The sequence below is a fragment of the Periplaneta americana genome, chromosome 13 (assembly GCF_040183065.1).
Source record: "Periplaneta americana isolate PAMFEO1 chromosome 13, P.americana_PAMFEO1_priV1, whole genome shotgun sequence".
In the NCBI taxonomy this organism is placed as follows: Eukaryota; Metazoa; Arthropoda; class Insecta; order Blattodea; family Blattidae; genus Periplaneta; species Periplaneta americana.
This window is the reverse complement of record NC_091129.1, coordinates 131,534,321-131,678,499: the sequence shown is the minus strand read 5'-3', so window position 1 is coordinate 131,678,499 and position 144,179 is coordinate 131,534,321. Positions and strand designations below refer to the sequence as shown.

Here is a 144,179-nt window from a genome sequence, read left to right as displayed (position 1 = left end):
CGTGAAAACTTTGTAACTAATTCAACAGTTCATAGCATAAATACACGTCAAAAAATGACTTTCATACTCCATCGGCAAGTCTATCGTGCTATTAAAAAGGAGTGCGTTATATGGCAGTAAACATTTTTAACAACGTCCCTATCGATATAAAAAATGAAACTCAAAACATAAAATTATTTAGAGCCAAATTGAAGAAGTACCTAATTTCTCACGCCTTCTATTCTGTAGGTGAATTCATGACATTCAATAAAACTTCGTGAAATTGATACTAAAACTATGTGTTGTACTAGTAGACTATATTGTAAATCTCATTTGTATATATTTCATCTAGACTGTGACTATAAATTAAGATTTTATAATAGTATTAAGTTTTTTGACTTGTTCCATATTCTAGCTGTAAGCAATGTATGAATACCATGGAATGTTAATAAATACAATACAATACAATACAATACAATACACCACGAATTATCATTTTGTTCTTCTTCTGCCTGACAAGTGTTAGGCCACAACGCCTGTTACAGCCTCACATAACATTTTCACGCCATCTCTTAGAAGGACGACCCACAGATCTTTGGCCATGTGGTACATAATCATAAATTGCCTTTGGGAGTCTACTATTACTCATTCTTTCCAAATGATGTTTCCAATTAGACTGATATTGAACATTGTAATCTAAAACTTATTGAGTTTTTAGTTCCTTTGAAATTTCACAATTTCTTTCCAGATCCCATTTAGTATAGCCCGCTGTTCTTCTCATGAATATAATTTCACAAGCCGTTATTCTGCTTTTATCTGCTTTCCTCAGTGTCCATGCTTGGCTGCCATAGCTGAGCATCGGTCGTGCCAATGTGTTGTAGAGACGTAAGCGGGTGTGTTTCTGAACCAAGGATGGTTTCATCACACTATTTATAATGCCCATAGCTCTTGTGTATTTATTAATTTTCTGTGATATGTCCAATTCTTCAAAAATGGAAAGATTGTAAGCTAAATATGGGAAACTATTACATCTTTCTAATATTTTATTATCGAGAAAAATTTTACTTTGTATTGGGTATTTCCCACAGAATGCCATAATTTTTGTTTTATCTGTTGAAATTTCCATATTGTATATGGCTGCTACTTGCTGCAAATTATATATTGACCTTTGGAGGTCGTCTTCTGAAAGTGCTAATAATACCAAATCATCTGCAAAGATAATTGAATCCAATTTAAGGTATCTGTTAACTTGCATATATCATGGCGAGTTTGCTTCCACTCTTTAATTATTCGGTTCATATAAATAATAAAGACAATGGGTGATAATTCACATCCTTGTCTTACACCAGTATTGATGGGTGTCCAAGATGATAGCTTACCATCTTGTTTAATTGCTATTTTATTTTAGTTCTACATGTTACGAAAATTATTATTATTATTATCATTATTGTTATTATTATTATTATTATTATTATTATTATTATTATTATTATTATTATTCAAAATGTGTCTTCGTGAAATGTACAGCAAAGTTCTCGTTTCTGTCGGATGCTTTTCCAATTCACTGCGGGTTAAAGCAAGGAGATGCACTATCACCTTCACTTTTTAATTTTGCTCTAGAATATGCCATTAGGAAATTCCAGGTAAACAGAGAGAGTTTGGAATTGAACGGGTTACAGCAGATGCTTGTTAATGCGGATGACGTGAATATGTCAGGAGAAAATTCACTATTCGCGAAAACACGGGAATTTTACTTGAAGTAAGTAAAGAGATAGATTAGTTGGAAGTAAACCCGGAAAAAACAAACTATATGATTATATCTCGTCACCAGAACCTAGTACAAAATTGAAAAAAAAAAATTGAAAATTTATCCTTTCAAAAGGTGAAAAAATTCAAATACCTAGCAGCAACAGCAGCAAATACAAATAACACTCGGAAGGAAATTAAATGCAGAATAAATATCGGAAATGTTTGCTTTTATTCAGTTGAGAAGTTTCTGTCATCCAGTCTGCTTACAAAGAACTGAAAGTAAGAATTAATAAAATAGTTATATTACCGGTTGTTCTGTGTGGTTGTGAAACTTGGACTCTCACTTTGAGAGAGCAACAGGAGTGTATGAGAATAAGGTTCTTAGGAAAATATTTGGGGCTAAGAGGGATGAAGTTACAGGAGAATTGAGAAAGTTACATAACGCAGAACTGCACTCATTGTATTCGCCATCTAACATAATTAGGAACATTAAATCCAGACATTTGTGAGGACCTGGCATGTAGTACGTATGGGTGAATCCAGAAATGCATATAGAGTGTTAGTTGGAAACTCTGAGGGAAAAAAGACCTTTGTGAAGGCCGAAACGTAGATGGGAGAATAATATGAGAATGGATATGAGGAAGTTGGGATGTGATAGTAGGAACTGGATTAATATTTTTGATGATAGGGACCGATGGCGGGCGTATGTGAGGGCGCCAATGAACTTCCGGGATCTTTACAAGCTCATTAAGATTTAATCCAACTAAACTGTGATCGCCTCTGCTTTTTTGGGCATTTTCCAGCATGTAAATTTAACAAAAAAGTAAATAATAACAATAAATGATAATAATACAAATAATAATAATAATAATAATAATAATAATAATAATAATAATATAACAATAATAATAATAATAATAATAATAATAATAATAATAATAATAACGAATATTATCGCTCGTTTTATATATCTGTATTCAAATGCAAGTGACCGTTCTTACAGAATCTTACAGAAGATAATTTTAATAAAACATTGACAGCAATAGTAAATACAAAGTGTAACAGGAGCATACTTAGTTAAAATTAGTACTGGTCTGTATCATTTATTCGGAATTTTTTGTTCTCCATATCGAGTCTGTACAAAGATGATAACCAATGTTCATAGTGGAAAGCCTAGGGCTACAAAACATATTACGTTTCAATCAACGAACTTTTTATACAACTACTCTCTAATTTTTGGAAAATTCCTTTTTAAAAATCGTGATTGTATTCGTAATCAAACACGCGCTTCTGGCGTAGCTATTCCTGGTACTAACTTCTGGCAAATTATTTCAGAATGGAGTCCGTAATTCCTGCTATACCCGTGACTCATCCCCATAATTCTATTACACAACATGACATTATTAGTATCTAGTACAGACAGTTTAACAATTTTAAAAGCAAAATGTCCAGCTTTCACGAGGGTTGGAATTTCACTTATTACACTGATGTTTGTTCAGCTACTGTCAATGCCCTGCCCAGGCCACTGGGATCGTGCTTGGAGACTGCACCCAAACATGGTTTTCAATTGTGTTTGGCTGTTAACCTATTTGGGTTTTTTCCAAGATTTTTCCCTACTGCAAGCGAACGCCAAGGTAATTCCATGGCGAGTCCTCGCGTACATCTCGCCAAATTCTATAATGTCATTACCAATTCCTCTGGAACTAAATAAATGCAAAGCTGGTTCAGCGTAATTAACACCGCCCGGTCAACCTACATTATGTAAGCGAACGCTCACCTCTTAAAATATAATAGTACATTATGCAACGAGCCTATAATGAAGGTAATTAAGAAGTGAGTATGGATATTTATGAAACGAGCGCAAGCGAGTTTCATAATTTTCATACGAGCTTCTTAATTACCTTTATAGGCGAGTTTCATATGACTTTTTATGCCCGACCATATTTCTAACTTGATATTATTAATTTTATTGTATCTGACCTGAAGCAATGTCCCGTATGTTGTGAGATGTGCGCAGACGCGAAAGTATTAATTTTTTCCGAGGAACAGATATCCACATTGACCTTAATGGGCCATAAGAACCTACAGAGATAACATTGAAATTAAATTAGACATTGAAAAACGAGATGACAAATTGAATTTATTTGAATATTATTTACAATTAACGCTAATTATTATAGTAACAGAACATAACCTTCTGCGACAGTATTGGATTTCCAGCCTCCGTGACTTTTCGCTAATTCTCTTTCGATTGCATATCCGAGAATAATCGATACTTGCGGTGTCATTGGCTGAACAGTTGTAACCTGAGTCGTCATTGGCTGAAAGACCTGACCTTTAATGAGTAGGTGTACTTTAATGACATGCATTAAAGGTCTGCTACCAGGTGTATAATTACTACATTTCGGCATGGTCGAGCATAAACACTAATACAAGTGAATCGTACTTCGATTTGAAACTTGAATACCAGGGAATCTCTCTTGAAATAATCTCATTACAGCATAAGCCGATTCTGTACGCAAGTAAAGAGTCCACTGAAATAATGATGGATGTCATTTGGAATACATTTTTGCAGGAGAAGCAATTGAAAGTTTCAAATGCGTAGCGCTCAAAGCTTAACTGTGATTTTCCGATCATTAGTGGACAATGACTATCAGTGTTAATTCCATATAACTCTCTATGTACATTCTATATGTCTTAAGCTATGCATTGACAGTCTTGGTTCATTTTCGACAAGAAAGTGACATCCATCATTCTTGCAGTGGACTCTTCAAGTATGAATCGTGCATGAATACACTTTGGGGAATAGAATACCTGAATTCAGCCAGATTAATTTAATTAACAGACTGTATTACGTTGTCTAAAGAACACGTGCTTATCTAGCAAGAGTACAACTCACACTGGCGTCTGACGCGACCTTGAGCACTCTGGAGGCTTAGCGGCTGGTTCCACCGACTAGACGTAAGGGGTGAAAACGGGGGCGCGCGAAGGATTGTTCACCCAGTAATTTCACTTGGGGAGTTTATGATATACAGTATTTTTAAAATTTTGAAAACTAATAATATTGAGTTGTGCCTTTACGTGAACGCGAAATAGACGTGTGCACAATACATGCGTTAACTACAGGAAGTTAATATAAGATTGGCATTACACACAGATGGATAAAAATAACAATAACAATTCATACGAAAAATTCTCACCTACTTATACATAGCACACCAATTAATTATTAATTGCCCGTTATTCGAAAACGTACCTTTACTTGTCGTCTTAATAGCATGTCCTGTTTTAATGTTTTATTATTGTTTTGTGGATTCATTGTTATACATATTTTACACAACTTTTAACAATATATCACTTCGGAAAACGTATTATTTTTCTTTCTTGTGTTAAATTTTATATTACCTTATTAATCAGACATAATAACGAACTTATTGGACAATGAGGTAGTATGTTTTAGTAAGAAGTATTATTAGAAACAGTGTGTGTTCGATACAAGTGTACTGAAAATCAAGAACAAAGTCGTAAAAGTATCAATTTTGAATGATCTAAATCAAGTTTTGGAATATTGATCAATTTAAATGGGGTCTAAAGGCTAATTATAAGAGCGTCTACAAAAGGTATATCTGTAATGAATGTAATTGTGGCACCGGATACATAAATTGTGAGGTCCACATTACATGGGTGTAAATGTTGACATCAAATACATATATACATATTACCTTATTAACATGTTTCAGCGTGCTATTGGCCATCAACAGAATTGGTTGTTGCTGGTCTTGGCGCCTTTTGTTTTGTTTCCTATGGGGGTGTGTTTGTGTTGTGTAATGTGGAGTCAAAGAGTGTGTTCTGAAATATACAGACACACAAAAACACATCCAAATGAAATTCTCAACACAAAACTCAATTTCATAACACACACACACACACACACTCTTTGACTCCACTTTACACTACACAAACACACCCCCACAGAAAACAAAAGGCGCCAAGACCAGCAACAACCAGTTCTGTTGATGGCCAATAGCAAGCTGAAACATGTTAATAAGGTAATATAAAATTTAACACAAGAAAGACAAATAATACGTTTTCCGAAGATGTTATTCATAGGCCTACCTTACTTAATTCCGTTCATTAGATATACTTAAATCTTACAGCAAATTGTATTTATTTTTATCCTAAATTCAGTAGCCTATAGACGTTACACTGTTACATGGATTTCCTCAAATCACCTGTAAATGTTTTTTTCCCTTTTTTTGGGAGGTGGAGTAACGTTTTCCATGCTAGGCTAAAAGTTGACAGGTTCTTAGTCCCGTACGGTATGAATCAATGATGATTATTAAGACTGTGACGTCAGTGTGGTGATGATTATGATGACAGAGTTAATTATGAGAACAGCAATAATACTATTGTTGATTATGATTGTGGGAATTCTGGTAATGTGAAGAATTTTTTCAACAAATGGGATCATTAATTACCGTAACATATTTTCGCTCATTACAAGATACGGAAAAATGCATTGCTTTGGGCGAATATGTAAATAGGTATGCCAATCATTTATGCACAGCGATGTGTATCTGTTTATACCAATAATGGAACAATAATTCCGTTACACATTTAAATGCTGCTCTACAAAAATTCATTTGCATAATACGGGTTGTTAAACACACATCATTTCTGAACAAAAAAATTGAAATTATCCAATATTGAATCCGACATACTAATATAAAATTACTACCTTCATAATGGAGCGAACGAGACTGCCACGCTATGCAATGTCATGAAATAACGAACACGATGTCTAATGGAAATCTTTTTTGAAATGTGAAATAACATTATCAGCTTTTTAATCACTGACTGACTTGAATATTAGAATGGAATAAAGCTGCTTGAAAAATGCATTTCTATTAAGAAGCTGTACATAATAAAATTACTATCTTGTTCACAGTCTTTTATACAGGATGATTCCTTTTTCGTGCGAAAATTCCCTAAGGTACTGCCTATTGCATGTTTTATTTTTACACGGTAATTTACAATCACGTTGTATAGTACTGGAGTGAGTTTCTTCATCTAATTGAGGACGCTGGACTTACATAGTCATTCACCCAAGCGCCCTCCATCTACTGTGCAACGTAAAGAAACTATAGTTTCCAGCCGCCGCAAGGCGCTGCCCTTAGTGCACCATTGGAGGCAAAGTACACAGCACCGTAATGATGATTATTAATGAAATAGTGATGGATGTCGTTTGGGGAAATGGGAGTACCCAGTCAAAACCCACCGTGAAGCACAGTCATAGCACACAACAAATTCCACTTTTTTTATATTTTTAGTTGGTTATTTAACGACGCTGTATAAACTAGAAGGTTACTTAGCGTCGATGAGATTGGTGACAGCGAGATGGTAAAGGTGACACAAGAAGAGCTTGCCACGGAAAGCTGCGCGAACTTTCGGAAACGTTCGGGTGCACTCGACCTCACTTCGATCCGATTGGCAGTTCTCTTTCGTCTGCTGGCTTGATGTTTCGAGTGAGATTTATCACAGCGCGTGTAACGTAACGTAAACCTTGTTGCAGAATAGCTAGTAACATAACATTCTTGAAAATACAGAAGCACGAATTCTTTTACACAAAAAATCACTGAATGAAATGACAAAGATGTTATAAGAAATATGTAATCTTGTAATAATTGATATTAGACGTTGTAATAAAACACTAATACTATGTGATTTTATTAAAATGTTCCAATAACTGGGGTACTATGGTCGGTTTATTTTAATCTGTATATACTCCTTATGTTACGAGCGGAGTCTGTTTCGTTTTTCATAAATTTATAAACGTTATAAATAATTCCCTAGTTTGACTGTGTAACGTTTTATTAGCACTTCCTAATATAGAGCGAAACAGGGCCATTGTTAAGTACATAGAATGTTATACAGAACTCTGTCATTTAACAAACACAATTTGAACTACATAAAACTACTGATATCAGCGATAAAATGCAGAATATGTAACGCACACGCTGAACTACATAAAACTACTGATATCAGCGATAAAACGCAGAATATGTAACGCACACGCTGACTTCTAGCAGCTCTGCACAATACACTCCACGATATGAACAGCTCAAGACCGCGCTTTCGAATGCGCCCTGTAGTCAGCATTAGGTGATTCATAGCAGCCCTGTAACGAGCATGGCGGCACGAGGACCGAATATCGTTCTCTGCAAATCAGTGAAATGGGCAAGCTTTCTTTGCGCTTCCTCTATTTGACGAGATAAGGCCGAGGATTCGCCATAGAGTGCCTGGCATTCACCTTACGGTTGAGAAAAACCTAGGGAAAAACCAAATCAGATAATCAGCCCAAGCGGGGATCGAACCCGAGCCCGAGCGCACCTTCAGACCGGCAGGTAAGCGCCTTAAGGGGAGGCAGAGGTGAATATTTCAAAATCCACAAAGTTTATTCGATTTGTTTGAAATTGATCACGGATACTAAGTATGTTATTAGTAATGGACATACCAAGTTTCAACTTTCTAAGTACAATAGTTCTGTAAATATTAATAATTTTATAAAACTTTATATCGTTTGATATAAAATGCTCCATGCACCATCTTGTAAGAAATTTTCAATATTTCTTTTTGTTTATATGTTCAGAGAAGGTATATAAATAATGATAAGTATTAGTTTATTATGGGAATACTATAGTAATACAGTTATCTTGGTTTTAATTTCATACTTTTAAAAGGCACAAAATCAAAAACTAACATCGGAATATGAAAATAAAGATAATAAAAACGGTAAAAACCGAATTTTCATTTTTTCTTCAGTTTTTGTTCAAAATTTCACCTCTGCCTCCCCTTAACCGACTGAGCCTCGCCGGTGGCACAAATTCCACTTGGACTCACCGAGATTCGAACCAGAATTATCAGAATAGAAAGTCGACGATTTAGAGTTCGGTTAAAGGTGTGCGTATGTACATCTTTGTTCATGTTACAGAAATCTCTATGTAATGATTTGAATTGTTCCTTTCACGACATAAATTTTAACAATAAAATCTATATATATAATTTGAACTGGTAATGGAAATTACGGGAAAATGCCTGAACGGATTTTAATGAGTGACCCCTCATTTTCGTGCCTGGCATCCAAAGTTTTTCGGAAAAATGGTAGTTTTCAGTGAAATGTCAATTTTCCTACATAATTTTCCTATTTTCCAAAATCCATCTGTTGTCAGTTTTGAGAACTAATTTTATTGAATTTCAGACCAAACACACACTACAATAAACAATAGGCTATTACACGAAGGCCATGACCTGCAGGATCGCCGACATATTTAGAGGTCAATTCAATTTGTTATTAAAAACTGATTCTGCAGTGTATAATTTTCTGAGCACAGGTGTGTATTGGATATTCAAATCTACGAAACGTGAGGTGGTTTGATGACATTATTACCATTAGAATTTAAATATTATTATAGTTAATATCATGATGCATCTATTTTTCATTAATTGTTCATAACATTGATGCTATATTGATGACATGAAAGTGAAAAGTTTTGTGGTTATGTAAGTAAATGTAGAGAATATCTTAATTTAGATCTTCATTTCTATAATTTACTGAGTGACTGCTATATATAACTACAAAACTTAAGTAAGATAATAATATTGTTATTAAAAATCAAATATTTTTATACTTATTAACCCAGTGGGGTTGGTCTTTTTCATATACTTAATGGCGGTGTAGTGTAGATATTGATATGTATTATTGTCTTCAGTATTGGCTCGAGAGAGCGCAAAAATTACAGTTCCTAAGGAAAGATCAAAAGGTATTACTTACTAATAAAATAAGAGGCATAAAAAATTTTGTGGTCTCCAGATCATTTCAGCAATATCTCTTAGCAGGATAGAATGATTTTACGCTCTACATTTCAAGTTCTACATGCAGCAGCTATACGAAAATGCTTTTGTTCGAAAGCTTAGCAAACCTGATATTATTTTAACTTTTGCCTACGATCCACAATGACCTGAAATAGCTACTGCTATCGTCATGACATTGATACTTGCGTTTTCGCGTTGAAACTCAAAAACTGAAGTTGGATAGGTTCAAGAAAAAGTATTTGGCCTAAAAAAAATCCATTCAGAGGGAGTATGTTTCATTATTATGGAAGCAAATAACTATCAAAAAGACAAGTAGCCTATTCTTCATTGAAAATAAATCTGAAAAATTTTTATTTGAACGTCTAACTAATTTAGTTTGCAGCAGTATTTGCTGCACAAGCCACTAGTTTATTAATATTTATAACAGAAATATTTTCAATTTCGAATTTCGTAAGTTACTAAATATTTTTAAGTTTGTAAAACAGTCCCCTGGGTTCAACTTATTGCTCCCGTTTCATTTTACGTATAATTACGTTCATCTGTTTACAGCTTTAGTAGCTGATTAACATGAAAACCCTATTACGTGTAGAAAGAGATCTCGATAGTGTTGGCTGGACACTTTTTCATGGACGGAGAGAGTGCAATGATGAAGACGATAATGAAAATAATGATTCTGTGGAACAAAGCTAAGGAGAGATTCTATATAAATCCATCTCTACAGACCCTTTGTTCACTACAAAATAAGCTCGAATTTCCTAGAATTTTAATTTTGGCTTCCGACGAGAAAAAAGAAACCTCCAGCTATTCGACAAGCACTGTCTCTTGCATTGTTGAATAATATTAGCCGCTCCATATTACAGCACATGATGGCACCCGACAGGGGTCACGTCTCATTATGGAACAGTTTTTTGATATTATCCAATGTAGACATCCATCAGGCGAACGTGCGAGAGAAGCTGCAAATTTCACATATCCGCAGCAACTGACGCACCCGGGAAGATAGGCATCACACATGACGTTTCAATTATAGAGGAGATGATATCAGAAGCATAGACTTAAAGTAGATAATTTCAGTGAAGTTCATTTATTTCTCTAAGGATTGATCAGCGGAATATATTTCTATTGGTAATGCAGGTAAGGAGAACAAAATTTTCTATAGATATTTATGCTCGACCATGCCGAAATGTAGTAATTATACACTCGGTAGCAGTCCTTTAATGCATGTCATTAAAGTACACCTACTCATTAAAGTACAGGTGTTTTCAGCCAGTGACAACTCAGCTTACAGGTGTTCAGCCAATGACAAGTCAGCTTTGTACCGTTATAAAACCGCAAGTATCGATTATTCTCGGATATGCAATCGAAAGAGAATTAGCGAAAAGTCACGGAGGCTGGAAATCCAATACTGTCGCAGAAGGTTAAGTTCTGTTACTACAATAATTAGCGTTAATGGTAAATAATATTCAAATAAATTCAATTTGTCATCTCGTTTTTCAATGTCGAATTCAATAATCAAGGTTATACCAAGTTTAACAGGATTACACCAAGGTCAATGACATTATTGTTCCTCGGAAAAAAACAATACTTTCGCGTCTGCGCACATCTCACAATTCACGATCTAGAACAAGGTCACTTCCGATCTTGTCAGATACAAATAAAATGTATACATCTGAATTTATTATAAGTTAGAAATATGGTCGAGCATAAACAGTCATATGAAACTCTCCTATAATGGTAATTAAGAAGCTCGTATGATAATTATGAAACTCGGTTGCGCTCGTTTCATAAACATCCATACTCGCTTCTTAATTACTATCATTATAGGCTCGTTGCATAATGTACTATTATGTAGGCCTACTATCACTTTACGAGGGAATTTTACATTTATATTGACGTACTTAACACTCCCATTTATTTGACAAGCTGGAATGAATAAGGTATTGTGCACACAATATAGAGTAGAAATAATAACGGAAATTATAATTAATAGTAACAGAAGTATGGATATTAATAGTCATTTGAACATAACAGTTGTATGTAGGAGTATTAGAAACAATGATTACATTATAAAGAGTAATAACTGAACACTCATGTGATTTTTAAAACTTCTACAATTTTAATCCAAAATTTGTTAAATTTGAATTACATAAACATGCGTACAATACTATCATCTCTACAAAATTTGGTACAATCAGAACGAATAGGTTTTGACATATTTTTTTAAATATATTTTATGTTAACTTCGCTAAAAAATTCTCCTTGCGAAAAAGTTTTTAAGATTTTAAGTTCATATTTGCTCAAAGGATTGAAAATCGTCATGGGAATAAAAATTAATTAGCTAATTAATTAGCTTTTTGAACCCAATCTAAATAGTCTCTCAATATATATATATATATATATATATATATATATATATATATTCAGGAGTTTCAAGCAACATGACACGTATGTGATTTCCTGCAGTACGATAATGCCCTACCGCATAATGCTAACATTTTAAAAAGAGGTTCTCCAAAAGCTCGGTTGGGAGGTTTTTCCATATCCATCCTATTCACCTGATCCTATTCGATTACATTTTAATTTTTTTCCCCTCTGTATCCAACAAACCATGGAGAATTTCATTTAAAAATGAAGTTGTTCTTAAGGGGTTAGAGGCAACTTTCAGCAGTAAAATTTTGAAAATATTTAACTTTTTTTTCTCCATTACTGTATCTTATATAATAATAAAAATTGGTATTTGTAAAACAATGTCCTTCTGCTATATGGAAACAGTATTTTTACGATTAAAAAAATATATTTACTTTTTTTTTTCCATAATTCAGTTCACTGTGCAGTGATGAAATGTTTCCCACATAACTCAAAAAAATTCGAACATTCTGTGAAGAAATTTTTTGTGTGCATTTATATATGTCAAATCAACTATATGATGCAATATCATTCCTCTACCTTTAACGGATTGTCTGGTAAAAAATAAATTCTTTTAAAAAATGGTCAAATATCAGTATTTTCTTCTAACAAAAAATAAAACAAAAATATATTATTTATTAAGGAATGTAGCATGATAATGTAAATATGAGTCTCAGCAATAAAATAAAAGAGAGAGAGAACATGAAAATGTAACAAGTTTATGAGTTATGAGGGAAACGCTTCATCACTGCAAAGTATACTGCCACTATTTTTAATTTTGAAAAAAAAATATAAGTACTGTTTTTAAATCATAAAAATATTTTTTTCATATAGCAGAAGGACATTGTTTTATATATACCAATTTTCATTATTGTACAAGATACAATAACGGAGGAAAAAATGTTGAATATTTTCAAAAATTTTACTGCTGTAAGCTGTACCTAACCCCTTAAAATTGGTCTGAGTTTCTTAAATTTCAAATCACCGGATTTCTTCCAGCGTGGAATCGGAAAACTGTCAGTGTGTCCGGAGTCCGTCACAAATAATATACGACAATATATTAATGATTAGTTTATATATTTTGTTTATGAAAAATAAATAATTTTGGATTTAATAATAATGTTACGATTTTAAGCATAAAACTATTTAAACAATAACATAAATTATGGAAACAGAAATGTTATTATCGACGAAGTAAAGAAACATATGTTAATTTGGTACAGACACACAGCTATTATTATTATTATTATTATTATTATTATTATTATATCTCCATAAACTGTGTAGGATCTTGGCTGCTGAACAAACTATATTGTGCCATTGACTATTTCAACATTGTTATCGCTTCCAGAAATGAAACGGTTGCTTTTGGATGCCCAGCCACTCACAAACAAAATGCAATCACTTCAGTTTATCTCGCAAAAGTCATTCGCGGAAAGTGACACTTCACATGTGGGAGACATGAAAGATGGGACAAATACGGCGGATGATCCTGCAATTTGAATGTAGCTTCAGCAATGGATGTAGCGATAACAACGTGCTTGTCAACGGAAGCGTCCACTTGCTGGAATAACGCTTTCAAACTCAACTTGTCACGACTATTCCCGTTTATTTGCTTCATGAAATTTTCAAATAGAGTTGGCTTCGTAGAAATTGGTGGTATTTCTATGCTGCAGCAAGTCAGTGATCATCTGTATTCAGAAAAACGGATGAGGTAACCTTGCGAACGCTTGCTTGGGCTGCAACTCTTCTGAGAAGCGTAGGCGTAGTGTTTTAGTGCTTCTATAACTTGGGTTGGGTTTCTAATAAGAAGGAAGTGGCATAACCACGACACATCCAGAATAACAAATCATCTGGGGAAATAGTCACAACCCCTTTGAATTTTTTTTTTTCAGAAGATCTTGTGATTTCCACATCTGCCTATTCAAAGAAACAATCTTGTAGGCTATTTCATGTCCGAAACTTTAATTAAAATGGCATTCCTTGTACGCATTTGCATAATTAAAATTTTTGGCTATATAATAATCATGTTATTAAAATTTTACACAATTTCTTCAGCTGAAACTGTTCCATGTAGACACCCTGGTTACTCTGTAGATTAAAATAAAACAATCAGTCCCAGTGAATGAATCGGGTCTAGGAATTTTCGTCACCGGATATGTCGTAATTATATCATCTTGTCACCGATTACATTTTAGTCACCGGCGTTCTCGCTACCGATTACATTCAATAATTTATTAATGTTTTATTGAAAAAATTAATGATAACTAAATGTCATTGTATAATTATAAATATATGACAAACAATTTTAGATGTAAGATGACGTTCTTACTTATTTTAGTTGTTATTATCAAATTTATTGTATTGATGGAGCATCACGAAGGGGAATTTCGATTCACTCGAAGTATTAGGGGCTTTAGGGTTATTGCGTCTCTCCCTACACCGTAAAAAGAAGAAAGTGGAGGATTTAGACAGAAGGATTAGTGGGATGCAGAACGATACCCCCAATTATAAAGATGGTGATGTTCTTACATACCTCAGAGCAATCGGACACAGTTTGGGTGGCAGTTTTGAAACATTAATCATATAACATTTTATGCTGGATACAGTGTATCTATGGATATTTTAAGTGTTCGCGTAGGCTTCCGCGGCTGGTGTACATGGTGTGTGGATAAGCTTCAGGGCTTCTACCGCGTTGTCTTGGTGTTATTGGCTGACGTTTCGACCGCTGTGTTGTGGCCATCTTAAGAGCAGTTGTTGGATAAGGAAATAGTCTGCCAGTACTTATATATATATAGTAGTCTCTATGGGGGGAGTACTTGCTGTGATAGGTCGTAGGTTCTCCTTCTGGCATCTGATTGGTCCTACGTGGTCCAATCCGGTTGAGGTCTGTATGAAGGGGAGTATTCATATTAAATACTGGCTCTCATAAGGTCCAAAAGAGTGACCTTGATACCGTGCCCGTTGTCCGGATGAAGGGGGGGGGGGGGCCCGCGTACATGTGGAGACCTGGTTTCTCGTTCCTAAGTATAGATCGTAGGTTCTTCTTCTGGCATCTGCTTGGTCCTACGTGGTCCAATCGGGTTGGAGTCTGTGTGAAGGGGAGTATTCATATTAAATACTGGCCCTCATAGAACCTACAACCTATACTTAGGAACGAGAAACCAGGTCTCCACATGTACGCGGCGCCCCCCTTCATCCGGACATCGGGTACGGTATAAAGGTCACTCTTTCGGACCTTATGAGGGCCAGTATTTAATATGAATACTCCCCTTCATACAGACCTCAACCGGATTGGACCATGTAGGACCAATCAGATGCCAGAAGGAGAACCTACGACCTATCACAGCAAGTACTCCCCCCATCGAGACTACTATATATATAATTACTGGCAGACTATTTCCTTATCCAACAACTGCTCTGAAGATGGCCACAACACAGCGGTCGAAACGTCAACCAATAACACCAAGACAACGCAGTAGAAGCCCTGAAGCTTATCCACACACTATGGATATTTTACTTGTCAAAATAAATTATCAAAAAAGAAATGTGTACTGGAGATCAAAGTATCGAGTGACCAAGAAGTCGAAGTGACCAAAATATCGGGTGACAAAATTGCAGTGACTAGGTGGTACAATTGCGAGAGTTCCGGTGACGAAAATTCCGTTTTCCAAATGGATCACACCCTTTTATATTTTCAATTTACTTTTTAAAATATTCGTTGACTGCAAGAACTTGTATTTGTACTCAACTTTCCCCAATTTTTTTTAATCTGTCACCAATTTCCATACTACTGTATATGGGGTACTTTAAAAAGTAATGGTTAGGTCAGGAATTTTATATTTGGTACATGTGAACCCAAAACAGTATACAACACTTTCAGTGACTAGTGACCGGATCGCAAGAGGCCATGTAAAACAAGAGAAATTCTATATTGCTATTAAAATTCGTGACTATAATCTTTAAGTATTGACTGCAATTGTCAAGTGAAATGTTCAGCGAATATAGTCTCTTACTTACTTACTTACTTACTTACAAATGGCTTTTAAGGAACCCGAAGGTTCATTGCCGCCCTCACATAAGCCCGCCATCGGTCCCTATCCTGTGCAAGATTAATCCAGTCTCTATCATCATACCCCACCTCTCTCAAATCCATTTTAATATTATCCTCCCATCTATATTCTCTTACTAAGCCGCTAAAAGGAAATGCAAATTTTGAAAGATATTATAACTCGTTATCAGAGCTAACTGAATGAGAAATATTATTGCTACAAGGAATACAGTTGAAATCGACGAAACTTGGGAAACAAAAATATTTGGCGACATTGTGCAGTTCGTATAATTTTCGTCATGTTGACTACATTGTGCACTTGGTAGTTATAGTACCGTCACTGTTCAAAGGCCTTTACTAATTCTGCACTTTAGCGCGTAATAGATCGTCATCTTGGAAGAGTTCTATGACTTCGGGAGGATTTTTTCTGAGGTTGAACGCTCTGAGCGATCTATTGATATTGATAACAATGGTGACAACGAAGTTGATCAAGTCTGAAACAACAAGAACAATAAACTTCCATTTTCATTGTAAAAATATAGAAAGATCATTCCACAAACACAGTTCGCTGTGATTTAGTATGAAAACGGTGTTCATTCTGTACACATCCTTCATGTATGTATGTGTCTGTGTGCAGATCCTACACAATCTCAGCACGTCTTGCTGCATGTCCCATTTGTTGCACGTGTCAACATACTGTTTGTGCATGATGCTGTTCCTGATCACGTACTTTAAGATGATATTGGAAGGCTTAGGTCGGTGTCGCGACGTTCTGGCATCACTTCATGTTATGGCTTCAAGAATCTCAAACGCTAAATGCAGACAAAAAAAAAATCAGTGGTTTTCGCATCCGTGAGTAAACTGTATGTATGAATGACGATTATTCCAGTGAATGCATTTGTGCCCGAAAATTAATGTTATTGATATAATAATCAATCTCATTTAAAGTATTAAAGCTTCATAACATTTAAATAGTTAACGATGATTTATTTTATATTTGATTACATCCCTCCAAATGACCCACGTTGCTCTGTTAGTAAAGAGACAAACTGAAAACTGTAATAAGTTTTATTTTACTCAGTTGGTGGAACGAATGAATGGAGATTTCAAGATTTGAGTTCAATTCTGGATGGAGACGGAATATTTCATTTCGCCATTATTTCCATAATCACCGTGCTAACCACACGATACCTCCATTTTGTTTAGATGATCGTCCATCTCTGCTTCGGCATGTGGACGCGAGGCGAGCAGCCGGCTGGTCGGTCGTGGTCCTTCATGGGCTGTCGTGCCTCGGATTATTTATCATTTTCATAGTGAATCCGCAGGATCCTCAACGACTCCAATTGCCTATCTCCAATGTGCTTAACAAATATTGTGTTCTTTTGCAAGAAATCGTGATTTGTGATTGTGATTTATGTCCTTAATTACTGCAATGAAGTGATAATACATAACTACAAGATATCTTGTAAGAAATGTAGGGGCCCTTAAAGATCCTAAGTATCCATTTTCGAAATTTCTCCAAAGTTCTCAGAGGAAAGTTAAGTAATATAAATATATATATATATATATATATATAATACTCTATTATATAATGTCGCTATTTTATATTCATTATTGTTAATATAGAAATTTGTTAATATTATAAGTGGAAGTTAGAAAGTTAAAAGTACTTTAATATTCGTTGAGCGGAATCTGAAGAACATTTGTAACACCCGTTATTCTTGAAATTCTAAGAGAGACTGACTCTTGCTCGCAATTAATGTTTCAATGGGAAAGTTTCTACTGAAGCGAAATCAAGGTCAGATTGGGCTTACAGCATTTGGCTTCTTCGGTCTCATTGTGTACTTTAATTAAGGAAATTGCGTTATTACCTTTTGCATGATTAATTCCTGATCTGTGATTTCAAAATTGCAGGAAGTTAAGCAATTTGTGCTATAGAATCAATCTTGAAAGTCATTGTAATTTATGTAATCTTTGGACTTTTATGTTGCATTCCTACTTTCAGGAAGCTGTTTTGTAAGGTTCGTTAAGAGCATTGCAAAATGACATATAAGTGAAAAGAAATTACGAGAGAAGCATCAAAACCTAAATTAAAGTGATTAAATTAATATTGTAGAATTACAAGAGGAACAGTAACAAAAGAGAGGAAATTATTCGTTGCTTGTCTTAGTTAATCAAAACATCCATTTCGATTATTACTCATTACATAATCGAATTATTTCTAAATGTCATTTCCTTTCAAATATTTATTTAAGGTAACTGCACCGAAAGCTGACACTGACCCAAAGCCTGATACTTTCAGTTTCAATGTGTCGTAATAAGATTATATGTACTCAGAAACAGAATTTCTGAAGTTGTTCTAACTTCCTGTTATCTTGGAAACATCGCACAATATTCTCCTAGAAATGCACCTAAATTCAACATGATGGATGCTGCATAAAGTAGACTGTTGTATCATTTTGCATGGAATAGCCATTATTGTTAAGCAAAACGGTAAGCGTGCACATACGATTATTTTAATCATAAATGCCAATTTTATGTGGAATTTTAACTTGTTATTAATATTGAATATGTAAAATTGTATGCAGAAGATAGTAAGAACATGGTTTGTTTGAAAATGAAGTTAGAATATCTTGCCACAGGGGTGTCAGCCATTGGTACTCTTAATTTTACAGATGTTCCGGTGTCTGACACAATGTGTCTGGCTTTGGTGAAAGAAAAAAATCACATTTAAATGAGTTTTTTGTTCATATTATTCCAGAAACGTTACAAGAACCTGGTATTTAAATCTACTGGCAATAGGAAGTTCTGTACCAAAAGCTGACAGCGAGTGTCAACTATAAGAGCAGTTTAAAAAGTGTTGTTTCTAAGGCTGACAGATTTTTTTGTCACCCAAGTAATAATTTTAAATCGCCTGTTTCAACAAATTCTTTCCTTTTGTTCTTCTGTCTGAAGTCTTTAAACTTTTATCACATTCAATAAATACATTTAATTTTTTTTTGTATCTATACCGGTGTCTCATATTAAAATTTTAATAATTGTGGTTTTCATTAATTTTGTTCCTTTCACATGAATATTTTTGTCACTGTGAGATTCAGTGCTTTTAAAAAATAATTATTTTTTCTTGTTCATCTTGAAGTTAAAAAATCTCTACTTCGTTTTATTATGTTAATTGCTAGGAATGTTTAATTAGAATACTTTGTTTTTCTTATAGGTTTCTAATTTAGCTAAGGGTTCACTATGCTTCCACCATGTCCTTTAAGGGAAAGATAGATAGTAATTACTGAAGATGAAGCTACAAGAATTGCCGGGACAGAGACAGTGCTACCTCAGGCCCAAGTACGAGGGTCAGTAAAATGAAAAAGAAAAACAATGTTTTTCTCCGCAGAGGAATTTTATTTTTCAAAATAATCTCCACCAATGTTTAGGCACTTATCCCACCTGCTCATCAGATTTTTGATACCTTGTTCATAAAAGTATTTTGGCTGCTGGTGCACCACTGCTGCAATACCTCAATCACGTCACCGACCGCAGCAAACCGGTGCCCTTCCAGTTCACTTCTGAGCTTGCTGAAAATCTGGAAGACGCAAGGTGACAAGTCCGGGCTGTAAGGAGTATGTTCGAGCACTTCTCAGCGCAGGTCTCGAATGGTGTCCATGGTGTGCCGAACTGTGTGTGATCGCGCAATGTCGTGTAACAAAATGACACCTTCATTCAAACGTCCAGGTTGCTTGTTTTTGATGGCACGACGCAATTCAGTACGGAGGATTTCGGAGTAACGAGCGAAAGTAACAGATTCTCCTCTCTAAATGAAGTGGCAGAGCAATGGACCCTCTGATTCAAACAACAGCATGAGCATCACCTTGCCTGCGGTTGTGAAATTTCTGAATTTTTTGGGCGTGGTGATTTGCCGTCCATCCACTGCATTATGTGTCGCTTGCTCTGCGGTTCGTAGTTGCACCATGTTACATCCCACGGTCACAATACGTTCCAAGAAAGCCTCCACCTCTTGTTCATAACGCATCAGATGTTGCAAACTCAGTCCCATTCGGTGTTATTTCTGCTCATTTGTGAGCCATTTTGGACCCACTTTGCGCGCAGTTTATAGTACTTCAATCGGTCGTGGATTTTTGAGTATGCAGATCCATGACTGATATTCAGGTTATAAGCCATTTCGTCCACTGTACACCTCCGATGTACCCGGATGAGATTATCTGTTGAACATTTTCTTCCGTGATGACAGTGTGGAACTTGGCCAGGGCGCGGGTCGTCCTTCCTCCAGTGATGTTCGCCCTTGTTGGTATCGCTTTGTCCACTCATACACTCGGTCGCGCAACATGCAGTTGTCCACGTACACCTTCTTCATAGAGCGATGAATTTCACTTGGTGAAACGCCTTCGGGGGCTAGAAACTACACCACACTACGCTGCGAGAACTTGGACGCTCCCGTTACTGTGAACGTCATCTTCGTCTTGCTGCCACGCATCAATCCCTGCGAATGCAGGTTGGCCAACCTCAGACAATACAGTTGCCGGGTAGCTCAGTTGGTAGAGCGTTGGTACGTTTAACCAAAGGTCCCGGGTTCGATACCCGGCCCCGGAACAATTTTTCCTTCCAAATTATTTAATACAGCTCTCAACCAGTAGTATCAACTCCAAAACTTTCCCCCATGACGGCGCATAACCTAGTTGGCAGCTGATTTCTCGTTTTCATTTGATTGACCCTCGTAATACTTTAGATACTTTGAATGAAAATTCCGGACAGACTTCTGGCAGTCCTATCTCAGGCTCAAGTAATATTTCTAATAATCTTTCAGGATACAAAGAACAAGAAGGAAATACAGTAAGTGGTTCTGCTCAAACAATTCCTTTTCTCTTAAAAAAAAATGCACACTTCAGGCCTCAGAAAACAAGCATACCTAACAAAAGAATTAAGAGAAGGTTCTATTAGTTGCGACTTGTAATGGGTGGAAAAAATATCATGCAAAGAATACAGAAGAGGATTACATAGAAAAATAAAAGGAAAAAAGACGAAAGAAAGGATAAGAAAACAAGGAGACAAGGGAACAGAAAAAGGCGCTACCAAATAAAGAAGGAAAGAGACATGTTTTGAAGAATCATCATTCTGATCCTTCTATTGATGTGTTGCTAGAACCCGAAGAAGGAGATGACTGGAGTGTAGAGAAGTCAACTATCTTTCGTAACATTACTTCAATGAAGGTAAAAGTAAATGATTATGTAATTGTGCAATACGAAGAATAATTCTTCCGGGTTTTGTTTTAAATACAAACGAAAACACAGCTTATGTTAAAGCAGTGTTAATGAGTAGCAGTGGATGGAAACAGTCACGAATAGAGAACAAACTATGGTATAACTCAAAAGATATCCTCGGAAAAATCAGTCTTCCAAAATATGACAATGAGAAACAAATATATCAAGTGAAAAAAAAATTGAAAAACATTATGTCACATTGACCTCAAAGTTTGGTAATTTTGTTAGAGTAAGAACCATATTACTAAATTAGGACATTATTATGATACACAGTATTTCAAAATTAAGTTTCATTTTTTCAATATTGTTCTTATAACTAAACTGTTTCCCTGTTCCGTTTAATATAAATGTTTCATTTGTCAGTGATAAATTAATTTAACTCATACAGAAATGTTTTATGTCAAGTGTCAAATTTGGAGCATGTATGTGTCAGCCTTTGGGACAAAGCAATTTTTGACATGTCAGCTATTGGTGCAAGTAACATGCTTATTTGAAAAAAAATAAAACATATATTTGCTCTTCATATATCCTTTGTTTATGTGATTCTCCAATTCACAGAAATAAGTACCTTGTCTCTTACCTGTACCAACTCATATAAATAACTAACTTGCCTGTAATGAAGAAAAATTCATAATTTGTTTCTTAAAGTGTCAGCCTTTAGTACACTTACCTTACTTACTCATTTACTTATTTATTTACTTACTTACTTATTAATTAATTAATTTATTTATTTACTGACTTATTAACTTATTTATTTATTTACTTAGTTACTTGCTTATTTATTTTTTTATTTATTTGTCTATTTTGTCTATTTACTTATTTTTCTATGTGTTTATTTATTTGTTTCTTTGTATATTTGTTTATTTGTTCATCTGTTTATTTATTTAGTGATTTATTTATTTATTTTATTTATTTATTCATTTACTTATTTATTTACTTATTTACTTACTTATCTATTTATTTTTCCAGTTATGGTGTACCACCACATTTCTGCCTCACAAATACTGTAAGAGACCAATTTACATCATTATAAACTTCATCTCTGAATATTTCACAGAACATGACTTTTACGTGATTCTTTTGACACGTGTTTCTGTCATCTCCTGGAACTACCTGAAGTTATAAAACTCCTTGTTCTGTACTAGTTAACAATAAATAATGGATATTCTGCCTTTTTTTCATGTTTAAATTAGGAAAAAGCCTGTTTTCTTTATACAACTGTGACTATGGCGGTGAGTCTATAGAGAGGTCAGTGAATATGCTATTTATTTCTCTGCATTCTGTAAAATAAATATCTTCTTAGGCCTATTGAATATTCTTACAGCTTCTCCTTTGCATTTAGTCATTTGAATATATCAATTCACTCACCTCAAGAACTCAACTTCATTTTTTTCTTTGGTCATTTTAAATTCAATTCGCTTGCAGATTTAGTGTGCAAAAATTTACTGCGAAAGCACTTGAACTTCGTTTTTCTGCACCAAATTTCCAACGCACTCTATCCAAGGAGTGATCTTCCTTAAGGTCTTTTTCGCATGCCGTCCTTCCAACTATGTCTTGGTCGTCCCCGTTTCTATCCCCCTGATTGTACCCACTCTACTGTAGAATTTTCTTAGGTCATGATCCTAGCTGATCCCGCGCCGTGACGTCGTGGTCTAAGACATCCTGCCTAGAACTCGCGTTAGTGAATGCGCTCTGGCTCTGGTCCTCATGAACTTTCAGCCAGTGTATGGGACCGGTGTCCACCCAGCATCGTGATACACTTGAGACGCTACGATTGGTAGCGAAATTCGGTTATGTAAGCCAGCTATAACGTATCGTGCTAACCACACGATACCTCCATTCTGGTTGGATGATCGTCCATCTCTGCTTCGGCTTGTGGACATGAGGCCAGCAGCTGGCTGGTCGGTGAAGACTCTTAAAAGAGCTGTAGCGCCACGGCTTATTATTATTATTATTATTATTATTATTATTATTATATTATTATTATCATTATATAACAATAATAATTGTAGTAACAATAATAATAATAAAAATAATAATAATCATAATGGTAGTAACAATAATAATAATAATAATAATAATAATAATAATAATAATAATAGTAGTTACAATAATAATAAAAAATAATAACAATAATAATGGTAGTAACAATAATAATAAAAAAATAATAATAATAATTACAATAATGGTAGTAACAATAATAATAAAAATAATAATAATAATTACAATAATGGTAATAACAATAATAATAATAAAAATAATAAAAACATAATAATAATAATAATAATAACAATGGTAGTAACAATAATAATAATAATAATAATAATAATAATAATACAATAATAATGGTAATAATAATAACAATAATAATGGTATTTACAATAATAATAATGGTAGTAACAATAATAAAAAATAATAATAACAATAATGGTAGTAACAATAATAATAATAATAATAATAATAATAATAATAATAACAATAATGGTAGTAACAATAATAATAAAAATAATAATAACAATAATAATAATAACAATAATACATTGTTTTCGAAGTTGAACGGAAAGGGGATTATTTAAGAAATATTTATTAATTTAAATAAAGTATCTCTCAATATGAATGCAAAATACATCAGGATAATGCAGTTTGGGTTAACCTACCTCGATTTGACCTGACATAGCCTACCTATGTCCGAAATGTAACGGTTGGAACGTTACTGATGTGCGAACGTTTAGAGAAAGGCGTTATAGACGTATTTCTACGTTTTAAGAACATTCTCATATGAAGCAGGTTCAATGCCACCCTCACATAAGCCCGCTATCGGTCCCTATCCTTTGCAAGATTAATCCAGTTTCTATCATCATATCCCACCTCCCTCAAATCCATTTTAATATTATCCTCCCATCTACGTCTCGGCCTCCCCAAAGGTCTTTTCCCCTTCGTTCTCCCAACTAACACTCTATATGCATTTCTGGATTCGTCCATACGTGCTACATGCCCTGCCCATCTCAAACGTCTGGATTTAATGTTCCTAATTATGTCAAGGGAAGAATACAATGCGTGCAGTTCTGTGTTGTGTAACTTTCTCCATTCTCCTGTAACTTCATCCCTCTTAGCCCCAAATATTTTCCTAAGAACCTTATTCTCAAACACCCTTAATCTCTGTTCCTATCTTAAAGTGAGAGTCCAAGTTTCACAACCATACAAAACAACCGGTAATATAACTGTTTTATAAATTCTAACTTTAAGATTTTCTGACAGCAGACTAGATGACAAAAGCTTCTCAACCGAATAATAACAGGCATTCTCCATATTTATTCTACGTTTAAGATATGTATTAAAGTTTTGGAGGAAAATCTACATTTTTTAACCAACCTTTTTAAGATATTTATCAGACAACATATGAAAGTAGACTAACATAACCATATATCAGAAACTTCAATTTCACTTTTTGATTCCTTAAAAAAATAATTAATTAAAAATTATTCTATTTCTTCAAAATGCCATATATTTTCTCAAAATTACTCAATTTTGAAATTTCTTTCACTTAGTTATTGCTGTTTATGCGCACAATGCTCTGTACTAGGATTTTGCAGCTAACATTATTACAAAGCAAATTCTAGTAAAAAAAAAAACGCCATTTCAAACGTTCATACATACCTTAATTTCCTCCCGAGTGTAATTTATATTTTTTACTGTTGCTGCAAGATATTTGAATTTTTGCACATCTTCGAAGGATAAATAAGTACTCACTTAATAAGAGAAGAAAATAATTACACAAGACAAATGACTAAGGTTGCCATTCTTATGGATTCCATGAATTGTAAATTCATATCAGGTACCGATACCGGTTCTCTTTCCGACCTCAATGAAACACTTGGTAGCTTACCAATTTCAGATAACATCCGGTAAACACGGGGAAACGTACAAAATTAAAATGTTATGTAGATTTAATTCAGTACTTCAACGAATACTATTAAAAGCAATGAATTTAAACAGGGAGTCTTGTAATATTTATAGTGCGTTTTATATGCAATCCACAGAAAAATTATCTTCTTTCAGCAATCCGTGTGCAGTCTCTAGATTAATGTGAAGCCTCAAACGCATTAACGGTTTTTTAATTAATGAGAAAACAGGGAGGGCAAGATTAATAAAATATTAAACAAGAACAGCTTCAGTTTTACTGGGGGATTTGGCGCCCTACAATCTCTCGTACTAGCCTAGCTCGTTTTCATTCAGCAAAACAATTTAGAATATCTGGTTATTTCAAAGAACTTACTGTCGTAACATCACCAGAATGCCTCTATATTCTCTTAATTCATTTCATTTTCATTTTGGGTCTCAACTCGGCGTTCTAAGTCGATAATTATTTAAATAAAATCTTAAATTACACTTAACAACACACCAATCCCCTATTCGCCTGTTGTAAAAAGATCTTTGTTTCATTTTACTTATTAATATAACCTGAAATTGTTAAAAAAAAAAACAATAAAAAAATTCTGTTCCTTTTCATTCAATGTCTGAGTCGGTTAAGAAACTTCTTTCCCCAGTAACTAAAACTTACCCTAATGATACCACACTTAGATTATTGAGACGTTCTGTTAAGTGACCTAAGTTCTCAACTGTCAGAAGAGCTACAGCGAGTTCAGAACATGTGCGTCAAATATGTGTGCTACAGTCGGCGATATGATCACATATCACCGTCCTTATCGAGTCTTTCGTGGATCCGACTCAACGTAGAACTTTACAGTCTTTGTTTACTCTTTCGAATTCTGCACATCTCGTTACCAAATTCTCTTTCGTCTCGTTTCTCTTATCTATACTCTAACCACGACGTAAATACCAGATCACTTATCTGTGGCACGCTAAGTAGCCTATACCTCTTCATAGAAAATCTTGTTATTCCTCAGCTTTTACAATCTACACCTCGCGACAATGGAATTCCTTGCCACAAACTATTAGGGGCTGCAAGACAATAAACACTATAGCACAATAAAATGGCTTAAAAGATAACCTTTCTAGCAACTCATTCTAATTATACTGACTTTAACGGTCATCGACTATAGGCCTATGGTAATTTCGTTCTTTAGACATGCATCCTGATAGCGCTGTATTTTCACAACTGTTCTCATTATAATCTTCTCCTATTATCTACAGTATATGTGTTGGTTTGTTGTCGTAATATACAAAATGGAAGAAACGCAAGTGAGGAAGAACTAGAATTCAGTATTGACAGCGGGAAATAAGAAGACATGTGTTTAGATATTATTAAGATGGTTTCAATTATTGCCTACAGATGAAACCAAAGCCTCATTTTTACAGAATTGCTAGTTGGTCTGTTGTTGCTTCGTCCAATTGTAACTTTAAAGTTATATAACCAGGGAAACGCTTGGAATCCATACTAAATGCATCACTTGAAAGGCAGAGAATAAGAGAAGCTATAAGGCATATATGGAGAGAATCTCTAGCTGCGCCTGCCTGCCTGCCTCTTCTTATGGAAAGATTTTCAGAATTTTAACTAGAAATTAAATTCAACAAAACTGACAGGACAGTATTTTCATCGTCTTTCAATCAAGTCCACTGCAATTTAGTTCATGGCAGTACAGTTTTTTGATCTTCTAGTTGGCCTACAATTCGATCAACATAAATCATCCTTTCGTTGTTATGCCTGTAATAATGAATTTGGTATGACACTTTTGTTAAGGCATTGTTTCGGAAGATACAGTAAAAGTAATAAAAGGAATTCAGATATTTAGAAGCAGCAGAACTGACTGAATCTCGATCACGAGGGGAGAAATTGGACTTGAAATGTAATATGGAGCACATAAAATCTTTTGCAGCCGTATAAATAGCGTGGAGAAAAAGAATAATGAATAGAAATCCCAATATAATGCCTGTCTTCAATTCTTAAGTCAATTCACTATTGGGCAGCATGATATATGATTTTCTCTTGTAGACAGAAAATGCCATGTTCATTATTTTTTCGCTCTCTTGTATTGGGCTTACTCTTTCCCTTCAGTAGTAGCGATCGCTGTTAAGCAAGCTTCTTCTTTGTCCAAATCAGGTATGAATATTTATGATATTGGGACTTGTTTCTTATGAGTACAAAAATGTATAAAATTAGACGAAAACATTTTAGACAAAATGACTAATTATTGCTCAGAACTATTAGGCTATACACAGTCTGTCATGAGTCCGTGAAAACATTTTAGTAATTCACCACAAATAAACTACGCAAACGGATGATGATAACTCTTACGCCGATTAAGAGAGAAGCTCCCCAACTTTTTTTTAAAGAAAAATCCCGCTCTCACAGTTGCCGTACTTTTCCGCTAGAGACAGTAGTAGTATATATAGCGTTCAGTGACCGAGTGGTTATTTTCTATGTTGCAATTTCTACTCAAGAGCGTCGTCCATTATGACTGTACATCAGAATTTCAGGAGATAGCATCTGTTTTCAACAGTACCAAGAAATGGTATGAGAAATTCCAAATTTACGTGAACATGTTGGATAACTAGCTGATGCCACACTTGAATGAAGACAGTGGTAATGATTAAATCTTTCAACAAGTCGACTATCTGGCTCACAAGCACAAACATGTGCGAGGATATCTCAATCAAAATTTTTCATAAAGAATAGGATACATAGAACAAGGATATGACGCGTTAATGCCGTGGCCACCCCGGCCCCCGGATTTATCCAGTGAATTTTTCTTGTTGGGGTTTGTGAAGGATACTATCTTTGTGTGTCTGTTCCTCACTAATCTTCAACTGTATAACTACTGCCGTGATTCTCGTTGACTGCTTATTGGGATTCGAAGAAACTCCTGTACATTTTTATCAAATCAAGGATATTAGAAAGTTTATTTCCACAAAAATGTACAAATCTATTTGTTGTACCTTCAAAATACCTTTTCTTAATGAGAAAGAAAAGTTTTATTTTCTTGGATTTCGCATCAATTAAAATACCTTGCAGATTGCAGTTTCCTGAGACGCAAATCTTGAGTGAAGCAGGGCCATTTAAATGCTCGTCACAATGCTCTGGATACTCTTGCTTTTCCCGCGCTGCGCTGTGAAGCTATTGAAGACAGCAACTGGAGCTGCGCATTGTTCTGCTGTTATCTTCAAAACGTCGTAAACAGATTGAGATATCGCGACACATGACGGTCGCTCGGCTTTGTTCTTGGCTCAGATTATATGCTGCTGGCGGAGATACTGCCAGACTGCTGAAATATGAGACACTTAACGCACAACATTGTTGCTTGTCCGAGCGCAGTCATTGAGTTAAATTGTGTCTACCATCACAACAAATCGTAAACAATGTAGATTTATATTTCAATTACAGATAAAGTTGAAAATATTTGATAATGTGAAAAAGACAAGAATTAGATGAACTAGAAGCTAAAGAGTAGGTATCTCTTAAAAATTAGTCGATTTTTATTTGTTTTTATAAGGTTTTTACGACGCTGTATCAACATCTTAGGTTATTTATCGTCTGAATGAAATGAAGGTGATAATGCCGGTGAAATGAGTCCGTGCTCCAGCACCGAAATTTACCCAGCATTTGCTCTTAAAATTAGTCGAGAGGAAGATAGTTGGAACTCAATAAAATAATGAAATTCAAGAACACATCACACATCAATACATTATACACTACCTTTCAAAAGATAAAACGAATTTTAATTGTTTGAGTTGTAAGTATGAATGTGACTGAGGAATTTAAAATTTGACTGAATGTGCCTAAATTTTTTGAATTTAAGAACTATTACGAAAATACCCTTGTACTCTCACGAAATTATAGCAGCACTTCTAGAGTATGATTTGTGTTTGTTTATTTGTATGTTTTTTTGTAATTATTGTGTAAACTCGTTCAGGTAAAAATGTTTACATGTAACTTCCTGAAACAAAATAATGTACCTACAGTAGTGGCAAAAAAAACCGGACCGACCCTTGTAGCTGATTTCAGAGCCTTGTTCACTCCAGAGCACGATAGACTGGTAACTAAGACTTTCGTGGTTTGAATCTTGCCTGGGAAGGAATTTTTTTTCTCCCCCTTATTCAAATTTATTCCCAATACTTTTCGATTGAAGCGATATTTTAGTACTTAATTAACCTATTATTCCCAGAACATGAATTTTACCAGCAATCGAAAAGTATTGGGAATAAATTTGAATAAATAACAAAAAAAGTTTCCTTCCCAGCAGGATTAGAACCACGAAAGTCTTAGTTACCAGTCTATCGTGCTCTGGAGTGAAGAAGGCTCTGAAATCAGCTACAAGGTTCGGTCCGGTTTTTTTTTGCCACTACTGTACATTAAAAACACTTTTTTTTTTAATTTGAACCTTATTTTTTGCACTAAAATCTTAGCGTCACGAAATTAGCAGAGGCTACCATACGTGTAAGTTATCAGTGTGATTTAAAATAGCAGTACATCAGGCAATTATACATAGCTACTTAATTAAATATTTAGGGTTTCTTATCACTTGTAATTATGTTATACAAATTAAAGTATGTAATATATCTCAGTACATTTGCGGAACTACCAAACGTAGCAACATTTAAAGCCAAATTCAGCAGTGTATTCCTCGAAAATAAGTTGTAGTGATAGCTTCTTTTTCTATTGCAGCTTTGTAGATACCTAGTGACACACTCTGTATATATACATTTTTTTATTTTATTGGCTTATTTGACGACGCTGTATCAACACCTAGGTTATTTAGCGTCTGAATGAAATGGTGATAATGCCGGTGAAATGAGACCGGGGTCCAGCACCGAAAGTTACCCAGCATTTACTCGTATTGGGTTGAGGGAAAACCCCGGAAAAACCTCAACCAGGTAACTTTCCCCGACCTGGATTCGAACCCGGGCCACCTGGTTTCGCGGCCAGACGCGCTGACCGTTACTCCACAGGTGTGGACCAAACTGTATGTGTACTGTAAGTTGACGTACTGACTTTATTCCCTAAAGACCTCACAATATTCGAATATTGTTTCTGGAATATTGGCATTAGTTGTATCATTATTCACGCAAATGTCAGCGCATATGTTGGCAGCAGTGAAGTTGTACGTCCATATGTTACAACTCGTGTGCTTTGTAATTAGGCGTGTATATCGGTTATCGACTGTCAACGCGTTATCTGCACACTAGAGTATTTGTTTCCTGCACCTGAGATTTGCCAGTCATGTGTGACCTTATATTTACTCACAATCAATGCACGTGGTGTGGTGAAAGTTTCGTGATTCTGCATTTTATTGTGAAATTTTAGGAGAAGTAATTATTTCTTCCAGTATTTATATCGTGGCTAATGCCAACTCCTGAAATTTAAAAAGTAAATACTTGAATTTACAACGCACTTTGAATTGCAATTATTTTACTTTTCCACGCATTGCTCATTAATATGACATATATATATATATATATATATATATATATATATATATCGAACAATATACTTTTTATGCAGATTACCGTTAGGTATAAGCTGACCACAATATTGTGAATTTTATTAGTAACAACAATGTAACTTATTCGTCATAACAATAATTCCTTTCTACAATTCACCTTAATCGCTCTCGTCAACAATTGGATCTTCACTCAACACAGTATTCGTTATAGCACTCCACCGACGACAATGACAATTTACTTGGACTATTACGCACAACAATGAACTGTTAATCTTAACTAATATTTACAAAGCACTATTTACAAATCAGAACTACCAGTTCTCAGTTCACAGTTCTTCTATCTCAGTCACTCGAGTTCACAGTATCTCGAACCACAGACCTTCAGAGACAGTTCACTGTACTCGAACTCGGGTCCCTCCAACTGCGGTCCACTGCACTCGAACTCAGGTCCCTCCAACTGCGATCCACTGCACTCGAACTCAGGCCTTCGGATGCTGACGCAGATGCGGACGCACACTCGAGTCGAACTCCGGTTGGCTTGCTTGCTCTGGCTTTCTCACTGACTGAATAACTGAAAACTCTGAAAACTGCTGTCGTTCCTTCGCGACCGTAATTTATAACCATAGTGACGTAATCTCGAAGGTTCCACCCGTCTCTAGAGATGGCATTCCAGAGAAATCCAGAGCCCTCTCCTCTCTACCAGCACCAGATGCGCGCGCAAACTCGTCGCGTGACGTCACTCAAAGTTCCGTGGAGCCTGTGCGATCTGCTTTCTTGCGGGACGCTGGTCGTGAGTTCGATTCTCACGTCGCTGTCACATTGCTCCCTCCTTAGGACTGCTCGTCTCGGGCAGTCCCTTGGTAGGCTGCTAGTCGGGCCAACGTTTGGGGTCCTCCGGCTGCTCCCTCCTTATGGTGATGCCACCCCATCCTTGGCTTGGCTGGGCAGCAATACTCGTACTGCATGGGCGCCATCTTGCTTTTCCACTTGGCCCTCCAAGGAGAGCTCGCTGGCCACGGGTTGGTCCTCGGCGTCCATCAGGAACACTTCATCCTGACCAAGACGGAGTATACGGCGCCGGACGTCCACCGTCGCATCGAGTAACCGCATGGCGTCGAGTCCCAGGACGACGTCCTCGGTGATGTTGGCGACGAACACCCACATCTCCAGTTTCCTCTTCCCCAAGGTCAGGTCCAGGAAGACCTCTCTCTGGATGGGCAAGCTCTCGCCTGAAGCAGTCCGTAGCTCGTATTGGCGCAGCGGCGTCCTCCCAGGTAGGCCACGCACGACGTCTGGTCTGGCGATAATGAGCATCGCCCCAGTGTCCACCAGTACTCTGCATGGACGGCCTTTTATCCGTCCTTCAGCAATCAGCCCATCGTCGCACCTTCTGTCGACCGGTTTCAGGACGAGCCGAGGGGACGGTGATCATGGCGCCGACGTGCTCCTCCTAGCATCGGCCCCCTCTCTCTCCTGACTGTTGCCACGTCGGTCGCAACTCCTCCGCAGGTGCCCAGGTTCACCGCAGGACCAGCAGGTGGACACCCGTCGTCCCCGTTGCTCAGGCGACTGCTGACTCCTCTCAGTGCCAGCCACCTCTCTCTCCGGCCGGTGGCCAGAGCGGTCGCAGTCCCTCCTTAGGTGTCCCGGTCTGCCGCAGGACCAGCAGGTGGGCGCCCGTCGTTTCCGCCGCTCCGTTGACTGCTGGCGCTCCTCGACGTCGGCCACCTCTCTCTCCTGCCTGTGGCCGGATTGGTCACAGTCCCTTCTCAAGTGTCCCGGTTTGCCACAGGACCAGCAGGTGGGCGCCCGTCGTCTCCGCCGCTCCGTTGACTGCTGGCGCTCCTCGACGTCGGCCACCTCTCTCTCCTGCCTGTGGCCGGATTGGTCACAGTCCCTTCTCAAGTGTCCCGGTTTGCCACAGGACCAGCAGGTGGGCGCCCGTCGTCTCCGCCGCTCCGTTGACTGCCGCTCGGGTGGCTTCGGTTGGCGCCCCCCAGCATCCGTCGCCGTGACGCTCCTGATCCAGTGCGGTGCTGAGACTCCCGCCGCCGACTTGGCCGCCTCCATCCTGAGGGCCGCCGCCAGAGCTGCGTTGATGGTGCGATGCTCTGCCAAGAGTAGCTGTTGCTTTATTTCCGGGTCTCGAACTCCGCTGCCGAAGGTGTAGGCCGCCTCTCCAGCGATGAAGTCATTAGGTAGGCCCCTGAGCGCCTTATGGGCCAGTTGTTCCACCGCCATCGCGAATTCTTGCAGGGACTCGCCTGACTATTGGACCCTCGTTTTTAGTTGGGTCCTAAATGCTGCAGCAAGTTGATGGTCACCATAACGTCCCTCCAGGGCCGCCATTATCTCAGCGGCTGTCCCATCTTCTGGAACGCTGTGAAGAATCTCCGACGCCTGTCCTTGAAGCGCGGTCAGCAACTGAGTAGTCTTCTCCGCTGGGGTCCAGCCATTATGTGCTGCGGTGGCCTCGAACTGGCGACGGAATATCGCCCAAGACGTCGTACCGTCGAACTTCGGCGTCTTGACGTTGTGATGTCTGGCTGAAGGCGATGATTCCGCAGGGCCACTATATGGAGTCCTCAACTCTGTGGCCGTTTCTTGCATGGCACGTCGAACCTCCTCGGCAACTATCTGTTTCTGTTCTCTAGCCTGGCGATCCACCAACGCGAGGATGTGCTTGTTTTCTTCAGCATGTCGGTCCAACAACGTGAGTATGTGCTTGTTTTCCTCGGCGTGTTTTTCCATCACCTCACTCGTCTTGTCCAGCAACTCGCTCGTCTGCTCTTGACGACGCTCGAGATCGCGGATTTTGCCGTCGAAATGGTCTACCTCCTGTCTCAATTCGGTTACTGTCTCGTTTATAGTTGTAAAATTCTTGTTTAGGTTGTCAAGGTCGGCTTTGAGTTCGTCTATCACGATGGCGACAATTCCATCTACGTGGGCTGAAACGCTTTCAATTTGCGTAGTGACGTCATCTTTCACTCCGCTTATGTCGCCTTTCACTCCGCTTATGTCGCCTTTCACTCCGCTTATGCCACTTTTCATCTCCGTTTTCACTTCACTTATGTCGCCTTTCACTTCACTTATATCGTTCTTGACCTCACTGATGTGCTTGTTCATTTCTGCTTTCATTTCTGCGATGGCTTGCAGGATCTGCTGTAGGTTCTCCATTGTCGATAATATCCCGGTTCTGACACCAGTGTGAATTTTATTAGTAACAACAATGTAATTTATTCGTCATAACAATAATTCCTTTCTACAATTCACCTTAATCGCTCTCGTCAACAATTGGATCTTCACTCAACACAGTATTCGTTATAGCACTCCACCGACGACAATGACAATTTACTTGGACTATTACGCACAACAATGAACTGTTAATCTTAACTAATATTTACAAAGCACTATTTACAAATCAGAACTACCAGTTCTCAGTTCACAGTTCTTCTATCTCAGTCACTCGAGTTCACAGTATCTCGAACCACAGACCTTCAGAGACAGTTCACTGTACTCGAACTCGGGTCCCTCCAACTGCGGTCCACTGCACTCGAACTCAGGTCCCTCCAACTGCGATCCACTGCACTCGAATTCAGGCCTTCGGATGCTGACGCAGATGCGGACGCACACTCGAGTCGAACTCCGGTTGGCTTGCTTGCTCTGGCTTTCTCACTGACTGAATAACTGAAAACTCTGAAAACTGCTGTCGTTCCTTCGCGACCGTAATTTATAACCACAGTGACGTAATCTCGAAGGTTCCACCCGTCTCTAGAGATGGCATTCCAGAGAAATCCAGAGCCCTCTCCTCTCTACCAGCACCAGATGCGCGCGCAAACTCGTCGCGTGACGTCACTCAATGTTCCGTGGAGCCTGTGCGATCTGATTTCTTGCGGGACGCTGGTCGTGAGTTCGATTCTCACGTCGCTGTCACATTATGTTTTAGTGCAGTTGGCAAGAAAATGAGTTAGTCCTTAATTCCTTGATAAGCAGGTACAAGTAACACAAGATACACACATCACAATCAATAGTTCAGCTGCTGCTAAAGTAACACTACCAGTCAGTCACATATAACTGACTCTTAATATTTCCCAATGTCTCTAACTGGCAATATCCACAGAGTTGACTTTAGCACAACGCCAAAGGTAATCAAATTATGGGAGACTTTGATCCACTAGGTACAGTAACCTGTGGTCGAATTACAAATATTATTTATGTAATTCTTCATGTCGTACTGCCTGCAATGCTCTATCTTGCAAGGAGATGCACTATCACCTTTACTTTTTAACTTTGCTCTAGATTATGCCATTAGGAAAGTCCAGGATAATAGAGAAGGTTTGGAATTCAACGGGTTACATCAGCTGCTTTTCTATGCAGATAAAGTGAATATGTTAGGAGAAAATCCGCAAACGATTAGGGAAAATACGGGAATTTTACTTGAAGCAAGTAAAGTAGTAGGTTTGGAAGTAAATCCCGAAAAGACAAAGAATATTGTGAATTTTATTAGTAACAACAATGTAATTTATTCCTCACAACAATAATTCCTTTCTACAATTCGCCTTAAACGCTCTCGGCAACAATTGGATCTTCACTCAACACAGTATTCGTTATAGCACTCCACCGACGACAATGACAGTTTACTTGGATTATTACGCACAACAATGAACTGTTAATCTTAACTAATATTTACAAAGTACTATTTACAAATCAGAACTACCAGTTCTCAGTTCACAGTTCTTCTATCTCAGTCACTCGAGTTCACAGTATCGCGAACCACAGACCTCCAGAGACAGTTCACTGTACTCGAACTCGGGTCCCTCCAACTGCGGCCACTGCACTCGAACTCAGGTCCCTCCAACTGCGGTCCACTGCATTCGAACTCAGGCCTTCGGATGCTGACGCAGATGCGGACGCACACTCGAGTCGAACTCCGGCTGGCTTGCTTGCTCTGGCTTTCTCACTGACTGAATAACTGAAAACTCTGAAAACTCTACAACAACTCTCTAGTTCGCTGGCGCCTGCTCTTTTATAGCAAAATCATAGTTGCGAGAACCTTCTACAGGTGTGTAGAGAATTATCTCAATATCTCTACATCGACATTTCTGGAAGGGCCGGGAAGGTCCGTTCCCCCTTCCCTCCGTAAGCAGCTGCGCGCGCGGACTCGTCGCGTGACGTAATACACCCTCTCTCTTCTCTCCACCGCGCGACGTCACTCAATGTTCCGTGGAGCCTGTGCAATCTGCTTTCTTGCGGGACGCTGGTCGTGAGTTCGAATCTCACGTCGCTGTCACAATATGATTATGTCTCGTGATGAGAATATTATACGAAATGGAAATATAAAAATTGGAAATTTATCCTTTGTAGAGGTGGAAAAATTCAAATACCTGGGAGCAACAGTAACAAATATAAATGATACTCGGGAGGAAATTAAACACAGAATAAATATGGGAAATGCCGGTTATTATTCCGTTGAGAAGCATTTATCATCCAGTGTGTTGTCAAAAAATATGAAAGTTAGAATTTATAAAACAGTTATATTACCGGTTGTTCTATATGGCTGTGAAACTTGGACTCTCACTTTGAGAGAGAAACATAGGTTAAGGGTGTTTGAGAATAAGGTGCTTAGGAAAATATTTGGGGCTAAGAGGGATGAAGTTACAGGAGAATGGAGAAAGTTACACAACACAGAACTGCACGCATTCTCCTCTTCACCTGACATAATTAGGAACATTAAATCCAGACGTTTGAGATGGGCAGGGCATGTAGCACGTATGAGCGAATCCAGAAATGCATATAGAGTGTTAGTTGGGAAACCGGAGTGGAAAAGACCTTTGGGGAGGCCGAGACGTAGACGGGAAGGTAATATTAAAATGGATTTGAGGGAGGTGGGATATGTTGATAGAGACTGGATTAATCTTGCTCAGGATAGGGACCAATGGTGGGCTTATGTGAGGTCGGCAATGAACCTCCGAGTTCCTTAAAAGCCAGTAAGTAAATAAGTAATGCTCTATCTTTCGAATTCTTCAGTTTGGTATTAGAAAACATTACTTTATCACGTGTGTGTTCAAAATGTTTTAGGTTCATGGTAGACACTCTGTATTTCGACTATCCTTACAGACAGTGCAGTCAGCATGGCTGAGTCAGCTAAAGAGGAGAAAACTGTTTGGGCAGTGGTTACTTTATTTTATTTTATTGGGTTATTTTACGACGCTGTATTAACAACTAGGTTATTTAGCGTCTGAATGATATGAAGGTGATAATGCCGGTGAAATGAATCCGGGGTCCAACACCGAAAGTTACCCAACAGGCAGTGGTTACCACTGTCTCCTCTTCAGCTGAAAAACAACGAATAGGATTACAAAAACTCTACTCGGGTTCCAGCCAGATGAGTTGAATTGTTGCTTCCAATCTTTCGATGGCTAGCTCTGCCATCTACTTCAGGGAATGAAGTGTCGTGGGACTATTTCTAGCCGATATATATATATACGTCAGTAAGGCTTCCCTCTGCGGGCCAATCAGGAGCTAGTTCCTAGTCCCGACCTACTGCCGCATTCTGAGTAACTGTGGTGGAGGTGTTGTATGAAATAACACACCATCCCTGCCCCTAAATGAACGCATTTGTTCAAAGAACATTATTATTTGAACTCTTCCCTGAAATAATCGGTACAATGTAACTGGCGCCAGCGTTTTTGGCGTGTGTCCTAGATATATAGTACCCATACCCAGTTTTTGAGCATGTTGCTACTGCAGCTGAGAATTGTACCACTTCATATACACGTCACATCAGCCATTTGCCAAACACAGTTGTGTGACTGAATGCGGAAAATATAAAACACTCGCAATTAACGTTCCCATTACTTATTTCACACGCCAAAAACGGTGACGCGGACTGTAACACATGATGAACTCGCCGGTCAAGGAGTTTTTACGACGCTGCGTCTTCATGTGCTGTACATAATATGACAGGACGTAACATCGATATCGTAAAAATCTGTCCTTGTTCTGGGCAAGTTTAGGACCGCCGTTTACATGTAAAGTAACTTAATTTCCCTTTGGCCACGAACAGAAATTATAATAACTACATTATCTATTGGAATATCGTTCAATGCATTGGCTTATACGGATGATTGACCGGGAGTCCACACAGTCCCAATTCTGGAGGCATAAAATGCATTTAAAACAACTAGAGGGCGTTTGAACAGATGCATTTGGGGCTGAATGGCGACTCTACACACAGACAATAGAGTGCAGCGCAGGCCGCTAATATGAGTCATTACTCAGAATGAGTAACAATGTAGCGCACATAACTTCACGGTAATAGTCGCTCATAAAACAACAAATCGCTTAATGGACCGGCTGTCGTCCTGCAAAACGGAGCGCAATTCGTTGTGCTGATTAAATCATGTTTCAGCTAACCTGCGAGTTGCGACCCTGATCAGATAGACTAAAGAGGACAGTCTTAGTGAATATGGAACGAGATGAGTGGAGCAACAGATCCTTTATGCTAGAGAGTAGCTAAGTATAAATAACGGATATTTCAAACGAACTATTTCACTAATGAAGAGGAAACCTGAAGTTCAGAAGAAAACTGCCACTTCTTCAATCATATCACTAGGGACGTCACATCGGTACATTTGTATTAGTTTGAGGTATTGTATTGTATTGTATTGTATTGTATTGTATTTATTAACATTCCATGGTACTCATACATGCTTACAGCTAGAATATGGAACAAGTCAAAAAACTTAATACTATTACAAAATCTTAATTTATAGTCACAGTCTAGATGAAATATATACAGACGAGATTTACAATATAGTCTACTAGTACAACACATAATTTTAGTATCAATTTCATGAAGTGTTATTGAATGTCATGAATTCACCTACAGAATAGAAGGCGTGAGAAATTAGGTACTTCTTTAATTTAGCCCTAAATAATTTTATGTTTTGAGTTTCATTTTTTATATCGATAGGGATGCTATTAAAAATTTTTACTGCCATATAACGCACTCCTTTTTGATAGCACGATAGACTTGCAGATGGAGTATGAAAGTCATTTTTTGACGTGTATTTATGCTATGAACTGTTGAATTAGTTACAAAGTTTTCACGATTACATACGAGGAAGACTATTAATGAAAAGATATACTGACAAGCCATGGGCATTATTTGCAGTTTTTTTGAAAATAGTCCTACACGATTCCCTAGATTTGGCACCTACTATTATTCTAATTACTCTTTTTTGTAATAGAAATATATTGTTACTATCTGTGCAATTTCCCCAGAATATTATTCCAAAACTCATTACCGAGTGGAATTATGCAAAGTATATTGTTTTTAAGGTATTGATATTTACTATCTACATACGACGCCCCGGACAGAATGTAGTCGACGTGTTTCAAGTACAGGCAGCGGAAGAAAAATTTGACACACGCCTAAAGGTACGTTTTCCTCGGTCCGGCTGTCGCGATGATAGTTCAACGATTATTGTTGAACGATTAAAAGTTGAACGATAACCGTTGGTTACCATTTTACTCGGAGCGTTTGCATTTCAACAATTGTGGTAATTTTTTTGCGTACTTTTTACACGAATTACACAATGCCGCATTATATAGTTATTGGATACATCACAAATTTGTTCATTTTGTGGTGCACTTTCGCAAAAAATGTTACATTAAAATTATATAAGTAATTATTAAAAGAAAAAATACAAACATTGAAATAACTTAATTAATAACTTGGTTTTCCAACTTTATTGGCAAACTCAGCCCATATATTGTCCTTGACTCTTCGTGAGGGATGATTCGCCACTTCCTCGAGAAGAATTTCATCATGCGCGTCAGAAAAGTAAGGAGCCATGATGCACGTCTTTCTCACAACAAACGTTAGCGACTGACGATTATATTTAACCTTTTACTCAACGACTATTCAAGACGTACGATCGTCGTTAACGACTCTAGCGGCAATCGCTCGAAGGAAAACAGCTCCATGTGAAACACAAAGAAATAGTGCTCAACTATCATCGTTGCACGATCATCTTTGAACAATCATCGCGATAGTCGCACCGAGGAAAACGTACCTTAAGCAAGCACGTTCCGTGTTTTGTGTACGATTACTACGTATTATAAAATCAAGACAATACAATAATTGTATACTTACTTACTGGCTTTTAAGACACCCAGAAGTTCATTGCCGCCCTCACATAAGCCCGCCATTGGTCCCTATCCTAAGCAAGATTAATCCAGTCTTTATCATCATATCCCACCTCCCTCAAATCCATTTTAATATTGTCTTCTCATCTACGTCTCGGTCTCCCCAATGGTCTTTTTTCCTCCGGCCTCCCAACTAACACTCTATATGCATTTCTGGATTCGCCCATAACAATAATTGTATTTAAGGGTTAATATCGGAAAGGTCTAAAATGCTGGTGAGGCTGAGATAAATTGTTGGAAATCATACTCAAATTGTCACAAATGTGGTAAAACATAAGTCTAAAAAGATGTTTTTTTTTTAATATTTAGAGTTTTGCATTACAGTTTTAGAATGCCGAAAACGTATATGGCGTACAATTTTGCTTTCCCTATATTTAATTGTTAAATTAATTTATGTATCACATCTATTCCGTACTTTACGCAGTTTTTCCGCATACAAGGTTATACTATCCGACACTAGGCAGTCATTTTCATTTGAAACTTTGAAAATAAATGTTGTTGTTACAGCAGAAACCGAAACCAGGCGAACAACATGAAAGAAAAGTAAGGTACAGAATAGATGTGCTAAATAAATTAATGTAACAGTTAAATATAGGGAAAGCAAACCTGTACGCCATATACGTTTTCGGCATTCTAAAACTGTATTGCAAAACTCTAAATAAAAATATATATTTTCAGACTTATGTTTTACCACTTTGTGGCATATAAATCTTGTGGCTTTTAGACTCCTGGGCGCTGCTGAACTCGCTGTCCAATACTAATAACAACTGCTCGCTCTTCGAAGGCTGCTCGCTTTTTATTAGTTAAACCACACTTTCCAGAAACTACGATTTCGCGAACAATCTACAGATGCCGAGAGGATGGCGCTTCTCGAAACTTCTCTGGATTTCTCCCCTCAGTCGCAGTTGCTTTATTTCCCCCTCTCTGCTGCGGCCCAGCTTGCCGTCGTTCCCCTTACGTCCGTCCCCTCCAGTTAGCTTGGCTGCAGACCTCTCTCTCCGCGCGCCTCGTCTCTCGCGGCTTGTTTCTTCCACGCGCGCCCCGTCCTCTGTGGGACGCGTGATCGACTCCCGGCTGTCGCAATATGATTTCCAACAATTATTCTCAATCTCACCAGCACTTTATACCTTTCTGATAATAACCCTTATTATACGAGTACAATGATTGTAATGTCTTGATTTTATAATAGGCAATAATAAAAGCTCCTAGCAACTTATTGAAACAAATTGGCCCGAAATAACACGTGATAGCGTCAAAAACGTTTTGAATTGTTCCGCCTTTGTAACTGAAGGTCAGTATATACACTAAGTAAGGCGGTTCTTGTGTACATGAAAATAAATTTATGCTGAAGATTTTAAGCTGTGTACCGACATTAATTCGGTGGAACTGCGCCTAGAATGGACTTTTTTTTTCATGTTACCGTGATGACTTGTGTTATTTGCGGTGGAGAACCGACATCTTGCATAATGACGGGATTCCCATTGGTAGCCTTACGTCAATTCGAAAAGAATAGTGTGATCTTTCACTATGACATTTTAATTAGTTATTTGTAGTGACATAAAAATATTTCCCGCTTCAAACTTTTGCATTATCTATCAATCTATCAGGTAAGTGGTCCAGATTCTAGTAATGGTTACTCACAAATCCATAGTGACACTTGTGGCGAACAAGATCGCAGTTAGGATTATCCCCAGTTTCCCCACATTACGCATCGAAATCATTCCATCCGATCTCTATTCTATAATTCCCCGATCGTCAGGTGGCGACGCGCTGAGCGCCCTGGTCTATGGACGTGCGTGGTTGCCTGCTCGTAACCTGAATACTCAGTGAACCTTAGCGCAGTCAGCTGTTGTGGCTTGGTAATGCGTCAGTTCAGATTGCACAATGAGCTAATGGAGCTTAAGCGCACACGTCCTAGGAACAGGAACAATACAACTATCGTACGCTTGTTCGATCCTCGGAGATGGAATATCAGTCAGCTGATAGTACATAGAACGTTCTCACTGTGCATTATATAATATCAGATCAGAGGTTTTCAAATTGTGGAACACGTATCACCATTTGTACGCGGAGATTTCTTGTCCCTAGATGACATGCCTTTAAATTAAAAAAAAATTATCAATTATCAGCATGTTGGCTTACCTTGAAAGCTTTGTTGAGGAAAGTCTCACTCCTGAAGTGACGGTTAAGATACAGGAGCACTGTCATTATTTGAGAACAGATTTCTGGAGCTATGTTCAATATTCGGAAATTCAAGGACGAGGAAACTAACCAACATTACCTACTTACTTAATTACTTACTTACTTACTAGTTTTTAAGGAACCCGGAGGTTCATTGCCGCCCTCACATAAGCCCGCCATTGGTCCCTATGCTGAGCAAGATTAATCCAGTCTCAACCATCATATCCCACCTCCCTCAAATCCATTTTAATATTATCCTCCCATCTACGTCTCGGCCTCCCCAAAGGTCTTTTCCCCTCTGGCCTCCCAACTAACACTCTATATGCATTTCTGGATTCGCCCATACGTGCTACATGCTCTGCCCATCTCAAACGTCTGGATTTAATGTTCCTAATTATGTCAGGTGAAGAATACATTGCGTGCAGCTCTGCGTTGTGTAACTTCCTCCATTCTCCTGTAACTTCATCTTAGCCCCAAATATTTTCCTAAGAACATTATTCTCAAACACCCTTAATCTCTGTTCCTCTCTCAAAGTGAGAGTCCAGGTTTCACAGCCATACAGAACAACCGGTAATATAACTGTTTTATAAATTCTAACTTTCAGATTTTTTGACAGCAGACTGGATGAAAAAAGCTTCTCAACCGAATAATAACAGATATTTCTCATATTTATTCTGGGTTTAATTTCCTCCCGAGTGTCATTTATATTTGTTACTGTTGTTCCAAGTTATTTGAATTTTTCCACCTCTTCGAAGGATAAATCTCCAATTTTTACACTTCCATTTCTTACAATATTCTCGTCACGAGACATAATCATATACTTAATCTATTCGGGATTTACTTCCAACCCTACTGTTTTACTTGCTTCAAGTAGAATTTCCGCGTTTTCCCTAATCGTTTGTGCATTTTCTCTTAACATATTCACGTCATCCGCATAGACAAGAAGCTGATGTAACCCGTTGAATTCCAACCCCTCTGTGTTATCCTGAACTTTCCTAATGGCATATTCTATAGCGAAGTTAAAAAGTAAAGGTGATAGTGCATCTCCCTGCTTTAGTCCGCAGGGAATTGGAAAAGCATCAGGTAGAAACTGGCCTATACGGACTCTCCTGTAAGTTCCACTAAGACACATAATTAAACGAACTAATTTCTGTTAATAGCGTATGGGAAAATATCCGAGATAATATCAAACTTGCAGCTGAGCAGAGCATAGGTTATTATGAAACTAAGAAAAAGAAACCGTAATTTGATTAAGATTGTTCCATGGTAGTAGAAAGAAGGAAACAGGCAAAACTGAAATTCTTAAAGGATCCAGTTAAAGCGAATCGAGATAATTATTTCAATAAAAGACGGGAAGCAAATCGTATGCTTAGGAATAAAAAGAGACATTACTTAGGAAAAACTGAATGAGGTAGAAACAAATAGTAAAGTAAAGCATTATAGATTTATATAAGGGTATAAAGGAATTCAAGAATGGATATCAGGCAAGGGTAAATGTGATCAAGGATGAGAATGGTGACTTGCTTGCAGACTATCATTCAATCCTGAACTGATGGAAAAACTATTCTGGGCAACTACTCAATATATATATATAGGCCAAATATGAAATGATCGGGACGAAATTGACATACAAACTGCTGAGCCATTTATACCCGAACCCACACTTTCTGAAGTCGAAATTGTGATAGAAAATCTGAAAAATTATAAGTCTGCAGGCATCAAATTCCAGCAGAATTAATACAAGAGGGTGGAAGCGCATTATCTAACGAAATTTATAGGCTTGTACTTGCTATTTGGGAAAAGAAAATTGTATCAGAACAATGGAAGGATTCTATAATCGTACATCTCTTTAAGAAGGGAGACAAGACTAACTGTAGTAACTTTCGAGAATTATCACTTGTGTTGACATCGTACAAAATGTTGTCCAATATTCTGTTGAGAAGATTAATTTCATATGTAGATGAAATTATTGGGGATCATCGGTGTAGTTTTAGGCGTAATTGATCAACTATTGATCAGATATTTTGTATTCGATAGATAATGGAGAAAAAATGAGAGTATAAGGGTACAGTGCATCAGTTATTCATAGATTTCAAAAAGGCATATGACTCAGTTAAGAGAGAAGTTTTATATGATATTCTTATTGAATTTGGTATTCCGAAAAAACTAGTTCTATTAATTAAAATGTGTCTCAGTGAAACGAACAGCAGAGCCCGTATAGGTGAGTTTCTGCCAGATCCGTTTCCAATTCACTGTGGACTAAAGCAAGGAGATGCACTATCACCTTTACTTTTTAACTTTGCTCTAGAGTATGCCATTAGGAAAGTCCAGGATAACACAAAGGGTTTGGAATTGAACGGATTACATCAGCTGCTTTTCTATGTGGATAACGTGAATATGCTAGGATAAAATCCACAAACGATTAGGGAAAATACGGGAATTTTACTGGAAGCAAATAAAGAGATAGGTTTGGAAGTAAATCCCGAAAAGACAAAGTATATTATTATGTCTCGTGATCAGAATATTGTACGAAATGGAAATATAAAAATTGGAAGTTTATCCTTTGAAGAGGTAGAAAAATTCAAATATCTGGGGGCAACAGTAACAAATATAAATGACACTCGGGAGGAAATTAAACACAGAATAAGTATGGAAAATGCCTGTTATTATTCGGTTGAGAAGCTTTTATCATCCAGTCTGCTGTCAAAACATCTGAAAGTTAGAATTTATAAAACAGTTATATTACCGGTTGTTCTTTATGGTTGTGAAACTTGGACTCTCACTTTGAGAGAGGAAGGGGTGTTTGAGAATAAGGTGTTTAGGAAAATATTTGAGGCTAAGATGATGTTACAGGAGAATGGAGAAAGTTACACAACACAGAACTGCACGTATTGTATTCTTCACCTGACATAATTAGGAACATTAAATCCAGACGTTTGAGATGGGCAGGGCATGTAGCACGTATGGGCGAATCTAGAAATGCATATAGAGTGTTAGTTGGGAGACCGGAGGGAAAAAGACCTTTGGGGAGGCCGAGACGTAGATGGGAAGATAATATTAATATAGATTTGAGGGAGGTGGGATATGATGGCAGAGACTGGATTAATCTTGCTCAGGATAGGGACCAATGGCGGGCTTATGTGAGGGCGGCAATGAACCTCCGGGTTCCGTAAAAGCTAGTAAGTATGTAATGCAGATCTGGGATAATAAAGAATTGTAACAGGTCTCTCTTAGAGATATATGATGGATGAATAAAAGTATCACATCATACCATATTCTAACATCAATTAAGCATTATCGGCATTTCATGATATCATTTCCTTGAAACATAACCACTCTTATGGAGTACGCAAGTCCTCTACCGCAGAGCAAGTCATGATACAGATTATTGCACAACTGTAGACTCGATCGCTATCTCTCGCAGTTGGTATATAATTCGATCCCGGGATTTACGAGTACATTCACAGCTGCAGCAGCGAAGGCAGACGTCTACGTGTGAGGTAAGTCTTGAGTACAGCTTCGAAATGCAGGAAAAACCGTTACTAGAGAAGGAAATTCAGGGATTCAGACATATCTTCGCAACTGAGCTCGGAAACTCGATAGAGAACACAAAATCGTTTATAGCATCGTCAATTATTACGCGCTCGGGCTTTTACGATCTAGACGAAGAATTTTTATTACACCACTTTAGTAGACGATCCTTGATCTCCTTTCTGGATGACAGTTCTGATATAATATCATCCTGACCTCCCTAATTAGTGGGTACCGAGGCGTTTAAGATTCCTAGGGATAACATTTATCCCTTCCCCGCAACAAACTTCACTTTTACTGTTTCAATGATTTATGTTCATTTTATTTATTTAAAAAGTGCGTCACACTTGCTCCAAAACGCTTAAAAATATCAAAGATGAATGTACACAGACCTTAATTTTAATCCACCTTGAATCTTGAGTACACTACTTTTAACACTTAAATACAAATGATTGATAAAATGACAAACTTACTAGTGTTAATTATACAGGGACATCACTTTATTTTTACTTCAATTTTTATTGTACCTGAGTTTTTGAATGTTCTTCACTCCCACCCCTTCTACTAATTAAGTTCACCGTCCTCCACACAGATCCAAGACCGCATATACAGTCATAGTAGCTTTACGGTCATAGTAAACAGTACGTTCCAAAAATATGTTCGCGTTTTCCAGTGACGAAAGAGCTTTCAATATTGAATCATTTTCGCACAGGTACTGTCGTCCATTTGCCTACGTCGTAACCCGGTTTCCCCCCACCAGCTTTTATTCGCCAGCTAGTGGCTGGGCTGTCTTGCTCTTTTCTGAGAACATTAATTTCTGTTAGGAATTGGACGTCTACGTAATATTATACAATTGTTGAAAATAACTTAAATAAAAGGGCCTCGTTAAGTAATTAACTGTCACGTGATTTCCTCCCTTTCTACGACCCTACGACACTTGGACGAACAGTAGATAGTATGTCTGAGTAATTTTATCTCTTCGGATCGGGCAGAAGTGAAGATTGAATTTACAGTACGTAAGGTACTCTTTTATAGAGTAGGTACAGAATTATTTCAACATGAGTTACTCGTACGAAGGACGAAACTGGTAATTGGAATTAGGTACAATAGTCTATAGTGCGATAATATGCACAAAAGAACTGAAGCCTGTATCGAAATGAACGGCCACCATTTTCTAAAATGTGTTTAAATATCCATATTATAATTATTTTTCAATTTAACTTCATTCTCTATATAGTACGCTAATGTGCTGTAACAGTACAATATACACTGCATAATTAATACTTCCGAATGAATAGCTCAATTCGTGTGTAAAACACTAAGTGTTAATACAGTACTGTATTTTGATTCAACAAAAACCTAATGAAAATTATCAAACTCAAAATTGCGATATTTCCTAGTTTACATAAATGGATGAACTACTTTTTTTCCCTCCTATACCTAGTAAAGTGATTTGTATTTTACGCCAGTATCATCGAACTCCGTCGTGGAGAGGGTAGCAAACGGTGTTCCCCGTTTCAATCGTTAATAGAAAGGTATAGCCAGGTTAATATTAAAAATGTCAGTAAAAATAAAATGATGTCCCTGTACTTCACTCCCATCCCTTCTACTAATTAAGTTCAACCGTCCTCCACACAGATCCAAGATCGCATATACAGTCATAGTAGCCTTACGGTCATAGTAAACAGTATGTTCCAAAAATATGTTCCCGTTTTCCAGTGACGAAAGAGCTTTCAATATCGAATCATTTTCGCACAGGTACTGTCGTCCATTTGCCTACGTCGTATCCCGGTTTCCCCGCACCAGCTTTTATTCGCCAGCTAGTGGCTGGGCTGTCTTAGCTCTTTTCTGAGAACATTAATTTCTGTTAGGAATTGGACGTCTACGTAATATTATACAATTGTTCAAAATAACTTAAATAAAAGGGCCTCCTTAAGTAATTAACTGTCACGTGATTTCCTCTCTTTCTACGACCCTACGACATAACCACTTGGACGAACAGTACATAGTATGTCTGAGTAATTTTATCTTTTCGGATCGGGCAGAAGTGAAGATTGAATTTAGGTACTCTTTTATAGATTAGGTACAGAATTATTTCAACATGAGTTACTAGTACGAAGGACAAAACTGGTAATTGGGATTAGGTAGAATAGTCTATAGTCCGATAATATGCACATTAGAACTGAAGCCTGTATCGAAAGGAACGGCTACCATTTTCAAAAATGTGTTTAAATACCCATATTATGATTATTTTTCAATTTAACTTCATTCTCTATATTGTACGCTAATGTGCTGTGGACAGTATAATATACACTGCATAATGAATACGTCTGAATGGATGGCTCAGTTCGTGAGCAAAAACACTCATTGTTAATACAGTATTGTATTTTGATTAAACAAAAACCTAATGAAAATGATCACACTCAAAAGCGCAATATTTCCTAGTTTACGTGAATGGATGAACTACTTTTCTTCCCTCCTATACCTAGTAAAGTGATTTGTTTGTATATTACGCAAGTATCATCGAACTCCAGTCGTGGAAGGAGGTAGCAAACGGTGTTAATCCAGAGGTATAGGCAAGTTAATATTAAAAATGTTAGTAAGAATAAAATGATGTCCCTGTATAAGCACGTGTGGCTTACAGCTATTTCGGTGTATACTGTACACCCTCAGCAGAGCCTACTAGATCATGGCGTCATCTTGATATCGCTGCCTGTTATAAGGGTGTGTTTGCTTGTTGAAAAGTGGAGTCAAATAGTGAGTGTGTTCAGAAATTGATCTGTGTGTTGAGAATTTTATTAGAGTATGTTTTATTGTGTCTGTATATTTCACATTGTTCTAGTGTGTTGAGTTTTTGGTTTTTGGGTTGTATGTGTAGGTTTTCCATGTCTGTATTTATGTTATTGTATGTACGGTTAGCATTAGTTATGTGTTAAAGCAAAAACTAGAGGACACAATACATCTACATACGCTCTTCTTAAAATACAGAAAATATCAGTTGCGTAGAATTGTAATAAAAGCTGCCTATTCATAGGAAAAAAAAGACTGTTTTTGTGTTATTTTAGTTGTTGCAGCAGAAATGACACTGTAGATTTTGATAAACGAAATCCCTTCTGAAATTTTCTGTCACCTAATTCCTCATAAGAATTCTCTCTTCCCACTAAAGAAACTTCACGCTCACCATCACCTCTATCCAAATAATTCAAGTAGTGAAGAATAATAATCGTCTTCGAAATAATAACCTGTGGATCTGGCCGCCATTTTGTCTTACTTGGCCTACTAATCACTGGTTATCTCCTTTAACCGCTCGAATATGACCGCTTAGAGATTACCATTGTTAACCTCCTATTTAAGTCCTAACCAAGGTCGATGCACAGTAAAAATGCTTAACCAGGGATTAGGTGGCAAATTTAACCGGTGGTTACACTAGCCGGTGTTGATACACGTGGGCATGAGTAATCTCTGGACTTAACAGTGTCATTAATAAAATACTACTACAACACCACATCATCATCATCATCGTTTTCGTCCCTTAAGTTTTATTAATGTTGGAGCCTTTACTATTTCAATGTAGAGCTTTTATTTTTTCTGTTTTATAGATAATTCTTTGACCTCCTATGCAAGTAAAAGTCATATCACGACATGTACCTTTAATCGATTTAGTATTACAAGAGCTATTCATAAAGTAACTTCCGTTTTCATATAGCGTGCGTAATAACAGAGGCAGTGGCGCCGCTCTTGCGGTGGAGTGTACCTTGAAGCATTACGCGTCGAGCAGCAGTAGAGTCAAGGTCGTGTTTTTGTTCCTCTCTAAGCCACGTGCTGTCAAAATATGTGCTGCAATCGCAAATCCCGCCAGGTGTGGGGTACGTTCTGTAATAAGATTTCTTGTGGCCAAAAACTGTAAAGCTAGTGAAATCCATCGCCAACTTTGTGAAGTTTACGGGCCAGACGTAATGAGTGAAGGTGTGTAAGACAATGGTGCCGTATGTTCAAAAATGGGCGAACCAATGTCTATGATGAAGAGAGAAGTGGTCGACCGAGTATCGTGAATGCAGATCTGATTCGTTTGGTTGACGAAAGGGTTAGAGCAAACCGCAGGCTCACCATGTCGGAGCTTAGTAAGGATTTTTCGCAGATTAGTCGTACTCTTATGTACAAAGTGATTACCGAAGATTTGGGCTATCGGAAACTGTCTGCCAGATGGGTGCCTACACTCCTTTCTGAGGAACAAAAGGCTCAGCGGATGGGAGCAGCACTGTCCTTTCTTGAGCGTTACGAAAGAGAAGGTGATACTTTTCTCAATCAGATTGTGACAGGAGATGAGACTTGGATGCGGTATGTGAATGCAGAAGCAAAGTTTCAATCAATGCAGTGGGGCCATACTCACTCCCCGAAAAAAAAAAAACCCACAAAGTGTCGTCAAACACTTTCCACGAGGAAATTCATGGCAACTGTCTTCTGGGACAGAAAAGGAATTTTGCTAGTGGAGTCTTGGAGATGAATGCCACAATTAACGCTGAGCGTTACTGTAACACATTAACAAACTTGGAAATGGCCATTCAAAACAAACGCCGTGGCATGTTGAGCTCTGGGGTGATTTTCCTGCACGACAACGCCCGGCCGCATACAGCGCGTCGCACTGCGACCAAACTGGGAAGTATTAAATCACTCTCCTTACAGCTCAGATTTGGCGCCTAGCGATTAGCATCTCTTCATGCACATGAAGACGTGGCTTGGCTCGAAGCGCTTTGACGATGACGAAGATTTGAAAACCAGCGTCGTAGGTTGGCTTCAGTAGCAAGCGGCGGAATTCTACGATTGCGGAATTTCAAAGCTCGTCAAACGCTACGACAAGTGTCTCAATGTGACTGGAAACTATGTGGAAAAATAAACTAGAGTGTATTCTTTCAAAAGTATTGTAACCCAATTCTGTAACGTCATTCACAGGTTTGTAAAAAATAAACGAAAGTTACTTTATGGATAGCCCTCATATAATCGAGCCAATCATGAACTGTACTCAGAATTATTATTTCATCTCGGCAACAGAAACTCCATAAACCTTTACTTTTATGACAGTTTATACTGAAAATAATTTTAAAGGTAGTCTTACCAATTTAAATTTCTGATCATCATAATCATTTTGTGGTTACAATGCGAAACTGGATATTAGTAATAATAATAATAATAATAATAATAATAATCATCATCATAATAATAATCATAATAATAATGGTTTATTTGCCGGCAGATTTAAGGCTATACGGCCTTCTCTAACACTCAACCAGGAGTAAAAGTACGATACAAAATACGCTAGAAATTTACAAAATATAACACAGAAAAAAAACTGAAGTAGATAATCATAATACAATGTAAACAACAAGTCAGTAGAAATGAGACATAAATGTAACATACAGAAAGAAAGGAAAAGACATAATAAAATGTGAACAGTATGTCAAAATAAATTAGTCATATAAGGTATACCTTGTAGTAAATTCCTCAAGTATCTTATACAAAGACAGCAAGATTTTATCTTATCCTCTGTAAATACTATCAACGATGTTCCCAATTATATAACTGTTTAGAATTATTTTAGTGATAACTTATACTTATGTAACATTTCGATAAAGCGATATCGTATCTCACATAGCTCTAGCAACATACATTTCTACAATAAACTAACTTAACTTCGTCACGCATTAGAAATTGTACCATGTATCAGTGCATATTGATAGCAAGGATATTTATCGCGGATTTGCTCCTTTATGTTCAGTTATTTTTTACATTAATGCCTTTCCCCAAATGATTAATCAGACATCAAGCTGCTACTATTTTCTGCGCAATATATTACAATAAAATTCTGAATGGAAAGACAGAGATAAAAAGTGCATGGTGCAGTAACCCGAGTATGGTCAGCAGTATTTTCCTATTAAAATTTCACTAGCAGCTGCTAGGATTTAAACGATGTTCTTCGATGTGGAATATCCACAAATTAGCCATTCCATCAATAGTAGTTTAAAGTGCTGTGAAACAATACTATGAAGCAATAAAATTCACAAACTCAAACGCACTTCAGTGTTTACTTAAACGACAAAAATTCCATATTTTTACAATTACATGGGATCTTGGAAATGGTTCATTCTTCTTTATTTCTTTCAATACAGTTACCAACACACCTGACTTTATAGTAAATATAAATATTTTACCACAGAATAATAAATTTAGTTTAAATTAAAAACTTGGGGCTTTATCAACAGTAATCTCATGAGATATTTTGATTTATCTAGAGAAAATCAAAACTCGAGTAGGATTTAACTGACTATTACACAATTAGAAGAAAGTATATATAGATTAAGAGAAATAAAGTACTCTAATACAATAAAATAGATATTAATTTACTTACTGAAATTATATTTCACTAACGTTACCTTTACCAAAACATTTGAATGAAGCCGCCATATCGGTAAACACATGACGATCGCAAAGCATGTTTTATAGTATCGTAAAGAATTTATAGTTTTAAATGTTGACAAACAAAGAAACAAAAGGTAGGGAGGTGATAAAAACAGAAGGAAGTATATAAAGAGTAGAAGAAATAAAGTACTCTAATACAATAAAATAGATATTGACTTACTAAAATTCTGTTTCACTAATGTTACCTTCACGAAAGCGTTTGAACGGAGCCGTCATTTTAAGACGACTATGCGGGAAGCAAGTGACGATCGCAAAGCATGTTTTATAGTACCGTAAAAATTTAGTTTTAAATGTTGGCAAACAAAGAAAAGAATGCTAGGGAAGTGATAAAAACAAACAAATGCTAGTGAAGTGATAAAAATAAACAATTGTTAGGGAAGTGATAAAATTTTGGCGATAAACAGCCATGATTGGTTGAAACACTTCCTTTCGTATCATTTTATTTGTCAAAAGTATGACGTACTAAAAATGTAATGGTGTGAAATTTAAAAGCATTGAATTTTAAATAGATTTATGCTCGACCATGCCGAAATGTAGTAATTATACACCTGGTAGCAGCCCTTTAATGGGCCTCATTAAAGTACACCTATTCATTAAAGTTCAGGTGTTCCACCAATCAGAAAACACCTTTGTAGCAATATGAAAGCGCAAGTATCGATTATTCTCGGATATGCAATCGAAAGACAACTAGCGAAACGTCACGGAGGCTGGAAATCCAATACTGTCGCAGAAGGTTATGTTCTGTTACTATAATAATTAGCGTTAATTGTAAATTATATTCAAATAAATTCAATTTGTCATCTCGTTTTTCAATGTCTAAATCAATTTGAAGTTTAAATCAAGATTAACGTTTATTTTATTCTCTAGATTATATCAAGATCAATGACATTTGTTTCTAAAAAAAAATCAATACTTTCGCGTCTGCGCACATCTCACAATTTACGAGATTGCACAAGCTCAGTTCCACTCCCCAGTCAGATAAGAATAACATGAATACTTATGAAAGTTAGAAATATGATCGAGCATAAAAAGTCGTATGAAACTTGCCTATAATGATAATTAAGAAGCTCGTATGAAAATTATGAAACTCGCTTGCGCTCGTTTCATAAACATACTCGCGTCTTAATTACTACAATTATAGGCTCGTTGCATAATGTACTATTTTGTGTTATATCCGAAATGTTCACCATATATTTTTCAAACGGGTGAACAAACACTTCTCCCCTTCACGTGCTATTTTTCCCTTTAATTCAAGGGAAAAAAATACATTAATTGTTCAAGATTTGGATAAAAAAATGTTTAAATTTTTAATCCGACGTTTAGGAGAAAGGAAGATCGGACAAGAAGAGGCAAACATATCAGAAGTTTTAAATATTTGCCAAGTCAATAAAAACAATCTTATCTTATCACATGCCGGCAAGTCGCCATAACACTTCACAAATCAACCGAAGCGTACTGTTCAATAATAGGCATAGACACAATCCGCGATCACGTATGAAGTTTTTAATAGCAATTAATTATGTAAAATAGATTTATTTTTCGAATTTGTGAATGAGGAGAATAGTCTGGTGAAGAGATATGCTTGATTTTTTTCCGAATTCCGGAATTTACAGAAATAACTGTTACTTTAAAGCAAGAATGTACAGCTAATGGGTAGGTTTGTGACACTTACAATGACATACCGGCAGTTCATTTCACATAAGCTAATTTTATGTTCGTAGACTGTACTTTCACGACATACAATAATACAAACAATCCATAGCCAACACCTTACATATATACACACATATTTCTCCTATTTTTTTCTTTCTTAATATTCGAAAAACAGGGAAAGTGTTGCAATGTACTGTATACAAAAGCCAACTTCATGGTTTACAGAATATATGAACGTTCTTTTGATAGACATATATCTTTTTTCGTCTCTGAACGTGAGAACAACTTTATTTTTCAAGTAATGAACGGATTTTGTTTATAATAAATATACACAAAATAACTTTTTCTGTTGTAAACAACGTGCAAAATAGATTCATTAAAAATAATTGCATCTGAATTTTTTAATATCGTTAAAAATAATAAAGATTTTTTTTCCTTTCTATGTATTTTCTCGGTTAAAGAGAGATATCAAATAAAACACGTTTCCTGCACGTTTTGTTTCATAAAAATAGCTTTTTCATACTCAAAAATCACTCATAAAGTGCATAAGATTCGCTGATATGGCCTTGTTAGCAGAAGAGGAGATGATACTAAGGGATATGTTACTGAAACTAAATGACAGCTGTGAGCAGTACGAGAAGAAGATGAATGCAAATAAGACGAAGACCATGGTTATCGGAAGAAAATTAAAGGAGGTAAACTTGCAAATTCTAAATGAGGCAGTAGAGCAAGTGGACAGCTTCAAATACTTGGGGTGTACTATAAGCAGTAACATGAGCTGCTGCCAGGAAATCAAGAGGAAGATAGCAATGGCAAAAGGAAGCTTTTAATAGGAAAATAAGCGTCTTCTACGGATCTCTGGAAAAAGAAGTAAGGAAGAGATTATCCATGTGCTGTGTGTGGAATGTAGCATTGCATGGGGCAGAAACATGGACATTACGACGAAGTGAAGAGAAACGATTAGAAACATTTGAAATGTGGATATGGAGAAGGATGGAACGTGTGAAATAGACAGGCAGAATAAGAAAAGAAACTGTCTGGGAAAGAGTGGGTGAAGAAAGAATGGTGTTGAAATTGATCAGGAAGAGAAAAAGGAAATGGTTGGGTTGAAGAGACGACTTGATCTTTCACAAACGAGAATGCGTCTTTAATTTTACTACCGTGCCTATTTAGTAATAAGTTAATAGTGTACAATTATTACCATACAAATAAATTTGTTTGGAGAAACTCCTATCAAAATATCAATGCCGATCATTTAAATTTTCAGTTTCAGAGACAAAATGCAGAGGTGGCAAGGTCGTGTTGCCGTGGTGACGGGTGCCAGTGCAGGAATTGGTGCCGAGATCGCCAAGGACCTGGTCAAGCATGGCATGAAGGTGGTGGGCATCGCCCGCAGGGTAGAAAGAGTAGAGGTGAGGATCACTGATGCTATGAATCACAAACCTTCGTGAATGCGTCACAAAACATACCTAAGAAATAGTCTTGAAAATGTGAAGATCTTTCCTTTTTTTCGAATGAAATTCCTTGACAAACAATATCATTCCCACAACTCTCTATCCTCTTGTGAAACACATGTTACAATTCTTCACATGCTTAAACTGTACAGTGCAAGAAGATATTTTCATGTATGATTTGAGGCTTTCTTGGCGTTGGTTCGCTAATATGTTTTCGCGGGATATCAGCCGAGTTAAGATTTTGGAATGCTCCAAGCTCTCGACTGCTATCTCTGCAGCCATCTTCAGGGAAGTGATGTCCGAACGAAAAATCGAAAAATCGAAGGAGAATTGGGAGGAAAATTTAAAAGGTACGCAAAACGCGTCCTTGCAAGGGGTTGGGGGCTGTACAAAACTAAATATGTGAGCTCCAAGCCTGTTGGCCACTAGTCTCACTCCGGGTTACGCTGCTCCCCTGAAGGAGCTCTAGAAAATTTTGAAGGGGAAGCCGAAATTGGACGTAACCTCTTAGGTACCACATACGCGAGGGGGCTGAGAATTATCAATTGATCACTGAACGGGGCGAGGTGGAGTTGGCTGGTGTTTGCCGTTAGGATGGCAAGACGCCGTCATCTGTTGTTCGATGATGTCCGAACAGAAAGTCGAAAGGTTATATAGATGTGGCTGTCTCAGGTGAAACGGGACTGGTTGGCGGATCGGCCAATCCGGGGCCATAGAGATGAAGCTGGAGAAAAACAACTTTAACAGAGACAGTGGACTCCAGCTCAGTCAGGCATGGACACCGGCCTTAGACCAACTCAGGCCCTCTTACAATCAAGGTCATGAAGATCACGGACCGAGGACGGCAACCGATTCCAAGCGGCGGAACAGGGCTCGCCGCCCGCCAAACTTCACGCAGTAATCCCGGGAGGGGCGGAGCTTACGAGCGATGACAATTCCCGGCCCCGGATTGGCCGATCCGCCAACCAATCCCGTTTCACCTGAGACAGCCACATCTATATAACCTTTCGACTTTCTGTTCGGACATCACTTCCCTGAAGATGGCTGCAGAGATAGCAGTCGAAAGCTTGGAGCATTCCAAAATCTTAACTCGGCTGATATCCCGCGAAAACATATTAGAGATATTTTCATCTCATGATTACTTCGAATCCTCTTGACTCGGAACTCTTGTTCTATAGTTGGAAATACATATTTACAAGGCTCTCTAGATCTGGGCTGTATGATGAATGTTCTAAAGCCGTTTCACTGAACCGTTTCAGCGCTCTCACTGTTTATGACATCTTACAACATAAACAATATGTATAATACGTTTTTTTTAATTTCCGCTATGGACGATGACGTAATATTTCCCACAATAACATCTTTCTTGAGAAATCTATCATCCTGCAGATGAATATAAAAAAAATAATCTTCATTGGTTTTAATAATTTAACAAAAATATTGGTCTTGCAAACCAAAAATAAGGTACACCTTTTAAAACTTCACAAAAAACATTATATCTTTTCACCATAGCTGCAGTAAAGCATATTACAAACTGTATTAATTTCGTAGCATACTACACTTTTATTATCAGTTATTTTCAACACAATTAATACTAACATTACATTCGCTCGACTTAGTACAGTCGAAGTGTATCCTTGCCACAATATTTATCTTCTAAAATGGACGCTCTTGGTACTTAACTGTAGTGAGCACTGACTTCGTGAGATAGCCGGGAAAATGGCCGCAGTTTCGTCAGGGGGAAGGGGAGGAAAATTGAATCCGCCGTAGTAAGGCAATTATTACCGCTGCACTTGGCACTTATCCTGGACATAATCAAGAATGTCTCCCTGCTGACTGGAAAAACAGCAGTTATGTAACTTCCTCTGTTTATGGACAAATATGCACGAAGTCCCAATGTCTTGACATGGTGCACGAATTGATTAAATTTAATCTTCGATTTTTCTTAGTTATCTCGGCAGTAGATTCTCATCACAGTTGTGAACTTCTGTGCGACAATTTAACCTTGTGATTTAGCAATCAATACGCAATCAGAAAATAACAATAATATTTACTTAATGTTTTGATTTTTACAGGAGCTGAAGAAAGAGCTGAAGGGAGCATCAGGCACTCTATATCCGCTACAGGCTGACGTCTCGAAGGAAGAAGACGTGGCAACTGCATTCAAATGGGTGAAGGATAACCTGAAAGGTGTGGACGTGCTTATCAACAATGCTGGCGTCGCTAGCTGTAGCTCTCTGTCAGGTACGTCTCGAAAGTGCTACGTAATACCCACTAAGTGAAACTGTGCATGGTCTCAATTAAGATTTTCCATGGCACAATAAGAACAGGGACAATCTCCTCTCCATTCAGAATGTCCATCTGTAAGAGAGTATTCCGAATCTCAGCGCTGAGCAATCTGATGGCATCATTGTGTTCCGAATTTCAACGATGACGTCACTGATGCTCCACCGGTGTCGCACCGGTTCCATCAGCTTGCAGAGGTGGTGGCAGTCTCCATCACCCGCCATCAGTGAATCTGATTGGTTCTTGTATAAGGCGGGTATTTGCAGACGAATGACACGTGCACTGTTGTGTCATGGCTAGGGACCGGATTTTTATGTAATATCAAGGTGTGAAATATGTACATATTTATGTAAGAAAAATAAGCTGAATATATACCAAAATAGGTAAAATCATTAATATATTTAATATCAATATCTGGCAGGTATAGGATAGGTAAGACTCTCCAGTTGTGATGTCATAGAGCACCCTACTTTTTTTACCGCACACTTGACACATTACTATTTTTCCATCTGTAGTGAAAGCTTCGTCCATCGCAATCCATAACTTTATTTAAAGCAAAGAGGTCAAGCAACAATCTGAAAAGCTATTTATTTTATTCTGTCAACATCTTTCCAGTTTGTTTCTTCACTCCAGCTTCTTTTCAAAAGTCGGCTATTTTATTGCGGCTCATGTCAGACTTGACACGGGTTTTCCCTGGAAGGATTAGGAAGAGGATAAGTAAGGTTGCAAATTGCATGGGAACGGCTTGTTAAGAGGTGTGCAGAACAATTATAGTTCGAGACAAATCATGTCGTCCTCGTCCAACTCCACCGCATGAAAGCAAGGCTACTTTCTGAGTGATTTTTACAATAGAAGGTAGTTGCATGAGAAAGGTTGTCTTTTGTTCACTCATATTTACAGTGGGTGGTATGCGATGTGTGCCTCTACTACTTTCTGGAACTAAGGACGTTATGTTTCGTCCCGAAATAATTATATCCTTTCTTGGGTAGGTAAAAGGGCTTTTTAAATCTGTGTATTTCAAATTGTAAACTTCCCCAGCAAAAGTTTTTTTCCCCTTTTTAGAGAAGTAAAAATGAATAAAACCTCTAAATATATAGATTTATGTAATACCAAGCCATAATATATAATGTGGGGTAAATATGTAAAAATATGTAGTATAAAATTTTAATATGTTAATGGTAATTACAAGATTCGCAAAGATTTGTTATTTATATACGGTTAGGTTGAAAGGAATATAATAATGTAATTACATAAAAATCCGGTCCCTAGTCATGGCGTTGTGTTCTGCTTTGGTTCTGCTGTGTTGTTTGTAATGAGCACAACGTAAAAAACATGTCGAACATGTCAACGGACCAGTTATTACTACTGGTTCAAGAAATAAACTGTTTATGCTTTATTTTCTTTGAGCGAGATGACAATACGGAAATTTCGCAAAATCTTGCTAGCGTAGCACAGACAACAACCTGTACAGTCGCCATGACAGCCATTGAACCTTCCAGCAATTTTGTTGTTATTTCGCTACAGCGTAACGTCATTGATGTCCACCGGTCCGGTGAGATTCGGAATACTCTGTATGCTAAGCAGAAAAATGTATGACTAAATTTCCGGTAATTTTGGCTACAGACCTTTTATTCAAGAACAGAATTCCTATACGCAGAAAATCTATGATCTTGGACGGTTAGCTTTACTTCACGTCCTAGAATAAAAGTAGTGTATAATTTCAAGGGAAAAATTGTTCCGGGGCCGGGTATCGATCCCGGGACCTCTGGTTGAACGTACCAGCGCTCTGCCAACTGAGCTACCCGGGAACTCCACCCGACACCGTCTCAACTTTTCCCTTTATATCTGCACAACTCGCGTGGGCTGACGAAACGTCAGAGACCCACATCGAGTGCACACAAACTCTGTTACATTGCTTTTTCTTAGTGTCATTATGAAATTCAGTTCAATATAAGAAAAGTTCATTTACACGCTACTCTTCATAACTATATTATTTTTGAAAATGTCTCTAGTTAGCATCAGAATAATATAGCTCAGAAATTAAAGTGATTTCATGTCGTTATTACTGATTTTTACTTTCTCTTTTCAGAGGGACCTGTTAAGAACTGGCGCACTATAATGGAACTCAACGTTTTGGGTCTCAGCATGTGCACCAAGGAGGCTATTCAGTCCATGAAAGAGCGTGGTGTGGATGATGGCCACATTATCCACATTAACAGGTGTGTACCTGTTATCCCGCATTTGTCAATGTACTGTAGTTCTTAAAAATAATGTACAGAAGATTGAAGGATTCAGAGCCATAGTGGGCCAAGCGCCATAATATTAAAAACGGAGAAAACGACCAAATTAAGTGATTACCATAATTTAATGAAACATATAGCAAGTAATATAAAGTATACACTTTAAAACTAAATTATATGTCAACTTTCATTAAACAATGGTATTCACATAACTTTAACTCATGCTTTCTCCGTTTTTAATAAATGGCGCTTGGCCCACTATGGCTCTGAACCCTTCATTTAGAATTTAATAATAATAATTATTATTATTATTATTATTATTATTATTATTATTATTATTATTTTATTTTTTATTTTTTATTTTATTTAGAATATTAACGTGCAAAATAACAGCACAAGGCCAAATAATAATAATAATAATAATAATAATAATAATAATAATAATAATAATAATAATAATAATAATAATAATAACAGGGTTATATCTATTGCAATATATAATAAATTAAGATACAAATATGGAAATGGAGGGCGGTAGCTCATTTGGTAGAGCAACTGGCTAAGGATTAAAAGATTCTGGGTTTAATTCCGGGTGGCGACAGCATTTTTCTCGTATTTTCCAAGCTTTCAGAGAGGCGCCAGAGTCTCATTCTCCTGTGAAATCGGGTACCTACCGGGTCTTTACCGGAGATTTAAAGACAGCTTCAGTGTAGTGCTGATTATACTACGCCATTTTAGTGCCTACTGTATGTAGGTTATAAAAGCATACAGTTACATTCCATGAATCCATGCGCCTTGCTGGGACCCTAAGGAGAAACTTTTACCTTTTAGAACTACAATGGCAATGAGTAGAAACCTGAAAATGTGCTCGAATTTCGACTCAGAGATAGGTTTTTAAAGTGACGTTCTGTCTTGTCTTAGTTGCAGACTCATGTAATGCTGACTAAGGTCAGTTTACGTAGATATTGCCAAGTATATCTATAGTGAGGATCACGTAAGAGGAATTCCTAAAAGACTAATTTTGCCGTCTCTTCAGTGTTGTCAACTAATACCAGATATCACCAAAAAAGGATAAAATCACACAATGCCATGTGCAATAATAATAATAATAATAATAATAATAATAATAATAATAATAATAATAATAATAACACTTACTTACTGGCTTTTAAGGAACCCGGAGGTTCATTGCCGCCCTCACATAAGCCCCCCATTGGCCCCTATCCTGAGCAAGATTAATCCATTCTCTATCATCATATCCCACCTCCCTCAAATCCAATTTAATATTATCTTCCCATCTACGTCTCGGCTCACGTAAGAGTAATTCCTAAAAGACTAATTTGGCCGTCTCTTCAGTGTCGCCAACTAATATTAGATATCACCAAAAGAGGATAAAATAACATAATGCCATGTGTAATAATAATAATAATAATAATAATAATAATAATACTTACTTATTTACTGGCTTTTAAGGAACCCGGAGGTTCATTGCCGCCCTCACATAAGCCCGCCATTGGTCCCTATCCTGAGAAAGATTAATCCATTCTCTATCATCATATCCCACCTCCCTCAAATCCATTTTAATATTATCTTCCCATCTACGTCTCGGCCTCCCTAAAGGTCCTTTTCCCTCCGGCCTCCCAACTAACACTCAATATGCATTTCTGGAATAATAATAATAATAATAATAATAATAATAATAATAATGATAATAATAATAGTAATATAGTATTAACAATAACGATGTCTTGCTTATTTGCCACATCTAATCTTTATGATGGGGAGGTGTTTTCTAAAAGGTTCAATAATTTGTGAAAGAGTATATTTTTCTTCTGGACCTCTTGCACATTATGTTAGTAGTTAGTAGATTAGTGTATGATCTAATATAAAAATGTATTTTGTCTGACAACATGAAATTGATTGCTTTGAATAAACAGGTTACGAATCACAAGACCTAATCTAAAAATGTAATTTGTTTGATCACGTGAAATGATTAGTATGAATTCCGAAAACGAATGCCACTTTGTAATGTATGCTTTAGAATATTTACTCCCTAATAAAAGTCTAAACACGAAATAAATTAATTAAAATGTGAAATGGTATTTCTATCGATTACTCAAGGGCACGAGGAAGACACAGGGCCAGAGCGTGACGTTGTAACTCTAACAGCATTTTCCCTCCTCTCATTCTAATGGCAGTCAATCAGCTGAAGGGCTGGCAGGTGAACAGGCAGGTTGCAACGAAGTGTCCACTTTCTGTGTAACGACAGAAAGGTGAGTGACGTTTCCAGTTCGCATTGGCTGAAGAATCCGTGGAGTGCATGGGAGTTCAACAACATACATTACGAAGCTGTCACGAGTTGCTTCTTTGCCTGCGGGAACTTCAATAACTGAAGTTAAATTACAGTATTAATTTAATTTAGTAATCTGACCCAATATTTTGTGTTTGCCCTGCGACACAGAATAGCTCACAATAAAATGTAAAATGAAAATTATATAAACAGGTTTCAGAGAAAAGTGAATAAGACAAGAAAAAAAATAGAACGAAGTAAAATTTAAATTGAATGTACATCATAAAGATGCTGACGAAATAATCGCTACAGAAAATTTTATTATGGTTATGACGATGGCATCTTGAAGATCTCTCGTCAGCTTGTATTTTTCCCTCCACTTTACAAAGGCTTTCGGGATGGTGCCTCTCGCTCCGAAGAAGAGACCGGTAACTGTGATTTTTTCTATGTTGTATTTCGCCGATAGGTACTGAATCGTGGGCTCGTAGATTTTCTTTTTCTCTTCATTCACTTCAGATGGTTGAGTGGCTGAGATTTCAAATCTGATGGTAGGATCAATTATTTCGGCTGACTGTTTATTCCTATTTATAGCTATGATATCGATCCTACGATTGCTTCCACCATCAGCAATACAATGAATTTCCTCGTGAACGTCTAGATTTTTGGATCGAAGTGCATCTGCGATCATAGAACGTATGGTGTTGTGACGTTTTATTCTGAGTACTTCTCCCTGTGGGCAACTCTCAAGCACATGTGGTAACCTTCAACTCCCAAAGCAGAAGATGGTGATCAAACAAATAGTTTCCAATTATTGCACATCACAGAATTGTTATTGTGGGTATTTGTGTGCAGTATTTCAGGTCACGGAGTACCACATAACAGCGAGGATTTGGGGATCATATTCTACTCTGCATCCAAGAATGCGGTGACTGCTCTCACAGAAGGACTCAGGCGTGAGTTGGTGCTCAATAAATCCCGCATCAAAGTCACGGTGAGTAAATTCCATCGCTTTATTATGCCCTATTTACCAACTTGGTTAAATACAAGATTAAAAGCAAATACTCAGAACTCTGAGGATGACCCATAATATGTCAAAACATGTAGACAAGATAGGGGACGTTAGAATTTAACACAAGAAAGTCTTATCATACTTATTCCGAAAAAATTAAGGGTTCAGAGCCATAGTGGGCCAAGCGCCATTTATTAAAAACGGAGAAAGCAAGGGTTAAAGTTAAGTTAATACTACAGTTTAATGAAGATTGACATATCGTTTAGTTTGAATGTGTATACTTTATATTACTTGCTATATATTTCCATGAATTATTATAATAACTTCATTTTAATCCTTGTTTTCTACGATTTTAGTAAATGGCGCTTGGCCAACTATGGTTCTGAACCCTTCAAATATCGCATTGTATCAACTTCTAACAAGACAAATAGGAGGGTTTTTTTCTCCTTCTTTTACCTTATGTCGTATTCTTACTTATGCTTGAGAGATTTATACGTGAACGCATGGAAAATAAAATTCAATGAATGAATGAATACTTGTTAATTTGAAATGAGATTTCACCCGGTTGTAGATACAGGAAAAATAACGATATATAACGGCAACCTATATTGACAGAAAAACTAAAGAAATACACAGTAGGAATATAAACACAAGACTTCAAGAACAGAAAATAAGATAAGGAACGAGAAGATATACAATCAAAAGCCTGTAAAATTCTACTATACAGAGTGATTCAAAAGTCTGTCGACATAGACAAGGTCCGTTATTAGTGCAGATGGCGAAAAATGGAAAAAGAGGAAAGTTGTCAGAAATATGTAGTATTTTGGAATCTAACGTTCTTGAATTTTCAACGTAGAATGCACCGTTGGTACGAGCCTCAATGAGGACGAAAAATGCCCCGTTGCCACATGCTTCATCATTAAAAGGGACATTTGAAGGGTTCAGAGCCATAGTGGGCCAAGCGCCATTTATTGAAAAAGGATAAAGCATGAGTTAAAGTTAAGTGAATACCATAGTTTAATGATGCCTAGGACTCGCATTACGGAATGTGCGCCGGTTCGAGTCCTCATGGGGGAAGAAATTTTCTCATGAAATTTCGGCCAGTGTATGGGACCGGTACCCACCCAGCATCGTGATGCACTTGGGGAGCTACGATAGGTAGCGAAATCCGGTTGCGAATACCAGCTATAAGGGCTGGGGGGGATCATCGTGCTAACCACACGATACCTCCATTCTGATTGGATGATCGTCCACCTCTGCTTCGGCATGTGGACGTGAGGCCAGCTGGTCGGTTTAGATCCTTCACGAGCTGTAGCGACACGGATTATTATTATTATTATTATTATTATTATTATTATTATAGTTTAATGAAGATTGACATATCATTTAGTTTTAATGAGTATACTTTATATTACTTGCTATATGTTGCCATTGAATTATGATAATAACTCAATTTTAACCCTTCTTTTCTATCGTTTTAGTAAATGGCGCTTGGCCCACTATGATTCTGAACCCTTCATTTACGTTATCGCAGTCACCATAGTGTACTGGCTAAATTACGAAATATGACCACAGTCTAGTACATACAGTCACGAAGCTCAATACGTAGTAAATATGCAAACATTAGATAGTTGCTCACCACTAGGATCGCTAATATCGCCTCATTACAGACAATGCAAAATAGTACCGGCACAGTCTAGTGTTTCTAGCACCCTCAAAACTCAAGCTTCGTGACTGTATATAGTAGACTGTGTTATGACGGTAATTAGCAGTGTTGCCAATACAAGCTTAGGAAAAACCGCCAGGCAAGAATGAATTTCCCCTGAATCCTTATGCTATAAACTTAAAGAAATGTTTCTTTGCACTGTGATAAGTTAAATAATAACTAATCTATGCATGTCGACTATTTTATCCGTTAAATAGTACGTACCGGTACCTAAAATCCACTAGAACTAGCGGATTAGGATTGATGGGTGTGTAGTACCGGTTTACTATCTTTCTCATAGTTAAATGACCGATCTGTTCCATCTCATTTTTACAATGGACTGTTTCCATGATTGACTGTAAGTGGTTCTTATTTTGAGCATCTGTTTTCAAGTTTGGTAGTGTTTTGTTTAGTTTTATGGCCTACTCAACATGATTTTACATAATTATTTGTCTCAAGTTTTAAGTCCACGAAACAATTTTTATAAATAGTTGAAAGACATGAAACGGGTGAATGAGTAAAATTTCTACATATTCATAAGTACAAATTGATGGCAATTCGGAATAAGTAAGTTTTAATATAGGGTGTCATTTAAAAATATCAGATTTACTGTCACAGTCCGAACACTGATATTATTGTATGGTTTATTTCCAATAGTTTTTTAATTAAACTTTTTTTTTTTTTTTGTAAAATTAAAATGTAAGACGTTCTTATCAATATTCCATACTAATTTATTGTTCACTCTGTATAATATTGACAAGTATACATTGTAAATTTACTTCTAAGACGAGCCTCGTATTTCAAATGTTTATGCTAATTAAAAGACTAACAGTGTAGGTGACAATCAATCAATCTTCTTAATGTATCCAGCTGTTTGGTGACAACATAAAGTCCACTATAGTCCACTGTAGTCTATTCAGTTGTTTTTCACGAGAAATTAGGGTTATTTTGATCGGTGTTCATTATAGATGTCTGTTGCTAGTAACCAGAGGTGGGGTGTAGTCAATATATACTGCCAATACTGTAGTCAATATATACTATACACTATAGTCAATATATTTGATTTATCAAAGCAAGAAGTTCAGGACAAAAAGCCTTCTATAATATGCATACAAGAATCTTTTCAGATTGCTGATATTTTGAAATTTTACAAATTTGCTGATACAAAATTTTTAATCTGTTTCGTGAAGATAGAGGGAGTGGAGGTGTTGTTACCATGATCCACAACTCCATTCATGTAATTGAATCTAAACACCAATTTAAAGGCCAAATTGAATACATTAGAACAAACTTATTACTTCAAAATAATATTTCATTTTCACTTGTCAATGTATATATACATCCAGGTCAAAACCTAGTAATGGATAATATAGAACAATTGATCCCATCTGATCGCAAGTTTATCATAGTTGGTGACTTTAACAGTAAACATCACATGTGGAATAATGGACCTTCAAATCAATATGGAAACATAATCTACAAATGGTGTAGGTAACAAAAATATAAGAAATAATGACTTCCAGAAACGCTTTTAGAACACCTTTTTCTACTCAGATTCATTGTTATAATTTATTCAACATCACTTTGCATCGGCTATTTTCAGACTGAAAGTTATAAAGTTGAAAATTCACAGCGTATTTTTTCACAGCACTTAACATTCATAATTTATAGCAACATTTTTTTTATGTTCCTAATGGAGAAAAATGGTTTAACACTAAAAGTATTATTTGTAATTTTATATAGTCTAATTGTAGTCTATTACAGTACATATACGTTTTAAAATTGGCGATCCAAACCATACTTCTGAAATGTAACATTGTATTATAATTTAAAATTACCTCCGTGCCTCTTCTAGTTACTGGTGTTTGTGTGGGTGGATTATCGACCTTCCGTATAACTCTCCATTTAAAAGACCAGTGTTCGTTTTCAGAGATTCCACAAGCTGGCTATCAAAGACCGCACATGGCATAATCGAGAAGTAACTAATGTCTTATACACTGAAAATTAATAATTAGTAGCAATAATACCGAGAATCAGACCGCATAACTGAAATTAACTAAAAAGAGGCTCATATGTGCACAGCTTACAATTTGATCTTGCCATTTTTATTTAATGGATATAAAATATCGAACGATTTTGTGGACAAAGACCTTGATTGTTTTATAATTTCATTTGTATCCATGAAAGGATATCTCTGAGCGGAAACATTAGGACGCAGGGATCTAAATATAGGTCTACTTTTCTTGCATTATCTTTTTTAAGTAAGCTTACTCATATTTTAACATATGTTATAAAATATTTTCGAAATGGCTAAGTGTAAACAGAGGCTAACTTATTTCTATACAAATTGTAGACGTAACCATAGATCATATACAGGGTGTTTCCGAGGTGGTGTTACAAACTTTCAGGGATGATGGCGAAGGGCACATGTATCAATTTGAGATAAGGAACCATGGTCTGGAAATGACCGAGATGAAAGTTACAAGCAAAAATAATTGTGTGGAAATGAAATAATTTTATTCCTCTGTACACATTATTTATGTGTATTTACCTGTACATCTTACACATACTGTATTCATCTGACGTTGTTTACGTTGTCTACTTACAGTATTCCATTCAGTGCGCTGTCTGAGGGATTGGGACAGGAAACTACACTAAAACAATGCAGATAGTGTAATGTGTAACGGGCATGGTCGGTCCTGATACGCACGCCTGCAGATAGCAGTGTCTGTGTACAAGTTGCTGTGTCCAGTCGATCAGTCCTAGTGAAATGAAGTACACGAGAGCGGAATAAGCAGACCTGATTTTCGAATACGGATGAGCCAATGGAAACAGTAGACAAGCTCACAGATTGTATCTGGCCAAGTACCCACGTAGGAGACATCCAGCCCATACCATTTTTCCACGACTGTTCCAAAGGTTAAGGGAAGGAGGGCACGTGGTGCCAAATTACAATTCCACTTCCACACAACTATTTTTGCTTATAACTTTCAACTCAGTCATTTCCGGACCATGGTTCCTTATTTCAAATTGATAAATGTCCCCTTCGCCATCATCCCTGAACGTTTGTAACATCACCTTGGAAACACCCTGTATATTATAATCTAGGGCGTAACATAACAAGTATAGACATTTTTGTATTAGACATATTTGTTGATAGACATTTTACTTTTAGACTTTCTATCGTTAGATTCCATTTAGTTTTAGATAACATTTGTAAGTGACAAACCGGACTCGTTTGACAAGCCTACGTCCACATGGATTTGTTTCATCCTCCATCTTTCATCCATCCTAAGCAACACACGTCAGTGTATGTCACTGCCTGTATGTGTAAGTATGAATACCTAGATCACCGTAATTCCAAAGTTATTTATCTGACGAGCAGGTGTAATCGCTTGGAAGGGTTCGTGCTACACGTAATGAAACATATATTGGGGTAAAGAGCAATATAGCAGTATTCATTTTGTAAAATGAAATATCTTTTGATCTTCCCGAACGCTCCTGTTTCCGGTTAGACTGTTTATAGCTGTATCATACATAAAACAATCCCGTAATGGATGCAATTTTTCTCTCCATGGCAGCTCGTTTCACAGTCCTGCTTTTTATCAAGGGTAAATATGACTGCTCTCCCCGTTTCTCGCTCTGTTGGTCCCTCGGGAATAACGTCCGGAGGATGACTGACTGGAAATGTTGCAAATTGGAGAGATGAAAATCCGTATCCATCTTGCATTTCAAAGTTTTGCAAAATTGTAACAAAATGCTTCATTTTTTCTCGAATGTGGCTAGTGAAAGTGTGTCCAGCTATAAATCCAGCGGATGTGGGTCGATTTCTGATAGAGAAGTACAGAATTATCTTCCTTGTTCCTTATCTTGTATTTTGCTTCTGTTATTTCACACCAAACTAAGTACATGACAAAAGACTCCTGTTGCTTACGTCTATGAATAGATATATACAGAGTGTTTCAGAATAGCCTAACTTTTCTTAATTTTCATTCGTGGTATAGGGCCATATTCATAGACATTCTCAGCGCGGGCTTCCGGTGGATGATCGGTGAACTAAAGTTTTTCGTATTCATAAATAAGTGTTAGCAATATGATATTATATGAATCCTGTACAAGTAGTCAGTCGTTAGCCGGGCCTAGTTTAGCACGCTCGTAGCGCGGGCTAGCGAAATGTCTATGAATAGCACCCATAGTGATTACTAAAGATGAGGGGTTTGTGCGCGGCACGAAAAACAGGTTGACTCGACAGGGAGCATAGGTGGACAGACAGGTGAACAACTACGACCAGTGCAACCAAAAGAAATGCAACTACACGGTATCCATTGCCGTCTTATCTTAACAACACGGAACGAACGAACAGAGGCCTTCGTAGTCCAGTGCACGGACGTAGTGACGGCAGCAAATGGAATAAAAGAACGGTATAAGAACATTATTTACATAACGTGCCTTGCTCATGGTCTCAATAAATTAGCTGAGGAGATCCGTGCTATGTTTAATGGTGTTGACACCTTCATATCTGCCATGAAGAAAATACGAGTATTTCTTAAGGCGCTGCAAAGATACAACAATTTCGAGACATTGCACCAGGTACTTCCCTTCCACCAAAACCAGTAATTACAAGATGGTGTATCTGGATAGAGGCTGTCTCATATTATGCAGTAAATTACACTTCAGTTATGAAATTAAATGATGCTTTAAGTACTGAAATGGAACTCCCATTAATACTGCCAAATCTCTTATTTCCTCTAAACTGTTTGAAGATATAAGGTTCATATACCAAAATTACAAAACGATACCGGAAAGCATAACACAGAAACATCTGATTTGGAAATATCCAAGGGCATAGCAATAATAAAAAAGGTGTAAGAAAAAATCAAGAAAGGGCCTCCAGAACACACAGAGAATAAAGAATAAATAACAGAAAAATAATAACTATTTAACAATTTGTAACATGCTGAATAATGCAAAATCATCAGACGATAGGATAGTATAGGCTACTTGATATAAGCACCGTTAACGTCCTGTGACATTGAAAGAAGCTTTTCGCAGTTCAAAAACTGTCTGAGTGATCGACGACGGCGTTTGACATTCGATAATTTAAGAATGTTAGTAGTGCAGTGCAATTCTGCTTGTGATGGCTCAGAAGCTATGGATGAATCATAAAGGCAAGTTTCTTCTTATAACTACACTGATGTTTCAACATATTCCTCATATTTGTATATTGTCATCAGCTAGACCTCAACGGAGTGTTGCATTTGTCATTTTTAGGCTGTACTCTTCGCGTGGTTAGTTTACGTCGGAAGTCAACACAGGCACTGGGCATACAGGTGTATAACGTCTATGCACACGCAGCCTGACGACAAACCGCACAAATCCCTCATCTTTAGTGATTACTGATAAAATGTTTCCCCTAACAAAGTAGTGTCCGGAGATGCTTCGGTGTCGAGACATAATGTCATGACTAGACCTCGAATTTTAGGCAAAATGCCTATTTTTCTTCTATAAGGGTAAATTAAAACCAGTTAAATATATTCACGTTTTATATAAAACATGAAAGGTTTGAAGGAGTTTTATGGTGCCTAAAATTCTATTTTCCCCAGTGTGACTTATTTTAAGGTTTTAGCGCCTAAACGTTGCTTATTTCTGTTTTGTTAACATTTCTTTCTAACCCTTGAATATTGTAAGGTGGGTTTCTCTTTAAAAATCAGCATGATAGGTACTGCTAGATTTAGATATGCACCCATTACTTTGGTATCATTGGAAAGATAGTATTTTTCTGCTTATAAAATGGTTGTCTAACAAAAGCGAAGTTTCAAAACAGAACATTTAACGAAAAACCTTGTTATGTCAATCATGAAAAATGTGTTGCTATTATAATTTCATTGGTAATTAATAACATTTTTTTATAATATTAACACTTCTGAACCAGCAGCCGTAGAGTATGAAGGCCGATGAATTCATTAATAATTATTCGTAATTTAAGACATAATAAAACAATTTTTTAACTGTTTTTGTCACTAATTAACTGCATGTTTATAGTTACTGTACTCTGACTGTATAGAAACACGTTTTAGGTGCACAAAATCGCATTTTACCTCCATGAAATTATATCTTTTGGTGCCTAAAAGTGTATTTTAGTGTCTATTTTTGTTAATATTAGGCGCCTAAAAGTTGGTATTTAAGGGCCAAAATATCCGAGATCTAGTTACTAAATATACATAGGCCAAATAGAAATGATCGGGACGAAATTGAAATACAAACTGCTGAGCCATTTATGCCGGACCCCACACTTTCTGAAGTCGAAATTGCGATAGAAATCTCAAAAAGTACAAGTCTCCAGGTATTGATCAATTCCAGCAGAATTAATACAAGAGGGTGGAAGGGCAGTATCTAGCGAAATTTATAAACTTGTACTTGCAATTTGGGAAAAGGAAATTGTACCAGAACAATGGAAGGATTCCATAATCGTGCCTATTTTTAGGAAGGGGACAAGACTAACTGTAGTAACTTTCGAGGAATATCACTTCTGTTGACGTCATACAAATTTTTGTCGAATATCCTTTTGAGAAGATTAACTCCATATGTAGATGAAATTATTGGGGATCATCAGTGTGGTTTTAGGCGTAATAGATCGACTATTGATAAAATTTTTTGTATTCGACAGATATTTGAGAAAAAATGGGAGTATAAGGGTACAGTACATCAGCTATTCATAGATTTCAAAAAGGCGTATGACTCGGTTAAGAGAGAAGTTTTATATAATATTCTTATTGAATTTGGTATTCCCAAGAAACTAGTTCGAATAATTAAAATGTGTCTTAGTGAAACTTAAAGCAGAGTCCGTATAGGCCATTTTCTATCTGATGCTTTTCCAATTCACTGCGGGCTAAAGCAGGGAGATGCACTATCACCTTCACTTTTTAACTTCGCTCTAGAATATGCCATTAGGAAAGTTCAGGATAGACAGAGGGTTTGGAATTGAACGGGTTACATCAGCTTCTTGTCTATGCGGATGACGTGAAGATGTTAGGAGAAAATCCACAAACGACTAGGAAAAATGCGGAAATTCTAGTTGAAGCAAGTAAAGCGATAGGGTTGGAAGTAAATCCCGAAAAGACAAAGAATATGATTATGTCTCGTGACCAGAATATTGTACGAAATGGAACTATAAAAATTGGAGATTTATCCTTCGAAGAGGTGGAAAAATTCAAATATCTTGGAGTAACAGTAACAAATATAAATGACACACGGGAGGAAATTAAACGCAGAATAAATATGGGAAATGCCTGTTATTATTCGGTTGAGAAGTTTTTATCATCTAGTCTTCTGTCAAAAAATCTGAAAGTTAGAATTTATAATACAGTTATATTACCGGTTGTTCTGTATGGTTGTGAATCTTGGACTCTCACTTTGAGAGAGGAACAGAGATTAAGAGTGTTTGAGAATAAGGTTCTTAGGAAAATATTTGGGGTTAAGAGGGATGAAGTTATAGGAGAATGGAGAAAGTTACACAATGCAGAGCTGCACGCATTTTATACTTCACCTGACATAATTAGGAACATAAAATCCAGACGTTTGAGATGGGGAGGACATGTAGCACGTATGGGCGAATCCAGAAATGTATATAGAGTGTTAGTTGGGAGGCCGGAGGGAAAAGGACCTTTGGGGAGGCCGAGACGTAGATGGGAAGATAATATTAAAATGGATTTGAGGGAGGTGGGATATGATGGTAGAGACTGGATTAATCTTGCTCAGGATAGGGACCAATGGCGGGCTTATGTGAGGGCGGCAATGAACCTCCGGGTTCCTTAAAAGCCAGTAAGTAAGTAAGTAAGTAAGTAAGTAAGTAAGTAAGTTATGACAGACGGGAGGATTTCAATGAATCCCAAACGTGACTGAAAAATAACTGACCGCTATCTCGAAGACGTTAATCTAGCCTTCAAAATTTATTGTTTTATGACTCTGAGGATGTTGTTCTGCATAAATTCGCTGTGCCTCATTAGCACTGTCGTAAGCTGACCCATATGCCATGTGCATGTCTGCTAATTTGTAAACTGATATACTTCTAATTATTGTAACTGTATAAACAGATGTGACAGAAGCTATTTTGGGACATACAACGGGAACGAATCAACTTCAATTGTTTCCCTGGTAACGGGAAAAGATGAAACATAAAGAAAGATAGTCGTGAACGATTACACGATGAAAGAAGAGTTTTGACTTTTACCATATTACCTCGATACAGAAGCATTTACAGACTATATTTAATTTTCGAGTTATATATTTTTAGTACTTATTTATTGCTACATACAATATAAAATAAGTACATATTATTTACGTCGCACACATCCATTCGAGCAAGCTCGTGTTTGAGGGGCGGTTTTTATAAATAATTATTTTGCACTAAAGGACATAACAAAGGTTCAATAGAATTACAAAACCAATGCAATTATTACGAAACAGGGATAATTACGAAGATAAAAACAAAAAATCATGTCAAGAACAGAATATAAGTTGGAATGAATAAATACTACGAATATATTTAAATTAAGAAAAAAAAAAGGGGGACTAAATAATAATAATAATAATAATAATAATATTAATAATAATAATAATAATAATAATAATAATAATAATAATAATGTGATAAAGGTATGTAATTAATATTATTAATTATTATTGATATTAATAATTCTGCTATTAATTTATTTAGGTTTGGTTGGTTCAATCTGTCATCTAGTCTGGTGTAATCAGATGGAGAAGAGCAACAAAATTTACATTTTCTCTGCTCATATTGCTTCAAAATCGGATAATTAAAATTTGCTTAAACAAGTCAATTGATTATCCAACAAATTTGATTTATTCCGATTCTTAACATGATTTTTTGTTTTTATCAACAGTAATCTCACTAGACGTTTTGATTTATCTAGAGAAAATCAAAACTCGAGTGGGATTTAATTGACTATTACACGATTAGAAGAAAGTATATAAAGATTAGAAGTAACGAAGTACTCCAATACAATAAAATATTAATTGACTTACGAAAATACAACTGTCTTCAAATGTATTATTGTACCATCTCAACATTACAAATATTACGCTAGATGCATGCTAGATGGCAGTAGCGAGCAATGCCTTCTCGTCGAGAAATTCTCGATCTATTATACACGATGTCAATGTTACTAGTCAAGAAGGCTTTGTTGATTCAGTTTCATTTTTATTAAAATGCAACATTCCACTTCAATTATCCGAATCCCAGTAATCAACATCACTTGACAGATGATTTTCAATAAATCTTAATATTAAACAATCTCTGATACGTGACTATCCATATCATATAGCAGAAGCTATAACATAACCTCACTAATATGCACAAGTGTTAGAAAAGTTTTAATTGACGACGATGACATAAAAAATAAACATGAATAATATTAAAAGGAATAATTATTGAATGTACAATTTTCAAATTTGAATGTGGTTGGTGGTTCAATTGATGTTATATTGGACGTGTGTGTAATATAAGTGGAACTCGTTGATTTAGGCCTACATGGTGTATTCAACTTATTCAGAATTTCCGAATGAATAATTTTAAAAGGAATAATTATTGAATGTACAATATTCAAATTTGAATGTGGTTGGTGGTTCAATTGATGTTATATTGGACGTGTGCGTAATACAAGTGGAACTCGTTGATTTAGGCCTACATGGTGTATTCAACTTATTCAGGATTTCCGAATGGTGCTCTTCATTTATTTGTAAATCGGATTTCAGAAGATGCATAGGTATGATCAGTGATTTTTATTAATTCTTGTTCTTGAATGCCAATGCGAGTCATATTTGAAACTGCTGTGCATCAACTGGAGTTTTTTGTAATTTTATATATATATATATATATATATATTTTTTTTTTTTTTTTTGACGTCCAGACCAGCGCACTTTCAAATGTTGGTAAACAAAGAAACAAATGCTAGGGACGCGATAAAATTAAACAAATGCTAGGGACGCGATAAAATTAAACAAATGCTAGGGACGCGATAAAATTGTGCGAGAAGCAGCCATGATTGGTTGAAATACGTCTTTTCGTACCGTTTTATTGGTCAAAAGTAGTATGACGTAGTAAGAGTGTAATAGTCTTCGTAATTATCCCTGTTATGTAATAATTGCATTGGTTTTGTAATTTTATTGAACTTTTGTTATGTCCTTTAGTACAAAACAGCTATTTATAGGAACCGTTCCCCGAATACGAGCTTGCTCGAACGGATATGAGCTACGTAAATAATATGTACTTATTTTGTACTGTATGTAGCAATAAATACTTACTTGCAAATGACTTTTAAGAAACCCGCAAGTTCATTGCCGCCCTCACATAAGCCCGCCATTGGTCCCTATCCTGTGCAAGATTAACCCAGTCTCTATCATCATATCCCACCTCCCTCAAATCCATTTTAATATTATCTTCCCATCTATGTCTCAGCCTCCCCAAAGGTCTTTTTCCCTCCGACCTCCCAACTAACACTCTATATGCATTTCTGGATTCGCCCATACCTACTACATGCCCTGCCCATCCCAAACGTCGGGATTTAATGTTCCTAATTATGTCAGGTGAAGAATACAATGCGTGCAGTTCTGTGTTGTGTAACTTTCTCCATTCTCCTGTAACTTCATCCCTCTTAGCCCCAAATATTTTCCTAAGCACCTTATTCTCAAACACCCTTAACCTATGTTTATCTCTCAAAGTGAGAGTCCAAGTTTCAGAACAACCGGTAATATAACTGTTTTATAAAGTCTAACTTTCAGATTTTTTGACAGCAGATTAGATGATAAAAGCTTCCCAACCGAATAATAACAGGCATTTCCCATATTTATTCTGTGTTTAATTTCCTCCCGAGTGTCATTTATATTTGTTACTGTTGCTCCCAGGTATTTGAATTTTTTCACCTCTTCAAAGGACAAATTTCCAATTTTTAATTTCCATTTCGTACAATATTCTCGTCACGAAACATAATCATATAGTTTGTCTTTTAGGGATTTACTTCCAAACCTATTTCTTTACTTGCTTCAAGTAAAATTCTATCATAATGTATAAAAAGTAATATTTCATAGATATAATATTTCACAGGTAAATAAAAACGTACGTAACAGAAATGTTTATTCCTCCTGCATTATTCCAGTCCTTTTTCATTGTCCGCATTTGTTCGTCTACTAGTGATTTTATTCCTTCATGTAAATAATAGTGTCATATTTCAATGATAACCTTACTATTTATTCATTTTTAAATTTTAATAGCTGTATTTCCATTAAAACTGGTCACAACTATCAACCTTTACTAGGCAGGAATATAAATTTTAACACTAAAATCTTTCCTGATATTTGTAGCAATTCAGGTTATCTCCAAAAGCTTTTACTGAGAATTTACATCTCGACACTCGCTGCAGTGAGGAATGGCATGCATAGAGAAATCACAGAAAGTTGGGGCTTAAAGAGCGGAGATTTAAAACGTGCATAAATCGCCACAGCCGGGTGCTGTCTAGTAACACTACAAATCGATAACTTCGTCAGCTTTCACTCGCATTGGATATTTATTGCCACTTATAGCACTCTTCACTTCATGAATCAGGTCACACGTCATACAGGCTGAATTTTGAATTTAAATCATAGTTAAGTGGATATTGACATATACAATTCGACTAAAGAGCAACATGAATTTGTGAATAGCAATCAATAATATTAAGAAAAATATCAGTAGCTCTGATAACCCGGTAATATGATATATGAAGGAACACGTTCAATTCACACGCATTAAGGGTATATGTACGTGAACGCCCACAAATATTTTCAGAAAATGCAGACTCTAAATGCCTAAAATTTTATAAGAAAATTAACTCACAATTGGACAAAAATTACAAGGTACCACAACAGGACTTATTAGAACTTCAATATCTGATAAAAGTATTAAAAAGGTTACTAATAATATTTTTCAAACCAGCTTTATGAAAGTATTAAAAAAAAATTCTGCAGTTACATCATTTGGTAACCATAACATCGTTATGGTCTCTCCGACATATTTAATATTTTTGCTGCATGTAATAAACACTTATTTGTGAAGAGTAGACTACTCTCAGACATGTAGAGTTGTTTATTTTAATAGAATTAATTCTTATTTGTTCTATATAAAATATACTAAAATTTACATAATGTTTTGTGACCTAATTTTTCTATGTTCAAAGAAATGGGCATTACTGTAGTCTGTCTTTTGCATAAATGCATGTCAAATCAGTGTACAACATTTCAGAATTCTATCCCTAATGGTTGTGGAGTTATGAAATAATGTGTGAAAATTTTCAAATTTTGGAAAATTTAATTTAAATTTTAAAAAATATTCTAAAAATATTATTAGTACACTTCTTTATACTTTTATCATATATATATAAATTCTAACAAGTCTTGTACCTTGTAATTTTTGTCCAATTATGAGTTCATTTCCTTATAAAATTTTAGAAATTTAGAGCCTGCATTTTCTGATAATATTTTTGGTCGTTCACGTACATATACCCTTAAAACGGGATTTTATAATAATTTTCAGGATTCAAGTTTCCTTCTCAATTAAAGTATATAGTTACTGAGCGACATAAATTGAAGATCAATTAAAAATTTATTTTGAGTGATATGGCAATAACTCGAAACGTATCTGATGAGACGTTTTTGTTTACATTCTCCTCTCGCAAGTCTTGCGGAGTGGATGGATTTACACTGATCCCCACTGCGGAGCAATGACCCCAAGGAGCACTGGCTCTCTTTGCAGCATTGCAACACGTTACATTTCGTACCCTGAAAACTATTCGACGTAGGCTATCAAAAAACCTATTTGACAAAACTTGTTCACTTGATTTGATCTATTACCTCTGTCAATTAATGTAATAGGTTCCCTTCCGCCCTGTATATACAGGATGGATGGTAACCTCTGCACGATAATTAAACTGGTAATAGATCATGAGGAGAGATTTGGAAAACCTAAAGAAGTTTTTTTCTCTAACATTCACAGTTTTAGAGAAAATCGTTATGTTTCTATTAAGTATTTGGCAACATCACGACTGCTGCATTAACTTTACCAAGCGCATTCCTTACCTTCCCCTCCCCCTCTGATGTACTCAGTCAGTGGCGAGCAACAGTACGCTTCGTTGCAAGATTTATTTTAACGATTTTCGCAATTATTCAATTGAAATGTATGGATAAACGGTTTGATAAGGGAAAAAAACAACACATTAACTGTTCAGATAATTTTAACCTATCTGCTTGTACAGTAGTGGCAAAAAAACCGGACGGAACCTTGTAGCTGATTTCAGAGCCTTGTTCAGTCCAAGAGCACGATAGACTGGCAACTAAGACTTTCGTGGTTCGAATCCTGCCTGGGAAGGAAACTTTTTTTTTGTTCCTTATTCAAATTTATTCCCAATAGTCTACTTTTCGATTGCTGGTAAAATGCATGTTCTGGTAATAATAAGTTAATTAAGTAGTAAAATATCGCTGCAATCGAAAAGTATTGGGAATAAATTTGAATAAGGAACAAAAAAAAGTTTCCTTCGCAGGCAGGATTCGAACCACTAAAGTCTTAGTTACCAGTCTATCGTGCGCTGGAGTGAACGAGGCACTGAAATCAGATACAAGGGTCGGTCCGGTTTTTTTGGCACTATTGTATAGCAAAGAGTTTGTAATATATAACTAGAGACACCAACGGCGCTAGTTTCTCGTACAAAATTGAACCGCTGTTCGGCCGCCATTAAAGGGAGTTGATGCTTCGCCAGGAGTGCGAGCAGTTCATGCTTATTGAGGAGTACACTTGAAGGGAAATAATAAGAAAATGGTGAAATACTGCGCCGCAAATAATTGTTCGAACATAGCTACTATTGCAGGATGCTCAGGAGAGCATGCATATCTTAATATTAGGCAGAATGTTCCAAATGCAGTTCCTACTTTGAATGTGTTTACAGAATGTCGAAATATTTCTTGGATAAAGTTTTTCCAGAAACACATTAATCAGGTTTATAAGGTTGATTTCAACAATGTATGTCAGGGTTAGGTGCCATCACATTACAGTAGATTATAATAGAAGAGTGCATAAGAAAATGCGCAGACTATATCTGTCTAAAACTGTTTTCTTTCACAACAAATGAATTAATCAAGTAATTTCCGTATTGTACAGTATGTACTTCTAGTTTTTGGTTGTATTAAATGCAAAGAAATTAGTGAAAATATAGCTGATGGCCTGGCTAGGCCTATTATTACCACTACTACTAGGCCTACTATTATCACTACCACTAGGTCTATTATTACCACTACTACTAACTACTACTAAGCCTACTAATACCACCACACTAGGCCTACTATTACCACTACTACTAGGCCTACTATTACCACAAAAACTAGGCCTACTATTATCACTACTACTAGGCCTACTATTACCACAAAAACTAGGCCTACTATTACCACAAAACTAGGCCTACTATTACCTCTCAATACTAGGCCTACTATTACCACAACAACTAGGCCTATTATTACCAGTCGACCTGGTTGGCAAGTTGGTATTGCGCTGGCCTTCTATGCCCAAGGTTGCGGGTTTGATCCCGGGCCAGGTCGATTGCATTTAAGTGTGCTTAAATGCGACAGGCTCACGTCAGTAGATTTACTGGCATGTAAAAGAACTCCTGCGGGACAAAATTCCGGCACATCCGGCGACGCTGATATAACCTCTGCAGTTGCGAGCGTCGTTAAATAAAACATAACATTTTTTTATTATTACCACTACTACTAGTCGTACTATTATCACAAAAACTAGGCCTACTACTACCACTAATACTAGGCCTACTATTATCACTAATACTAGGCCTACTATTGCCACTACTACTATTTCTACTATTGCCACAAAAACTAGACCTACTACTACCACTACTACTACACCTACTGTTACCACTACTGCTAGGCCTACTATTACCACTACTACTACTCCTACTACGCCTACTATTACCACGACTACTAGGGCTATTATTACCACTACTACTAGGTCTATTATTACCACTACTACTAGATCTATTATACCACTACTACTAGGCCTACTATTACCACTACTACTAGGCCTACTATTACACTATTACTAGGTCTATTATTACCACCACTACTACTAGACCTACTATTACCACTACTACTAGGCCTACTAATACTACCAAAACTGGCCTCCTATTACCATTATTGCTAGGCCTATTTCCACTACTACTAAGCCTATTATTACCAGTACTACTAGGTCTATTATTACCACTACTACTAGGCCTACTATTACCACTACTACTAGGCCTACTATTACCACAAAAACTAGGCCTACTATTATCACTACTACTAGGCCTACTATTACCACAAAAACTAGGCCTACTATTACCACAAAACTAGGCCTACTATTACCTCTCAATACTAGGCCTACTATTACCACAACAACTAGGCCTATTATTACCAGTCGACCTGGTTGGCAAGTTGGTATTGCGCTGGCCTTCTATGCCCAAGGTTGCGGGTTTGATCCCGGGCCAGGTCGATTGCATTTAAGTGTGCTTAAATGCGACAGGCTCACGTCAGTAGATTTACTGGCATGTAAAAGAACTCCTGCGGGACAAAATTCCGGCACATCCGGCGACGCTGATATAACCTCTGCAGTTGCGAGCGTCGTTAAATAAAACATAACATTTTTTTATTATTACCACTACTACTAGTCGTACTATTATCACAAAAACTAGGCCTACTACTACCACTAATACTAGGCCTACTATTATCACTAATACTAGGCCTACTATTGCCACTACTACTATTTCTACTATTGCCACAAAAACTAGACCTACTACTACCACTACTACTACACCTACTGTTACCACTACTGCTAGGCCTACTATTACCACTACTACTACTCCTACTACGCCTACTATTACCACGACTACTAGGGCTATTATTACCACTACTACTAGGTCTATTATTACCACTACTACTAGATCTATTATACCACTACTACTAGGCCTACTATTACCACTACTACTAGGCCTACTATTACACTATTACTAGGTCTATTATTACCACCACTACTACTAGACCTACTATTACCACTACTACTAGGCCTACTAATACTACCAAAACTGGCCTCCTATTACCATTATTGCTAGGCCTATTTCCACTACTACTAAGCCTATTATTACCAGTACTACTAGGTCTATTATTACCACTACTACTAGGCCTACTATTACCACTACTACTAGGCCTACTATTACCACTACTCTTAGGCTTACTATTACCGCTACTAATTGTATCGAAATATCTGTACTGACCTCTAACTTGATGGTCATCAACTACACAATGAATAGATTGTTTTATGATAAAATTTATTCTCATTATATTTTAAATCAGTTTCCAGAATTTTTATGATCTCATATTTTACCACTAAATATTTTCTAAGCACCATATACCTTCCTCTTCCTTTGCATGAAAGGAATGAAATATAGATCATTTTAAATATTACAGTAAATGTCTATTATTATGTCCTTAAAACAATACTAGTCATACTGAAAATTGATGTTGACATTGCCATTATTCAATATTTCACATACTTATCCCGAGTGTATATGGGTGATTTAACTTATTTTTCAGAATATCGACAAAGATTAATCATTATAATACTTTCATAAATATAGCGCTCCTCTGCCATTCATGTTTATTTCATCACGACTCATCCTTTGTAAAAGATGTTTAAAACAGTGTCTATCACCAGGCTACATCAATGTATTGTGGTACTGTTTTCGAATTTCGCGCCGCAAACACTCCCTTTAATGGCGGATATTAGCCGATTCAATTTGTGACATTTTTCTTGCCTGCCACTCACGGGTATGTGTCTCTAGTAAGTATTACAAACTCTTTGCTGTATAGCAATCAGCCATTTCTCTCGGCCATTACCGTAATAGAGCTGCAAACATTGGGAAAAGACTATTTTTTTCCCCTGCTTAACGATGCTTCATCGAAGGGAAATTGTAATAAAAGTTTTGTTGCATTTAACATGTAGAATCATCTCTTAAATTTTGGTGCATCGGTCCCCTTCCAACCTGTATGCATAAAGTCCTAGATTTAATCGCATAATTCCAGAAAAAAATTATTTTGTTCAAATCTAAAGATTGATAATATTGTTATAGACAAATTTTGATAACTTAATTATTTTTCCGAGTAAAGTTAAAGCACAAAGTGTAACCTTCTCATTCGTCCCGACATGCCATACCATACTTCACTATAGATTGAAACAGAGCTAAGTACGCTATACGCAGGACATAAATAGGTAAATAAGAGCGTAGAATGATGATAATACATTATTATTTTTTTTTATTCACAGAGCCTGAGTCCCGGTACAGTACGAACCGAAATAATAGAGGCATCTGGTATCAAGATTAAAGGAGGTCTCACACCAAAGCAGATGTACGACCAGGGACCAAGTCTGGAGTGTGAGGACATCTCACAAGGCGTCCTGTACGTCCTTGGGACACCACAGCATGTTCAGGTACATGTTACTTACTGTCATTACATCGGTTAGTCTAGACTAAGTTCTTAACAAACGCTATGGGACTTGAGAAAACGTGTCTCGGTCAAGACATCACACTCTGTCAGCACTTTCGTATTATCGGCTGCTCTATAAACATATCATAGATTTAGGATACGAATAATATTTACTGAGGAAGCAAAGTAAACACCTGAGGAAGCAAAGAAAATTCAATAATTTCGCACTATTGAGGTACGCATAAAACGAATTTTTAATAACAAATTTCACTTGTGTATGTATATATTAACGAAGTGTTGGCGTAGGCTTTCGCGGCCAATGTTAATTCATTTCTGCCTCATCGTCATTGGTTTCTAGAAGCTGACGTGCGTAGAAGACGCTCCTTTTTCTATTAAAAGCTTCCTTGGTCATTGTTGTCCTCCTTTTGACTTCCTGGCAGCAGTTCATGTTACCGCTTATACTGTACTCCAACCACGAGAAAGTCTCAGGGGAATGAGACGCAGCGGGGTAATGCTATGAATGAATATTGATGTCATAAGGTCACACACGTGGGTAAACGCATCTCCATTGGCTATTTCTCAAAGCACAAAGGATAACACTAATACACATACTTATACTACCCTAGTTACAAAATTAGATCACAGTTAATCTCCTGGTCTTTTAATCCCTCCATACAGGAAACGACATATGCAGGAGAGCGCATGTTTTTTTTTAAACTGTCGTTATAACGGAAATATTATCTATCTACTTCGCTCCAATAGATGACGCAATAGTAAGCACATTCCTTTCATTGTTAATCTCCTTGTTGGAGAACGGTAGTACACCCCAAGTGTTTGAATCTGTTCACTTGCTCTACTGCCTCATTTAGAATTCGCAAGTTTATCTTCTATATTTTTCTTCCTATGACCATGGTCTTCGTCTTATTTGCATTTACCTTCATCCGATACTGCTCACAGCTGTCAATTCGCTTCATTAGCATATCCTTTAGTATCATTTCCTCTTCTGCTGACAACGCCATATCATCAGCAAATCTTATGCACTTTATTCTTAAATTTTCTTTAGATTTAGATTTATTTATTTAACCTGGTAGAGATAAGGCCGTCAGGCCTTCTCTGCCCCTCTACCAGGGGATTACAACTATAACATGAACAATAAGATTACAATTAATATTAAATTTACAATTACAATTACAATTACAATAAAAATTAAAGTACGACAAGAATACCTGATTAATGAAAGCTAGACATTTTATCATAGAAGTTAAGAACAAAGAATATTTTTGTATTTACTAAATTACAAATTAAACCTACAATAACAAAATTCTATAGTGATGAAATTACCGGATATTGAGATATTTTGTGGTAGATTAAAAGAACTATTTACAAGAAACCATGTCTGAACGAGTCTCAATTACTGACCAAGTGCCTAGTAAGTTTGCGTTTGAATTGAATTTTATTTCGACAGTCCCTGATGCTAGCAGGTAACGAATTCCAGAGTCTTGGCAGGGCTATTGTGAAAGAGGATGAGTATGAGGAGGTGCGATGGGATGGTATTCTTCTTCCTCCTAATATATCTCCTTCCTCCCATGTTCTAAAAACAGTTCTTTACTAAATCCTCTAAGTAGATGTTGAACAGGCTAGGTGATAAAGGACATTCTTGACGTACTCCTTTTCCAATTTAACCTCCTTCTGACATATCTTCCCCTGTCCTCACTTTCACTCGTTTCATATAAAGATTACTGAAAAGCCTTCTCTCTTTCCAATCCACGCCAACTTTCTTTAGGATCCCCATCAGTTTATTCCAATCCACTCTGTCAAAAGCCTTTTCTAAATCCAGAAATACCACAAACACTTCTTTATTTTTCTCTAGGTATCTTTCGCCGATTGTCCGTAGCAGTCGAATTGCATCTCTCGTACCTTTTCCCTTCCTGAAGCCCTATAGATGTAGTAGCATTACAATGAGTTATGTATAAAATACACTTTTCGCATTTTTACTGATTAGAAGTGATTTTTGCTTCAGATTCACGAGCTAACCATCAAGCCGGTCGGAGAGCCTTTCTAAGCATCCTCTCTGAAGGAAATGGATTCGACACGATGACTCGGAATGCGTCAGATAATTCCAAGCATCAAGATCAACATTTATGAAATTCTTGCTTTTAAACTTTGAACTATATATTTTGTGATTAATAAAATATATTACTAATTATAATAGTCACATTATCTGAGAAAGTGTAATGGTCTAAATATTATGTGAAATTGCCTTAAAGTTCAGTCTTGTGTAAATGAAAAGTTCCTACTGTAAGCAATAATGTCTACTTTCTAAAGTGCACTTAAACAAATAAAGTACTATCAAGGAATAAGCTCTTGTAGTAAAACTCTATAAATGTGTACCTTCCCTTCTGCTCTATATTTATAAGTTTATAACAATATGAATAGGAATACAAGGGAAAGTGACTAATATATATAGTTTATTTAATTTATTTATATAACCCTTTCTTACCTATAGATACCACATGGCAATAATTAACTTTATAGCATTTATACTTTATTTTTACCAACATTTTTAACATTAACCTGACTGTACTCCGAAACACTGTTACCCCCTTCCATTACAGGAATTTGGTGTTACTAGTACAATATGTAAACAAATCATTTTACTAGCTATAGGAGGAGAGAAAAGTAGTGTATCCATTTATGTTACAGGGAAATACAGTATTACGATTTTCAGTTTGATTCATTACTTTTACAATATTTTATCAAACAACAGTAGAATAGTAATTTTTTTCACAAACTCAACTCTTCAGGCGGTTATATTCATTATGTAATGTCTACTTTATTCAGCATATTACTAACCTAATTTATTCCTGAGAATTTTGTGAGCACTTCCGTAAGAAACCCCAATTTCTACAGCTAACTTCTTGACCGACTTATTAGGACCTCGCTGCATCCTTTCTCTAGCATTTTCTACAGCATCTTCTGTCACAGTTAATAAAACCATTTTTTGAAATACTTTCGATTACGATAGGTATAAATCTATGATTTTCCCCACAAATTTCAGAACATTGACCTTTGCTGGCCATCATACACTTTTCTTCCTCTCTTTACACTCTGCTGCTCTAAATGTATCTACCAGGTTAATGACATTTCTACGAAAATACTCCGTAATGATATACTCAGGAAATTGTAAAAAAAAACTGTTGTTCACATTCGGTTATATTGTAATTCCAGTTTCCATCATCGTCCTTCATACCTACAAACAATAAAACAAAACTCTTGTTTAAATAATGATGTTAAGTACCGTACCATATTATAGGGTACCGTACTTTCGGTAACTCTAATCTTCACTTCTGCTCAGTCCACACAGATAAATTCAGTTATGCTACACAAGATACCTGTGTGAAAATAAACTTCAATAATATAAGCACTTTCTTCTATAGAAAATGCAACATATTTCTGAAACACAATGTACTCTGTACGGTTTATTTCACTGCTAGCAACAGCGGCCGTAAGTTTGTGTGACTGAAATCAGCAAGGACATTAGGAAAAGGGGTGGGGGTCAAGTACATTCAGAAACGCAGGCACAATAAAAATTGAAGTAAAAATAAAATGATGTCCCTGTATACTTGTGTGTTACATATGAAGATAAATTTTGCGGGATAACTTCTATTTCAATAAATTTTCATCAATATAATTTTGTTTCAAATGTTGCCACTTCCGTAACTTGGTCACTTAATTGGTCCCAATACAGCTATTTGTTTCAACATGGATTGCTTGTAAATTTAATTTGGGTTAGAAAGGGTTAACTAGCTAGCTAGTGAATACAAATTAAAATTATAAAACAAAAATATTTCTAGTCACTACCATAAGAGCCAGGCTCGTGTACGGTGTGGTATTAGCCAATAAAATAACATAATAGGCCTAATATAATATAACATATACTAACTCTTTAAGAATAATATCAGTTGGGAATACAACTTCATCAGGAAATAAGTTCACGATATCAAGGGCTATATTCAAGAACAGAACGAAAAGAAGAATTCTCGTCACCGTAACTCTCGTCATTGTACCAACTAGTCACTGCAATTTTGTCACCCGGTGTTTTGGTTACTTCGACTTTTTGGTCACGGGATATTTTGATCATCAGTACACAGTTTCTTATAAATATTAATTTATTTCGACAAGTAAAATATTCATAGCTATACTGTATAAAATGTTATGTGATAAATATTTCAAAATTGTCACACAACATAAAATGATACATGATTTACGTTTCAAAATTTCCACCCAAACTGTGTCCGATGGCTATGAAGTATGGTTCAGTGTTAGAAACTCCTGGTTGAGTGTTAGAGAAGGCCGTATGGCCTTAACTGTGCCAGGTTAAATGAACCATTATTATTATTATTATTATTATTATTATTATTATTATCATTATTATTATTATGCGGATGACGTGAATATGTTAGGAGAAAATCCACAAACGATTAGGGAAAACACGGAAATTTTACTTGAAGCAAGTAAAGCGATAGGTTTGGAAGTAAATCCCGAAAAGATAAAGTATATGATTATGTCTCGTGACGGGATATTGTACGAGGTGGAAATATAAAAATTGGAAATTTATCTTTTGAAGAGGTGGAGAAGTTCAAATATCTGGGAGCAACAGTAACAAATATAAATGATACTCGGGAGGAAATTAAACGCAGAATGAATATGGGAAATGCGTGTTGTTATTCGGTTGAGAAGCCTTTATCATCCAGTATGCTGTCAAAAAACCTGAGAGTTAAAATTTATAAAACAGTTATATTACCGGTTGTTCTTTGTGGTTGTGAAACTTGGACTCACACTTTGAAAGAGGAATATAGGTTAAGGGTGTTTGTGAATAAGGTGCTTAGGAAAATATTTGGGGCTAAGAGGGATGAAGTTACAGGAGAATTGAGAAAGTTACACAACGCAGAACTGCACGCATTGTATTCTTCACCTGACATAATTACGAACATTAAATCCAGACGTTTGAGATGGGCAGGGCATGTAGCACGTATGGGCGAATCCAGAAATGCATATAGTGTGTTAGTTGGGAGGCCGGAGGGAAAAAGACCTTTGGGGAGGCCGAGACGTAGATGGGAAGATAATATTAAAATGGATTTGAGGGAGGTGAAATATGATGGTAGAGACTGGATTAATCTTGCTCAGGATAGGGACCAATGGCGGGCTTATGTGAGGGCGGCAATGAACCTCCGGGGGTTCCTTAAAAGCCAGTAAGTAAGTATTATTATTATTATTATTATTATTATTATTATTATTATTATTATGTAAGAACATCATCATCATCTTTATAATCAGGGTATCGTTCTGCGATCCTACTAATCCTTCTCCTCCGCTTTCTTCTTTTTACTGGGTGGGGAATGACCTTCGGAATAACCCTAAAGCCCCTAATACTTCGAGTGAATCGAAATTCCCCTTCGTGATGCTCCATCAGTACAATAAATTTGATAACTAAAATAAGTAAGATCGTCAACTTACGTCTTTTTTTTTTTTTTTTTTTTTGCCAAAGACTTATATATGTATCCACGGAGACAATCTTACAATGACATTTAACTCTCATTAAATTTTTCCAATAAAATATTAAATGTAATCGGTGACGAGAATACCGGTGACTAAAATGTAATCGGTGACAAGAAGGTATAATGACGACATCTCCGATGACGAGAATTCCTAGATCCGAACAGAACAACTGCTTCAATACTTCCTTTCTCAGAAATACTCGATCGGACCAAAACGAAACGAAATACACCCGACAAATATTTCTGCTTCTCATTATAAAACCCATTAAGTATATTATGGACCACACCTTCCGTTATCACCTGCAGGACTCAGATTCATCGCAGCGAGGCCAAAATCATTAATATTAGAAAGGGGCTTTACCAGAGTGTGAGCGATATATGAGTAGCAAATAAAACGTATAATACCCCTTGAAAGAAATTTGTGATACAAAAAATGTAAAATAACGGACAATAGTACATTATGCAACGAGTCTATAATGGTAGTAATTAAGACGCGAGTATGTTTATGAAACGAGCGCAAGCGAGTTTCATAATTTTCATACGAGCGTCTTAATTACAATTTGTAGCGGTCGGCCTTCGTTGGGGCGCCGAAATATGCAGCGGTCGTCTGTCGTCGTCGTCGTTGCCCACGACGCCTTTCCTTGCCCTCGGCTGCCAGCTCAGTCGTATATGGAAAGTATCTCAAGGAGGCACGTCGATGTCAATAATTAACTATGTACACTGATTAATTTTGGGCGCCAGCCTCCTCGAGATTACTCCGGTAGAGGTATGAGGTTCCCAGGTCAGCTGCAAAACGGTCGGGACATGGGGTTTGGGAGACATGCTCGTAGGTTGAAATGATGTAGGCGCACACCAGAAGTTGTTGGTAAGAACTATGAAAACGTTTATTATTATTATTAAGTGTTCGTTTCAGATTAGCAGAAATGCGCGTCCAAGTGTATAATATCTCGCTCTCACTTCCCGCAAGTTGGTATACTAATTTCTGAGTTCACGTAATTATATCTTTTGTACTATAAAACACCAATAATATAACGGATAGTTGATAACGTGATGAGAGAAAAGAATTCAGACTTATAATAATAATGCAACACACGACTTCTTACTACACCCACTAAAAATTTCTAAGTCCGTAAATTGTTATACTTCCGAGTTAGGTTTGCCGAGAATATGTGGAGTGCAACTTCTCCGTACGCTTACTATATGCCTTCTCTCTATCTGCCAAATCTATCCCCTACTTTCAACCACCAAACATAGAATTTCGCCCTCCTATCTATATATCACGTGTCTCTATTAAGAATCCTGATTGGCCATGATTACACTTACGTCACTTAAGACGCGTTCTTCAAAAATTGTTCGTTAACTAGAACATCTCCTACTTCCGGCGTCCTGACAATTCTCTGACATATACCAGATCATCTCTTTTGGAACCTGGCTTGGCGTCATCTTACTGACCACCCGCAGGCAAAGTCCATACATTCCCTCATCAGTCAACTCCACGCCTGGACACATGTTTCCTGTCAGCCTGGCTTCCCTTCGGCCTTCCTGTCCACCTGTTACTTCCGTCTCACATTCTGTAACTTACACGTCCATGCTTCTTACTATCCATATGAGAATATTAACACGAAATACTAATCTAATCAAAACCTCCTTATCCTATACGAGGAACCGTCTCACATTATAGGCAAGTTTCATACGACTTTTTATGCTCGACCATATTTCTAACTTGAAATTATTCATAAGTATTCATGTTATTCTTATCTGACTGGGGAGCGGAACTGACCTTGTCCAATATCTCGTAAATTGTGAGATGTGCGCAGACGCGAAAGTATTGATTTTTTCCGAGACACAAATGTCATTGACCTTGATATAATCTAGAGAGTAAAATAAACATTAACCTTGAAATTGATTTAGACATTGAAAAACGAGATGACAAATTGAATTTATTTGAATATTATTTTCAATTAACGCTAATTATTATAGTAACAGAACATAACCTTCTGCGACGGTATTGGATTTCCAGCCTCCGTGACGTTTCGCTAGTTGTCTTTCGATTGCATATCCGAGATTAATCTATACTTGCGCTTTCATATTGCTACAATGGTGTTTTCTGATTGGTGGAACACTTGAACTTTAATGAATAGGTGTACTTTAATGAGGCCCGTTAAAGGCCTGCTACCAGGTGTATATTTACTACATTTCGGCATGGTCGAGCATAAAATACGATTTGTAGCAACTTATGATTTTATTGGAATCCTTTCTCACTGCATATTGGATAATTATGAAGGTAATAGCGTATATTTAGCACGACTTGCGGGTCATCCAAAACCCCGACCTCCACTCCACTGTGTGTGTGCGTGCGTGCGTGTGTGTATGTGTCCTTATATGCTCAATCACGTGTGGCCCACTATATACAATACCTATCTCAGTCACAACAACCTCATACAATACCGGGGTGCCTATATTGGTGTTACGGACTTGCGAGCTATAACGGATAACGTGAAATTTCCTCTTGATAGACGACGCCCGAAGATTAATAAAATTTATTCAATCTTTCCATTTATCGTATATTGTGTAACTCATACACTTGTGATGTACAATGTCGCAATGGTTTTTCTCGGGTTTATTCCATTTCCCCTTCATAGGCATACACGTCATTCCGTCCCATCTCTATTCCATTCTAATATTCTTAAGCTGGGTCTACACTATACAACAAAACACGTTATATAACAAACTTTGTATGCAACATGTTTCTTTAACTTGCTATATGTTATATTTGTGTTGGTATCAAAATAACATTCTTGTAACAAATTATATAACTCGATAAATGAAATAAATGTCACGTTTTAAAATGGCGTCGAGGGCAGATGATCTAGTTCATGCTGTTGCTGCTTACGTGATTCTGGCAGGAAGTAGTAGGCCTTGTAAACGAAAATTTTGGGTGCCACCATCTTTACAAGCTATAAAACAATACAGTAGAAGTAACCTTTAAGCAGATCTTAAGAGAGATGCTAGTGATTCCTTAGCAGAAGAACTTAGATGTGATGGACGTTTCAAAAACTTTGCCAGAATGGTCAGTTCTGATTTTGAATATCTTATAAACGCAATCGGACATAAGATAAGTAAGAAAGACACTTCATTTCGAGATGCAATACTGGCGAGAGAAGCCGCTACTTTAAGATTTCTTCCAAGTGGAGATTTTTACAAACTTTTAAGCTATTTGCTCAAATTATCCAAGCAGAGCATATCCAAGATTGTGCCAGAGTATATGAAGCTATCACTGACTCATTTTGTCTCTTACAAACAAGAGCAAATTGAAGTACACCCATTTTGATTAGTAGTGAGCGTTTGCTCCATATCCATTTTTCCCTTTCTTTAATTCCATCTGGGCTAAAGCAGGGAGATGCACTATCACCTTTACTTTTGAACTTCGCTTTAGAATAGGCGTATGCCATTAGGAAAGTTCAGGATAACAGGCAGGGTTTGGAATTCAACGGGTTACATCAGCTTCTTGTCAATGCGGATGACGTGAATATGTTAGGAGAAAATCCACAAACGATTAGGGAAAACACGGAAATTTTACTTGAAGCAAGTAAAGCGATCGGTTTGGAAGTAAATCCCGAAAAGACAAAGTATATGATTATGTCTCGTGACGAGAATATTGTACCAAATGGAAATATAAAAATTGAAGATTTCTCCTTCGAAGGGGTGGAAAAATTCAAATATCTTGGAGCAACAGTAACAAATATAAATGACACTCGGGAGGAAATTAAACGCAGAATAAATATGGGAAATGCATGTTATTCGGTTGAGAAGCTTTTATCATCAAGTCTGCTGTCAAAAAATCTGAAAGTTAGAATTTATAAAACAGTTATATTATCGGTTGTTCTGTATGGTTGTGAAACTTGGACCCTCACTCTGAGAGAGAAACATAGGTTAAGGGTGTTTGAGAATAAGGTGCTTAGGAAAATATTTGGGGCTAAGTTACAGGAGAATGGAGAAAGTTACACAACGCAGAACTGCACGCATTGTATTCTTCACCTGACATAATTAGGAACATTAAATCCAGACGTTTGAGATGGGCAAGGCATGTAGCACGTATGGGCGAATCCAGGATTGCATATAGAGTGTTAGTTGGGGGGACCGGAGGGAAAAAGACCTGTGGGGAGGCCGAGACGTAGATGGGAGGATAATATTAAAATGGATTTGAGGGAGGTGGGATATGATGATAGGAACTGGATTAATCTTGCACAGGATAGGGACCGATGGCGGGCTTATGTGAGGGCGGCAATGAACCTTCGGGTTCCTTAAAAGCCATTTTTAAGTAAGTAAGTAAGTAACTGACCAATAAGTATTTTCATTTTGTTTTCAACCTCTTGCACATCCATTTTCATATTAACACCCAATTCAGCCCATGCGTCGTGCTTTTTATTTGTCTTTGTAGTCCATATCAGTCGCGGATCCCATAATACCCGTTTTTCTCTGTATAGCTCAATTAACTCATAAGTTGCAGTCTTGTTTCACTACATTATGCCAAGTTGACTTCGGAACACAGATGAATAATCACGCCAAGAGCACAGACAATGCATACAAGATACTACGCAGTAATGCAAAACACATGACGTCATGATTCCAGCAGCTCGTACCTTTTTGTGCAGCGGGTGTCTTTTATAACAAGTTACCTGCTGCGCAAACATGTTATACAGGGTCATCATTTTATTTTTACTTCAATTTTTATTGTATCAGAGTTTTTGAATATACTTCACTCCTACCCATTCTACTAATAAAGTTCCAACTGTCCTCCACACAGAATCCAGGCCGCATATAGTAAACAGCACTGAGTTAGTGAGTATAGTACGTTCCAGAAATATGTTCGCGTTTTCCAGTGACGAAAGAGCTTTCAATATTGAATCATATTTTCGCACAGGTTCTGTCCGTTTGCCTACGTCGCATCCCGATTTCCCCCACCTGCTTATGTTCGCCCCTCTGTAAAAGCTGGGCTGTCTTAGCTCTTTTCTGAAAACATTAATTTCTGTTAGGAATTCGACGTTTACTTAATATTACACAACTGTTTAAAATTACTTAAATAAAAGGACCTCTTTAAGTAATTAACTGTCACGTGATTTCCCCCCTCTCTAAGATCCTGCGGCATAACCACTTCAACGGACAGTAGATAGCATTTCTGAGTAATTTTATCTGTGCGGGTCGGGCAGAAGTGAAGATTCAATTTACAGTACGTAAGGTACGTATAGGCCAGTCTCTATCTGATACTTTTCCAATTCACTGCGGGCTAAAGCAGGGAGATGCACTATCACCTTTACTTTTTAACTTCGCTCTAGTATATGCCATTAGGAAAGTTCAGGATAACACAGAGGGTTTGGAATTGAACGGGTTACATCAGCTTCTTGTCTATGCGGATGACGTGAATATGTTAGCAGAAAATCCACAAACGATTAGGGAAAACGCGGAAATTCTAGTTGAAGCAAATAAAGCGATTGGGTTGGAAGTAAATCCCGAAAAGACTAAGTAAATGATTATGTCTCGTGACCCGAATATAGTACGAAATGGAACTATAAAAATTGGAGATTTATCCTTCGAAGAGGTGGACAAATTCGAATATCTTGGATCAACAGTAACAAACATAAATGACACTCGGGAGGAAATTAAACGCAGAATAAATATGGGAAATGCGTGTTATTATTCGGTAGAGAAGGTTTTGTCATCTAGTCTTCTGTCAAAAAATCTGAAAGTTAAAATTTATAAAGCAGTTATATTATCGGTTGTTCTGTATGGCTGTGAAACTTGGACTCCTACTTTGAGAGAGGAACAGAGATGAAGGGTGTTTGAGAACAAGATTCTTAGGAAAATATTTGGGGCTAAGAGTGATGAAGTTACAGGAGAATGGAGAAAGTTACACAATGCAGAGCTGCACGCATTTTATACTTCACCTGACATAATTAGGACCATAAAATCCATACGTTTGAGATGGGCAGGACATGTAGCACGTATGGGCGAATCCAGAAATGCATATAGAGTGTAAGTTGGAAGGCCGGGGGGCAAAAGACCTTTGGGGAGGCCGAGACATAGATGGGAAGATAATATTAAAATGGATTTGAGGGAGGTAGGATATGATGGTAGAGACTGGATTAATCTTGCTCAGGATAGGGACCAATGCCGGGCTTATGTGAGGGCGGCAATGAACCTCCGGGTTCCTTAAAAGCCAGTAAGTAAGTACGTAAGTAAGTAAGGTACTCTTTTATAGAGTAGGTACAGAATTATTTCAACATGAGTTACCAGTACGAAGGACGAAACTGGTAATTGGAATTAGATGCAATAGTCTATAGTGCGATAATATGCACAAAAGAACTGAAGCCTGTATCGATATGAACGGCCACATTTTCCATAATGTGTTTAAATATTCATATTATGATTGTTTTTCAATTTAACTCCTTTCTCTATATTGTACGCTAATTTACTATAGACAGTATATTATACACTGCATAATGAATACGTTCGCATGGATAACTTATTCTTAATACAGTACTGTGTTTTAATTAAGCAAAAACCTAATGAAAATTATCGAACTCAAAATCGGGATATTTTCTAGTTTACGTAAATGGATGAACTACTTTTCTTCCCTCCTATACCTAGTAGAGTGATTAATTGTTTGTGTTTTACGTCAGTATCATCGAACTACAGTCGTGGAAGGGGATAGCCAGGTTAATATTTAAAATGTTAGTAAAAATAAAATGATGTCCCTGTATAACGATGTTTTATAACATCCTTTGACCTTTATCGACACCCGATGGATAACATATAACTTGCTATATAACACAAAAAAACTCATGTTATATAACATTTTCTTCCCGTCTCTACAACAAGTTATACAGGGACATCATTTTATTTTTACTAACATTTTTAATATTAACCTGTCTATACCTTTAGAGAACCGGAAACATCGCTTGCTTCCCCCTCCAAGACTGGAGTTCGATGATACTGGCGTAAAACACAAATCACTCTACTAGGTATAGGAAGGAAGAAAAGTAGTTCATCCATTTACGTATACTAGGAAATATCGCGATTTTGAGTTTGATAATTTTCATTAGGTTTTTCTTTAATCAAAGGACAGTACTGTATTAAGAATAAGTGTTTTTACTCACGACGTGAGTTATCCATGCGAACGTATTCATTATGCAGTGTATATTATACTGTCTACAGCACATTAGCGTACAATATCGAGAAAGAAGTTAAATTGAAAAATAATCATAATATGAATATTTAAACACAATTTTGAAAATGGTGGCCGTTCATTTCGATATAGGCTTCAGTTCTTTTGTGCATATTATCGCACTATAGATTATTGCATCTAATTCCAATTGCCAGTTTCGTCCTTCGTAGTAGTAACTCATGTTGAAATAATTCTGTACCTACTCTACGTACTGTAAATTCAATCTTCACTTCTGCCCGACCCGAAAATATAAAATTACTCAGACATGCTATCTACTGTCCGTCCAAGTGGTTATGCCGCAGGATTGTAGAAAGGGAGGAAATCACTTGACAGTTAATTACTTAACGAGACCCTTTTATTTAAGTTAAATTAAACATCTGTATAATATTACGTTAACTTCCAATTCCTAAGAGAAATTAATGTTTATCAGAAAAGAGCTAAGACAGCCCAGCTATTACAGAGGGGCGAACATAAGCAGGTGGGGGAAATCGGGATGCGACGTAGGCAAACGGACAGTACCTGTGCGAAAATATGATTCAATATTGAAAGCTCTTTCGTCACTGGAAAACGCGAACATAGGCTATTTCTGGAACGTACTATACTCAGTAACTCAGTACTGCTTACTATCTGCGGTCTTGGTTCTGTGTGGAGTTGGAACTTCCTTAGTAGAAGGGGTGGGAGTGAAGTACATTCAAAAACTCAGGTACAATAAAAATTGAAGTAAAAATAAAATGATGTCCCTGTATAACTTTGTTATAGGCTATAACGTGTTTTGTTATATAGTGTGAACCCAGCTTTAGCATTTCTCAGGTCACTGGCGACGTGCGAACGAGGCTGGTTTAGGGATACGTGGTGTTGGTTGTGCTGTATGCTACCTACAGCGAATCATAGCTTAGTATACCGGTGTGGGTGGAAATGAACCTAGCTGGAGGTTGGCACAGCACAAGAGATGAGCAATGGTCATAGTGCTGGACCATAATGACCTTCCTCCCTCAATAGCACAACACACATTATCCAAGTTACAGATAATTACATTAAAAATAAGCCTCGCAGTACAATTATTAAGACGTGCTTTGTAAACACGTGATTACTTAAGCTGAAAGCAACCGTCAACAAGACCAGTCGGTTCCTCGCCTTCAAGAGAGTGCACGCAAGGACGCAGAGAAACAAGTAAGCATCCCCTCTCATTTCTATCGCTCCTTCTATTTGTTTAATGTCTAAGAAAAAATAATGTATTCTATTGGAACTGCGGTTTTTTAATGCTGACAGAGTTATAAAGTAGGCTGTTAGTTTATAATAATCCGCTCCTATTGGTGTTGTAGAACAAAATGTTAGCATCAAAATAATATGCTGCTGATTGATGCTGAAAGTGTTGTCATACGTAGAATTTATTCCTCGGCGTAGGGATTTTTCACGTGAAAAGATGTACGAATCTTTTTAATTAATAACAAATGTAGGGATTTTCAGTGTGTGCTTTCTATTAAAGTGATTCTGCCAATATTAACTCTGTATTTTGAAGTAGGTAATGTAATGATGGATTCCATATTCAGTTGTTCTAGAATGTGTCCATTCTTTTTACGATCCCATCCCACCCGCAGTTCTACAGGGACATCATTTTATTTTTACCAACATTTCTAATATTAATCTGGTTATACCTTTACATTAACGGTTGAGAACCGGAAATACCTTTTGCTACCTCCTTCCACGACTGGAGTTCGATGATACTGGCATAAAATACAAACAAATCACTTTACTAGGTATAGGAGGGAAGAAAAGTAGTTCATCCATTTACGTAAACTAAAAAATACCGCGATTTTGGGTTTGATAATTTTTATTAGGTTTTTGTTTAATCATAATACAATACAGTATTAACAATAAGTGTTTTCACTTACTTACGAACTGAGCTGTCCATTCGCACGTATTCATTATACAGTGTATATTATACTGTCTACAGCACATTAGCGTACAATATAGAGAATGAAGTTAAATTGGAAAATAATCATAAAACGGATATTTAAACACATTTTTGAAAATGGTGGCCGTTCATTTCGATACAGGCTTCAGTTCTTTTGTGCATATTATCGCAGTATAAGCCTATTGTACTTAATTCCAATTACCAGTTTCGTCCTTCGTTAGTAACTCAGGTTGAAATAGTTCTATACCTACTCTATAAAAGAGCACCTTACGTACTGTAAATTCACTCTTCACTTCCGCCCGATCCGAAAAGATAAAATTACTCAGACATGCTATCTACTGTCCGTCCAAGTGGTTTTGTCGCAGGGTCGTAGAAAGGGGGGAAATGACGTGACAGTAATTACTTAACGAGGCCCTTTTATTTAAGTTATTTTAAACAGTCGTATAATAATACGTAAACGTTCAATTCTAAACAGAAATTAATGTTTTCAGAAAAGAGCTAAGACAGCCCAGCCACTAGCCTTTATAGAGGGGCGAGCAGAAGCGGGTGGGGGAAACTGGGATGCGACTTAGGCAAACGGACGACAGTACCTGTGCAAAAATATGATTCAATATTGAAATCTCTTTCGTCACTGGAAAACGAGATCATATTTCTGGAACGTACTATACTCACTAACTCAGTACTGTTTACTATAACTGTAAGGCTACTTTGACTGTATACGCGGCTTGTGTGGAGGACGGTTGGTAGTTTACTAGTAGAGGGGTGGGAGTGAAGTACATTAAAAAACTCAGGTACAATAAAAATTGAAGTAAAAATAAAACGATGTTCCTGTACTCATGGAGAGCATTTCTGCCGCTGTGATTGTCGATACATCTCGTGCTCTGATGGTTCATGCTTCAACCTGGTCTCTTTCTGTACTAAATTTAGTTTTGAATAGATATGATTATCTTAACTGCATCACAAAGTTTGTAAAAGAATATGACAACATTTTATAACATGTTTATCTATTTCTCTAAAGAACCAAAGCCGTCAAAGAGATGACTTAATCTTTCACAAACAAGAATATGTCTGTAATTTTACTACCTTGCCTATTTAGTAATAAATTAATAGTGTACAATTATTACCATAGAAATAAATTTATTTGAAGAAACTCCTATCAAAATAACAATGCCGATCCTTTGAATTTTCAGTTTCAGAGACAAAATGCAGAGGTGGCAAGGTCGTGTTGCCGTGGTGACGGGTGCCAGTGCAGGAATTGGTGCAGAGATCGCCAAGGACCTGGTGAAGCATGGCATGAAGGTGGTGGGCATCGCCCGCAGAGTCGAAAGAGTAGAGGTGAGGAAAACTGATATTATGACTCACAAACCTTCGTGAATGCATCGCAATATATACGTGAGAAACAGTGTTAAAACTATAAAGATCTTTCTTGTTTCGAAGAAAACTCGTTGGGAAACAATGTCATTCCCACAAATCCCCATCCTCTTGTGAGCATATGTTACACACAATTTTTCACGTGCTTAAACTGTACAGTAGTGGCAAAAAAACCGAACCGACCCTTGTAGCTGATTTCTTGTTCACTCCAGAGCACGATAGACTGGTAATTAAGACTTTCTTGGTTCGAATCCTGCCTGGGAAGGAAACTTTTTTTTTTGTTCCTTATTCAAATTTATTCCCAATACTTTCCGATTGCTGGTAAAATTCATGTTCTGTGAATAATAAGTTAATTAAGTAGTAAAATATCGCTGCAATCGAAAAGTATTGGGAATAAATTTGAATAAGGAACAAAAAAAAGTTTCCTTACCAGGCAGGATTCGAACCACGAAAGTTTTAGTTGCCAGTCTCTCGTGCTCTGGAGTGAACAAGGCTCCAAAATCAGCTACAAGGGTCGGTCCGGTTTGTTTTGCCACTACCGTACAGTGCAAGAGGATGGTTTCGTCTTATAATTACTTCGAATCCTCGCGACTCGCAACTCTTATTCTATACAATATTTAGAATTGCTGTGGTCAAAATTCTTACAGTGATTATTGATTCAATATGATAATGATAATAATAATAATAATAATAATAATAATAATAATAATAATAATAATAATAATCCTTCGGAATATGTATGATAACAACTTTCTTGTGTTAAATATTATTAACGTACCTTGTTAACATGTTTTTCGACCTATTTTCGGTCATCTTCGGAACTGGTAGTTGTTGGTCTCGGTGCCTCTTGTTTTCTATGTGGGTGCGTTCGTAGTGTAGAGTCAAAGAGTGTATGTGTTTTGAAATTGTGTTGTGTGTTGAGAATATCGTTGGGGTGTGTTTTCGTGTGTCTGTATAACAATATGAACAATATGAAATATACAGACACACGAAAACACACCCCAGCGATATTCTCAACACACAACTCAATTTCAAAACACATACACTCTTTGACTCTACACTACGAACGCACCCACATAGAAAACAAGAGGCACCGAGACCAACAACGACCAGTTCCAAAGATTACCGAAAATAGGTCGAAATATGTTAACAAGGTACGTTAATAATATTTAACACAACAAAGTTATTATCATACATATTCCGAAGTGATACAGTGTTAAAAGTTGTGTAATCAAAATGTATGAATAATAATCCGTGGCGCCACAGCCCTTGAAGGGCTCAGACCGATCAGCCGGCTGCTGACCTCACGTTCACATGACGAAGCAGAGGTGGACGATCATCCAACCAGAACGGAGGTATCGTATGGTTAGCACGATGATCACCCCAGCCGTTATAGCTGGCTTTCGCAGCCGGATTTCGCTACACGTTGTAGCTCCCCAAGTGCATCACGATGCTGGATGGGCACCGGTCCCATACACTGGCCGAAATTTCGTGAGAAAATTTCTTTCCCCATGAGGACTCGAATCAGCGCGCATTCCGTAACACGAGTCTTTGGTAGAATGCATTAGACCACGACGCCACGGCGCGGGACTCAATATGATAATAAATGCAAATCAATCAGTTGTAGGATCACATTTATAAAAATCGTTAAAAAATTTAAAATACAGACGTGTAAATTAAAATCAGCAGACTGTATTTAACGATTGCTATAATAAGCTCTCACCCATTAAAAGTCATGTCAACACACGATTACAACTCTCCTGTAAGATATAAATAGAACTCTGCAAACTTATCTATGAAAGCATTGATCCTGACCCAGAGCATTCCGAATCAAAGCTCAGAATAACATGTACAGAAAGAATTCACAAAGAGCGTAGTGATAAGTATCATCGGGGCTGCCAGATTTCATTAAGCGACGCTCAGCGGACACGACTGATAGATTTACAAATACAATAAAGAGGCTGGCGAGACCAGGTAACTCGATTATCTTAGTGCGGTACAATTGAAAACTGAATATGTAAAAGCGAAAGAGTACTGGTAATGGTATAGGTGAGAGCGGCATCAATCGAAGTAAAACTGACACGCGATTAAATCATAGCGACAAATAACAAACTAACTTAGAGTCCCGTCGTTCTAATTTCCGGCAGCAATCACATTGCAGGTCGGTTACATTTAAACGTGTGCGTCTTGTGATGAAGATGTTAAGCATTTCCTAAGGCTGGATAAATACTTAATATATAATCGCCCGCCATTTTGGCTCTTTCGTTGGCGTTCGCAGGAAGCACACGAGGACGTTATTTGCCGTTCAATTATTTGCTGAATTACAGTGCGTTTGATTTATTATCATAGGAGCTACGACATGATAATGTTTAACGGTGTGGCAAATAGATTCCTCGTCTGGTAGCTCGGCAACGAAAGAACAAAAATGGCGAACGATACTACCTATCTAGACTTTATAGAGCCTTGACTTCCTAAGACGTAAGCAAAGAGGAGGAGTCACGCCGGGAATAACAGCGTCGCGAAAAACATATCACATACTGTACATTTACATTATTGGGTGTATTCAACTGTTTTCTAGGTCCCAGATACACTGCAAGTGACTTGATTTATTGTACACGATCTTAAGGTTCAGATTGGTTAAAATAATTAAAAAACCATTATAAACGGAAATCTTCTTTTTAACTCTAAAAAATAAAATAATGTTTCAGTTCCCACCAATCTCAACATCGTCTCTTTTTTCACTCAGTTATTATTGGGTATTATTATTATTATTATTATTATTATTATTATCATCATCATCATCATCATCATCATCATCATCATCATCTTTATGCGACCTTTTTCTTAAGTATTTTGTCTACAAAGTATGTATAGCCTATTTATGTATGTTTCTATCTAGTCTTCTTAAGAATGTGATCTTAATGCAAGAATTTTAAATTTTATTTTATAAACAGTAGAGATTTATATTTTTGTGATTTGCCCGCTATGTATAACCTGTGTAGGCCTAACCAGAATCTTAAGTTTTAATTCAGAAAAAATAGGTATGTTTGGTGAAGAATGTAAAATTGTATGTCATTTTCAAGTCTTTCTATCAAAACGAAACTGTCCCCGAACACGAGCTTTGCTCTTTTGGGGTACTTTAATGTAGCGTATTTATGTAGGCTATATGTTATTATTAAATAAATCTAAATTTAAATCTAGTTTCCTAAATCTGTACCTATTTTGGCTCTACGACGATTTAAAGCCCCTCAGGATGAATTTAAAGAGACCAGCGCGTGCGTGGATCTGCAGCCCTTTAAACTGACATTCAGCTGTCATTTTGACAGACTTCGTTCTTCATTCTAATTAAATTTACTTTTCATTCAGTTCATATTTCGTGCTGTTATGTAGGAGAAAAATGTGTGTAATAGACATATATTTCGATATCGATAGTATATAGTCTATCATATTATATATGCTGTACTTTGGTACATGTTTTTTCGATTTTCCAATTTTCAACATTTTTTAACATTCAAAATGCTCTAATGAATTCCGTTTTTCTCCAATATCCGTGAAAGTTTTCACAGAAGTCCAGAAAAGCATATGAAGTAAATGACGTATGTATTTTCCTCTGCTATTGAAAATATTCAAATCCCCATGCGTTGAGGATGTGATAAGTTTTAAAGAATTGAAAAATTAACAACTGAAGGTGTAAATATTTTTTTTCTCAAGAATTAATTGGAACGTATGTCATATCTTACATACAGGGTGATTCATTAGGATTTACCGTCCCTTGCGGAGCTTATTTCCGAAGACATTCTGAGCAAAATATGTTATATAAACATATCCTAATCTCAATATTTTCAGAATTACACTAATTTGAAATTGTTAGTAAAATACTTTTTTGTTTTAGTTTTAAGGATAAAACAGTATTACAAATAGAGAATTAACTATTCAGAAATATCATTTCTTTAATTGGCTAGTATTCTGAAACTAAAAATGTGTTGCTAATTACTTTGTACAAATTTTGTTTTTCAATTTTTAACTAAAATTTACATCATTCTAACGCACTTATCACAAAAATTGTTACAAATCATACGGCTTTAGGGACTTGATTCTAATGTACAGTCTTAAAGAATTTACAAGAGTGGCGTGATTTGTAAGAAGTTGTGTAATAAATGCGTAAGAAAATGTGATTTTGTGGTAAAAAATAGAAAAAAAAAATCTGTACGAAGCAACTATGGAATTCACAAGACATTTTTAGCTTCAGAATATTAGCTAATTAAAGAAATGGTACTCCTAAACAGTTCATTCTTTATATGTAATATTTTTTACTCTTAAAACTCAACAATAATGGTATTTTACAAATAATTTCAAATTAGTGTAATTCTGAATGAAAATACTGAGATTCGGACAAATGTTTATATGATATTTTTTGCTCAGAATGTCTTCGGAAATAAGCTCCGTAAGGAACGGCAAATCCTCGTGAATCAATCTGTATATCTATCAGGAATAAGTTAAATATAAATTTAAAGAAAAATTATGTAGACTTTGAAAATTGGCACAATTATAATTCAGAATTTGAAATAGAACAACAAAAATTAATTATAAGTAAACTAATTGGGATACGAAATTGAAAATTTGTGTATTGCATGTACACATTGTAAGGAATATGTGGTAAAAGTTTCAGAAGAATTGGTTTACAAATGTATAAGTTAGAAATTTCACAAATCCATAACCTTAAGAGATTGATTCTCTTGCTATAGACTCCAAATATTTTGCAATAAATTCACTATATAGGCCTATATTTTTAGTTACTAATGAAAATGTATGCTCTTATAAACCAGATATTCTTTATGTACTCATATGAAGAAAATGCTATCTATTCCTATGCAAATACTTTTCGACACTGTGGTAAAAATTATCTAGTACTTGTAGGGAATAAAAATGAAGTATTCTGATGGTGACGTCTGTGTCGTAACAGCGTGATATAAGGGTTATGCTTTTAACTGGCGATACGGTTCTATCACAGTCTACTATATATACAGTCGTGAAGCTTGAGGTGTTTTTTTGCAAATCTCGTGATAAAGCGCTCCAAGCGGTTAGCAACTAGAAACAATAGACTGTCCATGGTCGACTTTGGACTGTGTCGTATTTCTATCCAGTGCTAGCTCGTTGCGTATTTCACATTGATGCTTGTGAAATGTTCGTTATTGGTTGTAATGAAAATGTTAATGGCTAAAATATAATAATTGGAATAATAATATGGGACAAGGAGGAGACGTTTGTAGTGCTATAAATTGTAGCAACAGTAAGAGAAAGAGGCCAGAGTTATCCTTGTTCCGATTTCCGAAAGATTCAGAAAGGTTCCTGGGTTTCCACAAGAATGCTGTGCAGAAACAAAACTCTTAATTTTGAAGTTCTTTGTGACTGTTAGAATACATTATATCCTTAAATTTCACAATGAAATGTTTCAGTGTAACCGAAAGGACATTAGATACCGGTTAAAGTTCTGTCACTTGGGCTGCTAAATTTCCAGAGAAATAAAGGTTAGGTCTACTTTTTTTTTTTGCTGAGGATATATTTTTAATTGTAGCTATTAATTTTGTTATTATTTTTATGTGTTATTTTACTAAAGACGTAGAAAAAAATTAAGTTTGTTTTAATGAAATTTATTGATCACGTTTCATTTTCAATTTTAGTGGGATTAGTATTGCTTAGGCCTACTTTTTTTTCATAGGATATGTTTTTAATTATAGCTGTTAATTTTGTTGTTATTTTTATTTATTGCTTTACTAGAGACGTAGAAAAAGTCTGTTACAATAAAATTTATTGATCACGTTTTATTTCCAATTCTGGTGTGATTATTATTGCTTAACCTCATCCCACTTTGTTAACTACGTAAGCCTACACTACAAGTACCGGTACGCGTAAGTTAATCCATTAATTCATATTTCCATTATTATTGTTGTAAAGGGAAATGCAAATTAATATTGATTGGTTTCATAGTTAATTATCGCTATAATCTTGAATGAGTGAAGCTATTATAGTAAATTTCAGTTCGTTTTGCACAAACAAAAATTATATTAACTTATTTCTTGCAGGTATCTTCGAGTTTATGGTGGAATTTAATATACTTCATTAAAATAATAAATTAACTTTATGCATTTAATATTTCAATAATGGAAGGAAGGTGTTATTTTTTCCAAAAGAACGCGACAACGAAAGGGTAACATGTTTTGTCGTCTGCTAGGAGAGAGATCTGCGATGATGAGGCGATAGTAGCGATCCTAGTGTTGGGCAACTACCCATGTTTGCATTTTTACTACATATTGAGTTTCGCGACTGTATATAGTAGACTGTGGTTCTATTTAATATTGTGAAACATTTTTCTCATGAAATGTAGCCCAATCGATTAGTGAGGAATATTTGAAAGCTACACCCAGTAGCGTAACCGGTTTTTGAAGCACACTAGACTGCTGGAGGGGGGTTTTCATCTTGATAAGCACACGTTACGCTCGTGCTGGTTGTTTCATCGTGTACCTAGGGTATGGGGAGACATGAGGAAACAGTCGGTTGGAAGGATTTGGCAGTCTATGGACTGTCTCTCCAAGAAAAAGGACTATTCTCATAGTTAAAAGAGCAAAGTTTATAGGTTTCCATGAAAATACTTGTTGCTTAAGACAAGCCATTTGTCTGTCCATATTATGTGCAGCGATTTCTCCTGGCCTATTAGGTGAATATTGTTATTGTTCAATTTGTGAGTATGGATCAGTTTACTTAGAATATTTAATTTAATGTTTAATCTTCCTCAACTTGGTGAGATTGCCAAAGACAAAGAACAGTAACATTTAAGATATGACATTAAAAATGTCTTACAAGAAGAGTAAATGAAATTATTCTTGAGCCCAACTGTTTTAGATTAATTTTAGTAAATGTAATTATTCTCTGAGCCCAAATGTTTTAGATTAATTTTTAGTATATGAAATTATTCTCTGAGCCTAACTGTTTTAGTGAATGAAATTATTCTCTGAGCCCAATTGTGTTATTTTAATTTTTAGTGAATGAAATTATTCTCTGAGCCCAATTGATTTAGATTAATTTTTAGTACCAAATTATTCTCTGATCCCATTTGTTTTAGATTAATTGTTTGGTAAAAGAAATAATTCTCTGAGCCCAACTGTTTTAGATTAAATTTTTAGTAAATGAAAATATTCTCTGAGCCCAATTGTTTTGGATTAATTTTTAGTAAATGAAATTATTCTCTCAGCCCAATTGTTTTAGATTATTTTTTAGTAAACGAAATTATTCTCTGAGCCCAATTGGTTTAGATTAATTTTTAGGAAATGAAATTATTCTCTGAGCCGAATTGTTTTAGATTAATTTTTAGTAAATGAAATTATTCTCTGAACCCAACTGTTTTAGATTAATGTTTAGTAAATGAAATTATTCTCTGAGCTCAACCGTTTTAGATTAATTTTTAGTAAATGAAATTATTCTCTGAGCCCAACTGTTTTAGATTAATTTTTAGTAAATGAAATTATTCTCTCAGCCCAATTGTTTTATATTAATTTTTAGTAAATGAAATTAATCTCTGAGGCCAATTGTTTATATTAATTTTTAATAAATGAAATTATTCTCTGAGCCCAACCGTTTTAGATTAATTTTTAGTAAATGAAATTATTCTCTGAGCCCAACTGTTTTAGATTAATTTTTAGTAAATAAAATTATTCTCTGAGCCCAATTGTTTTAGATTAATTTTTAGTATATGAAATTATTCTCTGAGCCCAACTGTTTTGGATTAATTTTTAGTAAATAAAATTATTCTCTGAGCCCAATTGTTTTAGATTAATTTTTAGTAAATGAAATTATTCTCTGAGCTCAACCGTTTTAGATTAATTTTTAGTAAATGAAATTATTCTCTGAGCCTAACTGTTTTAGATTAAATTTTAGTAAATAAAAGTATTCTCTGAGCCTAATTGTTTTAGATTAATTTTTAGTAAATAAAAGTATTCTCTGAGCCTAATTGTTTTAGATTAATTTTTAGTAAGTGAAATTATTCTCTGAGCCCAACTGTTTTAGATTATTTTTTAGTAAATGAAATTATTCTCTGAGCCCAACTGTTTTAGATTAATTTTTAGTAAATGAAATTATTCTCTGAGCCCAATTGTTTTAGATTATTTTTTAGTAAACGAAATTATTGTCTGAGCCCAATTGGTTTAGATTAATTTTTAGTAAATGAAATTATTCTCTGAGCTTAATTGTTTTAGATTAATTTTTAGTAAATGAAATTAGTCTCTGAGCCCAATTGTTTTAGATTAATTTTTAGTAAATTAAATTATTCTCTGAGCCCATTTGTTTTAGATTAAAGTTTAGTAAATGAAATAATTCTCTGAGCCCACCTGTTTTAGATTAATTTTTTAGTGAATGAAATAATTCTCTGAGCCCAACTGTTTTAGATTAATTTTAGTAAATGAAATTATTTTCTGTGTCCAACTTTTTTAGATTAATTTTTAGTAAATTAAATTATTTTCTGAGCCCAATTGTTTTAGATTAATTTTTATTATTTATATACCCGTAACTCCATGTCTCATCATAACCATTCAGAATTTTTTTTTCGTAAAATTAACTGATCTATGACCGTTACGAAAACAAAGCACAAAAAAGGTTTCATTTTATGCAAGAATTTAATTAATTTCTACAAAGTTATGCCTTCAAGTAAAAAAAAGAAATTTTAGATTTACCTTCAAAATCTAACTTTTTAAATAAAGGGACGTTAGTCGCTATATAATTAATGAGAAACAATTGTTTTATTAAATAACTGAACATTTGGAAAATGTTTAAAAATTGTGAGAAAGCATGAAGCGTTTTATTGTTCTCACTGTTGGATTAAAATAGAGCGTATTAGAAATTTGTTAATGTGTGATATATTTCTGTTTAAATTTGTCATAAACTGGTTCTGTAGACAAGGTACTCTTATTAAATCTAGGGATCCTGTTTGACAAGGATATTTCCATATTACACTTATCCAAGAAATAGCTTTCAATTTCTTCGAGGCCTTAATTTGAATTGTGCCATGTTGCACCATCTTCTTAGACGTAATCACTTCATATTCTGGTAACTCATTTCCTCTTGCTGTCTTTGATCTCATTTGCATATTCCCGGATTACTTGGAAGTAAACATCTGCAGTAGCAGATCATTCAAAATGAAACTGGATCGATAATACGTCTACGGCATATTACGCACTTATTTTCTCCGAATTCCAAGGCCACGCATGCTTACAATACGGATCTCTTTTGCTCACACTCTAATTTCTAATCTACAATTTCTGTTTACGTTTTGTGGCTTGCAATCAGAATGTGGCTTATTAAGATGTATTGTTTTATACAGCCATATTAGTATGCACCGTGAATTCCTGTCCAAAGTTGAAAAACTTCTCATTTATTAATTACAGAAGATTATTTAATGACGCTGTATCAAGTACTAGGTTATTTATCGGCATTGGTATTGCTGATAGCGAGAGGAGGCCAGGATTCGCCATTTTTTTTATAATTTATTGATCGATCAGCGCATTTAGCGCTATACAGATCATTTCTAAATAAAATATAAATACAATACATGACACTGAATTGAGGGCAGCCTAGATTGGGCTCCTCAATGAACAAAAATAATTGTTAATAAATAATTATTTACACAGGTTGGTGTGATGATAAATTTTGATTATAATGTGAGGTCCATTGGAAGTCGGCTCTTGATTATGGTGGGAAATGTGGACTTCCTTCCGAGAGAGTAGTGGATGGCGCCTGGAACATTTTCTAGGTTGTTATAGAACTTCTTAGCTTGTGGATGAATAAACTGTTTGTGTCAATACCAGTTTCTCTGTGTAGTTGGCTGTTAACGGACAAACCAAGGAAAATTGAGTGAAATTCGTAAGACTTTATTTTGAAATGACTGGATGTGTTTAATTTCACTTATTGCAGCTCCTCCCCAGACAGGACAGGCATAAAGCAGTAGAGGTGTAAAGTAGCATGCAATTTTGTAGCTTTAGAGAGGATTTCTTGTTGAGGAGCGGATATAATTTAGTGAGTCTTGAGTAGGCCAATTTAAGTTTGTTGTTGATGTGATGTTCCCATGATAGACGGCGATCTAAGTGCACTCCAAGATATTTTACAGCTTCATCCTTTGGTTTCCACGGTATCACGTTGGTTGAAAGATTTATGCACGGAGGATTAGCAGGACGACACAAAATAAATATCATTGCTTCGCATTTATTGTAGTTCAGTGCGATGCGCCAATTTTCAAGCCAACGGCATATGATGTTTAAGGCTTCCTGAAGGTGATTTGAGGCTATGTTAATGTTGCGATGGGTTGCATAAATAGCTGTATCGTCTGCATACATAGCAATTTATGCAGTTGGTGTTGCAGAAATGTCCGAAGTATATACATTGAATAATATCGGACCTAAGATAGAGTCCACATCTGTGGAGTAACGGTCAGCGCGTCTGCCCGTGAAACCAGGTGGCCGAATCCCGGTCGGGACCTGGTTGAGGTTTTTTTTCCGGGGTTTTCCCTCAACCCAATACGAGCAAATGCTGGGTAACTTTCGGTGCTGGACCCCGGACTCATTTCACCGGCATTATCACCTTCATTTCATTCAGACGCTAAATAACCTAGATGTTGATACAGCGTCGTAAAAAACCCTAAGATAGAGCCTTGTGGAACGCCAGCACTAATGGGTATAACAGAGGAGTGAGTACAACCCACTCTGACTGAGAATGTGCGATTTGACAAGAAACTAGTCATTATATTGCATAGATGGTCTGGAACGCCGGACAATGGATTCGCCATGGGTTTACCTGATATTTGCCTTATAGTTGGGGATAACCTCATAGCAACACCAGTCATCTCAACCGAAATCCGAAAACAATTCGCTGTTGCTAGCCTAATGGTCCGGCTTCTTCTTAAAAACAAGTTGTCCAACAAAACAAGATGTGACTGAGTAAAAAGTGAGAACAGCAGTAAGGGAATTCCGGTTTTTCACATATTTTATCCGGATGCATGTCACTTCAGTCATGTGAATACTGGTACGTGGAATCGTGCTTCCTGAAAATCTGCAGTTCTTCACACGAGGGGGGTTGAACGGAATCTCCTCACACTCTCACACCCTTTCGCTGTGTTGACAACGAAAGGAACTGCAAGTAATGAAACTAGCTGAAGCACGTGTTGCGAATTCCAACACGTCCGATCAATTGCAATCCTGGAACATCTGCCCGTGTCCGGGGGGGCAGAAACTAAACGAAACACCTCAAAGGCTCCAGATCCGGGCCACTTGTGTGCATTGTGGCATTTTATCTCATTCTGTCTTATATTGCGAGTCTTGCCACAAAGGTTTTAAGTGGAAAGCTTTTATCTCAAGTGGAAGCCACGGTCTTCAGTTCAAATACTGCTTAGGTCAGAGGTGGGAATACTGTGACCCGTGACTGCATGATGATCGTAAGTAAAAGTTCAAGGTGAACAGAAAGTAGTCAGCATATAGGGTGATTCAAAAGGTTATGATCAAACCGAAGGAACTTATAGAAGGATTGAAATAAAACAATTTTGCAATAATCATTATAAAGACCCATTCACAATGAAAATTAAACATAACCGTAACATAAACATAGAAGTTTGCGCCCAGGTTACCAAACGGAATCATTCACAATGATTCACATAAGCATTGACATAAACATTACCGTAAACGTTACCATAAGATGCTTATGCTTACGTGATTTGCAAACAGAACACAATCGTGGAGAACTGAAGTATACGACAGAATATGAGGAAATGGCGTCGTTGTTATGTTTCCATGGTTACCAAGTATGTTTGCTATTATGTTTATGTTCCCATCGTGAATGATGGTACGACTTCTTGATTTTAGTGTAACGTTAAGTTAACGCTTACGTTATGTTTAATTTTCATTGTGAATGAGCCCTAAAGCTCTTAATATCAGTATTACGTAGTACACCCCTTTCTCCTCTTTCCGGGAGTTGGTGTATAGGCTATTCGAGGCAGTGGTGGCATTTAGCTTACTTTGTCGAAGGCGTGTTCTTCTGGACCGGTGTCCAGAAAAAAAATATATTTCTGAGTGGGAAGAAACGTTCTTTTGCCGCGAGCATGAGGACAACATCCAATGTCTTATTACTTCTAAAATTATACTTATGTGAAATGTATACAACTAATATAAGGCAAGATTACATGGCGGATCATTACATATATTCACAATTAGAAAATAAGTTTCAAATTATTTCTTGCACAACTGCGTATTGCTGTAACCGACATAACACTTGATTTTAAATCCATAATTTCTAGTCACAGAAGCTGCGCGAAAGAAAGTGAATAAGAAAACATGACGATGAAAAAGAAACAAAATGACTGTAAAAAGTAAAAGGAATAAACTAAAAATGACACTTAGGAGCAGTTAAACATTTTCATTTTCAGAAACTATTTTATGTTAGGTTAGGTTAGGTTAAGTTAGGTTAGGTTAGGTTAGGTTAATTAACACATGGCTATAATTATTACTTATGTTAGGTTAGGCTAATTAACATATGGTTATAATTATTAATTATATTAATGAGTTTACAAGTTAGTGAACGGTTCATAAACATATTTAATTTCTTTTGTTTTGTTTACGTTAAACATTTAGGGGTTTATAGTGAAGAATAAAGTTGGACTATTTTATTTTCATGCAGGTATTTAAAATGTTTTAATGTCTAAATTTATTAAGTATTCTGTGTGTAAATAATAATGAACGATTCGTGGATTTTACACTTCAAATAATAGAAGCAAAATCTATAATTAAAAAAAAAAGAATCATATTTAAGTAATAAGGTGTTACTCTCTTCTTCAATTATTGCAATAAGATGTACAGGGCCATCCTTTTATTTTTACTAAAATTTCTAATATTAACCTGGCTATACCTTTGGATTAACGGTTAAGAACCGGAAACACTGTTTGCTATCCCCTTCCACAACTGGAGTTCGATGGTACTGGCGTAAAATACAAACAAATCACTTTAATAAATATAGGAGGGAAGAAAAGTAGTTCATCCATTTACGTAAACTAGGAAATATCGCGATTTTAAGTTTGATAACTTTCATTAGGTTTTTGTTTAATCAAAATACACTACAGCATTAACAAGAAGTGGTTTTACTCAAGAACTGAGCTATCCATTTGGACGTTATTTATTATGCAGTGTATACTATACTGTCTACAGCACATTAGCGTACAATATATAAAATGAAGTTTAATTGAAAAATAATCATAATGTGGATATTTCAACACGTTTTTGAAAATGGTGGCCGTTCATTTCGATACAGGTTTCAGTTATTTGTGCATATTATTGTACTACTGTAATTTCAATTACTGGTTTCATCCTTCGTACTAGTAACTCATGTTGAAATAATTCTGTACCTACTTTATAAGCCTAAAAGAGTACCTTACGTACTGCAAACTCAATCTTCATTTCTGTCCTACCCGAAAAGATCAAATTTCTCACACGTGGTATCTACTGTCCGTCCAAGTGCTTATGTCGCAGGGTCGTAGAAACGGGGGAAATCACGTGACAGTTAATTACTTAACAAGGCGCTTTTATTTAAGTTATTTTAAACAGTTGCATAATATTACGTAGACGTTCAATTCCTAACAGAAATTAATGTTTTCAGAAAAGAGCTAAGACAGCCCAGCCACTAGCCTTTACAAACGGCGAGCAGAAGCAGGTGGGGGAAACCGGGATGCGACGTAGGCAAACGGATGACAGTACCTGTGCGAAAATATGATTCAATATTGAAAGCTCTTTCGTCACTGGAAAACGCGAACATATTTTTGGAACGTACTATACTCACTAACTCAGTACTGTTTATTATGACCGTAAGGCGACTTTGACTGCATACACGGCCTTGGTTCTGTGTGGAGGAGGGTTGGAAGTTCACTAGTAGAGACTGTGGGAGTGAAGTACATTCAAAACCTCAGGTACAATAAAAATTGAAGTAAAAATAAAATGATGTCCCTGTATAAAAACACATGAAATATCATTCACTACGTAAGCATTTTGTAACTCGAAATATGTTATAAAGTTTATAAAATCTTTGTTGGAAAACAAATATTATGTATCACTGTCTAAATGAATGGTTTTTGTTTTTGTAACTATTACTTCAAAAGTGTCAATGTCATATGGTTATTGATTTCATAACGGTTTGTAACTTATTTCACGACACTAAATACGTTTTATTTTCGAAAAAGCATTAGCTTTTTTAATATATCTTAACACTAATGCAATGAAATGTTTCACAGTATAACTTTATCCTATTTAAGACCATCCTAGTAACTAGATACATAAACTCTCATCACCAAAACAATATAATCCGCCGCTGCTTCAGTTCTTTCTTGAAATCGCTCCCACCCTACCCGCAAGTTACCGTGTGTTGCGGGATGCATTTCTTTGAATCTCCCCAGCTTATCGTTTTAAGCACGTCTGCAGTAAAGCATATTACAAACGGTATTAATTTCATAACATACTACACGTTTACTAGCATTATTATCAGTTATTTTCAACACTATTAATACTAGCATTACATTCGCTCGATTTAGTACAGTCGAAGTGTATCCTTGCCACAATATTTGTCTTGTAAAATGGACACTCTTGGTACTTAACTGTAGTGAGCACTGACTCCATAAGATAGTCGGGCAAATGGCCAAAGTTACGTCAGGGGGAAGGGGAGGGAAGCTGAATCCGCCGTAGTAAGGCAATTATTACTGCTGCACTTCACATAACCGTGAATGTCTCCCTGCTGACTGGAAGAACAGCAGCTCTACTGAACATGTCGTTACCACAGCACAGCAGAAGATGGTTATGAACCTCATGGAAGAAAGACATAACGTGTAACTTAGGCCTACTACACTTCTGGACAACGATGGACAAAGTCCCTACATGTAGGAATGGTGCACGAATTGATTAAACTTAATCCTTGAAGCTTTCGTAGGATTCCAGTACTAGGCTCTAACCACAGTTCTGAACTTCTAGGTTCTCAGCTACTGTTAAAAATTTAGGGGTTTATAGTGAAGAATAAAGTTGGACTATTTTATTTTCATGCAGGTATTTAAAATGTTTTAATGTCTAAATTTATTAAGTATTCTGTGTGTAAATAATAATGAACGATTCGTGGACTTTACACTTCAAATAATCGAAGCAAAATCTATAATTTAAAAAAAAGAACCATATATAAGTAATAAGATGTTACTCTCCAATTGTCATGTTTTCTTATTCACTTTCTTTCGCGCAGCTTCTGTGACTAAATATTATGGATTGAAATTCAAGTGTTACGTCAGCAATACGGAGTTCTGTAAGAATAACTTAAAAAGTTGTGTGTAAAGTGCAAATTAAAACTAAGGTGACATTTAACATTTAATTTCTTTAAGGTGACATGTATTTATTTAGCCTGACGAGTTACTCCCTTGGTTTGAATTGTAAATTATTTAAAAATAGCGTGTAAGAAGGTCTTAGACTAGAAATGTTTAGCTTAAATGTAGTTCTGTTTATAAGTATGCATAAGGGTGTAATTATTTGTCTTATTTGAACTGTTGTATCAGTGAAGCGAGGTGAGGTGAGTCAGAGAAGTTATGGTTTTACAATGCAGTGAATAGTTCCGATCAGTGATCATTTATAGCGTCAATGAAATGTGTTCTATAGTGTCAGTGATGTGTGTTCTAAAGTGTCAGTGAAATGCGTCATAGTGCCACTACAGTGAGTGAGATGAGAGTAAAGTGAAAGACTATTGAAACTTATGTAGGGCCTATACATATGTAATTATTGTGTTAAATTGTATTTTGTATTCTTATTGTATTGTGTATATAATTGTATTGTGTATTGTAATTTTATTGTGTATTGTTTATATTGTGTATACCATTGCCACCGGGTGCTTGTCCATTTGCAGTGTAAATAAATACATACACTGCATATGTTTTTCTTCCATTTGAACATTGATGTAATTTCGAAAGAATCAGACATATTATTGTTAATTATTTCTTATGACAAACAATAGTAAATATATTTAGGATATTTAGGAGTTTACTGATATTAGCAACGGCAGTGTATTGGAAGCAGACAGGTCCATCATAATAATTCTACACAAAATTTGCTTCTTAGTGCTCTACTGTGATTCAGGTATTCTAGGATTCTTTTCACAACTGAGTAGTTACGATTTCTCTCTGCCACGAACTGGAAGGGATTTGGATTTAATTTTTTTCTTTCTATTGCTTGTGAAAGAGAAATTTAAATAAAAACGACAACGCTCTGAATGTTATATCTCTCTTCGTTTGCACTTCAATAAATATTTAAGAAGGGGGAAATAATATACAACTCGTTGAAGCGGTTAAGGATCTCTAAATCCAATGGTCAGTCCAGTCAATTTCGACATTTGCAAGAGCCTTATATTAGGTGTCTCAAAAGTACTTTCCTATAAATTAATCATGTCAGACTGAAGCGCTTCACAGAGTCAGTTACGGATATGGGTCTCTGAAAATAACTAAAACCATTAAAAATGAAAATTTTGTTTTTACTTACTTACTGGCTTTTAAGGAACCCGGAGGTTCATTGCCGCCTTCACATAAGCCCGCCATTGGTCCCTATTCTGAGCAAGATTAATCCAGTCTCTATCATCATATCCCAAATCCCTCAAATCCATTTTAATATTATACTTCTATCTACGTCTATGCGTCCCGAAACGTCTTTTTCCCTCCACCCTCTCAACGAACACTCTATATGCATTTCTGGATTCGCCCATACGTGCTACATACCCTGCCCATCTCAAACGTCGGGATTTAATGTTCCTAATTACGTCAGGAGAAGAATACAAGGCGTGCAGTTCTGTGTTGTGTAACTTTGTCCATTCTTCTGTAATTTCATCCCCCTTAGCCCCAAATATTTTCATAAGCACCTTATTCTCAAACACCCTTAACCTATGTTCCTCTCTCAAAGTGAGAGTCCAAGTTTCACAACCATAAAGAACAAATAAGTTTTAATAAATTAAAAAATTAGCAACTAAAAGAGTAAACATTTTTTTTCTCAAAAAGTAATCGGAAAAATATGAAAATCATGTGTCACATTTTACATACATCTATCAGGAATAAATTAAATATAAATTTAAAAACAATTAGGCCTATATAACCTTTGAAAATTGGGACAATTATAATTCAGTATTTAGAAAAAAACAAAACTTAATTTTATGTCAAATAACTGGAATATCAAGGAGAAAATTTGTGAATTGCATGTCTACATTGTAAGAAATAGGGGAGAGTCGGGTAGTATCGGACATCGGGTAGTATCGGACAGTGCGTTTCTTTCATCTACTACCATATGGTAGTACCTGAATGACATGGTCACGTTTCTCTATGCGACATCACAGAAACGTAACAATGTCAATCAGGTACTATCATTGTGTGATAGATGAAAGAAACTCACTGTCCGATATTACCCAATGTCCGATACTACCCGACTCTCCCCTATGTGGAAAAAGTTTCAGACTAATTAGTGTAAAAAGATAGAAGTTACGAATTTCACAGATTCATAGCCTTAACAGTAACACCTAGGCAGATACTTCCATTAGAATAGTGATCGGCAAAGATTTCGTCATACAAAATGGAGCCCACAATAGACAGCAAAGGTGAAGGTAGGAGGGGAAGGTACCCAAACTGCTTAACATAGAATGAGCAAGTGATGGCTAAGTGAAGGGAGATCATGCCTTACCACTTTCCCCTGCTTGTGTATTAAGGGGTTGACTCTCGAGTCAAGAATTGCCGACCACTGCATGACCTCAGGGGAAGGAACCGAAGTCAGAAGTGAGTGAATAAAAGGGAAACTAACATCCATCTTCAAACTTTTTCCAGACGCTGCTGACAACTTAATAACACTACAAGTAGTAGGTACTTCCAACGACTTGCCCACTCTTATGATGACACTTTAAATGCATGCCTATTAATATAGGGTAATTCCGGGTTAGATGGCCATAGTTTTTTAAATCACTTAGAACAGGGTAACCGATTGATAAAGAAATACGAAACAAATCAAATACGTTCCTTTTAAGTTATGTTTCTCCACTACAGTGCCTCAGGGCGCATAGAATTCACTGATGTAATAAAAAAATACGTTTGAAATATAATAGGCCACTGGCCATCTCACCCAACATATGTGGGTGAGATGGCCATAGGATATAGGGATAGATGGCCACCATAATTTTTAAGTAAATTCATAACAATTTTTTGTAAAGAATGAGGTTTTATGCACTGGACACATAAATATAGTGTCTAAGTGCATAATTATGATTGTTTGAAACTTTTCAACAACTTTATTTTTTGTTTTTTCCTCTTTTAGTGAATTTTCCTTAAAACAATACAGAAATAAATTGAAACGCTTATGAACATATTATTATAATAATAATCCGAGGCACGACAGCCCATGAAGGACCATGATCGACCAGCCGGCTGCTGGCCTCACGTCCACATGTCGAAGCAGAGGTGGACGATCATCCAACCAAATGGCGGAATCGTGTGATTAGCCCGACGATCCCCCCAGCCGCTACAGCAGGCTTTCTTAACCGGATTTCGCTACCTATCGTAGTTACCCAAGTGCATCACGATGATGGGTGGGCACCGGTCCCATACACTGGCTCAAATTTCATGAGATAATTTCTTCCCCCATGAGTTCGAACCAGCGCGAATTCCGTAACGCGAGTCCTAGGCAGGATGCCTTAGACCACGACGCGGGACCTTATGAACATGTTAATGAAACAAAATCCTGAAAGGTCAAAGTAACAGTATCTTTTCCAGTTGGTTTCCGGGATAGGAAGCGTTGTCTCACAAGCAAACATTCTGATGGGAGCAAATAAAAAAGTTATTTTTTTTCTTCCGCCATATTAATAATGTCAAAAGAAGTGCTTATACAAATTTTGGCCACTCGACCATAATTACGAGTCCATCCAGAAAGTGATTTTACCTGGGGCCGTTTACAGAAAAAAACACAATTACATGGAAAGATTTATTGAAACAGATACAGCAATTGTTGCGCTAATTGTGTAACGTATCTCCCACTGGAATTGAGACATTTGTCATAACATGAATCAATTTTTGTACCATTGTGTCGTAGAAGTCAGCTTCCTGGGATCGAAACCATATAATAAGTACATATGTCTCTCAATCAAAATACAATATACATTAATGAGCATAAAACATAATAAAAACAACATAATTTAGGACATCAATATATCTCTTTTCTTGTGTAAATATACCCTTACTGTCAATTGATTAAAAACACACGTGTGATTACAATGCATGTACATATATAAAATTGCAGGTCTTCACTAATAAAATAATAAAACTGAAATCTATATGATATATTATGTGAAGAGATGCTTACAGTCTTTGATCTATACTATCTGATTTGTTTGTGCCCATGTTCTTGTTTTTTCGTTACTGCACGCCTTTTCACCGTCCAAACGAAGTATATACGTCATAATGTATAAATTAAGATTATGCCTTGAGACGTTAATTTCTCAAAGTTGTTGTGGATGTCGTTTATAACAGATGATGTGTTTCTATGTTAGGTTGTCTTCTGATGTTAATTGACGACATTAGCTTGAACGTACATTATGTCCGGTGATACTCTTCAATCTAAGATAGAAGTAATAAAGTTAGGTAATTAAATTAAATCTATGTATTGTGGGTCCCTATCACCACGGCATGGCGCGTCCTCAGGTTGCGGATAGAGAAGACAGCCTCCAGATATGGAGGGTAGCTGCGAATATATTGAATAAGCAGTCGTGGACAGCCGTTAAGGGGTGGTCCTCCAGCTTGGGGGTTGGGCGAAGGGCTAACAGCCCATCACCGTAAAAAACAGCTTGTTACGAAACCTAACAGTAAGCTAAAAACTTCTGTATGGTTGTGAAACTTGGACTCTCACTTTGAGAGAGGAACAGAGATTAAGGGTGTTTGAGAATAAGGTTCTTAGGAAAATATTTGGGGCTAAGAGGGATGAAGTTACAGGAGAATGGAGAAAGTTACACAACGCAGAGCTGCACGCATTGTATTCTTCACCTGACATAATTAGGAACATAAAATCCAGACGTTTCAGATGGGCAGGGCATGTAGCGCGTATGGGCGAATCCAGAAATGAATATAGAGTGTTAGTTGGGAGGCTGGAGGGAAAAAGACCTTTGGGGAGGCCGAGACGTAGGTGGGAAGATAATATTAAAATGGATTTGAGGGAGGTGGGATATGATGGTACAGACTGGATTAATCTTGCTCAGGATAGGGACCAATGGCGGGCTTATGTGAGGGTGGCAATGAACCTCCGGGTTCCTTAAAAGCCAGTAAGTAAGTAAGTAAGTAAGTAAGTAAGTAAATTAAATAGGCTAGAATCGAAAATTCATTGTCAAATACGTGTTTGCTAAAGATGAAAATCATAACATTCTGACTAAATCACATTAAGAAGATATGACATTAAATAGGTGTATTATTAGATAAATTTAAGTATATGTATTATTAAGTTAATGACTTAACTTTAAATGAAGAGATATTAAAGATATTATAAAATGAATTCAATTTCGTATGACGTGTTACGTGGATGGAAACTTACATGGTTAATTTGTGGACGATGTCCAAATGCTATAGTTGTTGTAGAACTGTATTATATATCATAGACTTTTCTGAAAATTATTCAAAATGAATTGCAAAATAAATACTGTACGTTTAAACGAAGTACTTCGTCAGTTTGAAATAACGCTAAAAAGGCAGCATCGAACATAGCCGAAGTCGATATATTTCCCCATCCATAGTTCGTTTACATAAAAACAGTGTGTGGCTCCCAAGGGACCAGCACGGCTTCAGCAATAGGCACTACTGGCTCTAAAATCTGCTCGACACCTGTGCTACAAAAAATGTTCTACTCATGTGTCTTTGAGTTACTAGGCAAGGTGCTATTTTGAAACATTTCAATCACATCGACATGGGGAACTATTAATGATGGAATTCCTCAAGGATCAATATTAGGTCCCCTACTTTTTCTAGTGTTTATAAATGATCTTGCCCCCCTTATAAAAGATGTAGGTCATCCCATATTATTTGCAGATGACACAAGTAGGCCTATAGTAATTACAGCCAATAACTCCAACACATTCCAATCTTCAACAGAGGAAATTCTCTTCAAAATATCTGACTGGTTCTCAGTCAACAAATTAGTATTAAATTGTAACAAAACTAACATAATTCAATTTAAATCCTCTCCAAATTCAACGTCGCAAATTTCTAGCGAAATAATTAACAATATATCCCTATTAGAAACAACAACAACCAAATTTCTTGGCTTAAAAACCGATAATGAGTTGAATTGGAAAAAACATATTAAAGAAATTACCCCCAAACTAAATTCAGCTTGTTTTGCTATTAGATCTATGCAAAAGATAGTAAATATCAATACCTTAAAAACAATATACTTTGCATACTTCCACTCGGTAATGAGTTTTGGAATAATATTCTGGAGAAATTCCACAGATAGTAACAATATATTTCTATTACAAAAAAGAGTAATTAGAATAATAGTAAGTGCCAAATGTAGGGGATCGTGTAGGACTATTTTAAAAAAACTACAAATAATGCCCATGGCTTGTCAGTATATCTTTTCATTAATAGTCTTCCTCGTATGTAATCGTGAAAACTTTGTAACTAATTCAACGGTTCATAGCAAAAATACACGTCAAAAAAAATGACTTTCATACTCCATCGGCAAGTCTATCGTGCTATCAAAAAGGAGTGCGTTATATGGCAGTAAAAATTTTTAATAGCCTCCCTATCGATATAAAAAATGAAACTCAAAACATAAAATTATTTAAGGCCAAATTAAATAAGTACCTAATTTCTCACGCCTTCTATTCTGTAGGTGAATTCATGACATTCAATAACACTTCATGAAATTGATACTAAAACTATGTGTTGTACTAGTAGACTATATTGTAAATCTCGTCTTTATATATTTCATCTAGACTGTGACTATAAATTAAGATTTTATAATAGTATTAAGTTTTTTGACTTGTTCCATACTCTAGCTGTAAGCATGTATGAATACCATGGAATGTTAATAAATACAATACAATACAATACAATCACAGTCTACTATATACAGTCACGAAGCTTGAGTTTTGAGGGTGCTAGAAACAATAGACTGTGACGGTTCTATTTTGCATTGCCTGTAATGAGGCGATATTAGCGATCCTAGTGGTGAGCAACTATCTAATATTTGCATATTTACTACGTATTGAGCTTCGCGACTATATATAAGCCTACTAGACTGTGATTTCAATAATCATCAGAATGTATATCTATTTGTGGTATACAGGGTGGAAGAGGACTGGTGCATCAAAATTTAAAACGTGATTCTACATGCTAAATATATATAAAAAAAAACTATTATTACACTTTTCTTTTCTATGAAGCACCGTTAAGCAGGAAAAAAAAATAGTTTTGCCCAATTTTTGCAGCGCTCTGTTGCGGTAACGGCCTAAGAGAAATTACTGATTGCTACACAAGCAGATAGGTAAAAATAATCTGAACAGTTGGTGTGTTGAGTTTTTTATTAAACTGTTTAGCCATGGATTTAAATTCAATACAATACAATCATAATTCGAGTGCCTCTACGTTCCTTTTGGAAAACAGACATGAATGCAAACTGAATATGATATAAGGAGCTAAGAGATGATCAGAAGTAGGGCAAATTGGGTTAAGCAATTTAATGATAGAGACCTAAGCCTTGCAAGTAAATCTCGCTGAGAAAGAACACTTATTCTACAGAATTAGGCTACATCCATCAAACTGAAAGAACAGCCACTGGCTGAAACAGTGAATTCGGTGCTTCTAAGGCCGCAGAATGTCGCCATCTCACCAAACTGGAATAAAATTGTGTTCAAACGGCGATGATTGTATCCTTATGGATTCACGGAAACACAGTTATAGGGATAAACTTTTGAGTACTTTTAGGGACATATTTTCCGACAAGTTGCTAGTGTATGACTAGCAAGTGATTAATAATAACAACAGTTAAAAACTTATAGTTATTTTTATTGATTTACATTATCTATCTTTAGTTGATGCAAAGATAAACGATTTCAACTAATGATGGGTCTACACTAAATATTTATATAATTGCATAGTGAATACATAACATATAAAATATAAAAGTTTTACATAATAACTTATGATACATTATGCAGTTAAAAGTCAAAGATTAAAATGTTCGAAAGGTTAGCCTTCTGATTTAGCAATCAATAAGGAATCAGTAAATGTCGAGATTAACCTCTCACATATTTTATTTAATCTTTGACTTTCAACCATACAATGTAGCATAAATTGTTATGTAAAACTTTCATATTTTATATTTTGTGTGTAATATATAGAATGAACCGTAAGTATTGTCATTAATTTCAGGGGGTTATTCTTTGGGATATTTCAAACAAAATTGTTTAATACAATTTTGCTAGTTTTTGCTTCTTTTTCGAGATAGAAATTGTTTTATATGAAACATTTCATAACGTTTTTTGGGTAAGCCATTGCTTTAATTCTCAATATGCTCACTGAATTTAAGAGAACAGTGTACTATGATAATAAATGATTGAAAGATTTTTACTTTTGTTCTTTAAATGTGCAGAAATTTGATCCGAACAAATATAACTTTTCGTTCAGAAAGGAATTTTTCAAAGTTACAGTTGTTCGGATCAAATTTCTGCACATTTACAGGCCAAAACTAAGATTTTTTTTCAATAATTTATTATCAAAATACACTGCTCTCTTAAATAGACTCAGCGTATTGGAAATTAAATCAATGACTTTCCCAAAACACTCTATGAAAAGTTTCATATTAAAAAAATTATGTCGAAAAGGACGCAAAAACGAGAAAAATAATTGTATTAATCCTTTTTGCCTGAAATATCTCAAAGAATAATCCCCTGAAATTTATGATATTACTTACGAATCACCCTGTATAAATATTATTTGGAGATCAGATGATGACTACCAGTTAGTTGAAAATGTTTGTTCTTGCATCAATTAAAGATAGCTGATCTAAATAAATAAAAAACTATACTTTTTAGACTTGTCATTATTAATCATTTGTTAATCATAAGGACAATGGCTATTTATGTATCTGTGAGGAAGAGCAGACTGTGGATCACCTTCTGTTTCATTGTCCAGTGTTCGAAAACAAAAGATTTATTTTGGTCGGACATTTACATTTTTTTAATATAATATATGACAAACCACTATTCAATTTGTTCACAAAAACGTGCTGCTATAAAGAGTTTTGTAACTTTGTATGTAATATATTTAATAACTTGTAAATAATTCAAATTATTGTAGTATATATAATTGTTAATTGTAAGTAGCAAGACTGGGTTACCCACGTCAATGTAAGTCTATATGTAATATATTTAAGAACTTGTAAATAATTCAAATTATTGTTGTATATATAAGTGTTAATTTTAAGTAGCAAGACTGGGTTACCCACGTCAATGTCATTTTATATGTAATTAAGAACCTGTAAATAATTCAAATTATTATAGTAGATATGTGTTAATTTTAAGTAGCAAGACTGGGTTACCCACGTCAATGTAATTTTATATGTAATTAATTTAAGAACCTGTAAATAATTGAAATTATTGTAGTAGATATGTGTTAATTTTAAGTAGCAAGACTGGGTTACCCACGTCAAATGAATTCTCAATATAATAATATAAACTCAGGCTATAACTATAACCCTAATGTACTTTCGGGTAAAATAGGGTTCAAGAAAATGCATATTCTAATAATAATCGTTTGTTAGTCATACAAAATTTTTGGACGACCAAATTTAGTAGAATGATACTCTTTTCCCATTAATATTGAAGCTAGAAATAAAGGTACATATAACCTTTGAAGAATCGTGATTATTTTATCTTTTATACCTCGCCAACAATGTAAGAAGTAGAATAAAAGCGTTTTGTAAATGATTAAACATCATTTTCCTTCCTATTCAGATGAGAATTGGGTCAATAGTTTTAAGTAAATAATATTTAAGGAGGACACAATGGATTTAAGTGGTTATTACTGAACTAACCCTTCTGAAGCCGACTTTACTGTATATAGTGTAGACTTTTTTTTAACCAACGTGATAGCCCGTGTAGTGTGAATTGCATGGTCTGCTATTTGCTAACCACACTTCATGGCGCTCCATTGTGTTTTCCGCATGAAAATGTGTCAGCTTTCGAAAATGTTCAGTTATGGGCACTGGGCAATGGCGGGATCTCGTCGAGCTACATAAATCTGAACAGTATGCAGTAATAAGCTCGTATTAATAGGTGGCATCGATTGCACCCTGCACATATCGATTACTATTACATAAAACCGCGTAGCCTGCAATATACTTTAATTAAATTCCAGTTATATAACCTTAATTATGGATTGCACTTAAACAGGTTAGTACTGTAAATCGTAAGCAATTAAAATTCACAATCGTCTGCATGAATTTTAAGTGTGATAGTTTAAATTAAACAATTTGCACAGCCATAGTTTCTCCGATTGTAGCACTATTAATGTGTAATAAGTAGGTTCCGTATTCCAGCAACCTATAAACTGAAATGAAGTTGCCTGATTCAAAGTATATGTGACATCACAGCGCAAGTACAGGTACTTTCATACACAAAATAGTTACGCATCCTCTGCCCTCTTTCTCTAGAACAGGCCTGCACAAGGTTTGTGCTTTCCGAGCCGGCTCACAGCTCATGAGCGGAATGCAGATATTAGCTGCGCTCTGTATAAGGGTGGACTGGAAGGAGGGGTGATCTCGTACAAAATATACACAAAATGAGGTACTATTACGAGTGTTTATGAAATTAATTCCCGTTCAGTGTTTGCAAAACTATCTTGTACTATTATTAATTAATAAAGAAATATTTATTTTACAGAAATAATAGAAATTCTATAGCTACTTAAGTGAACAATATCATTTTGTTATATTTTTATTCATCAGTACATCAAAACGAGGTTTTATGCTGTTGGCAGCTGAAAGGAACAGTAGCCTACTGATCGTAATGAAACATCAATTTTACAGATGTTCGATGCCTGCCTTTATTAAAGTTGATTATAGAAAACAGTTGCTCACAAATATAAATGTTGAGCCAAACATAGCAATCACTTTCACAGCCAGCCTGTGAAGTCGTGGATATTATTGCTAATGTTTAGTCTTGTAAAACTCAACCAGGCTACTAGTATTATTCACATGATCTTTAGCCCTTAGGTCACATTGAAGATCAATAAGTTCGAGCTGTAAATTGTTAAATGTTAAATGTTACGTTCCGTCTTTTAGATTTCTACATACTGTGCTGTAGCAGTAGGTTAGCAACGTGAAACAGTTACTGAGAATAGGCCTACACACTGCACTGCACTCCACTAGATAACTGAGTGGTTGTTTCCCTCTCCTCTACCTATAGCAAGTCTACGTCATTCTTACGTATCTTCCTCTCTGTTTCGGCGAACAGTAAACACGGCTCTCCCACTCCGAAGGAGAGCGCGCGCGCTCATTGAGCGCTGTTTGTGCAGGTATGCTCTAGAAGTCTAGAAAGTCAAAACCGAGACGCAGCCATAGTGAGTAATCTTATCGATCACAGCTCTTGCTAGTCGTATTAGGGCTATTTAAGTAACTACACCTTTGTGGCTGATTGAAGGTTCATTGCAGAGCGTGTAATATTGCGGGGCATAGTTGAGGATATTTGAACTAATATTTTTACTGTCAATATAGACAACATTACATATAAACGTAAAAGTGACAAAAAAACAGTGCACTGAAAGACACTGCAATACCAAAAGGCACAGAAAGTGTGTTGAACGTAATAAAGAAGAACCAGTACCATAAAAATCTCAAAATTATGAAGATATTAACTCCATGTTTAGCATGGATTTGTGTAGCCTACCATGATTTTCAAGGGGCGGCCGGGTAGCTCAGTTGGTAGAGCAGCTGGCTACGGACTGAAAGGTCCGGGGTTCGATCCCAGGTGGTGACAGGATTTTTTCTCGTTGCCAAACTTTCAGAACGGCCCCGAGGTTCACTCAGCCTTCTATAAAATTGAGTACCGGGTCTTTCCCGGGGGTAAAAGGCGGTCAGAGCGTGGTGCCGACCACACCACCTCATTCTAGTGCCGAGGTCATGGAAAGCATGGGGCTCTACCTCCATGCCCCCCAAGTGCCTTCATGGCATGTTACGGGGATACCTTTTTACCATGATTTTCAATGCCAACATCCCAATTAATAAATTAAATAATCTTCATTTTAGGCAATTTCTAGAAAAGTACATAGAAAATTAGTGGGTTTTCAGTGAGTGAGATGCATTATCCTAATGAAACACGAAAAACTATCGCACTGTAGGAATATCTTGTACTATAGTCCCGACACTGTTATTTCCGGCGTGACTCCGCCTCTTTGCTTACGTCTTAGAAAGTGAAGGCTCTATAAATTTTAGGTAGGTAGTATCGTTCGCCATTTTTTTTCTTACGTGCCGAGCTATCATACGAGGAATCTATTTGCCACACCGTTAAACATTATCATGCCGTAGCTCCTATGATAATAAATCAAACGCAATGTAATTCAGCAAATAATTGAGCGGCAAATAACGTCTTCGTGTGCTCTCTGCGAACGCCAACGAAAGACCAAAAATGGCGGGCGATTATATCAAGTATTTATCGAGCCTTAAGAAATGAATCAGCGAATCACAAGACGCACACGTTTAAATGTAGCCGGCCTGCAACGCGATTGGCTGCCGGAAATTACAGCACGGGACTATACATCATACACCAATAACGTCATGTGCTATTGAAAGAATTTCTTGCAATATAAAATCATTTCAAGTGACATCCGCATATGTTCAAGTTCCGTAACTTACGAATGCACGTTATTAGGCTTATTCACTGCAAAGATCAAGACGAAAATGAAAATGATGGCTCAAGCATGTGTTTACTAGTATAGCTTCAGAATGTCGGGAGTCGAATGTACTCCACGAACACGCAGCGACGATGTGTTTGTTTATAACCGTATCCATTGCATCATCTGTGTTCGGCGTACTATATACCCAATGTGTCTTTAACTTCAGTCTTTAGGTAGCTGGAATACGAAGCCTAATAATAAGTGAAGAAAAATAGTTTTGTTAATCTATTTCTCTGTGAGGTAACATGATACTTGTAAAATAAGGAGGTATTTGATTCATTGAGCAACAGTTGTGTATCATATTAGCTATTATTATTATTATTATTATTATTATTATTATTATTATTATTATTATTATTATTATTATTTCACGCTTGTCTTTGCGGATACAGAAAAAAAAAACAAGACAAAATTCTCGTCACAATTAGGTCTAATGTAAAATGCAGATCATGTGTTTTCCGTCTTTGTAAATCACTTGTGTTATATTGGGACTTAGACATCTGAAGGTTTAAAAATTATTTTAAAGCAATATGTTTACTCTAATTTATATAGTTTATTGGAGGAGAAGGTTAAAATATTTTATGCAGTTTAATTTAACTTCCAAATTAGAGTTTGAAAACAATATCCATGCGCTGTCCACTCTGAGGCGTTCCCCGGAATAAAAACTTACGTTAGGTCATTTTTCCGTTTCAAGGATGTACTCGTATATTGAATTCTTGATAACACTTCTCCCTCCTGACAAAATATTATTTTCCTCCAACAAACACAGCACACTCTAGAAATATTTGAATGTCGTCCTGCGCAATGTTTTTATACCAGATCTAAAATGTTTCTTGCTCTGCAACTAAAATTCAATATTATTGTAGTTAAGTTATTGTTCCAGAGAATACCTCAATAATTGTCCACACTGTTCCATTCTAGCAGAAATGAATTACCCGCTACAGACTGTTCTGTGAGATGCCACATACGTATATGGCCATTTGAATTGTGAGCAAGCTGGATTTTGCAATTAATCATGCATGATTTGACGTATGTCCCGAAAAATATGTCAAGTGCCATATGGCATCCAGTCAGCCTTAATGCTCTTCACATGACGGCTGCCAGGAGGCTTTGAATCTTGCACTAGAACCTTCTTCGTCCCTGTGTTCCTAGGATGTGCGTTTCATGTTAAAATGTGTCGGAAACTCTCGCTGTGTAGCTAAGTTTGTTCTAATAAACATTTCTACGGCACTAATACGCTTTTGTACAAACCATCGCTCCATTACAACTGAACTCCAAGCAATAAATGCCCTACTAGTGCTACCTAGCAATATCGTAGGCATTTGAAATTCAAAAACCATCTGGCATGCCATCGAGTTTACATATAGTATTTACTAAATACTTTCATTTCTTACAGGAGCTGAAGAAAAAGCTGAAGGGAGCATCAGGCACACTATATCCGCTAAAGGCTGACGTCTCGAAGGAAGAAGACGTGGCAACTGCATTCAAGTGGGTGAAGGACAATCTGGGAGGTGTGGACGTGCTTATCAACAATGCTGGTGTCGCTAGCTACAGCTCTCTGTCAGGTACATTTAGAATGTGCTACGCGATCCTCACGAAGTGAAACTTTATATGGTCTCAAGTAAGACTGTCCATGACGCAATAAAGAGCAGGGGCAATCTCCTCTCTCTCCAGAATGTCCTTCTGTATGCAAAGCAGGAAAGTTCTGATGATGAAATTTTAGATCGGTTCATCATAACAGAATTTTATTTTCTTTTCAGCGTCTGAAGGCCCATGTATTAGAATCGTCACAAAAAATTTCCTGGTTTCATTTGTCAGTGAAAGATTTACTATGGCAAACCCACGGAATTTGTATAATTGTTGTAATGATCATCCCTTGTTCTCTTTTTCAGAGGGGCCTGTTAAGAACTGGCGCACTATACTGGAACTAAACGTTCTAGGTCTCAGTATGTGCACCAAGGAGGCCATTCAGTCCATGAAAGAGCGTGGCGTGGACGATGGTCACATCATTCATATTAATAGGTATGTAACTGCTATTTCGCATTATCAATGCAGTTCTTAAAAATGTATAGAATATTTGGTATTTAGTAGTGGTGGTGAGGTGGTGGTGGTGGTAGTAGTAGTTTTTCTTCCTCTTCCTCCTCTTCTTCCTGTTCCTCCTCTTCATCCTATTCCTCCTGCTCTTCCTTCTCCTCTTCATCCTCTTCCTCCGCTTCTTCCTCTTCCTCTTCATCCTCTTCTTCGTCTTCCTCCTACTCTCCCTCCTCTTCTTCCTCTTCCTCCTCTTGCTCCTCTTCATCCTCTTCCTCCTCTTCTTCATCCTCTTTCTCCTCCTGCTCTTCCTCCTCCTCTTCATCCTCTTCCTCCTACTCTCCCTCCTCTTCTTCCTCTTCATCCTCCTGCTCTTCCTCCTCTTCCTCTTCATCCTCTTCTTCCTTTTCCTCCTCTTCCTCCTCCTCTTACTCTTCTTCCTCTTCCTCCTCCTGCTCTCCCTCCTCTTTCTCTTCATCTTCTTCTTCTTCTTCCTATTCCTCCTACTCTCCCAACTCTTCTTCCTCTTCCTCCTTTTCATCCTCTTCCTACTCCTGCTCTTCATCCTCTTCCTCTTCCTCCTCTCCCTCCTCTTCTTCCTCCTCCTGCTCTTCCTCCTTCAGCTATTTCTCCTCCTCTTCCTCTTCCTCCTCTCCTTCCTCTTCCTCCTCCTCTCCCTCCTCTTCTTCCGCCTCCTGCTCTTCCTCCATCAGTTATTTCTCCTCCTCTTCCGCTTCCTCCTTTCCTTCCTCTTCCTCCTCCTCTCCCTCCTCTTCTTCCTTCTCCTGCTCTTCCTCCTCTCCTTCCTCTTCCTCTCCCTCCTCTTCTTCCTCCTCCTACTCTTCCTCCTTCAGCTATTTCTCCTGCTCTTCCTCCTCTCCTTCCTCTTCCTCCTCCTCCTCTCCCTCCTCTTCTTCTTCCTCCTGCTCTTCCTCCTTCTGCTATTTCTCCTCCTCTTCCTCTTCCTCCTCCTCTCCCTCCTCTTCCTCCTCTTCTTCATCCTCCTCCTACTCCTGCTCTTCCTCCTTTTCCTCCTCTCCTTCCTCTTCTTCCTCCTCTCCCTCCTCTTCTTCCTCCTCCTGCTCTTCCTCCTTCAGCTATTTCTCCTCCTCTTCCTCTTCTTCCTCCTCTCCCTCCTCTTCTTCATCCTCTTCCTACTCCTGCTGTTCCTCCTCTTCCTCCTCTCCTTCCTCTTCCTCCTCTCCCTCCTCCTGCGCTTCCTCCTTCAGCTATTTCTCCTCCTCTTCCTCTTCTTCCTCCTCTCCCTCCTCTTCTTCCTACTCTCCCTACTCTTCTTCCTCTTCCTCCTTTTCATCCTCTTCCTACTCCTGCTCTTCCTCCCTCTTCCTCTTCCTCCTCTTCCTCTTCCTCCTCTCCTTCCTCTTCTTCCTCCTCCTGATCTTCCTCCTTCAGCTATTTCTCCTCCTCTTCCTCCTCTTTCTCCTCCTGCTCTTCCTCCTCCTCCTGCTATTCCTCCGCTACCTCTTCTTCTTTCTCTTCCTCCTCTTCTTCCTCTTCCTCCTCCTGCTATACTTCCTCTTCCTCCTCTTCTTTCTCTTCCTTCTCCTCCTCCTGCTCTTCCTCCTCTTCCTGCTCTTGCTCTTGTTACTGTTCTTGTTACAAGGTTTTCAGAAACAACTATGGAAATGGCGCCCATATAGCTCATTTGATAGAGCAACTGGCTAAGAACTAGACGATCCGGATTCAATGCCGTGCGGCAACGAGATTTCTCTCATTTCGAAACTGTCAGAAAGACGCCACAGTCTCATTCGCTTGTCAAATCGAGTACTCACCGGGTACTTACCGGTACTGAGCGTGGTGCTGATTATGCCACCCCATTGTAATGTCTAGGTTATGAAAGCATGTGCCCATGTTTCTTGTTGGGACCCTAAAAAGGGAAACTTTTACTTTTTAAAACTGATATGGCAATAAGCAGAAACCAGATCCAGGGTTCGAATTTCGACTCAGAGATGAGTTTTTATACTGATGTCCAGTGTTGTCTCGGTTCGAGACTTAATGTCATGTTGACTAAGGTCAGGTCACGTGGATACCGTCAAGTGTGCCTACAGTGGTCGTGGAGAAAGACTCAACTTCTGACGTCTCTATTCTTGCACGGGGAAGGCACAAGGCCAGAGCGCGACGTTGCAACTAACAGCATTCTCCCTTTCCTTACTCCAATGGCAGTCAGTTGGAAGGCGGGCGGGTGGTCAGGCAGAGCCAGGGAGTGACGTATCCAGTTCCCACTGGCTAAGGGATCCGGGGAGAGTATGGGAGTTCAACAATATACATTAGGAAAACTCCAGCGAAATCTCACATATCTAGGAATACCCTTCACCTCCAAACTCTCCTGGGCCGAAGTAGCTAAACAAACCTGGAGGAAATATAACGCAGCCACCAGAGCAATAAGCTACCTAAGTGGCATCAATCGACCTGGCTGTATAACCGAAACACTCCTCCACCTATACAAAGCACTGGTTCGATTCCTATGCATACATCCCTCAATTTTCCTCACACAAGCCCCTCCAACGACCCAATCAAAATTCGAAGCCCGCAAAAGAAGAATTCTCCGCCAAATATTCCACCTGCACAGACGCACCAGAAACAACACAGTTTACACTACGACAAAAACAAAGCCACTCTTCACACATCTAAACAACATAAACAGGAAATACACACATTCGGCAGTAAATCGCGTATATACACAACACATCTTCGCAAATCCCCCGAACACAAACAACAGAACAACACTGGAGAAACTCCTCTACAACTACCACCAGCCCCAACCACCAAACTAAAACACACAAACAAAACCGCAAACACTGTTGGAAATTTGAATACTGTCTGAAAGGACACACGACAGCAACAGAGAGGCAGATCAATAAAATAACATTACACCATGAAAGTCTCCATAACGATTCAGACGCTTCTGCCACCGGAGGAGGAACTTTAAAATCTCAACAAAAAAATATGTATGTACCGTACGTAAATATGTATGTATGCATGCATGCATACATAGTGTTCTGCCCAAGAGCAGGTCTTTAACTGCAAACCCAGCATTTTGCATTCTTCCCAAATTCTTTCTTTCCTCTTAATCTCCCCATAATAATACATTAACGTTGTCTATCAGATGATATCTTTTATCCCGAACTCTTCTCCCGGTCACCATTCCTGATATGTACATATGTATAAGTTATTATATTTAACTTATACTAACTAGTTCCCTACAAATATAGCAAATCAACAAATTAGACCTACACAAAATAAAAGGAATCAGTCACTGCACTCACACACCTACTGGCACTTATGCCAGAAATAGTTTCATATGTGTAAATATATTTTATTGTTATTTATGTACAATGGCCGGAGAGGGCGTCCTGCGCGTATAAGACCCTAAATCAGCCTCTGGCTCAAAGCCAGAAATATCAATAAACAACAACAACACATTAGGAAACTGTCAAGAGTTACTTCTTTGCCTGCGGGAGCTTCAACATGCGAAGTTAAATTATAATGGGACTTCAACTCCGCAAGGCAGAAAATGGCGATCATACAAATAGTTTCGGACTATCACATGTAACAAAATGGTTCACTCGGGTATTTGTGTGCAGTATTTCAGGTCACGGAGTACCGCATAACAGCGAGGATTGTGGGATCATATTCTACTCTGCATCCAAGAATGCGGTGACTGCTCTCACAGAAGGACTCAGGCGAGAGTTGGTGCTCAATAAATCCTGCATCAAAGTCACGGTGAGCAAATGCCGTATTTACCAACTTGGTTAAATATATTACAGGAAATTACTATAATAATAATAATAATAATAATAATAATAATAATAACAACAACAACAACAATAACAACAACAACAACAACAATAATAATAATAATAATAATAATAATAATAATAATAATAATAATAATAATAATGATAATACTTTATTGCCAGAACAAAGATACATATTGATTTTTTATACAGGGACATCATTTTATTTTTACTTGCATTTTTATTGTACCTGCATTTCTGAATGTACTTTACTCGCACCCCTTCACTAATGTCCTTGCTCCCGTCAGACACACAAACTTACGGCCGCTGTTGCATTCGAAGTCTTCAAGCAGTGAAGTAAACACTTCAGTGTATAGTGTATTTCATAAATATGGTTGCGTTTTCTATAGAAGAAAGAACCTATATTAATAATATCGTACTAAAAAATTATGTTCAAGAAACGATAAATTCAATTTCTGAGAATATGCTTCAAAATGTTTTTAATAATATGCGTAAAGAATTGAAGCCTGCATTGTAATGAACGGCAACCATTTTCAGCAACTTGTTTAAAAATTCAGATTAGCTTTTTTTGAATTGAGGTGGCTAGAAGCAAAGGAATGCTAGTGACATTTGTAATAACATGCGTTAAGTGCATCCAGTGTAAGCTAAAGTATCTAAAATTTTAGTGGCAAAGGGATATTTTAGTCGCATCACACATTAAAATTTAAATAAAAATTTCACCGATTTTAAGAAAGCTTAAATATTTAAACCCCATTTTCTCAAAAGTAACTTAAGTGCACTTACAGCCCTTTACTTATGACCCCCTCAATTTAAATGCACTTTCTATATTGTATGTTAACACCGATAATTAATATGCTAAATAATGTAGACATTATATAACGAACATAGCCGCCTGAAAAGTTGAGTTTTTGAAAAAAATGTTACTGCTCTACTGTATTTTGATAAATTCCGTAAAAGTAATCATCAAACTGAAAATCGTAATATCGTATTTCCCTACAACATAAATGGATACACTAATTTTCTCTCCTCCTATACCTAGTAAAATGATTTGTTTACATATTGCACTAGTAACATAAAACTCCTGTAATGGAAGGGGGCAACAGTATTTCCGAGTATAGCCAGGTTAATGTTAAAAATGTTGGTAAAAATAAAGTGATGTCCCTGTATAAGAACTCTCTAGCAACCCCAGAAAGAGTAAGTTACATACTCGTGCTCAGGGGGCATTCCACATAAGTTAATGTTAAGACATTTTATTGAATAACAGAGTAAAAAGTAATAGAAGAAAAAAAGAAGAAGAAAAAACACATATCACAATAATTGAACTTAGCAAATTGTATGTTTGGGAATTTATCTATTATCATGTTATAAACAGCGTATTCCGAATCTCACCGGACCGGTGGACGACAATGACGTCACGCTGCAGCGAAATAGGAGCAAAACTGCTGGAAGGATTGATGGCTATCATGGCGACTGCATAAGTTGTTGTCTATGCTACGCTAGCAAAGTTTTACGAAATTTCCGTACTGCCATCTCGTTCAAAGAAAAGAGAGCATAAACAATTTATTTCTTGAACCGGTAGTAATAACTGGTCCGTTGACATGTTCGCTCATAAGCCATTAACATTGTTTTTACGTTGTGCTCATTACAAACAATACAGCAGAACACACCGCCATGACACAACATTGCACGATGTCATTCGTCTGCTAATTCCCGCCGCGTACAAGAACCAATCAGATTCACTAATGGCAGCTGATGGATACTGCCACCACCTCTGCAAGCTGATGGCACCGGTGCGACACCGGTGGTGCATCAGTGACTCCATCGGTGAAATTCGGAACACCGTGATGCCATCAGATTGCTCAGCGCTGAGATTCGGAATACGTTCAAAGCCTTGGACCGAAGTTGCAACTGTGATTATATGCTACAGTTGTAGTATATTTAGGAACTGTCAAGCATATGTTGTCTGATCTTTTGATTTTATATTTATGTGAATATAAATTAAATATGTTTCGGTTTTTATGTACGAAATTCAGTAATACATTGTTATAAATTTGATGGATGTCAAATACTTTAAATTCTGAATACAGCAGTTCTGAAGGATAATCAAGAGATTTATTAAGGCATATTTTATTATTCTTTTCTGTAGCAGAGTTATTGGCATGAGGGAGGTACTATAAGCACTACCCCATCCTATAATGTCGTATTGTAATATAGCTTATAATAATGCGAGGTAAATCAGTCGTAAAGTATGGACAATCAAGTAATTTCGTAGGATGACAAAAAATAGTGAATAATTTTTCTTAATCTATTGCACAGAAAATGAACATGTTTATCCCAACGTAAATGTTGATCGACAAGCTTTGAAGCTCTAGTTACTTTTATTGCACTAAAAGAAATGTGAAATACAATCGGCTCGAAATCTACAATGTTCAGCGTTGATATTGAGACAATTGAATTAAATTTCGTTCAAGAATATCATAGTGCATTCAAGCACCACTGAAACTCAGCAAACGTAACTCACATGTAGCTGGTATAAAGAGGCAAACTCACCCTCCCCTCTTCCAATTGCGGTTGCGCATCCCTGGTATATAGTTACAGACCTCTATTATCAGGCAGTACATCTCACTTGACGATATGTCAGAGGAAGAACAATTGTTTGTATGCATCTGAAGTCTGATTAGTGTAACATGTAGCTAATCGGCGATATATACAATGGAGGGTGAAAGGAACTGGCCACCCTACCCCATTATCTCCTGGCCTCGTCCCGACGTACCATACTGTACTGTACTATAGATTGAAACAGAGTTACGTAAGTATGCTATACGCAGGACATAAATAGGTAAATAAGAGCGTAGAATGATGATAATACATTATTATTTTTATATTCACAGAGCCTGAGTCCCGGTACAGTACGAACCGACATAATAGAGGCATCTGGTATCAAGATTAAAGGAGGTCTCACACCAAAAGAGATGTACGACCAGGGACCAAGCCTGGAGTCTGAGGACATCTCACAAGGCGTCCTGTACGTCCTTGGCACACCACCGCACGTGCAGGTACGTGTTACTTACTGTCCTTACATCGATTAGTCTAGACCAGGCATGTCAGAAATCAGACACTGAAAGTTCAGTGTATGTGCGCGGAACGCCGGTCTGTGAAGATTGCGTCATTCACGTGTTGCTCTTACCAGTTCTTAGCGGGAGGGATGTACAAGAATCTATTCTGTTCTTCTAGTGTTCAATTAAATTAACATTTGGACATTATAAACACACTTAGCAGAAGTAAAAAACGCAATTATTGTCAGTGTCTATATTTGACAATAATTGTAACACAAGAAAAAATAGACTTACTCAGTTACTATTCACAAAGCAGTCGTTTGTAAAGAATCATTTATTTACACGATTTGTATACAATATTTGAAGAAAATATAAATATTGCAGTAATTTCGAAACAATAAAAAACGAACACAGTATTTCATTTTACATAGTAGGTACTGATTATTTCAAAGTACCTAATACTCTTTCATTGTTCCTCAAGTATTATTGGGACCATATTAAAGAAAATATTTTAATCCCAATTACATGCAATAGGACATTGTGAGGCTTTTACACTGGAATCATTTTTCCTTGCTGTGTATTAATATAAATTCACATTATTAGTAATAAATTTGATAAATTGAGTTTGAATTTAAATTGATATACAGTATAGTTTATTTGGAAAATGTTGAGCAAGTATCAGCAAGTTGGGAGCGTTACTGATTGTGTTAAAAGAGTACTTCACAAGCTGTGATGCGAGGACATTTTCTTTATGTCAGGTTTATTAACGTAAGTATATTAAGATAATATAGTAACGTGAGATGGAAAGTTCGCCATTATGTATTATTTTTCGAGAAAATTTTTTCGCTTTACAAATAGTTGCTTTCTTCCTTCCCTTACAACCTCAAGATCCTCATATGTATTCTTCACTCAATATTCTCATCACTTATCAGCTTATCAAATAAAAGTTTTAAGTCGTCTAACCATTCATGGCTGTGTTAGTACAGACTCCAAAACAACATCATTGTCAAGTTTGTCTTGCCGTGAGAGTACTAAAAAAGAAATAAGAGCTTGCGAATATCATATTTTGAGAACTTCACTAATCTGATTTAAATTCTCACATCACTATTAGGTTCACATGATGTGATGAAAGCCTTTCATTTTAAAATAATTACTGTTGGGTGGGGAAAACATTATAACAGTTATGTTATATGATTCGTGATTTCTCTTCTTCGTTATATCTGTGGACTCCTCACTTTATATTCACAACGCATTCACAATCACAGCTCAATGAGCACCCGTACTGATCTGTGTTACTGAAACCAAAGCTGTTCTGCTACTGCAGGTAATGTACAGCCGTGTCGCGTTCCCCTCCAAGACGATTCACTCCCTCCAGGTAGGGAAATAGGAACTGCACATTGCACAGAGACCAGCGCACAATGTGCAGGGTTTTGACATGCCTGGTCTAGACTAAGTTCTTAATAAACCCCACAGGGCTTGAACGTCGCCACGGTCAAGGCCTCGCCCTTTGACATCATTTTCGTACTTTTTTATTTTATTTTATTTTATTGGGTTATTTTACGACGCTGTATCAACATGTAGGTTATTTAGCGTCTGAATGAAATGAAGGTGATAATGCCGGTGAAATGAGTCCGAGGTCCAGCACCGAAAGCCATTTTCGTACTATCGGCTGCTCTATAAACATATTAGATTTAGGATAGGAATAATATTTACTGAGGAAGCAAAGAAAATGCAATCTTCTCGCACTATTTAAGTAAGCATAAAACGGATTTTTAATAACAAATTTCCCTTGAGTATACGGGGTAAGCCATAAGTAATGTCATTTATTTCAAGGAGTTGCCTTTGAGATATTTCAAACAGAAAGGTTTAATACAATTTTTTTCCGTTTTTGCTTTCTTTTTCGAGAAAAAAAAATATTTTATGTGAAACATTTAATTGCGTGTTTTGGGAAAGCCATTCAATTAGTTCCCAATATGCTCAGCCAATTTAAGAGAGTAATGTATTATGATAACAAATTTTACTTTAAAAAATTTAGTTTTGTCCTTGAAATGTGCAGAAATTTTATCTGAACAAATGTAACTTCATTCTCAAAATGAATTTTAAAATGTTACATTTGTTCGAATAAAATTTCTGCACATTTAAAGGACAAAACTAAAATTCTTTCAATCATTTATCACAATACACTGCTCTCTTAAATTGACTGACCATATGGGGAATTAAATCAATGGTTTTCTCAAAACACGCAATAAAATGTTTCATATAAAACAAATTCTTATCTCGGAAAAGAAGCAAAAAGGAGCAAAATTGTGAGACACTTTTTTGTTTGAAATATCTCAAAGAATAACCCCCTGAAATTAATGACGTTACTTACGGTTCACTCTATATAATAACGAAGCTTGCAGAGAAAAAAATTTAAAGCAAATTTTTGGTCTTCTCATTTCCTGATATCAAGGAAATAACACCGATTATTGTGTTCGTCTACTATGAACATTAAATAATTATACCTCGATAATTATACCTGATTGAGATTCTGGCTGATATGTAGGCTACATCTATTATAAGGCAGTACATCTCACTTAACGATATTTGTCAGAGGAAGAACAATTGTTTGTAATACATCTGAAGTCTGATTAGTGCAACATGTTACAAGTGAGCGATGTATGCAATGGAGAGGGAAACGAACTGGCTACCCTATCCCATTGTCTCCTGGTCCAGTTGCCTCATGACTGATGTCTTATTGTTGTCACTTATGAGATTGAAACCAGTCTTCGGACAGTTGACTAACAATAACTGAAACTAACAGCCTGACAGACTACAGTACATACATATACTCACATACATACATACATAAACATATACTGGGTGTTCATTTCAAAGTGTGTCATGACGTCACTTTTGTGAGTCAGCGATTTGAAGCGAGTTTCAGCTTTTATGTCAGAGAAGTTGCCTATTAATCAAGGCGTTCAATCTGAACTTGAGAACATGTACGGTATAACTTGAATGTCGTAGCAACAGATGGCGGTCTGTAAAGTCTGTGTGCTACCATAACCTCTTTCGAACTGTGTTTTGCGCGGGCAAGTCGTACGCAGGGTATTTGTTATCATCGTTTGCGTACGGCAACATTCCACAACACAAATCAAAATGCTCCGTGTCCATGTTGACCGTCCAAGTTAACAAATACGTAAGTAATCGTCTTAACCCTCTCCCCATATCCCGACAGTAAGAAAAAAAAACTCACTTCAGTACGTGTTTCCAAACAGTTCACATTCTTGTCACTACTGGCGTTACCGTACGTATCGGTAAGTAATCTTCAGAATGAACGCCGTACTTGTTAGGCAACTTCTCTCGCATTTAGGTAATACGCCTCTGCGGAAGTGTAGGAAGATTGAATTCTCTAGGCTCATCGGCTAGCCACATGACGACATACAGCGAGCCATGACACATTTTGAACTGAACACCCAGTATATCCCGCACAGAGTTATTTTATGTGTCGTAAATCCCAGGTTTACTTTACTTTCCAAAAAATCTTATTACAGACGTGTACTGCCCTTAGAAATTTATTCTTCTCGGTAGAGAACAAACATGTCTATACAGAGTGGAAGTGAAATAATCTTGCAGCTTGAAACGGGCGATAGGGTGCACTTAAATGACTAAAAAACCTATATTACGTTTTGTTATTAAATGGTTAATTAAAAATTAAGTTGGAAGATTTAGCAATCTGGCAACATCGACGCTAACACAATGGTCTTTCTTCTCGTAAGAGGTCAACGAACTAAGGTCTGTCTCCCTATGTCAGGCGTGTCAAAGTAAACCATACATGACATTTTGCCATAGCCGTGGTTCGACTTTTCTACAGTGGCCAGATGATTGACAACTCAGCTGAGAGTTCGATTGCTCGAAAGTTAGTTGCTAATCTCTTGTCACAGTAAACATAGTAAAAACATCGTTTGTAGCCTGTTTCAGAAGATATAAAGTTTTTTTCTTGTTTTTGTTTTACTGTTAATTAAGTTTAATTTTTTTAAGTATATCATTACTGCAGTACTGTAATACAGTTTTCTATTGGAACCAAGAAGTAAAATATTGATAATTTGTAAATACGAGTATATGTTTTTTTTTTTCAAGTAGACTGCACTGTTAGGAGAAAATACACAAACGATTAGGGAAAACACGGAAATTTTACTTGAAGCAAGTGGAGCGATCGGTTTGGAAGTAAATCCCGAAAAGACAAAGTATATGATTATGTCTCGTGACCAGAATATTGTACGAAATGGAAATATACAAATTGGAGATTTATCCTTCTAAGAGGTGGAAAAATTCAAATATCTTGGAGCAACAGTAACAAATATAAATGACACTCGGGAGGAAATTAAACGCAGAATAAATATGGGAAATGCGTGTTATTATTCGGTTGAGAAGCTCTTATAATCCAGTCTGCTGTCCAAAAATCTGAAAGTTAGAATTTATAAAACAGTTATATTACCGGTTCTTCTGTATGGTTGTGAAACTTGGACTCTCACTCTGAGAGAGGAACATAGGTTAAGGGTGTTTGAGAATAAGGTGCTTAGGAAAATATTTGGGGCTAAGAGGGATGAAGTTACAGGAGAATGGAGAAAGTTACACAACACAGAACTGCACGCATTGTATTCTTCACCTGACATAATTAGGAACATTAAATCCAGACGTTTGAGATGGGCAGGGCATGTAGCACGTATGGGCGAATCCAGAAATGCATATAGAGTGTTAGTTGGGAGACCGGAGGGAAAAAGACCTTTAGGGAGGCCGAGACGTAGATGGGAGGATAATATTAAAATGGATTTGAGGGAGGTGGGGTATGATGATAGAGGCTGGATTAATCTTGCACAGGATAGGGACCGCTGGCGGGCTTATGTGAGGGCGGCATTGAACCTTCGGGTTCCTTAAAAGCCATTGGTAAGTAAGTAAGTAAGACTGCACTTACGGCCGAAGTAGATATTTTCTTGTGCGACATTTAAAGTGTGAGATAATGTAATTTCAGTGATTTTAAAAATCGAATGTTTATAAGCCTGTTTTCCTTACGTCAAAGTATTAAAAATATCAATAGTTTAGAATGCATTATTCATTACGTGAGGGGGGTATGTATTATGTACGAGTACTTAGCTAAGTAGATATTTTACAATAAGCATGTTTAATATTACAGTTTCGGAGTAAACCGCTTATAAGAATCTATTTCAATACGAACATATTGTACACAGAGTTCTGGATTTTACGTGTAGTATCTTAAATTAATCATTTAACGTAAGAACATTGTAACATTTGTAAGTATCCCGAGGTTGTAGTTCGTAGTAGATTATTTTTTATAGGAGACAGCTGCCACACGAGTCACCAACCCTCTCGTATTACTGACCTTGACAAGCCTGCGGTCTGTCTCTATGACTGCAGTGTTGCAATCTGTTTCGCAACGTTCATTGGGTTAAAATGAATAGGTTTTAAATTAAATTTACACGAAAACCATAGACGCTATGGAAATATGCCAGAGGAATTAATTATTCTTTGTTAGATTTTCTATCGACATGGACGAAAATCACGATCCTATTCACAATAGTTACCGAATAAGAGTATGTTAAATATTTTGGGGGGGGGGGGGGAAACATTTTTTTCTGGGTAAACTATTAACTTTCCACCAATACGTTATTACAAATTTTTGTTACATACAACATGAGCTATTCGCACACACAAGGAGACGTGCATAATAATAATAATAATAATAATAATAATAATAATAATAATAATAATAATAATGTTTTATTTTCGCTGGCAGAGTTAAGGCCTTAAGGCCTTCTCTTCCACTCAACCAGCCTTAATCAATACAATACATATTTAAATTACGAATATTTACACTGCACTTAAAAGGTTCTCCAGCAATATTCTTCAGGTAAGTTAACGACTAGTAGACTACATATTTATTTAAACTTAGATAAACCTATACGGTAAAGTAGTAACTTAATTTATGAGCTAATTTAATTCAATCAATTATAATTAATTTGAGATTTTAGATAGCTAGTAATATGATGAAAATTAATTTAATATAAGCTTACTAGAACTATGTTACAGGGAGAAAAAAAAAATATATATATATATAAATCTAAAATAAATTTCTATAATGAGAATATTAATGTATTTGCCATTAGAGGTTTTGTAAATCTATTTAGAGAAATTAATGATAATAATAAGAATGGACAGATGTTAGTTTCATTATATGTAATAAATATTAATCAGCAGTTAATTTGTTAAGTAAGAATTTATGTAATTTTGACCTAAATGAAGTTATCGTCCAACAACCCCTTACATCACTCGGTAGCGAGTTCCAATTTCTAGCAACTGAAACTGTACAAGATGAAGAATATAACGATGTCTTGTGGTAGGGTATAATGAGCAAATTGTTATGATGAGATCTTGTACTTAGATAGATGATATGCGGATAGATTTTGAAAACGAGAAGCCAAATAAATTGGGGTAGCGGTGCGCAGAATTTGAAATAAGAGAATAAGAGAATGCAGGGCTCGTCGATCGCTTGGCCTCAGCCAAGACATACACAAACACACACACCTAAATGCATACACGTAAGGATACACAATACATATTATGTCTAGTCATTATTTGTTGCAAGCATACATAGCAATAGTACAAACATACACGTCATATAGATAGAAGTGTGTTAGATATTATCCGTTAAATGTATCATTCTCAAGAAAGATTCTTACATTTGTTAAATAATAATATAACTTTCAAAGGTGGTGCCTATCTTAGAAAGGATTCAGGAACCCTCTCAGAATCTTTCTTCGTATAGATGAAACTTTTCTGCATACATGACATACTAAAGGACGTTGAATGATGTAACATCACTGTCATCTAATAAACTTGAATATTTCAGCTGATAGGACAAGGAATACTTCTGGTAGTAGTTAGGATCAGTAGGGACAAGTTTAAGTTTCTAGAGAAGTTACAGCTCCCTTGTACTTCGAGCATACCGCAATAAATATTTTGATTTACAAAACTATAAAAACAAAAATTTTATAAAAACTATCTAACTCATAGAATTCGGATTCAGATTATTTTCACCAAAAAAAATCAAATTTACCCCAACTGTAATTGAGAATAATGATGATTACAGTATTACCACAGTCTAGTGTATACAGTCACGAAGCTTGAGTTTTGAGGGTGCTAGGAACAATAGACTGTGCCGGTACTATTTCGCATTGTCTGTAATGGGGCCATAGTAGCGATCCTAGTGGTGAGCAACTATATATGGATGCATATTTACTGCGTATTGAGCTTCGTGACTGTGTATACTAGTCTGTGGTATTACGATAAGACATGTCAAAGTATATTTCGCATTTTTAATGATTAGAGGTAATTCTTGTTTCAGGTCCACGAGCTAACCATCAAACCGGTCGGAGAGCCGTTCTAAGCATCCTTTCTGAAGGATTTGGATTTGACACGTGAATCGGAGAGTGCCAGAGAATTCCAAGCATCAAAAAGAACATTTATAAAATGTTTGCTTTCAAAGTTTGAAGTTATATTTTGTAATTAATAAAACATATTATTAATTATAATAGTCACATTCTCTGTAAAGTGTAATGATCTAATTATATGTGAAATTACCTTAAGGTTCAGTGTTTAGCAAATGAAAATTCATACTGTAAGTAATAATGTCTACATTCTAAAGTGCACTTAAACAATAAAGCACTCTCAAGCAATAAGCTCTTGTTGTAAAATTCTATAAATGTGTACCTTCTCTTCAGTTCTAAATGTTCCATACTTACTTACTGGCTTTCAAGGAACCCGGAGGTTTATTGCCGCCCTCACATAAGCCCGCCATTGGTCCCTATCCTGAGTAAGATTAATCCAGTCTCTACCATCATACCCCACCTCCCTCAAATCCATTTTAATATTACCTTCCCATCTACGTCTCGGCCTCCCTAAAGATATTTTTCCCTCCGGCCTCCCAACACTCTATATGCTCTAAATGTTCCATATTCAATAAATTTATAACAATATGAATAGGACTATAGAGGAAAGTGACCTTAGTCACTTTAACTGGAACAACGTAAATCTTGTAAATGCAGACTTCATGACACTTATTATATAAAATAATTATAGGATACCTTTTTATATTTCAAAGGAAGCGTAAGACTGTACACTCCGCAAAATAACTTTTACATTAGATCTATTTTTAACCTTAATATTTCAACAGTTTTTTAAATATGTATATACATTAATGTTTTTTATGATATCCTTCGCACGATTTTACATAATTTTATACTTTTAACATAATATCGCATAATGTAACCCACTGTACTTCAATGTAACTGTTCAATTTAGAGGTAATAATGATCTGAAGATGGTTTTATAAAACAGAAAACGTTAATCAGGAAATGAAATAAAAACATTACACTATTAAATCAGGTAAGTTTATGACGGTCTTTTATGGAAAAAACATTGATAAATCAATACAACTTATTAGAATAACGTAATTAAGTGGGCGTGCAAAAATGTAGCAACTCTAAGAGAATATCAGTTGGTAATACAAATTTATCAGGAAATATAAATATGCTCACGACATCAACACCTACATTCAAGAATAGAACAACTGCTATACAGTAATACTTTCTCTCTTAGAAACATTCGATCGGATCAAAACGAAAGGGAACACATCTGTCAAACATTTCTCCTCCTCATTATAAGACCCATTAAGTATATAATGGACCAGTCCCTCCGTTAGCACCTGTAAGACCCAGTGTGATTCATCGCAGCGGGGCCCAAATCATCAAAATAATAGAAAGAAGCTTTACCAGAGTGACAGCGACATGTGAGGAGCAAATAATCAAATCGTATAATACCCCTTTAAATATATTTGGAGAACAGAAAAT

General features: G+C 36.5%; 2 protein-coding genes across 3 annotated transcripts; both read left to right on the top strand.

Annotated features, from left to right (window-relative positions):
• The first annotated feature begins 45,476 nt into the window (after nt 1-45,476).
• LOC138712448 (farnesol dehydrogenase-like) lies at nt 45,477-84,692 on the top strand. The gene is made up of 7 exons (XM_069844273.1): nt 45,477-45,622; nt 55,048-55,192; nt 57,310-57,478; nt 59,610-59,739; nt 62,903-63,041; nt 82,172-82,336; nt 84,353-84,692. Exons 2-7 carry the CDS (start codon nt 55,061-55,063, stop codon nt 84,392-84,394), a joined length of 777 nt encoding a protein of 258 aa, XP_069700374.1. The 5' UTR covers nt 45,477-45,622; nt 55,048-55,060; the 3' UTR covers nt 84,395-84,692.
• Nucleotides 84,693-96,133: 11,441 nt separating this feature from the next.
• On the top strand, nt 96,134-143,009 carry LOC138712447 (farnesol dehydrogenase-like). 2 transcript variants are annotated; one of them, XM_069844271.1, is made up of 7 exons: nt 96,134-96,285; nt 98,221-98,365; nt 127,801-127,969; nt 128,297-128,426; nt 132,041-132,179; nt 135,106-135,270; nt 142,676-143,009. In XM_069844271.1, exons 2-7 carry the CDS (start codon nt 98,234-98,236, stop codon nt 142,715-142,717), a joined length of 777 nt encoding a protein of 258 aa, XP_069700372.1. In that variant the 5' UTR covers nt 96,134-96,285; nt 98,221-98,233; the 3' UTR covers nt 142,718-143,009. The 2 variants fall into 2 exon arrangements, with proteins under 2 accessions (XP_069700372.1, XP_069700373.1); XM_069844272.1 differs by having other exon boundaries at nt 96,171-96,285; nt 98,227-98,365.
• Nucleotides 143,010-144,179: the final 1,170 nt, after the last annotated feature.

Excerpts from the sequence above, each read along its gene's own strand:
- LOC138712448 (XM_069844273.1), top strand. The coding sequence starts at position 55,061 with ATGCAGAGGTGGCAAGGTCGTGTTGCCGTGGTGACGGGTGCCAGTGCA. Across the intron at positions 55,193-57,309 it reads GCAGGGTAGAAAGAGTAGAG|GAGCTGAAGAAAGAGCTGAA; the intron begins GTGAGGATCACT and ends TGATTTTTACAG. Across the intron at positions 59,740-62,902 it reads CACATTATCCACATTAACAG|TATTTCAGGTCACGGAGTAC; the intron begins GTGTGTACCTGT and ends ATTTGTGTGCAG.
- LOC138712447 (XM_069844271.1), top strand. The coding sequence starts at position 98,234 with ATGCAGAGGTGGCAAGGTCGTGTTGCCGTGGTGACGGGTGCCAGTGCA. Across the intron at positions 127,970-128,296 it reads TAGCTACAGCTCTCTGTCAG|AGGGGCCTGTTAAGAACTGG; the intron begins GTACATTTAGAA and ends TCTCTTTTTCAG. Across the intron at positions 132,180-135,105 it reads AATCCTGCATCAAAGTCACG|AGCCTGAGTCCCGGTACAGT; the intron begins GTGAGCAAATGC and ends TTATATTCACAG.